A 122,344-nucleotide genomic window follows, 5' to 3' on the forward strand; every position below is an offset into this window, starting at 1 on the left:
TATATCTTTAATCAGGATGTGAAATAAAGGTACTAATTATGAAAATTAAAATGTTTGCACAATTTAATTTTTCACAGCAAGTCTTCAAGGCAGTTCTTATTTAACATTGTTTTTCTGTGTTAGCTGATTTACGCAATAAAGTCAAGTTGACAGTCGTCATTGTAGCGCCCAGATGAAACTATCTAAAACTATCTAGACTATCAAAACTAAATTATGCATGTTTGGTAGTTGTATGAACCTACAGGGCAATAATGTCTGTCACTGCCAACAATGTATCTGTTGCTGGATACAACCATGTTTGATGGGGTTGTTCATGTATCCAATGTGGACTTGGCCCAGGATGTGCCCCTGTGCTTTCTATTAGTTCCTGTGAACATAATCTCCACCCATGATACATGTACAGTACAATTATGTTGTCGTGCTGTTCCTATCTGGAATCGCCCTCATAATCACTACATCCATCCATCCATCCACCTGTCTGTTTGTCTGATTCTAATGAAACTTTGTACTTTGATGCTCTGGGATAATGTACAGACCTGATTATTTTTTGGTTGCAATTTATGCATATAAATTATCTAGTATGCATATTAATTAGTCATTTTTAAGCTTTTTCACTTGCATTTCGAAAAATCACCCAACAGATTTTAATGAAATTTATGCTCTGGCAATATCTACAGGTATGAATATTTTTGAGTTGTAATCTTGTGTATATAGAATATCTAATTTGCCTAGTTTTTATTTTTTTCAATTTTGCATTAATCTGCAATTCAGCCAATGACTGAGAGTGAAATCTTGGTCAGGGGAAGTCCAATGACCTCATAGATTTTCTTCCACATCACACAACACGTGATCAAGGTTAAGAGGTCAGCGCCATCTTGCCTTATGTTCACTCTGTTTTCTCCGCACAAAGTGTGCATCATCGTTGTGTCGTCACAGGAAGCGCTGTCCCAGCACAGACCTGTGTCATATGACGCCTTACTAGCCGATTTTGGCTAAAATAGCGCTCCGCCGCCTCTTTACACTAAATACACGGAACTTAATAATCTTTTTTCCAATTTAAGTTGCTTTTTAATCACGTATTTTAGTGAAATATTGTTTTTGTGAGTGAAATATTAATATCATAAATAATTCAATCTTTGAAATAACAGAAACTATCACATAATAACGATAATCAAGTTTGTGTTTGAAGTTCGAATCTACTTGCGTAATTTCCGGTTTCAACAAGTTCGAAAAATAGAACGTCCTTAAACGTGATAAAATCACGCGTAGAACGCCTTCTGAACCAGACAATAGCAGCATAAACTTATTGCAAATTTGTGCAATTTGGGCCCAGTTTGTTCTTACAAGTTTTCTAAGTTTCATTTGTCATTATTTAGTAAACGGGTCCCTGAAACGACGATTGACTTCAAAACGTTCGAAATGTCGAACAAACTCCCGGCACACCTTGCGCGATATGCATCAGAACGGTGTAGAAGACGCCGACCTGCAGCGTCAAGGGTGCATCGTAGAAAAACAGTATGGTTCAGTCAGCAGTTTTTCGACCGAGTTTTCTGAGGTACTCCTGTGACCGTTGGTAACAGTAAGACATGGTGTCTGGTAGGATATCATTTTTCTAGGGGCCCTGTGTTCTTTTTTGTACCGCACACAAACAAACTTGGTGACCACTTTTGCTTCATTATGTCAGTTTCAACTGTAATTTCTTCCTTTCTTTGCATGCGTGTTGATTAGAAGAAAGGAAGCACTCCTAGAAGAGCTCTTCACCTCCTGGGTTGTCACCCCAAAAGTTGACTCGGCCTTTCAGAATTGCCACCGGGATCTCCCTGGTTGGATTTCCATAATAGTAAATGTCATTTATGTTTGGAATATGTGCGGAGTTCAGATTTTTTTTGCCATGAGGATGTGTGTTCAAATTGGGATGCTGAGAACTTGGATGAGTTCCAAGCCCGCCCTCATGTTGCAGAGGCTGAGCATCCTGCCCAGGTTCGGTCTGAATTACGGTCAGTTTGGATGGCCCTGGGATGTGAGTGAGAGGAGTGCTAGTATGGGTAGGAAGACCTCCCATTCGTCGGGTGCTGCTTTGGCAAGTGAGGGGGCCGTCAGCGGTGTAGCCAAGATTTCTCTGTTGTCGGTCCCTCTGTGGATCCTTCCTCGCTGGTTACTGGGTTTGCCTCAGACATTAAGCTATTGTTGAGGGCCTTATCTGGTAAACAAGCTGCAGGTGGAGTGGGATGCCTCCACTGCAGACGCCTCTCGGTCGGCGACCGGTAAAAAGTACACCAGGAAGTGATGTTCACATTCAAAGGGTGCTTCCACCTGGGATCCCTCGTTTTCTTAAAAGACTCCGTGAACCACACCAGGGGATGATGTGGGAAGTCATCTGTCCTTGTGACTCGATGTTCATACCATCACCCTTGATCCTGAAGCAGTCGCTCTCGGTAGCATTGCGGCATTCTGGATCCCAGACTGCAGGATTCAAGGCGACACCGACTGCGGGGGCCCCTTGGTCTGGCAGATTGCTGAATGTGGCGGAGGACACACAGAATCAGCAAAGTCCTCATGCCTCAACGGTATCCCTCGGCTCCTACCCCCAACCCTGGTACAATGAACTTTTGTTCGGCGGGACGGGTAAAGGCAGATGGCTCCATTCCCTGGAGTTTCTTGGCATCTTAGTCAGAAACAGTCCACCACGCAAGTTGCGACCCATTAACTTTTTGTGGCCAGCACACTGGAACATATTACGATGCGTCCCAGTAATCTGTAGTCTCAGAGGCAGAACGCACCAGCCTCCTAGACCAGCAGACACGTCGATGTCCAACTATGTGTGATATGCAGTCTCATCTGGCTCTCTTGGCAGGAGCTACCTGTGTGCAGCTTGTGTTTTCGGCAGTGAACCGAGTCACTAGGTGGGAGAGCTTTGGGAAGCCACTGACCAGATTGTACAGGTAGAATCCGCGAGCCAGTTGGCTGCTGCCAAGTGCAAGTGGACGGGATCCAAAGCAATGGTCGAAGTCGATACCCACTGGCCAGAAGCACCCAGGAGGCAAGTGCCCCTACTCTCCCGGGAAGAGAAGAGTGCCACCCCCAAGAAGAAGGGACCAGGTGGTGGATCCTTCTCACCTTCCTGGAATAGACTTGCTCTTAATGTAGAACTGTCACCACATATCCATATTGAACACAGATTGTGCCGGTGTATTCCGGCTTGGAACCAGCCGGTAACCGACTCTTGGACACTCCAGGCGGTGATGCACGGTTACAAAATTCCACTGCTATCTCCGTCTCCTATGTCAACGTCCACCCCGTCAGTATGTGCTCCCTGGTCGGTTCTGTGTGGAGACACCAAGCACTGTTTTGTTATCCGTGCATCGTTTCAATTGATTAGCCTCGCTAGACCATATAGGGCCAAGTATTCAAATTCGGGGTGCTCCCCTTCGGGTTATGCACGGATCTATACGTGTTCACCAGAGTGTTGAAACACGTGGTGGTGGTGCTGCTGCTGCATCAGTCGTCGGTACACATCAACCCGTACCTATATAACGACATAAAACAATTGCCGAAAACAACAATATTTAATCAGTAAATGGTTCGTTTCGATAATTACAGATAATCAGAAATCTGTAATCAGCGAAACAAGGACTCTACACGTACAATATTTACAACTGTTGGACGAAACTTGACCAGTATATTCTTATTTCAGTTGTGTATATAACTACATAAAATATTTGCCGAAAATAATGGGATTTTAATTAGTGAATGGTTCGTTTCTGTAACCTGTACCAGCTATCCCCCCCCCCTGCCCACCTACACATTAGGGGACTGTCTCGGCGTCATCCACAGGCCGCCAAGTGAGACTTCTGGGAGCCGTTTACAGCTAGGCGTCACTTTTTTTGACTGGCAGAGTGTCGGGTGCCCGTCTGGGCCTTTACCAGTACAATACGGATTCGGGAATACTGAAATACTGAATTAACTGTAAACCACAGGGTTCATCTCTATTCTATGATAATTTCTCTAGGTCGTCAAGCCCCGCTGGTGATACAAATTAGACCGTCTTTTAAAAAAACATTCTGTATTAAAAAAAAGACCTTTGAGGACGCGTAGGGGGAGTCGTCCAGAACCCCCTCCCGAAGCCCCTGGCTACGAGCATGTGGTACATTGCACTTTGGATACCCACAATCCTACAAACCATAGGGGGACCGTGATCCCATTCACAGACATTGTCTCTGTTGTCAATGTTCTAATTTCAGCTACATTATCATTTAAACAAACATAGAAAGATATATACAACTGGTTTTCAGAACTGAACTTGTCTTTGTTCCATTATTATGACACACAGAGAACATAAATCTGTAGACGTTCAGAGAGCTGTTGTTACTCTGTACCACGTATCATTATTCATTATCATGCTTATGTAATAACATGAATAAATAATCCCATGGACTTGCACACAGTTTCTGTGGTAACACGTTTTTCGCAGTATTTAAATAACTCAGCTTTCGCTATTTATACACTCCCATAACATTTAAATGACATACAAAAATACACTCATACAATGTATGTACAAAAATGATGATACAGTTCTTGAACAGATATTTAGTGGCGACTTATAGCTATTAAACTTCATTCGCTAAAACATCAAAATTATTTCATAGTATTCATCGACCGTCTGAAAACTGACTCAGATTGCAAAAGCTTTTAAACAATTGAGTCAGTGTGCGAGTATTTCTCGGCATTATGATTTAAGGATATACAGGAGACTAAATACTGTAGAATACATTATTTTCTCTCGGAATTTATTTTCGCTGGAAGAACGATTCCATGAAAATAAAATCCAGCCAATATACTTTTTTTCCTATATTTCACATTAAACTCATCAAAAATCAGTGAAAATAAATTCCATACAAAGCGCCCAAAAAGCCTTTTCAGCGAAAATTAATTCCAGCGAAAATAAAGTATTTCACAGTAGATTATTTGAACAACAATGGAAACTGATTTACACATCCCGTTACACATTAACTAGAGAAAGCAATGTGTGGTAAAAATGGGTTTAAATCTGTAAGTTTCATAAAGAAAACGCCAAGAACAATTGAATAACTAAGCCCTTCCTATAGGAATGAGACTTAAGTATTCGTTCAATGCAACAAGTGGTCTAAGAGATAAAAATGGTGACCACGTCATATATACCACGTGGTATAAATAATCTTCATAAGTAAACGTCAATGCAATACATAGAAATTTAAAAATTAAATAAAAATAGAAAATTTAAAACAAATTTAAAATATTGTGAGAAATATTTAAATTCTTTATCCAACTTCAAGGGCACCCAATTAAAATTCAAGGCAAGATCCTGCACTCTTGGTTTGGCATATGAGAAAAGGAAATGGGCAAACTTGGATAATAATGATTGTATCTGTCCATGTTGCAAAAAGGAACCTGAAACACTGGAGCATTTCATATTACATTGTGAATGTTTCTCAGCACAGAGAAAAACTCTAATGGAAGGGATTGAAATGCTCCTATGTAACAAAAATGAAATAAATTTACATAAAGACTTCATAGCAAACAAAGAAGTGCTATGTTTAATCCTGGGTGACAGTACAAGGCAGTATGATTCAGTCATGTGTGACGAAATTGATACTTTTACAAAAAAATTCTTAGTTGATGCCATGGACAGTAGAAAGAGGTATACAGATAATATTTAATATTTTTCCAGTGTACTTCTTATATTTTAGTTTTCTTATTTTTTTTGTTGTTGCTACTTTTAGATGTCTTTTGTTGTTGTTATATTTTGTTATCTTAGTTCATGTAACTTAATTTCTTTTTGTCTATCAAAAGTTTTTTTTTTTTTTATCCATAAGTCTTTGAGTGAAATGTATTTTTTATTTGGTGCAGCTCCTAGTTTACATAGTGAGCCCCTGTTACAAAAGGGAAGCAATAAATAAATAAATACATAATCTAAGAAAGGCGATATAAGTAACAGCAATGCTGTATATGGTCTAGGGAATGACCCTTGTGTCTAATTTTACATAAAGAACGTAAATAAAGCGTGTGATACAAGCCAAATAATTACAGGAGCAATGTCAGTGCAGCATGATCAGCTACGTTCTGTATTAGATCCACTCTCCCATAATATATAAAACGACACATTTCACCAAATGCAGAGTCCAGGATTCTGATGTTTTCTGGTGTAAAATAAATATGAACACGGGCTCGTTTTAGGAAAACTCGTATCCATGTATGAATGGTAAAGTGACCTTCCCACCATCTGAAATGGCCATAAAATATCAAATCCGTTTGTTGGTGATTCGGTTGCGCCAGTGAATTGTCTTCAATTCGTATTAAATGTGGATATACCTGAGAGAGTTCGTAAGATGCATAGGCAGAATTACAGCTCCAGCAAGAAGAATTAAAATATAAATAACTTTCATAGAAAAGTTTAAGAAACTTAGAATTTTTTGAAGATATGATAATCCCATTGTTTAATGCATTGTGGCTCGCTTTCCCCATCACAAAATCAAAATGGCGGAGAGGCTCAATTGAGTTTATGTGAATGACGTCAAGATCCGTGTACACCCCGCCATATTGAAGAAGTATTTGCAGCCTTGCAACATCAGACATGTGCTCTTTACGATTTAAGGTATGGTTGAATATAGTCAGAGGCGCCTGTCTTGGAAATACTTGGAGTGTTGTGATTTTGGCTTTGGCTTCTTCCCAATATCGCCCTCTCGGCTCACTGTCAGTGTGGAATAAAATCCGATCAGGTTTCATTATCTTGTAAGCACTTAATATGCTAATGAGATGATCAAACCGAAATGTATTGTTACCAAACCAAACATAGTGGGCAATATTGGGTACCACTGTCGTATCAGGTGTCGTATGGTGGCGTTGCAAAGTACCGATTGTATTATTTCTAGCAGCAACATTCGACTCAATCTGTTCGAATGCCGGACTTATATCTGAGGATGCATTAAAAAATGAACCTGTCTCGTTGAAACCTTCTATTCTCTCCTTCATAACTCGTAACATATCTAGGTTTAACGATGAGTGATTTCTCCTTGCGATATGTTTCTGGAATATGCCATTGTATATAACAGGGGTGGTAGGATTCAAGCTCGTGAGATTACTCCATGTTACGAAACTTACAAGTGCCACCGTACTCAGTATGGAAGAAGATATCAAACAGATTGTCAGTCCACGGTAATTCTTTGCCACCATCTCCGTTCATTGGTTCTTTTGTGTTATGTTTCTGAAAAAAATGTAGTTTATAATTTCTACTCCATTAAACTTTTTCGCAAGTCCAAACGTGTGCTCATTTCCTGGGGGTACTCACAACAGGGAGCCCAGGAACTATGATCAACTGTATGCAGTCTTCATGAGGGGGGGGGGGTATCGGCTGGTATCCAGTGTAAAAAATAGACAAGGAATGAATGCTCCAGCCAGCTCATATTTTTTAAACTGGAAAAAACAGACGAACAGAATGAAAAATAAAATCTATAAACAAAAATACCAGGTTGAAGAATATCAGTTGCTTATTCAAATTATGCCAAAGCCTTATCTATATTTTACCTGTATCTGCAGAATAAATCAAGAAAACTACACAAATTGACTTGTTTAAGGATAATTAACGGTTTGCCCGAACGCATGGCACAGTTGGTGGCGTGGCCTGTTCAGAATTTGTCAACAACCAATCATAAGACTGGTTACGAACCACACCGAGGTTACGACTCGGTTAGCCTCGCTCAACTGGTTGATAGTCAGGTATGCGCCGGTCTACTAAATACGTTTCAAAGACCGGCTCTTATTCACAGTATATTTCACATAAGATACACTAAACGGTGAAGCGTGGCTGGCATGGTCGGAATATCTGACATAATATTCTTAGCTTCACGATTCGTATTGCACAATAACATATATCGGCCCTGTTTACGTTATCCCTGGGTTTCGTGTCATTATCAGTAATGTGTACAGTGTAATAGATGTCAATCCTGTAAATACCCATCGTAGTAACAGGTATTTAGTAACACGTCACGATAACTATTTAAATGAAACAAATAAAACTTTGGGCGAGACTAAATGTAAAGGTAAATAACAATAGCTACCTATTTTTATAATGTGTGTCATCTTGTCGTGTATTACCAGTGTCATCTCGCCTGAATCTAAGCCACTGGACTCGACTGAACCCACATTTCTTAAAATGCCGCTCTACTTCTCGTTGTGTGGTTATAGCGACCTTTGAACCTGGTGAGTTTGAGCAAAAATGTAATCATTAACGTGATAACACAAATAAACAAGCTATGTCGATTACTGTCTGCATGTGTCACACTTCACGTTGTTTCGGCTGCGCTCAAAATTATAGTATTTCTTTAGTAGCACAAATGAACATGCGGATGCAATTTTAATACGTACCGTTAAACGAGAACGCATGGGCCCATTTATGATATCTACATACAGTATCGAATACAATAACAATGCGAACCATATTGCTTTTTAAAAATGCCTGGTCCCAAGCTATGTGCCACGGTATATATAGATAAAACCATTTATAGTTTAATTGTCTTGACGTCATACTGGTATGCTAGCACTGATTTTATCCGTGCAAACACGGAATATTTCACTCTGAAGGCGTCGACAGCCGTTGACACAATTCAAATGAATGAATGAATGAATGAATGAATGAATGAATGAATGAATGAATGAATGAATGAATGAATGAATGAATGAATGAATGAATGAATGAATGAATGAATGAATGAATTCAGTTCTGTCGAGAAAAGCTCGACAGAACTGACTTAAATTGTGTGTTATATCTTAAAGAAAGATCGCCATTTCGAAGTCGGCATGGTCACGATAGAGAACTCAGTCTCTGATATGTTGGAAGAGAATCGTTCACAATTCATACAAAACTGTAAAATGTAGTCGGCATAGCAGCGGTGTAACTTTACCATGTTATATCCACGTGAAAATAGCGAAATTTATACCGATATATCACAATCCTTCAATTCATTATGATAGAGTGGCTGCATCTTCGCCAGCCAAGACCCATTTATTCGGCCGATGCCTCAACATTAACCCTTGGCAAATTTCACCACGATTTACTGTAATAATAATAATAATCATCTTTATTGTTATCGTATCCTCTATGGGACTTTGATTGAAGAATACAATAAAGGTATAGCAATGAAAAAAAAAATTAAATAAGATTAAAAGAGTATATAAAACAAAGGTATTAATAAAATATAATAAATGAAAGTAAATGTTTTTTATTCATTTTGAGGCAGCTGGTAGTACTTTTTTCAGGTTGTTCTCCCTGATTTTAAAACAATCATCTATGTACTTAGCAATTTGAGGAGCTAATTTTTTACTACCATTGTTTAGTATTGCAACTATTTTTTCTTTGTCAGGAAGTTTTGGAGGTAGCATCAAATTTTTGAGAAGCTCATTTCTTTCTTTTTTATAGAGACCGCATTTAAGAAGGAAGTGCTCTTCATTTTCTATTTCGTTTAATTGACAAAACTGACATTTTCTTTTTGAAATGTCAATGTTTTTATGTCTTCCAGTTTCTATTCCTAACACATGAGCACTAATTCTTAGTTTGGACATGGATGACCTGTGGAAGGGATTTTGCACAGTTTCTAAATATTTTTCAAAAGTGAATTTTGTTTTTAGATGTCTGTATGTGCGGAGTTTATTCTGATGTTTTGTTCCCTTATTATCATCATACATTGAATCTAAACAGTTGAAATTGTATGTCGCACGCCCTCAAACGATTACTTAGAATAAAATTCACTTGGGCACATTTACCCAATCAGAACTCGCGATAGAAACGACATATTACTTGGTAAAATCGTGGCACTAGTTCAGTTGAATATAGAAATCAACGTGTTGCTAGCTTTTTCTCTGTGGACGAGCTTACTGACCATCAAAAGAAAAAACTTAGTGCTGTTTCTAAGGGAAACAATTTGTTAGTTGCAACATGGACGTACTAATCGGGCATGTTCGTGGTCGTTTCCTGTGGACAGGAAATTATGCAGACACAATCTGGATTAACAGTAATCTGGTGGCGGCAACGCACATACATCTAACCACAGTCTCTCTATCCCACTTTCGGGAAAGTTTGTTGTTTTAGTTTTGTTTAGTTTAGTTTTTTTTATACTAGTGTATCTTTTTTTTTATTCTGAATGTTTCTGACATGGAATGACAACCATGCTTTATTGTACTTAGATCTATGTCCATTTTTAGGATACGACTTCAATTAAGACTATTATTATTATTATTATTATTATTATTATTATTATTATTATTATTATTATTATTATTATTATTATTATTATTATTATTATTATTATTATTATTATTATTATTATTATTAATACATCAAAGCGAGTGAACACCGTGCAGCGTCCATCTCTAGTACGTCCATGGTTGCAACGAAGAACGGATCGGCAAGTCGATATGTTATCAGTCTCGTCAGTTTTGTCAGTTTACTAAAACACGGTTTGCACAAATATTTAAACATTCCATAGTTTTCATTCACTTGTCCACAAACAATTTTCAACGTTGGAATAACAAAAATTGGAAAGTGTCGACGAAAATAGACCTTCTGTTCCCGGGGGGGGGCTACTTCCATAGAAGTGCAATACGGGTATGTGCCGCCCGACTGGGGTGTCATTTCACGTTATTTTGTTTAGAAGTGGGTAGCCATTTATCAATGGTTTGGTTTAGAAATGTGTAGCATTTATATACTTTTTCACAGATCCTTATATTCAAAGCCAAATACTGGAAAAGGCTGAATAAAATGCATTGCCCTGATGCGCTCACTGGTTGCGAAAGTTGTGAGCTGGGTGTATTTTTTTTTCGCTGAAAACACTTGTGATTAGAAGTGGGTATATACATAGAAAAAAATGGTTTAGAAGTGAGTATGGTTTTCGAGAGGTGGGCTTCACACCCTTACCCACTTGATGTGGAAGTAGCCCCCCCCCCCCCCGGCTTCTGTTCTTGACTCCCGGTGAATCAAATTGTCTTCAAATTTATGATACAGCAACGCTGATTGGTAGCGCCAGTTCCTTGGCGCGCCCAATCAAATGACTCAATTTAACTGCGGTGAAATACAGTTTTACCTAACACGCTCATGCAAGGGGTCGTGGGCCGGTTATGAATGGCCGGGTTTAGCGAAACTGTGCGATTCGGACGATGGAGTTGGTGTGGCCATGGAAGGTATATGGTGTGGCATAGGCCGGTCTACTGTAAATGCAGCAGACATATGCGCTCTCTATCAACGTATTTCTCTCCAGTTAACGAAAGACACGCTTGAACATACCCGGGATCATGTGCACGTGATGAGCACCGAGAATTGATCGTGGTAGTCTCTAAATCCAAATGACGGTAATTATGGAAATAAACTGAAGAGAAAATTCATTGTTCAGACTATTGAGCTGTCAAGTATTCTACTAGGCGGCTTGAAACTAATCACATGCCATTTTGTATGGTTAATGTCATTACTCGTACTTTTCATACATTTCAACCGTGACGTGTATGTATGCTTAGATCGTCTTATAAATTGATTGAATTTCTGCACAATAATCCTCATATTGGAATACTGTGCATGATCATCAGTATATTATGTGACGTCTAAATGACGGTAATTCCAGAAACAATAATGTACTTGAATTGTATTAAAGTTTACACACTAAAATGTTCTAAACAGCGCTGGGAGAATAATTGCTGGGTGTGAGTATAGACGACTTTCCAGGAAGTCGAAGATATGGCGTTTCGCATGCGCTCGCATGTTGTTTTGGGGTGTAACGTAAACTTGCATGGGTGATATTATGCTTCTTGGTGTACCATTCACAGTCACAAAAATAAAATTCCCTTCTATCGACTATCAGCAACTATTTTTATTTTTAGCTATAACAAAGCAGGAGTATTTTTGCACCCCAGTCTCGCTACTTCCGGAAAAGTGGTCTATAGAAATTGTACTTATTCATTTAGGCAACTAAAGAAACCAATATACACGGCACAGTACGTATTTTCATTGTTAGAATAAACACGCCATTATTGTCATAATTGTGACCAGATGTTGTATATTTTACATGTCGCATGGTGCATGTAAACACAATTACCAGTTTACAGACGGAAATTCTTAAAAACATTCAGCGTAGCTTATAGATGTACGTTTTGGTCTATGTGTCCTTGTTGCCCGTCGTGGCGTGTTTGTATATTTCTTGATTATCGGTGCCTGAACGGGGGTAAGCCTGTAGACCTGTCACACTAAACACGTCGTGTCTGAGTCTGCGTCACCAGACCATTCTGTCGTGTCTGCGCCACCGGCCCATTATAATATCATAACACTCATATAATTACGGACAATTATCATATGCAAGTGATAATACAATCCCTAATTTGTGCTCACTGATTCAGCAGCGAACGCGAACATTCTGCATACTTGTCAGGCCGCTGCAATAGACCATTTTCCGTTCACTGCGAGAATCACGCGTTATGCGTGAAATCGAACGTAAAAACAGGACAAACAAACAAATTAACAAATTAATCCAAATCGGTTATTAAGCATCCTTTTATTGGGGATGCCCGGTGGCCGAGGGGAAGACGTGTAGTAGCGTGAAGCTAGGTGATTAGGTGCCGTACGCGAGCGCCGGTTCGAGTCACGCACGCAGTACGTATTTACTATAATTAGACATAGTCTTTACCTTGCCGTTTATTCGGTGTTATTTGCTTACAAACAAAGGTCATAGCGTCGTAGTCGCGTCAAACATCGCGTGGGATTCGACAAACGCGAAAGTATTTCGGGGACATTTCCATGCTTAATAATGTGCTGTCCACATTTGATGATAGGCAATTTCGATTAAGTAAGGGTATTCGGAAGCAATATTCCTCTGTCGAAGATCGGCCGGTCAATGTAAGCTACGAAATAAAGAAATTCTAGTTCAAAATCAAATCGTTCGATATTTGCGGCAGACGTTCGACGCACGTCTTTCATGCATCTCGCGAGATCTCGCTATTGTACGGAAAATCACCAATTAGTCGAGAGAATGACGTTCTATCGGTCTCGTATACTGTTCCTGTCCTCTGTGCATGACACATAACTCAAAGTCCAGTCTTCTTATCGTAATGAGTAGGGTTATCTCTAATCTAATGGGTCTGCCAATGGCACTTCCATGGGGTTTCCAATAAATAGTTAATCAATCAATATATAAATTATTGATTATTGACACTTCAGTTACAATGTACAAATTAACCGATGATATATAGTACGTTAACTATTGATACGTATATTATATTATTGATTTATCAATCAGAATCATTTTCTTATAACTCATAATTATTGTAGATTTACGAGCTACTAAACATTAAGGTGACGTCACAATTCCTAGTATTGGCACATCAGTACACAGTATTTGATTGCGTTTAAATTCTAGGGAGCTATGACGATGTTGGCGTGGTTTCGCTCCTAATCTTCCAAGTTAAAATGCGTCAGAAACAAAAACACAAAGTCACGTGATTGCAAAATTGAAAACCGCTGAAAAAACATTTATTGCGAATATAATCCGCCTCGGCGTCACAAAACTTCACAATGCCACACAGAACCGAAAGAATGGCATTCTGGGACATTAAGCGTTCACTGTGTATATACGTATTTTGTTTCCAGGTGACAATGGAATGTCCGCTGTCAGCTGACCGACAGTGCCGACACAACTCATAGCCCGTATTGGACTACAACACTCAACACATCGTGACCATTATCTCAAATGTCACCAGGTACACGCGGGGCGTGTCTACGTCACATGTCTCCATTTGCATATAGTCGAGCGCCTGCTGTACAAGACTAGTAGATAAAAGGACATACTAAACGATCTGAGTGTTACGACACGGAAATCAACATGGCGGTTACGAAGACGGTCGTCGTGCTGGTGCTGTGTATGATTTCCTTATTCGTTTCAGGTATGTAACGCTAATATTGTCTCTTTCGCTGTTGCTAGTTAATGTGAGTTCAGTTTGTGACGATGACGGTATACTATAATGTATTAAGCAAGACAATCGAACAACATAACACCTCAACGCTTTTTTTGTGGATCAAAAAAACAACGCCATTAGTCTTTGTCTAAGATTTGACAGAATTGAGGTCATCTATTTGGATATTTAAAGAATGGCGTAAAGTCACAAGCAGCAATAAATCACAGTACCTATGACCTTCACCAAAAGCCGTCTCAGTTGCCGTGTACGTGCATTCTAATTTCATTGATTCAAGCAGAATTGACGACGTGTGTTTTTTTTTCTTTCGTTTCCTCAATGGCAGTTGCACGCCAACGATTAGGGTCATTGAATTCATAGACTTGTTGCACACATCTAGCGCGTCTATTTATAGATATTACAAGGAAATCAAAGTACGTGTATGTGTGAGCACACTCTGTCATAAATGCAACATTTTAATAATAAAAAGGACATTAAAACGCGGCATGAAATAACATTATTATAGAGAGGGTCATGCGTGAGTCTAAATCTAACAACAAACTTACTTTTAAAATCGGAATGAAAAGGGCCATAGCGCGGACATTTTCGAAAATGGCATCTCTTTTTCATCGAATTCGGGGGGCTATATGTGAGAATTGGGAACATGATTATTGTAAATTACAACTTGGTTTGCCCGTTATTATAAATTAAAACAGTTTAATTCTAAACACATATTGCGGCACGTTGGAAGTCGTTTGCTTTCTAGTAAGCTCTTGTCCCTTTGTTTTATTAGGGGAACACGTATTTTATCCTCGTTCGTTTGCTTAATACATGGAATGAGAATTTCATATATTAATTAGGTTCCTCTATGTTACACCCTTTAGTTAATATTTTACATGAATCTCAACAACATGCAATTGCGCACGCGCGCCTTTATGTGCATTTGCCAACATGCCTTGCCGAATGAGGTACACAGATAATAAATGCATGTATTGCGACAATTTTGCAAGTGCTTGCCTGTTCTCGAAAGCCTCTGACAGTGCTATGAATGTACGGGACAAATATGGGGCAATTTATCTGCATCGGACGATTTATTTACCTATGTTGCCATAGTATACGAGTCGTTGCGCAACCACAAGTTGAAACATGTATCTCCACCAGGCGATTTTCGGCATATCAGGCGACCTTCAATTTCTCAATTTATATACACATACACATACAAAAACTGAAAGTGTAGTGTACTTTTAAAAGAATTACGTCATTCTAGATGACGAACTACTACACAATAAAACACATGTGTTGATTTGAATGACATCGCCATAACCTGTATACGTCATTTGACGTCACAAAAGCGCCCGTCACTAGCGGGCGCGACTTATCGAAACTGTGTACTAGTATTATGGGGATATAAATAAAACGATCCAGATAGACACCAGTACTCTCAAAGTATGCAAAATATAACCGATATATTTTTTTTCTTGAAACTCCCGCATTTTTCGGTAATCATTTACTCTACGTTGGCAGCATTACTCGGGGGAAAATTTTCATCAGAGAAGACGTAATTTTCAATCAGATGTGGGAAAGGGTGGGGTTAAAAAATCATTTTCAGTAATTATATGAACTATTTTCCATAAAAAAAGTTCCATTTGTAATAGTTTTGTAATTATTCAGCCTTTATTTTTATGAATGAATTTAATTGCGTACATGGTTTTAGCCATACACATTGTATTCATTGGGGCCCAAAAACACGTGGTGAGACCCTCATTAAAATAAACTCTGTATTGAATTCAGTGCACATATTCAGAACCATGTGAGTCAACTCCGCACCGATGGAGTATCCGATACACACTGTCACAGTGTATGTAAATATTCCCATGTATTATACGTGTTGGCCTTGTTTAATCATGATTTTCTTTTAGTGACCGAGGTTTATAGCACACACAGTAAATAACTAACCATGAGATATTGGATGTATACAGTAGGTGTCACCATGGTAGTGGATTTCATTTTTGTTTATTAAAAGGAAGCGATAGTATCTGGCATTTTCAATGCATCACGGAATTTTGAGAAAGCACTACCCAGTTTGCCATTTAGTTTTCTTGTTCTTATTGTACCTGTAATATACAAATTTAACAGAAAAAAATATGAAATGTATAAAAGGGAAACTATAACAAAGCTTATACATTGTATATTATTCATAAATTAAATTAAACGAAACAGTTTTGTTTGAAGTAAACCCCACATAATGGTGCATTTAACAACAATTACTTTATGTCGTTAACATCCCGAAAATGTGGCATATGTGTGTCCCGGGTATTTCAACTACGACATTCTGTCTCACAGTCTGTCCCCACGTATAGTTCTTACTCATACGCGAGTTTGGCCTGAAATCGACCTCACCCGATGTGACATTGATGCTAGCGTATTTCTATGTACATGCGTACGGCTGTTTCCCGCCATTCTCGTGTAGAATATAAAACACTCTTTTATTTACTTGAGATTGGGTCCAATTTAGTCCATTCTTACGTACGCGAGTACAGCCGTTTCCCCTGTCGTTCTCACGTACAAATTAAAATTTTTGTAAAAAGTGTTATTTACGTGAGATTGGGTACAATTTACTGCCGTTTCACATTCACACACATTGTAAATAAGGACCTAATTCGAATCTCATATTACACACATATTCAGTCATCTTTGCCAGCCTGACATGTAGGCGTGAGTGGTGCCCTCGCCGACCGAACGGCATCAGACACTTCTGTGTGTTGAGTTTGGAGCACCGCGGAGGGCGCAACTCACCACTACCTCTCTCTTCGTTTACACCGAGCTCACGAAACCGCGCGATTCGGAAGATGAAATTCAGTTCACTCCCATGTACATGAGTACGGTTGTTTTCTAGTTATTATTATGTAAATAAAGTACAATTTACGACCACGATTACAATTAATAATAATATTAGTGTTCACGCTACCCGCAGTGCGGGCTAAGATTTAAGCTTATCTAATATGTTTGCATATAGACCCAATTGCGCTCCCCGGTTGCGCTCATGTGCGCGGGAGGAAACAGTGGTTATGACGGGCTAAGGAACGCCCAAACTTGTTAAGAATATACAGAAATCTTCAGTCATTTTAACTCTGATTACCCAGTACATTAACGATGAAGGTATACATGTTAGTTCCACGATTTTAACACAATACCAAAGCAAATTCAGAAAGTACAGATTGCATAAAAACAGGAAGTAGCACAGAGCCTCGTCGTCAGTTCATTTTTTCTGAAGAATAATTTCTCTATGTGTGTTCGCATTGATCTTCATATCGGAAATGACATACCGAAATGAATAGTTATGAATATATTAGTAAATCTATGGATAGTAACCGTGAATAAACATAGAATACAATGGCGTCCAAGTTTCGGGCGCTTAGCCCGAGCCACAGTCATAGATAGAGGGACTGTGCCCGAGCTAAGCGTTCACGCACGTTTTGTTAGCCCTCGGACAACTAAATTAGTTTTTCCGAGGTTAGCCCGTACAAGGGTCTGGACCGGGTCTTACAAACGGGCTAGATTGAATCCGTTCTTAGCACTTCTTAGCCCGTGCCAGGCGTTCGCGCACGTTTTCTTAGCACGGGCTATGATATTTAACTTCTTAGCTTGTGCTAAGGAGCTGTGCATGAACGCTACTTATGTTCTAATTAGATTTGGCGCTCTTGGTATTATCTAATGTGTACACTAAGGCCGCTGACCTATTAATAAAATATTATTAAAATTATTTGAACCTTTTGACAAGAATACAATTAAGGGTGTCGTAATCACTCGTATATGAATATATGCATCGACGGTGTTATGCTGCTTTGGGCTACATCCAATGTGACAATCTGAATACAACATTCCTATATGTCGCGCCCCTAGTGACAGCACGCTGTTGCGACGTAAATGACCGACACAAATGTCACTTAAAGCGTTGACTTCGTTTTGATCTGTTTTGAACACGTTTTTGAAAGATGTGACTGTATTGTAGATTATGACAAATGCATACACAACCAAATAAACTTGTCGATTTGAACGGCATTACCTTCAGATTCATTTTGACATCGTCATAAAAAATTAGGTATTTCTTTCTATCTTCGACTTATTTGGTTGGGTTTTTATAATGACTGTATTATTATAGTATCTAGAAATATTCCTGGGTGACACTGGCTGGGAAAATCGTATATAAGTGTATTGTTCTTGATAACGAATTCTAATATAACATTATTTATATTTTCAGGAATTGTTACCGCTCCCGATCCGTCAGTCGTTACAACGAATACTGATTTGGCCACTACCGACATCACACCGGAAGCAACAACTGATGACGCAACGGACATCACTACTATTGAACAGAAAACCACTGCTGCTCCTCCTCCGGTCACTACAAAACAGAAAACCACTGATGCGCCCCCAGTCACTACAAAACCGAACACCACTGCTGCTCCGGTCACTACAAAACAGAACACCACTGCTGCGCCCCCAGTCACTACAAAACAGAACACCACTGCTGCTCCGGTCACTACAAAACAGAACACCACTGCTGCTCCGGTCACTACAAAACAGAAAACTGCTGCGCCCCCAGTCACTACAAAACAGAACACCACTGCTGCTCCGGTCACTACAAAACAGAAAACTGCTGCGCCCCCAGTCACTACAAAACAGAAAACCACTGCTGCTCCGGTCACTACAAAACCGAAAACTGCTGCGCCCCCAGTCACTACAAAACAGAACCCCACTGCTGCTCCGGTCACTACAAAACAGAAAACTGCTGCGCCCCCAGTCACTACAAAACAGAAAACCACTGCTGCTCCTCCTCCGGGCACTACAAAACCAACAAATTCTGCTCCACTTTCACGCCCTACGGCTGCCAAGAACACCTCGTATTCACAAACCACTGATGCACCGACCCGAGAAGCACTCACGACAGATTCAGTTTCAGACGATGGGGGCGGTATGCCAGCCAGTACAATCATAGCAGTTATCGTGGTGGTGTTGCTGCTTGTTCTGGTGGCCGCTGGTGGCGTCATGGTATATTTACGGAAAAGGTAGGTTCACCTGTACCCGCTCCAAAGATGTGTTAGTTACTAGAAAACTGTTGTGCAAACTCACTCGCAGAGATGAGCTGAGCAGGCCCATATATACTTTCAGTTTAGGCGATTATTTTGAAATCTTGGTGGGCGAACTAAAAATAATATATAATAAATGAGTTTAGTTAGAACTTTGAATGAGTCGAGGCACGTGTTAAAGATGATTAAAATGCTCCTGGCGTTACTCGTATTGCGACCTCTTTAACATGTTTAATGTGCTAAATAAAAACATTTCATCTTAGAGTTGTGCAAGTTAAATTTTAATAATTATCGATCGGTTGTAGATAAGTCTAAATGTTTGTAAGTTATGTGAATATGCTGTGCAATTTAATTTACATGTATCATACTAAGAGTGGCTGTCCGCTAAAGGTGGGGTGTCAATAATCGCTATACATTTATATTGTGCTTAGAGCGTAAACTAGTAAGCTGAATTGTGCGCATGTGCGTACCGTGGTTCTATGAATGAGAAGAAAAAAAAACGCATGTCGGAAATTTAAATGATTCATTTTGTAATTTTGTATAGGAAATACATTGAGAGGTATGGCAGACTTCGTGATGAGGACTACGGTTCCTGGTCGAAGTTTTCATTAAAGAACCCTGTCTACGAATCTCAGGTATGTGTATGGTCGACTAGTTGTTATGAGTACCAGTTGAGTAGAAGGCGTGCTCGCTCAAGTAAAATACAGTAGGTAACGTACTTGAAAGCCGGCAACCAAAAACTCTAAGATCATTCAATTCCCCTCCACAACTGACATAAATCGACTTTCTGTATCTGTCTGACTTGTTAAAATCTCCGACAGTAAGTTATACTTATTTATTTAATGTGTATTGTATTTTTCATTTCAGTGGGACACATAGGCGAATGGAAGATCCAGCACCGATGAAAATGACATGAATAGCTGAGTGTACGGTGCTACAAGACTGAAATATGAGTGCAAACACGCCATGTCAGTGTTTTTAAACCCATGTTTACGCGGAAAATAATTCAGATTGTTTTTGGAGATGATCCACATTTTTACTAATGCTCATTTCTTCGTAATTTGCAATTTGGCATACCCATAATTTATTGCGTGGCGTACTTCGCTGAAACACGCACTGAAAGTCGTCGCCAGGCAATCTCCAGCCACAGTGATAGAGGGACTGTGCTCCAGCATATGATTCTTGACGCCACCCACGTGTCTTAAATTTATGTGAAGAGACATATTACCGACGAGGGCGCTTTTCATATTTGAGCAACCTGGGCAGCAACAATCTTCTCACTTCTCATAATCTCATCATTGTTATACCAGACACCAGAGTACGAGTGATATACTTACGAGTTGTCTTGTTTTTTTTAACGAAATCAGTGCATTGGAGTAGAGTTTAGTTTGAATTTAAATTATCGAGAATAGCAAAGCCTATGTCCTCTGCCAGCCAGTGGCATAGCAAAATTACATACGAAATAAGTGTGGATATGCAAGTCGAATCGCCAATCTCCAAATTATCATATTGACGTTCAATTGATCTATGGCAGTTACCAATGGGTATATCTTTCAAATTTACTGAAACGTTGCCTTAATCTTAGCCTGTTCCCATGGATACCTTTGATCAGGCTTTGCACAAAGATGTAAATTTCCCCCTGTGTTTGACTTCATCTTCTAATCGTAATTATTGTATATTGATTGCTCAATAACAAAATACGAGATGTACGTGTTTTTTTTAATGTTTGGTGGTTACGTAATGTATATAAGTGTATGCGTTTTACTGGTCACGTGATCTTAGTCATGACGTAAGCCATGTGTTATATATAAGTAATACTGTGTATGTTTGTAAGCTGCCCAGTCCATCACGTGATAGATATATTGATTTGATAAGTCTACGTACGTATTTTACTAAAAAAAATTCTTTGTATTTACATTTTTTTACAAAATTAAAAAAACAAAACACTGCGTACTATTGAAATTAATAATGTACATATTACATGAAAGCGAATAAACAAGTGTGTTTTAACTTATACAGAATTTTCTCATTTTTTAAAACATGTTCCCCTTCAATTTTTGTTGCCACTTTTGAAGGAGAGTAAGACGAGTCCATCAACGCACGGTTACGTAAACACCGTGATCAAAGCGAACTACCAAAATTTAGCAATATTTTCGAATTCATTTCTCGGGACACTTCCGCATACGAAAGAAAACAAATAATGGTAAAGTGAATACGATATGTAAACCCGTGATACGGGCGGTTTGTCAAATTTGTACAACAGTGCCGGTTAAGTTGTTCTAATTGGGGAGGGGGGGGCAATGAACACTGCCAGTGCTGGTGAATAGACTATCAAGGCAAGTTATCAATTTGTTATATCTGTACTGTTGTCGATATCATGAGTCCCATGTCACGATGACGTCATAACGTATGCATATCTCCATAATACGTCTAAAACGTACATTGGTCCAATTCACGACAGTCGTAATGCTACCAGTATGTTATTGAGGTAGCGTGCAATGTCATTTTCATCATTCGGTTACCGTACGTAATATGTGTACCCAGCATTTCGTTTCCATATAAACATTGGGAACACTTTGTTTATCATCGAGTACTTACGTTCTTTGAGTCTTGCGTTACACACCGCTTATTGAAAATTCTCCGACTCGGCTCATTTGTGTTCAGTTACCCAATAAGAAAATATTGTAACAAACATAGGCCGGCAATGAGACGGGCAATTTTTGAGTAAATATATCTGGAAAGGGTTATATAGTTTTAACATACTAAAATCATAAATATAAAAATCAAAAATCGCGTAAAAGCATCGTTCAAATCATAACGCTCGTTAATTCTGGCAGAAACCCGCTCACGTAATTCATGATCCAAGTATGAGAAGGGGTATTCATTCATGGCAAACTGTTCCGAAGAGGGGTTCCCTTTTCTGTCTTTCTTGTAAGACGTATGGGACTCAGTAACGGCGGAACATCACTATCATTATTTTTCCAGAATAGTAGCGCTCACCCCACTCCAGCAAACGCCAAAAACTTCACCTACTTGTGATCAAAATGCAATTTCAATTTCACCGGAAACTTATATTTTGTATATAATTTTACAGTCTGTACTGCCAACATTGTTAAATACGGGTCTAGGATATGTTGGACACGTACAACGAGTTAATATTTATTGTCTAATGTGAATATTATCAACAAAACGTGCCTAACTTGAAACGGCGCCAGGCACCCCTTCCCTCCATTGCAAATCCCTTTTATGCGTCCCCGACATCAGTTCAACAACCTGTATGATTTCTCATATTCGCAGAGCGGCATTCCTCTCCGGATGTTGACGTTGGGGGCTTAGATCACTTTCGATCACAGAACTGCAATACGTCGGGAGCATGATCTGATGTGATAGCTCCAAAGAGGTTCCTAATGGTTTAGTTAATTTGTCTGTCACGGCGGTCACAGGACTCCCAGGAACATTATATATTTCACTGAACGGTTTCATCAATCATCGGCAATATTCCTAACCGTGGGGATCTCCGCTTTGTTTTATGCCATAATATTCAAAATGGCGGATGGCAAATATAATTCCGATATCAATTCATATAGGTAGGCGAGTTTTTTTTTCTCTTCGTATCAGAATGAAATAATTTGTACCACGAGCTTTCAGTAATTTTCTCCGAATCTTGTTTTATTTTTATATGTGGCTCATCGCCATTGTAATATCAACCGATCGACTCGGACTTGTCTATTATATTTGTTTATGGCGCGTCCCTGATAAATAAACACACATTATACAGCGTTACAGCTGACGCCCCCGGCAAGGTGGACTGAAACTAGTATCTTTGAACTTAATTAATGCATATAATGAACAAGATTACACTTTGCCATGAGATAGGGGAAAATAATAAACATGTGTTATTGATTTTTTTCCAAATTATGCGATATTTTCACAAACTGAAGAGGATTTTCGTTGCTTCTCCCGTTTGGCTTTTAAAAATGGCAGTCTCTACATTAAGTATGTGCATGTGTTTGAATGAATATACCGGGGATATTGTGAACTGCCTTCTGTTATTTTGCATTCATCATTAATTAATAAATTAAATTATTAACTGAATAGATCCGAGTAAACACATTTTGAGAAATTAATTCTATTTATTAGTGTTTCCATTTATTGCGACTGTTAAGTATAAACATATAAAGTATAATTTGAAAGTAGATTTGAAATTAGTGTTGAAATAGAAGCCTGCTCACAATCAAATATAAAACTGGTGATAATGGAGTTACAATATTTACTGTCAGAAACATGTATGATTACGTATTTCATAAGTCATCTATTGATAATAATATGTTGGGTGTAAAAAAAAAAAAAAACTTAAATATTATCTAATACAATGAATTCCATGTAGGCATGAATGTTTTGTTTTTTATATAAAATATTATTAGAATTGCATGCAGCAAAGTATTTAGTATATTCATGAGACTGATAGAATAGTGACTGTAGTACAGATGGAACAGTACAGGTGTGTGTAAAGCAGCTGTGTTCTAACATTTGGTTCAGTCACTTTTAAAGTTCCAAACAAAATTACAAACGAGTGACAAGATTTTGTTGTCAATCATCTTGTAATCAGATGCCGATATATAATCTACATTCCACTCAACTTAACAAACTTAATGTAGTTTATATATATATACATTGTATATATATACATTTTGTATATTCTTTTTTTTTTAACTTTTTTTGAAAATGTTTTTGATGTCCCTCTTTTTTCAACATTGCTTTTAATATCATATCCTGAAATTAATTTTTTGTTGTTAGTATTTCAATTTCAAAGTTTTACTGTCTGTTTTACGGCACTGGTATAGTTAGGGGAACTCCGACTAGATAAGGGATCAAACATTTGAAATCATGGGGGGGGTGGCTGAATGTGTGTGACCGATGCAAATTTGTTTTCACGTTGTCTTATCTGTACATTTTTCGAATGTGCAAACTTCTTTTTCCAGCAACACTTCGCATGCAATTTTTTTTTCTCTTTGTGTCCAACTTGTAATTTCTTTTAAACAAATCTTCCAACCACCCCCATGATTTCAAATGGTCGAATCCTAATTGAATGCACTCCTAATGTGATTAAAGATTAATTCTCACAAATTCCAATCGGAAGTTTTCATCAGAAAAGCCTTTCCCACAATTTTTTGTGCTTTTTACTCAATCGTGGTGGATTTACGTGAAACATTAAAAACTCCTCAAATCAATCATTCAGAGACGTTTATTTCAAATAGTAGAGACAGTACGTAAAACAAATTCATTATAATTAGCTTGGAAATTATACTGAACATTTTGGAATTTTATATACGTGATATTCATTTAGGGCATTCTGATTGGTCAAGTTGATTTCAACCTTTTTTTGAACATTCATGGCTTTCTGAAATTTACTGTAGTTTTTAGAATACCTTTCGAAACTCATTTATTCTGTTACATAATACTTGTTTATATAATTAAAGCTCATTCAAGAATTTTGTCATTGATAATTCATTGATGCTTAATAAATAATAATAATAAATTGTAATTTATACTAAGTTTGTACCCAAAAGAGACCAGGATGTTACCTTTTGAAGGGCATGCATATGTCTTATTATTATACATCTGTCACCGTAACACCATAAGTTACAGTGTGCTGTAATTTTGCGGTATTTTACAGGGTATTTTCATCCTACCATATATGGAAATGCGAATTCCAAATATGGAATGATTATGCACGTAAGCGTCCTCTAATAATAAAAACAAACATGGCTGCCATCAGGGTTTGATCGGACTCCACACAGAAGTTCGCTGATTCTGTTCTAAAGTTTTTGGATTTCGGCATTCCCATGATGTATCATTGGAAGGAAAAGATGTACATTAATAAGGTTATTACGAAAATACCTCAAAGTATGCACTCAGACAGTGCGCGTCGGTCGATACTCCAGCTGTACTGTCTTCGTGCATTCTTCGAGGTATTCTCGTAATAACCTCATATTATCATATTATTCATATGTAAAGTTATTTAAAGACCATTCTGCTCCACTCTCTTGAAGGTCACATTGTGTCAACGTATACTTGTGTGAAATAATAAAAATTTTAGCTTTTATTATTTTTTTTTTTTTTTCAATTTTCAGATTAATTCATGATATCAGTCTTGATAATTTTCAAAGTGAAGACATCTTGTACGATACCAACGACTTTGCGAATAAATCCGTGATTGAAACTGAAATCTTGGATGTTGGATTTAATAATGATAAATTCAAAATGACACGTAAGTTGATTTTGTTGACTTTTATTTGAAATTTAGACTGTATTATGATTTTAAAAATGAGACTGTCACACGTATAAATAAAAAACGGGTACAATTTATACTTCTTCTCATTTACTGGTAGTTTGGTTTTTCTCTGTTCATACCCACTTTTTAAAAATATTAATCAGTAGAATTTACTTCTCTTTAGTGTTTAAAAAAATATTCTTAACATACCAGAAGCCTGTGCTAAAAAATCATTTCCTAAAAAATATTTTCCCAGATTGAGTATCCAATCAGAACTCTTGTTGTATAAGCAGCAACCATCTTTAATTTGGTTAATATGTAACTAAATTATGAGTGCTTCTCAGTATGTGAATCTGTAATTTAATCCACAGTGGTAATTTGTTTGTTTCAGCTGAACACAAAAGGTATTCCCCAAAGAGTCAGTCAGTCACAACCCAACTTAAGGCTGATATGGTTAAATTGGATATTTTGGACAACGATGATGAATTCAGTGAACCCGTACCAAAACAGATATTGAATATATTGAAAGATGAATCCAAGACTGATAAGGTAAGTGTGAAAGCAGATTGACATCAGTCACCAAAAACAGGCACAATCGTAGTGTAAAAACAACAATGTTTATTAGATGTAGGCAACAAAACTTCTGATAAACACAGATTTTACATGGATTAATATAGGGGAAAATGACCTTCAGATGGTGATGGGGAAACTTAATCTCAATAATGATTGGATAATTAAAGTCACTTTTGATTGGTCAAAATTACGAATCCCTGATTGGTCAATTCAACAGTCTGCTGAATCCTCAAATTGACAACATGCTTGAGAAATTCATAGACATGATTTTAGTTTCTGATAACTACACACTTAAGGATGTATGCATCACAACTTCATTTTTTTTTTTCCATTTTTTTCTGAATTTTAGAAGAAAATCAGAGAAATTTAGTTTTTGGGAAAAATAATAAATTTAATTCCATTTCAGAAAAAAAATTCACTCGCAGAATTGATTTCTTGATATAAATGGACCATAAAATTTTTTTTGTTTAGGCCCCTATTATTATAACCACGTTTTTCTGCCAACATTTTGCGTGTAACTTTTGATAAATTTTACTAGAATTTCTTAATTTTTGGACAAAATGGACATAAGTTCTCATTGATCAGTGTTTTTTCGTGTGAAAAAAGTTGTATTTAAAGAAATAGTAATTATGATATCTGTATGGCTGAGTCAATGTTAATACTGCTGATGATCATAGCTCGATTTCTAGTCTTGTCTATCTATATTTTTGGCTATGATCTAAACTTAAATTAATAAATTAGACCAAAAAACAAACAAACTTATGTTGGTTGCCCTCAGGTCGAAAAATTTATAAATTGGGTCGGTCGGTCGGATTTTCTTTTTTTTTTTCAAATTCCTGAAAACTAAGAATATCGTAAATAGCCAATACTTCATAGTATTCGGAACATGTCGGAGAAATACAGATCAACCAGAGGTTCAAAGTCGCCACTTACAGGGACTCTGAGGTTCAAACAACGGTCCGGGATCTTTAATTTTTAGAGGAAACACTTTTTTACTGCTTAAAATGGTGAGTTTAGCCTATTAAAAAAAACGCGACCCGATATATCATATTTTTCGGTCGGGCACTGAGGGCAACAAAACAATTTTTTGTTTGGCCTTAAGGAAATTAATGCTACAAGCTCACAATCTCACAAGATGTTTCAGCGACAATTTCATGTTGTCAATCAATGCAAGTGTGTTATTTCTGGCGTGATATCATCCACTTTTTGCATCAACTACAAATTGAACAAGTTTCTTTTAGGCAACCTTAAATAAATCTGAATTATATGGTCATAAAAAACATATCCCCAATCTTGTAAAATAACTTGATTTTAATGACACACCCTTTGATTTGAGACAATTAATTATCCGGGATAACATTTTTGGTTTTTGTACCTTTCTATTAGAGATGCAGCGCTTATAGAGAAAATATGATAATTATTTTTTCAATGATGGGCATGGACCAAACTACTAGTGCAGTCAAACTGATGGAGCTTTTGGTGTAGTTTTTTTTTTTTATTCTACTGGGATTGAAATAAAAGTCTCTATTGCTTGTGACATTGATCACATGTTAGAATACATAATTTATTTATGTTCTTTTCATTTTATTTATTCAGAAATTCTATATTGGAGGGAATGAGGAAAAAGCACCATCAGTGTCATCATTGTCGTCATCGTCTTCCTCCTCGTCTAGTCAGAAAAGAGGAAATGGTAGAAAACTACCAGCAATTCCAGTACCCCCCGCTGAAGGTAAAGAAGATTTCATATGTAGCCTTAGTACCTGAATTTACATGAAATTCACTATAGCCCCACTACATGAATTCACATATAGCCCCACAATTTTTAGTGAATATTTTTGTCATTTTCAGTAAAAAAAAATTTTTTTTTAAATTTCTTGAAGATTAATAGCACAATTTACGGCAGAATCTGGTCCCAAAAATAAGGGACACGTGAGCTTTGATTCTAACCGGATATATTGCACTGGGTCGGGAAGATACAAACTTTTGACGCGCTGACCGCTTCTCCGCGTCTGATGTTTTGTTTTCCTTGTCATAATACTTACTGATTGATGATTTTGTTTTGATTTTTGAGTTTTTTAGCCTGCAACTCGGCCACGACCTTTGCTTTTTCCGTGAAAAATGGGGAAGTTTACGTCAATTTGACGGACATTCCATTTTGTTTTAAACTAACGAACACACTGTTTAGCACTCCTATTTTTTTCATTTGCTGATTTCTATTCAGAAAAATTCGACCGCTCGAAAATGCACCTTAATTTTGCACTCTTAAAACATGTCAAATTTCCAACACAAATCATTTAAAACTGGTCGAAATTTTAAAACTTGTACGTTAGGAGCTGGAGCTCTCTTCTTGCAGGCGACCGTCGCCGGTAGTATAAAAGCATGTTTTGTACGTACATCCGTGCGCTGATTGTATGCGACTGTCTTAGAAAATCCCTGAATAAGGCGTTACCAAAATGGAAAAAATAAAAAAATTGCCTTCTTAAAAAACGAACAGAATTCAAATATTTCTTTTAACAAATATGTTGCAGTGGGAAAAATAGGATTGGAAACGCTGAACAAAACTTCTGTGCCTCGCGTTTCGATTCTAGGATTACGCGATTATTCATTATTGTGCGTTCGCTTCCTGGAGTTGGTTCTCAATACTACATAAAAATCATCGAGGATAAATAATTTAATATCCCACTTTGTACTCTTCATGGTAAACCACAGGCTCTGAAATACTCGTGGATTTTTTATTGAAAATACATCGAAGAGAAGCCATGATGTTTTGATCGTGATAAAAAGTCACCTTCCTAGGACCGCCCCCTGTTTAATAATTCATGAGATGACGTAATGTTTACTGGGCATTGACACGTGTTTTTACCGACCCCACCAAAACACTGGTATGAATGACGTGTTTCTGATTTATATATTCAAGAGCAGTTGTTCTGATCCAACGATTTTACATAAAATGTCTATGTCTATACATTAACTTTCAATTTCAATAGTCTAGAAAGTATGACAAAGTATGACAAAGCAGTAATTCCCGGTTTAACGCGCAAATATGCAAATTAGCCTTTTTCTCGTCTTCTATTTTTGGTGAATTCTTGGGTTTTAATTTAAAATAGCTGATAGACGCTTTGGCCAATTGCCTCGAAAATTTCACACATTATTGACAAGGTGTTCCCCCTTCAAAATGCGTCCGGACAGTTTATTACGGCGAGTGGAACAAAAATAACAAGTCCGCAATTAACATGGATATATAAATTATGCAAAAATAGAAAAGAGTGAACTTTGAGGTCATGCTGTGCGACTTTGAAAGCCGTTAGAGGAATGAGTGGACGCATTTGAATTAGTAGTATACCAAGGTATCCAGTGATGTAATTTTACCCACAAACGGACTTGAAGTTTTTAAGCTAATTTTTTTTAAACCACTTTTGTCCAAAAAAGCATATTTTTGACCCAAAATCAAAAACGCATTCTGGATATTTAAAATAAAGACAAGTTTTACAAAGTTTGTATAATAAGCTTTCAGAAAATATATAACATGTTGGATATATAATACCATCTTCATTGTCTAATTACTCAATTAAAAAGCAAGCCAAATAAACTGCATCTCTACCTTAATATGTAGCAACCTTTGTATACTTCTATCAGGCTTGTTTTATTTATATTAGTGAATATCTTTGTCATTTTTGGTAAAGAAGTGATATTATCGAAGTCTGTTTCAGCTCGATTGCCCATAAAGTCTGGTAAAGCTGTTAGATTATGTAAATCAACAGCACTATTATCTCCAATATTATACATTTATCACATATCAAAAATGAAAAGTATGCATTCTCTGTCATCATTGTCATTGTTGTTCCCTTCATTTATTATCTTGAACCTCACTCTCATTAGGTAATTTACAAAATGAAATAGAACAAGCCGAGAAAGCCAAGACAGAAGAAGATACCAAGAAAGAAGAAGAGTATGGATACTCACCAGAACAGTGCCCTCCTACAGTCACCATAATTCCAACCGAATCCCCAGGATTTCATTTTGATTCCATTAGTAGAGAAAATCGACCCATGCTGTCAGCCGGTAACTTGTTGCTCCTTGAAGACTCGATCAACGAAGAGAAATCCAGCAAAACAGCAAAGTTGAAGAATTTATTTAATAAATCCGATGTTGCTCCAACTACTGGTAAGTTACCAGTAATTTATAGCAGTTGTTATTCTGAAGTTATCACAGTTCATGGAGAAAATTGTAGGTTTTCTCTAAAAATAAATTCATACTGATTATTCGTATGGAATAGTAATAGAAACCTCTATATAGTGTCACAGTGATGTCAATATGTATAAGTTTTTACTTGATCTTATTATTGATGAACATTTGAATGCCTTGCACTTATCCATCAAAGTCCTACTGTCTTAGTAATCAATAGTTGTTTTGTAAATTCTGTTACAAACTCTTACAAACTACATGTATTGTAAAAATAACTTTATGCCAATTTAGCGAATTTGACTCGATGCATGAATTAAGAGAATCTTAAATTAGCTAAAGTGCCAACAATCTCATTGTTAAAATATACTTTATTTTAAATTAGTGACATTGAATTAGCAATATCACAAAGTAGCTAAATTAGCTAAAATAGCTAGCTAAAAAAACATATTTGACAGTAAATTCTATAGACAGTTTATTCTGTAATATGTTGCTATACTGGTACTAATATATCCAAATTATTGTTATTTAATATATTTATTCGTGACATAAACATACTCATATTTGAGTGTAAATGATTTGTAATTCCCAAATATAATTTTGTGTCATAATGTTTTCATAATTGCAATTTTATTATGTGAAAAACAAAACAAAAAAAATTTGTCTATAAGTTGTGATACAAATTTGAATCCAACATCAAAGATGGTACATGTATATAAAAGGCTTGGCATTTCCAGTACAAGTATTTGTAACAGACAACTGAGTTTTCAAGCCTAAATTCACAAGTTAAATATTAATATTCTTATCATATGTATTTTTAAAATTGTATGCGTGTCTGGTACACTTCTTATAAATTATCTATTAGATAGATACTTGTGTGGTTGACACAACTGTCACATATTACTGTTCGCAAACAATATTGGATTGATTTTAACCTTAGTTACATGTAGCTGATTCTGGTCAATTAGGTGGTTTATATACACTGATGATGTCATCGAAGGTTATCTGTAAGTCACTTGATGCAATATAAATGTACTGAGTATAGAAACCAAATTTACACCCACACACTTTGGAGAATCTTTTTGCTGTCACTTTCTCTGCTTGAAGGGTTTAATTCGTACAGGGACGAAGGCAGTTAAAAAACAATATACCTTGAACATTTATGATGCTCTGTCAAAAATAAACATTTTTTTTCTTTGAATAATTTTTCAAACATTTTATATATTTAATACATTGCTAAAATTGAGAATATTGAAAGAAGAAATTTTGTTGTCACATCCTCTGCTCACAGGGTTTAATTCGTATGCATTTAAAAATTCATCTCTATAGGAATGGAGGCGGTAAATTGGAATGATATACCCTCGGTACCTTTAACATCCAAGATGCACTGTGGAAAATAAGCATGATTTCTTTCTTTGAATAATAGTTCAAACATTTCATATATTTAATTCATTGTTAAAATTCAGAATGCCAACAAATAAATCGAAGACTTATTTCATTCATCACCTTTCATCAGCAGTATTACATATTTGCCCAAGCATATATCTTGGCTGTGGTATTTCCGTCAAAAATATGCAGAACATTTAGGGGAATTTGTAAAATGAATTTTTTGATTAGGAATATATTGATGCTTTTATAAATAATTTTGTAATATATTGATGATATTAGTGTATGCAATAAAACATTACTTTAAGGCCAATAAACTTTGAAAAATTGAGTTTGCGGCAAAAAAAATATGTTATCTTAAATCCATGATGCAATCAGACATTTGAAATTTTAATTTGTAAATCATTATAAAACTATTGATTAGTATGTTGTCATGGTTACTATCTGTCTGTTGTTATAGTAACAGAATTATGTTAATTGTATATTGATTAGTCAAATCCAAATGTTTCAGATACATTATTTTAGAATAATCAGTGGTTGAAAACACATCCTTAGTTAACAGTGTTAGAGGTAAATTTAGTATATTACTATTTTATTTTTTTAATTTCAATATTAGAGTCATCGCAAAGACAACACATTTTTTTAATTGATGCTAAGGGCAAAGAAAATAAATTTAGTTTATTCAGTAACCCCCATATTTTGGCAGAAAATTATATGTTTATTGTATGCAAATTAGCTCCAAATTATTCATTTGTATGCAAATTAGCTATGTTCTTGGTATGGTAATCTTGGAATACATTTACCATTTACGTCCTATAGTTCAAAAAAACACCTCAGAGTTTGTCACAACTTATTGGAAAAAATAAAATAAAAAAATAAAAATCTCTGCCATTACCTGAAACATTAAATTTGTTTTATTTGTTTTTTTTGCATGAATACTTAAAATTCCATATTTGGAAATTATACATCCTAATAATATCATATGTTGATAGCCCAATATTACCATTAAAATAACCTGAATATACCCCGGTAATTAACTTCTTTCATATTTTATTTCTATCATTAAGAATCTCCCAAGAAGAAAAGTGACTTCACCCTGGCAACGCTGTGCATCGATGGAGAAATCAAGCAACAGACACACTTAGTGATGTTTCGTTTTCTACCGAGGCATGAAGATGAAATTGAACTTGATATTGGTGACCCTATATATGTAGAGAATATGTGTGATGACCTCTGGTATGAGGGCGTTAACTTGCGAAACGGTTGTGAGGGATGTTTTCCGGGCGTCTATGTTCGGGAAATATCGGAGGATACTGAAAGTGAACCAGGTAAGGTGTACTTTAATTATATGCGTAACCCAAGTGTGCGTCTCCACTGTACTCTCATTTGCAAGTCAACACATCGCCAGCTGACCGTTTTTACCCATTAATAATGGCGATTCATAGATGCTTTTGTTTTAACATCAGTGGTGTTTTTAGAAACAAAAATGTCAGATCTTATATAGAATTTTCACAAAATATATATTCTAAAAGTATATACTTAGAATATGAATTAGAAGTTATCACATTTTGAATATATAACCCTCTGAACACCGTAAATTTCCAGGCCAAAATATTGATTTTTAAGTCTTCATGTATTTTACTATAATTTAATTCTTTGTATTTTCAACCTGATGGACATAATTTCTCATTGGTCACAGATCTTGATCAAAATGTTTTTTAAAAAAAATGGATAGCAATTACCATATTTGTTCTATTAGAAGCACATCTCTAATAAATGTACATATAAACTGAATATTAGTTTGGATGTATACTGAATCATTATAATATGAGCTTATTACGAGGATACCTCAAAGTATGCACAAAGACAGTACAGCAGGAGTATCGACTGACCATAGCGGAGGTTGATGCAACAGCGTACTGTCTGAGTACATACTTTGAGCTATCTTCGTAATAACCTTATTATTTTCTATCCAAGGATACATCATGGGATGCTGAAATCTAAAAAGTTTAGAACAGAATCAGCCAACTTCTTTGTGTGGAGTCAGGTCAAACCCTAGTGGCAGCCATGTTTGTTTTTATTATTAGAGGATGCTTACGCATGTAATCTTTCCATATTTGGAATTCGCATTTCCTTATATTGTAGGATGAAAATACCCTGTAAAATACCGCAAAATTATGGCACGCTGTAACTTGTGGCGTTACTGTGACAGCGTTACTGTGACAGACGACTTATTTTGACTGTAGACACACATATATAATTTACATACTAGTAAGTGGATGCGTTACTAATAGAGCAAATACAGTATTTTGGATTAATTTTGTAAAAGCTGACAAACTTAGGCAATCAAAGATTTAATGGCGTTTACAAGGATTCAATTAAAGTTAGAGGACTATATAAATCTCTTTAATGAACTCTAGTACATTTTTTGTCATTAACGGCATATTATAGTTTGTAGCTTGTAAAATAGCGCACATTTATAAATTATGCAGTGTGAATAGTCCCACAAGTAAAACAAATTACAATTCAAAATGAATGGTCTAGTGCACTCAAATTTGATTTAAATTCAGTCGTCATATACACATGTCAAAACCATGCTTGATATTAATCCCTGGTAGATATCTGTACATATTGTCTATAATTTATTTCTTGTCATATTGAATTTATTATAAATAATGTGGGTTTTTTGTACATGACATTCTTTTTTCAATATCTTTTTTTTTTTTATGATAGTTTTTTTGTGCCTGGTGGCAGTTCCGTACATTAAATGTCACTGTTGTCTCTCCTGACGTTTTTTTTTTGTATGTGCAAATTGCAAGTGCATTTTTGCCACAGAAGTCATATTTATGTTAGGGACTACATGACAGGGTTGTGTGGCCATCTCTCTATCAAATGGCAATTTAAATGTGCTATCCTGGTGTCAACCAGGCTCAGTCGAACACAAGCACCTGCGAACCTTAACCAAAATTCCCCCAAAGTCGCATTCGTTAGCGAATGAATCTCGGCCAGTGGAATTGGCCTTCCCATTGAGTCTGTGGTAGACACACCCAGGGTATCTTCAGTGCACGTTGGAGCTTTTTCCTAAAGCTTTAAATTTTTCCTATCTTGTGATATCTGACAATTAATCCTCTTTGTTGATTTACAGAATCTTATAATTACATGCATCTGATTACTAAGTCTTACTAAAAATAGAACTGACATAATCGTAGAATGTACATGGTTACAGATCAAATGAGTTTGCTGACGATAACCGCGTTATCAAACCCGGCTGCGTTACTTTGCTGTGACTTCCGACACAAACTTGTGATACACATGCACTAATTAATTGACCTTATCAGATATATAACAACAAAGGGAGGTGGTCGTTGCGTGGCGCATGTTCGATTTTCATGTAAACAAACACTGTATTTTACACACGTTGTGTACGTCGATATTGAACACAACGTGGCGTGGCGACTACCACCCTTGAACATGATTTTCCCATTTCCCAGGGCTAAATGGTAAGAAGTGTTTCTTAGATACATTCCTAATGAAGTTTTTAGGTTCTGTCGAAGTGCCAATACATAAAGGAAATGACATTCTTTGCAAAGCGATGCAAAAGGTTCGTCAGTTTTGAAACACTATATATTTTTTCCAACTGTGTATAATCATCGCAGAGTTTTGTCTCTGCAAATAAAAATAGTTCATATCCATGTTTCAGAATTTCTTTTCTAATACAATTTTCTTCTGTGATGCCAAAACAATATACTATAAAATACTTTATTTTCACTTGAAATTTACTTTTGTTATTTTCGCCATTTCCCTATATTTTACATTCAACTCATCAAAAACCAGTGAAAATAAATCCCATACAAAACACCCATCACAGTAGATGCCATGAGTGAAAGTGTTGTTCACCGTGGTAACTTTGATTATTTGTGTAGAAGTTCATCACTTTAGAATATAGCAAACTTATTTGCTATTAGAACAATAATAATGCTGTGAATGACCTTAAATTTTTGAATCTTGTTAAAATTTTCAAAATTCTAAATTTCTTGAATTTCTTCGTAATTTTGGAAGAGATAGATGTAATTTTACATTGCCTGATAAAAAATTATTATGCATAATATGACAAGAGTTAACCTTTCATTCATGACACAAACGCTCCATTTATTGCTAGATTACAAAAGTGGTATATTGGATCAGTTTATTGTATAATTATCATACACTATACCTGCACTACTGTATATTGTTTTTTTATGTAATATTACAGATAGTGACAGCGAGGAGAATGACTATTGCAAGTAGTCCCCCCACACTTTGCTTAATGGAGATTAGTAACCGAGGAATAAAAATGACTGATCAATCAAAACCTAAAATAGTGCAGGTTTGTCGAATATAAAACATAATTTATCAGTTTTCTTCGAGGATAATGGTCTGTGTGTGTTTGTTGATGGATGGGGTGTTATGTGACCTTGCTATGGTACAGTGGTTAAGATGTTTGTATCACATCAGAAAGCCTTATTTGGATTTCATCGACTTGACTGACTGCTTACTGATGAATTATAAATAGTACCGGTATAAATTTTTCCACAAAATATGCTGTTTAATAGTTTTTATACAATGCTGCCCTCTCAGATGGGGTGTGTCTGTTTTGTGTGCACAATTTTTCTTAATGTAGAAACCTACTCATACTCATGTGTGTTACAGTATCATATTTTGAAGAAAAAAAATCCTAAATTCTTTCAAAAATTGCTATTTTTAGAACAATTTCATAGAACACAATGATATAGAAAAATAGCCTTGTTACGTTTTAAAACTCAGATTATTTAAATAATTCAAGATAACCCATCAGTCACAATACCTTATTTACATTTTTCACCTGATATCACCAGTCTATAATTTTAGATATGGTATACATTTCTGCCTTAGGAACTCTGCCATAGGGTTTTAATGCTGCCAAAATAGCCATGATTCACTAGAATACAACAATCATTCTCTCTCGAAAAAAAAATGGTGGTCTCAACTTTTTTTAAAACAATATATTCTTATATTGACTGGGAGTGTTAAATGTCAAATAAATGTCAACTTTGCATGTTAAAGGAGACTGGTATCCTCATCAGTACAGTGAGTGGTTTTCTTCCTGTCAGTTCTTTTAAAAACTGATTGGACTTTCCGTTTCTGAAACAAGCATATAAGAAACGGACACATAACAGACCTGACCTCTGATGGATGGTATTATGGGAAACTTCTCAGTGTTATTCATCATTGGACACTGTATGTTGATGAAATGAGAGGAATTGAAACTCTGTTTATGTGATTGAATTCTGGTGTGATTTAATGAAATGTGTGGCATGTGGCATACATAGTATGCTGTTCTCGTGCTTCAAATGGAACACTTATGCGCATGTGTTTTGTAGTGGTGTAGCTAGACACTGAATCGTCTTTAACTTCGGGTGAATGCATGATTCTCTCTTTCTCTGATCTTATCCTTTTTTTCCACTTTCCTCTTAGTCTGGAGGTGAGGAGGAAAACTCTGACTCTGAAGTAAGTCTTTTTCCTAGATATTTCCGTGTTTGTCACCTCAGGTTTCTCACTTTTATTAATCTTCATAATTATTGCTAAATCATATACATGCACAGTAGTTTAATGCATTTATTATTGTTGTAGTAGTTATATATTTGTGAATACATGTGTTGACCATGTGCAGAACAATGTACAGAGTAAATGGCAGAATTTTATTGTAGACCACTTATGTTTGTGAAACATTCCTGGTAGACCACTTATGTTAGTGAAATGTTCTTGTTGACCACTTATGTTTGTGAAACGTTCTTGTTGACCACTTATGTTTGTGAAACATTTTGGGTAGACCACTTAAATGCATGTTTTGATGCATTTTCTTTTAAATCACTTATTTTTGTGATGTCATCTGATATTTCCAACTTATTACATCATCATCCTTTCACAGCCATACATTTCTTTATCTAGAATATCTCTACATTGTGCTCAGCAGAACACTTTATTTTTATCAGCATTTTTTTTTTTTTTATTTTCAGAAAAAAGATTCTGTTAGAAAAAAAATGGGCAAGCTACTCGGGAAAGGAAGTAAAAAACAACATGATCATTTTTTCTCTTTGAAAAATGTTTCTTTCTGTGGATATCATCCAAAAAATGACAGGTAAGATAGAATCTGTGTTATACTATTTGATATACTGGTGTATATATATATATATATATATAGGAAGGTAGTCGATTATTCCAGGTGAGAGTGCTCGATACTAAATGATGAGTTTGTGAAGCAAATTTACATACGTGGACAGAGAAATTAAGACACGAAAAAAAATGGGCAAGCTACTCGGGAAAGGAAGTAAAAAACAACATGATCATTTTTTCTCTTTGAAAAATGTTTCTTTCTGTGGATATCATCCAAAAAATGACAGGTAAGATAGAATCTGTGTTATACTATTTGATATACCGGTGTATATATATATATATATATATATATATATATATATAGGAAGGTATTCGATTATTCCAGGTGAGAGTGCTCGATACTAAATGATGAGTTTGTGAAGCAAATTTACATACGTGGACAGAGAAATTAAGACACGACTACATGAGTAAAGTTCACTCTAAAGTACTGTTTCATAAGGTACATGGAGTACCTCACTCATCAGGAGTTAAGACTTTATATATATATATATATATATATATATATATATATATATATATATATATATATATATATATATATACCCCTAAAAAATCCTGATTTTAGGAGTTGAGGACCCTGGGCGCTAACGCGGTCGAGTAGGGTATATATATGGAAATGCATACATCTTTTAAAAGAAATTGATATATTCTGTAACAGTGTTTTTTTAACACGAGTGAAAAAAACATTCCTTCATTGTGTGCAGGGTGTATACTTATTTCTTGGTGAAATGTCAGAATTACATGTGGATATACTTTCTATGGAATTATACATTTTCTATAGAATTACATGTCCAGACTTTTTATTCAATTATAGACTTCTGTTGAAATATGTGTATATAGACTTTCTATGGAATTATACGTTTTCTATAGAATTACATGTCCAGACTTTTTATTGAATTTTATAGACTTCTGTGGAAATATGTGTATATAGACTTTCTATGGAATTATACATTTTCTATAGAATTACATGTCCAGACTTTTTATTGAATTTTATAGACTTCTGTGGAAATATGTGTATATAGACTTTCTATGGAATTATACATTTTCTATTGAATTACATGTCCAGACTTTTTATTGAATTATAGACTTCTGTTGAAATATGTGTATATAGACTTTCTATGGAATTATACATTTTCTATAGAATTACATGTCCAGACTTGTTATTGAATTATAGACTTCTGTTGAAATATGTGTATATAGACTTTCTATGGAATTATACATTTTCTATAGAATTACATGTCCAGACTTTTTATTGAATTATAGACTTCTGTTGAAATATGTGTATATAGACTTTCTATGGAATTATACATTTTCTATTGAATTACATGTCCAGAATTTTTATTGAATTATAGACTTCTGTTGAAATATGTGTATATAGACTTTCTATGGAATTATACGTTTTCTATAGAATTACATGTCCAGACTTTTTATTGAATTTTATAGACTTCTGTGGAAATATGTGTATATAGACTTTCTATGGAATTATACATTTTCTATAGAATTCCATGTCCAGACTTTTTATTGAATTTTATAGACTTCTGTGGAAATATGTGTATATGGACTTTCTATGGAATTATACATTTTCTATAGAATTACATGTCCAGACTTTTTATTGAATTATAGACTTCTGTTGAAATATGTGTATATAGACTTTCTATGGAATTATACATTTTCTATAGAATTACATGTCCAGACTTTTTATTGAATTATGGACTTCTGTTGAAATATGTGTATATAGACTTTCTATGGAATTATACATTTTCTATTGAATTACATGTCCAGACTTTTTATTGAATTATAGACTTCTGTTGAAATATGTGTATATAGACTTTCTATGGAATTATACATTTTCTATTGAATTACATGTCCAGACTTTTTATTGAATTATAGACTTCTGTTGAAATATGTGTATATAGACTTTCTATGGAATTATACATTTTCTATTGAATTACATGTCCAGACTTTTTATTGAATTATAGACTTCTGTTGAAATATGTGTATATAGACTTTCTATGGAATTATACATTTTCTATAGAATTACATGTCCAGACTTTTTATTGAATTATAGACTTCTGTTGAAATATGTGTATATAGACTTTCTATGGAATTATACGTTTTCTATAGAATTACATGTCCAGACTTTTTATTGAATTTTATAGACTTCTGTGGAAATATGTGTATATAGACTTTCTATGGAATTATACATTTTCTATAGAATTCCATGTCCAGACTTTTTATTGAATTTTATAGACTTCTGTGGAAATATGTGTATATAGACTTTCTATGGAATTATACATTTTCTATAGAATTCCATGTCCAGACTTTTTATTGAATTTTATAGACTTCTGTGGAAATATGTGTATATAGACTTTCTATGGAATTATACATTTTCTATAGAATTACATGTCCAGACTTTTTATTGAATTATAGACTTCTGTTGAAATATGTGTATATAGACTTTCTATGGAATTATACATTTTCTATTGAATTACATGTCCAGACTTTTTATTGGATTATAGACTTCTGTTGAAATATGTGTATATAGACTTTCTATGGAATTATACATTTTCTATAGAATTACATGTCCAGACTTTTTATTGAATTATAGACTTCTGTTGAAATATGTATATATAGACTTTCTATGGAATTATACATTTTCTATAGAATTACATGTCCAGACTTTTTATTGAATTATAGACTTCTGTTAAAATATGTGTATATAGACTTTCTATGGAATTATACATTTTCCATAGAATTACATGTCCAGACTTTTTATTGAATTATAGACTTCTGTTGAAATATGTGTATATAGATTTTCTATGGAAATACACATTTTCTATAGAATTACATGTCCAGACTTTTTATTAAATTATTGACTTCTGTTGAAATATGTGTATATAGACTTTCTATGGAATTATACATTTTCTATAGAATTACATGTCCAGACTTTTTATTGAATTATAGACTTCTGTTGAAATATGTGTATATAGACTTTCTATGGAATTACACATTTTCTATGGACTTACATGTCCAGACTTTTTATTGAATTATAGACAACTAGTATAGAAATTGTGAATCATTATGCTAATATTTCTTTCATAATATTATACTTTTGCAGATATTTTGGGTTTATTACCAAACATCCTTCAGAAAGAAGATTTGCTTGTCATGTATATATTTCAGAAGAAGGCACTTCATCAAAACCAGTGGCTGAGTCTGTAGGGTAAGTAAACAACAGATTTTACCTATCCAATCACTGGGGTTCCCTTTAATGTTTTGCTGTCTGTTGTGTTTATATCTGATAAAGCACTATCCGGAATATCTTTTCTCAAGAATGATTCAGTTGATTTATTTCATTGAATACAAATTCCTGTATAGTTTCTGAAGAAATTGTATAAATTTTATCAATTGTTGATAAAACAAAGGAATTTCAATTATGTGCCAATGAGGGAGCTTTTTCTTATTTCCGCATTCTATTATTAATAGATTTGCTTAGTTCGCAACATAACAATGGTCTTATCTGTTATTTTTGGAATTGTAATAATTTTTATAATTATGTACAGTATTTTTTTTTTTACTGTCTCCCTTTTCGCAATACAGAAGAGCATTTCGAAGATTCTATGATGAGTTTCTGGAATACACAAACCCAACTGAAGACATTTACATGGAATGAGTGATTACTTGCCATCCCTACATTCAGATCATCTTAGATTAACCCACCTGGTTTTGTATTGTCGACTATTCCATTTTGAAGCAAAAGTAGGGATGTTGGATGATTTATCATCACCACCAACATTAACATTATGAATCATTGTTTCGTGTTTTTTTGAAAAATACACAAATATGATATCACATGCCATAAAACGTTTGTTGCTAATGTTGCTGTAATGAGGATTTGGCAAAAGGAAAAACATTTTTTTCTTTTTTAGATACATGTAATTTCTAACCCTATAGTACCCTCAAACCAAACAGAACCCTGGCAGAAAACTGGACAGTTTATCACCTGACTGCAAATTACAAAATAGTTTTTATTGCCTTTGCATTCACAATGTCACATAACTGTAGGTAGCTCAGCAAATAGCTGTCAACTTATAAAAATGACATTGTTAAACAATTTTAGGGACCTTATTTGTGTGAATCTTTCCATGTATAGCATGTACAACCACAAGATGCAGTTTTAAATAGAAATGCATGTTTCTGTTGACAAAGGCAGCCATATGGTCATGTGACCCGGAAGTTGTTGCAAACTTGCATTACAGTGACTCAGCTGAGGAAACGAACAAAAACAAATGAGTGAAATTTGACAAGCTGACATTTAGAATCAAAATAATCCATGGCGCAAAACAAAATCCTTTGAACTTTAACCCTTTGAAATCCCAGAATCGACTTTTATCATCTTTCACAAATTAAAACTTACATAATTTTTTTGTTATATTATTTAAAAAATTTGATTCAGACTTGTTGCCAATAGGAAATAATGTTCATTTGGTACAAAAATATCCAAAAAATATCCATAAAAACAGGCATAAAAGGTTGGCCCAAAATTTGTTTCGGGGAAAATTCAGGCACTCAAAAGGTAACTAAAATATTCAGCAGTTTAGTTATTTGAGTTTGAGTAATCATTGAACGAACTCTATTCCTATCAATGTTCAATTCCGAAAACTTGGGTTGGTGAAACTGATCTATAAAATATGCAGAAATATGCATAATGTTGATTTTCCCGAAAATGAAAATCCTTCCAGAAAGCTAGGCATGCAATTAAATATCCAAACCTACCATGACTTGAATCATGCATTTATTATCACATTAAAATATTAATAATCACAAAGCAAAGTCAGAAATGAGTTCAGTTGTGTTTTTTTTTGTTTTAAGTCGATTCACAATTTAAACCTACATACCTCAAACTCTTGTCTTGTGGACAATAATTCATTTGGCCCAAAATAAATAAATAACAGAAAAATACATACAACTGTACAAAATATTGCACCGAAATTTTGTTAGGAAAAATTATGACCCTCAAAATATAAATGTTTAGGCTTTATCGCAAAAACAGAGATGTGTTTATTTATCACTAGAACCATGGCACTAGTAACATGGGCTTGAGAGTGCCCAATACTAGTACTTAATAAATCAATACCTCAAATTTCATTGCTAGCAGATAATTTATGAATTTATAATGTGCAATATTATGTCTTAAAACATTCTGTGCGTGTTTTTTTTATAATTTTTATGAAAATGTGAATCCTTTTTATTTGAATATCACTTTCTTCGAAATAGAGCATGGTAATTCTGTGAGATTGCCAAAATTTTCCGTAAATTAATGTATAGAAAGACCCCATAGTGTGCGCCAAAATATACGAATATCATTGGCATTCCCTGAAAATATGGTAGAATCACCATATTAATGTTCATTCAACAATTTGCCTCAAATTGATAGTGTGCCCTCTATGGTAGGAATGTGTAGAATTGTACACAGAGTGGGATGATGGCATTGTTGCCCAACTTTAATTTGTATATATATTGATTATTTTTTTTTTTTTATGAATTCATTTTTATACTGTTTTGTTATTTAAAATATCTTTCATGGTGTAATTGTATTTTGGTGCTTTTTTTGTATTTTAATTACTGAATGAAGAATGTTTATTTCTTTTAGCTGCACTGTACCTATTTATTCCTAAATGGATCTCAAACTGCCATTTTGTCCACAAAACAACTTTTTAAATATACATTTATTGACAGAGTACTTATAGACAATTTATCACAAGATATTTCTTTTACTAAATTTACATTTTATGTTTTGAGATTATTACTGAAATGTATTATTCTGATTTTTGTTGAGAAACGTTAGCATTTGTTAATTCAGCACAACAAATTGAAATTAGAAGTTTTTATTGGTTGATTAAGTAACATTGTTATGTTAATGAAGTTGATTGGCTGGTTTGATTGCCATTGAAATTCATAAATATTTATAAAGATGAACGGAATGCCTTTGTTGCGCTGAGAGTAGGAGCAAATTTTAATTACACTGAGCATGCCCAGCCCAGTCCTGGCACTCCAAGCGACAGTGGTTTAGCATACATATTCCAGGTCTTGAAGTTTGGAACTGTTGGAGCACTCGTTTTTGAAGCAAAACATTTTGAAAATGCCTTGGTCCAATTAAAACTGTGTAGTGAAAATTGAAGGACACTAGGGCAGTCACGTAAGTTCTTGTGAATTTTAAGACTGTTTCCAAAATCAAGCAGAGCAGATGCAAGGCTAAAAAAATTGTTTTAGGTCTGAAAATTTACATTTACGGTGACAGTTATTGCCCAATATTCTGTGACAGGAATAGCCATTTGCTGTGAATTCCCAATAAAGCTACTTGTGTCTAGAAAATAGACCTTAGTCTTTTGAAATGTAATTCAAGTGTTGTAGCCATTTAGTAAAAAAAAAGTGTTTTGGAGGATTTGAACCTATGACCTTGAATATGCTAACCACAGCGCCAACCAGTTGACACCACTGATAATGGAGCAAGCTAGTCATGTGACTCTTGCATGCAATCAAAAGGAAATCAAAAGTTTTCCTGCAATGCACGCAAGACTATTTTTCCTAATTGATTTTCTACTCTAGTAGTATTCTTTGATGATCTTACATTGTGCAATATTTTCCTCAATTATATATATATTTATATTATTTATTGTAGTACTGATTGTTTTGTGCTTTGCTTCCATTGTACCCGGTAATAAACACTGCAACTATAACATAAACTGTCAGTTTTCTTTAAAGGGGAGCAGAGGTGTGGCTTTTGACACTCTGTACATGAAATCTGAGATCTTTGAATGAATTCTGTCGATAAAAATAACTTATATGTGCTGCGAAATGCCCTAAAAATCGGGTTTAAAACGGGCTGTGAAGCAGACGACAAACTTCCGCTTTTCCTGGCGTCATTTCGCCTCTAGAGGGCCAGTCAAATGACGTCATCAGTGAACACTGATAATTGAACCCATTCATGCTAGTACGTCACTCCCATAGAAATGCTACTATGAAAGACCTTGTTAACTGACTACTTAAAAGTTGAAACATGGCGAGGTGTTGTGTTATGAATGCCGTAACGATTCATGTTATGTTTCTCGAAATCCCAAATAAAAAATCATGTTGTTGGTTGCAAGAAATTGGCGGAAGAACTAACCTGAAAGTGAAGACAGCTGATGTAGAAGTATCGTCCTAAAACATCCTTCATATCAGGGACTTCCAAGACAGAATTCCCACTAACAGAAGCTGTGGTAGCCGTCTTGAAAAAGCAAAACAAGGACGGGCAAACACAAATCAGAAACAATACCTAACTCAAATTAATTGTCGCAAACTGGAACAGTCAAGTAGAGTTCATAGAATTCAGTTTCACATGACACCAACCGAGGTAGAAGGAATTAGAATTACACGACGTCTTTTTAGACTGTTCATACAACCAAAAAAAGTTGGTAGGTGACCCAGGACACCCGGCCAAGTTCGCCACTAGAGGGCGCCACCTTGTGGTATCTAGCAAATTAATCCAAGTTTGTCAGATTTAAAAAATATGTAAAGGAAAAAATAAGTTGTAATTTTATAAACAAAATCCACAAATCAGCTGGAGGTTTTAAAAAAACACTTCTGGCCATGCCAGGCATTGTTCTAGCCACAAGTTTATTTCTGAACAGCCCACCTGGTCTTTTGTCAGAGGCCGAATTGTTCAAGTTACGAACATTGAGTTACGAAAAATTACCATGCCCATTTTGGCAAAACCATACCGAAATTATAACCATGTTCAATTAACAGTTAGCCAAACTTGCAAGTTATGGGCAACATAAATAGTTACTTTTTAACAGCCACATTTCGTAACAACTAACAGTTCACCGAAACATGGATTTTTTGTTTAGTTTAACATTGTATATAGTCTATAACTTAAAGTTCTGTTAACTGGTAATTGAACATCAAGTTAGAATTTGGGCGTAGTTTTGCAAAAGTGGTTGTGGTTTCTAAAATATGGGCGTAACTAACAATTCAGCATTTCTTTTTCTCTATGTAGATTTGTATTTAGCCACAGTTGATTTCACATGCATATTACCGTAGTAACCACATTTCCTGTTGCATAAAAATTGATAATTTGCACACTTGTTAGCATCAGGCATTTCTGAACTTTGAGCTTGGCAAGGTGTAAACGTTGCGAATTTTCGTTACGAGTTCTTTCTCAAATATTGAAAAAGTTGGCCAAGCTATATTTAAACCATGACTTTTGTATTGACAGTAAACCTCAGAGACATTTGGTTGGGATAGCAATACAAAAGTAGGCATTTCAAAAACACATTTGTAGTCAGATGATATAGAGTGGTCTGTTTATGCAAATGTCCATTTCACCAACAGCAAAGCAGTGTGTACATTTCATGTTTTCATCAGATTGTCGTAAATACCTTGTAGCAGTGCCGTTTTAAGATTAACGGTCACAGCATCTGTTACAAGGCTGTCCATTTATATGATGCAGAGGTGTGGTTCCCTATACACATTCATCATATTGCTTGGATTATATTTGATTGCAGGCAAATTAGGAAATTCCTTCAAGAAATGGTATGTGCTCAATTCACTTGTGAAGGTTCTTCGCAAGTCTTCCTTATTTACAAGTTAACACAGAATTGCGTGCTTATGGTGCAACATGTGCTGCTTCACGACTTCCTTGTACATGCCAACTGCAAACAAAATTGGGTACACCGATGTTCAAGAACACGACACTGCAAGTTTATGAGAATACAGTAGAGTGTGTACGTAGGCAGTACAAGTGATAGTATTGACCAACTGATGCAATCCTGTACAGCCCAAGTGCATTCTTTGCAGTGTCATTTCCTACACATGATAAATTGGCACCAACACCTGACATGCTAGCAAAAGTGTTCATGTCCGAGTTATCATTTGCGTTCAGGGACACGTTTCTATTTCAGTCACACGCTCCATTTTTGCTACATTCCATGACAGGACGTGACGCGACGCAACGCGACGCGACGCGAGTTACCCAAATAAAACTTTCGAACACATTTAATAGTGTTTTACGAAAGATTTTGGTGTCAGGTGTACATGTATTTGATGTATTAGAAGAACATCTCAAATAAATAAAGGCAGATACAAGCCAAAATGTTCTTTTGTTTGATTTTAAGTGCATCAAGTCGCACTACTTTGCCAAAGCCCATCTTTTGACACAACTTCTACCCAAGAACTTTTAATTTCTAAAATGTCAACAGGTATGTATAAACCTTAATACAGGTCTACATATAAACACACTGAACACAATATCTCGTCACTGGTGAAGTTTATTTATACATTAAACTTGTAACTTCCACCACAAAAAACACATCAGGTCTTGATGTTGAACTCCGATGATTACTGTGAAAAGAAACAAAAGAATTATTAGTAAGAGAAGAGGATTTATCCAACATGGAAAAACCCACAAAACAAATTACTGTAAAATCTGTATTAAAAACCACGGCTTCTAATAAAATGGTACAATGCAACAGAGGGGATGCGGCTTCTATTAGAGCATGTACACATATGAGAAATGGTGAATTTTTAGGTCTCAATTGTTCAAAACGAATGGGTGCAGCTTCTATTAGGGATGTGGCTTCTAATACAGATTTTTCGGTACACCCTGAAATGACCCCCCCCCCCCCCCCCAAGGCACTTTTTTTCAATATTTTGGCAGAAACCAGAAAAGTCATAAGCTTCAGAACAGTACATTAAGTCTAATATAAGCATAGGAAGACTGTCACTTTTTAGTGGTACTTTACTTGGGCCATCACTTGGGGATGCTATAGTAAAAGTAGTGCTCAAAGTCGCGTCATTGATAAAGCATGTTTCAATGTGCAAGTCAGCTAATTTATTAAACAGGAAATGTACCTTTTTGCCGACACCAACTTTAGCTTTGGCTGTACCACGTTCTTTCTTTTGTCTGTTTTTCTTTTCCTTCCTCTGTTTCCTAGATGGCCTCTTTTTTTCATAAAGCCCATGCTATGAGATGAAAGTCATTAAAAGGTAAGTACATTGTACATCAAGTAATGTCTTGATTCTGAAGGATAACATAATTCAGTCATCTTCCAATTTGGACAAATTCAAGCATCTACACTCAAACTCTACCAGAGGCTTCTGTAATAAATCTAAGACACTTGTACATGGCGCGTGCAAGTGGTCACCTCACTGGCCACAATCCCAGACAAGGTTCAAACTTGCATGTACATTGGGTAAAACTGCCAATAGCTTTTGTAATGAATCTATGCCACTTCTACACAGACCATGTGTCAGCTGTTACCCCCCTCTGACTACGATCTCAGTCAAGGTTCAAACTCGCATGTGATCATTACGCAGACGATAATGGCCACATGATTAAAACCTCAGTGTTTTGCCACAATAATGCTATTTAGGTGTTAACAGTGCAAGATATATACTGCACTTCCCCGATCATAAGCCCCCCCCCCCCCCCCCGAGTATAAGCCCACCCCTCTATTTTTAACATTTAACAAATTGAGGGCATCCGCAATTATAAGCCCAGGGTGTTTTTACTGGGCATCGAAGACATTTATTAAAATATGCGTATAAAAAGTGTGTTTCATTGCATAATAATCATGGTTGGTATGGTAGTTTGGTTCATGCTTTTATAAGAAAACTCGCATTAATTTCAGAGTGCATGGCAAACGTACACAACACCCTTTCTATTTTGTTATTTACTCAGGATGAACCCTGATGTTATACACAATAATCCATATTTCTTTCACTAGTAGCTTTTGAAAAGCCAAAAATGTGATCGTCAAGTCATGAAATCTGGTTATTGGACATTGTTTTACTAAATCGTGTCCATTCAGACTATCGTGAATATGGTGTGAACGTGACCTGTTGGCGACCATGAAAGGTGTTTAAATACTTCCTCCACACTCAGTTTACCTTCCGAAAATTGTGAATCTCCAGTTTTTAGGGAAAAAAATTGTTTTTTTCGGCAAAATCAGTGGTAAAGATCGCATTTTAAAATTGCGGTAATTCACTTCTGCATTGCGCTGAAAAAAATTCATAGCAATTGGGAAATTTCATCAGTACGACGCAGCATTTTGATTGGTTAATGAAAGATGTCACCTGTTCAAACAACGTTCTTCAAGGTTAATTCGTGCTGAAAATTGTTTTGCATCAAGAGTTTGTGTAGGATCGAAAACATCCCAAAACAAAGATAAGAGCAGATTCATTGATGACACCCTATGACATCAACCATCTCAATCAACATGTATTTAATAAATTTTAAAGCTGAAGTACCATTTCAGTTTGTTACATTGTAAATGTGGTGTTTTGTAAACAAACGTATGTGAATGCATTCTTCCCTCAAGTTAATTCTGTTGACTTGGCCACAAAGTAAAAAAAAATTCAAGTGCAATTTGTCCTTGACAATGTTATATTTATTATCAATCCTTTTTTTTGGGCTGTGTAATAAAATTCACCATAGAAGCACTTTTTGGACAACACTACGCTGGCAAGTCAGATTGAAACCTTCGCCATACTTTTTTTTTCAATTTTGCGTACCAGAAAATTGCACCACATACTTAACTATAGTAAAGAGAAATATTTGTTTTCCGTGGATATTTCATTGATTCAAATCAGCCTTAATGCATGTATTCGAAAACACTTAATAAATGCCAACTACAGAACATCTATTTTGTTGTGGTGGTGGTATAAAAACTGTAGTAAAAAAAAAAAGTTTAAACCACCGCATTAATTTTCAATTTTCCCTACGACAGGCCGAGAAACAGAATCCGTTTTTTTGGCCTTAGGAGAACTCTATTAACAAATGGTACATACCCTTTGAAGCCTATGCTTTGGTTCGTATTTTTTCGCAAAGTCTAGTGTATCGTATACAAGTGCAAAGCCAGTGGTTTTTCCACCACCAAACTGAGTTTTGAAGCCAAAGCAGAAAATCACATCAGGAGTGGTCTTGTACATCTTTGCAAGTTTCTCACGGATTTCTGTTTTTGGCACAGTGGCACGTCCTGGGTGCAAAACATCTACCACCTGAAAATATAGAAAATTAAATCTGTATAAATACTATGAAGCACAGAGATAAACAGCTAGGATTTATTTCATTTTTTTTTCTTACCTTTTGACAAGTTATCACAATCATGCATTTAATGCAGAATTGAGATTAAAAAAAAATTACAATTTTTTTAAACAGCAGAAAATATCCTTATGTACATGGCTAGTTTATGGGTGGTACATGTATTTACATTAGGACTTGTTGGCACCACAACGTGAACTGGAGTGCGACAAGGCCCCAATTTCACCCATTTACATTCACATACTTGTACACAGAGCTAACAAATTATATGAAATATAATGAATGAAATCTTACCATCTGCTTGCGACATAGCAATCGGTTCGTAAGAAACTTGCGTGTTCTGAGAGTGCACGTAGAGTCACCCTGTAAGAAAAAATTGAAATCATATGCACTTGTCACTTCCACCAAGTAAGCCCAGTGGGCAACCAATTTGACTGCGAACTGCAATATTATTCTGCCAAACAGACCGACAAATTGTGGATATGTGACCGGTAAACGTTTTGACAATATTCAGCTCTCGCTAAGACGTATAAAATATACAACGGGACTAACACATGGTTATTGGACGCCTATGTTTTGAATATGGAGGCGGCCATCTTTCTATTAAATCGTGGAGACCAGGTCAGTTTTCGAGCGATTTTTTCCCTGTTTGGCATAGATAATTATGAAACTGAGCAGATAGACATAATAAATATATATTTAACTGTGTTTTTATTTACAAATTTAAGACTGATGGTCGATTGAAATGGGTGATGCGGGGTGATGAAAATTATGCACTATACCAACCATGTTTGCTGATTGAACCCAGCCGAAAGAGAGCGAGAATGAGGTAATCTCGTTCACGGCTGACGAGAATGCGCGAGATTCAATATGGCGACCTACTGGTATTGTTCCGGGGCATTTTGTCAACACAGTGAAAATATTCTCAAAATTGCATAATTAACCGTTTAAGTGATTCACATATGGGTTTTAACAAGTACTGTTTCACACCCCAAGTTTTTTATCCGGCATGTGTTAGGATAATTTTTGCAAACCTGCTAGGCGACCATCGAATGCGTGAACCCGAAGTGCAAGGTATCAACAAGACTCGACGGACTTCATCTTTTCTCAACACATTTGACTCCGATCGTTTTACGATTGCTCGCTAATATTTTAAAATCGACCTACAATTAAATAATGAATGACGAGGAACCAAAGAGAAAACGGTTTAAGCGAAATAGTATTCTCGACGGTTTCCGAAAACAACGACAATTGTCTTTTGTCAGTCAAAGTGTGAAAGGAGTGAAGACTACGAAATCTGAAGATAAGCTGAAAACGAAAGTGCCTGGTAGGTTGTGTGTGAATCACTCTATTCAGGGCTCTCCGCTTGGAGTGAGTGAATAGAAAAATGTGAACACAATTTGCATGCATGAAGACATTTTTTTCATGGAATGTCTTAGAATAGATACCAAACAGAAAGACAAAAGTTATTTAATAATATCAATATTCCAGGAGAATTAAAAAGTGATGTCCAAATATTTATACATCAAGAAAAGACTTAATAACAAGACAAGCTGGTGAATACTTGTACAAAATATTTGAAATCAGAAATACCAATTGACATTTCACTATTATATGTATTGTACTTGTAATGTACTGTATGTATATTAGTTACTAAAAAACAGAAAGTCGATTTTACAAATTACAAAGAAAATTTTCATTTCTTAAAATCATAAAATGATAGAATTGTGAATAAAATCATGAGATAGCTTAATTTTATTTTTATCACTACTTCTCATTAAAATATATAGTGTTGGTTTCTTTGGGGAATATAATATTGAAAAGAACCTCCTTCCAGTGGGTGTAATCCTTCGGTAAATTTTTCAGAAACAAAATGATACATATTGATTTAATAGGATATTCTTTCAGACCAAGTTGAAGATAACAACTCTGAAAAAGAGTTGTCAGATTGTCAAACTATCAAGGAAGTTCAAGTACAAGGCATAGACGACATGGATGTGTCCCAACGAGAAATTCTCGCAAATGCAGCTGAAGCAAGAAGGTGATTATTTTGCATGTACATGTCAAGCCTTTGAGTATGATATATTGTAAATAACAAATGTTAGTTTGGCAGTTTGCGGTTTTTGAATAACCTGTCATTCAGGTAACTCAAGGGAATGTGTATATTTACGTTATTGATTAATTTTTTTAAAGTGCTCCTGTTCAATATGGGACCTATAGTAAAATAGGTTATTTGTTTACATGAAATTCGAATGCGCGATGGCTGTAGGATTTTAAATACAACATTTTTTATTTACAATAAATCAGACAATAAAGTTATATAATACAATGGAGTAAAAAAAAAAACAGGATTGTACATATAAAAAATTGGTAAATCCAACTGTTTTCCTTTTATATCAGCTCATTTAAATCCAAATGAGTTGTTTGAATTGACTAGGCAGGCACAAGCTTTCATTCCGTGAAGTGCTGGCTCATCATTCTGTCAGCTTATGAAGATTTGCGATTTGTCAACACTTCCCACCTCACTGTGATCCTACTGTATTAATTTGTTACCAAACTGAGGTCACTGCTCAAGTTCATAGAATGTGTAACTAACGTTTGAGTTTATCTTTATAATTATTTAGGTTTATAAATAATTGTTAAAGTTCATGGCTTTACTGACTCCGGAATATACAATACAATGTCAAATAACATTATTTTTAAATAATTAAATTGAGTTATTCATAATGCATTATGTCTTTGAATTTCATAATTATTCCTGCCACCATATGTGTGTAACAGTTTGCACATTTTTGTGTATTTTTATACAATTCCCTTTTGTTATTTTTGGACTATCAATAAGTGGACATCATTTCTACTCAGTGACGCATATTATAATAATATAAAGGTGACAAAAGTTTACATTTCCTTGTTATTTTGAGATCAAATTATGTTTCCTACCGGTTTTGATCAAATTTTTTAAAAGAAAATATTAAAAATTATGTTGGTTTAATTTTGTGATATATTACAAAAGTAAACTTTGTTGCTCAAAAGATAAATTGTTCTTTTTTAGTTTCTCTGTAAATAATTGCCTTAGGAATCCTTACATTAATTAATATACCGGTAATATAATATTTTTTGTTTCAGAGAAAATGAGAGATCACAAACAAGCCGGACAGTCAAATATAGTAGTAGATCTCCTTGTAAAGTCACAAGTGAGAGTTCACCACGGAGAAATCCATCATCACAAAAAGAGGCAACCTCAAATTACTTTGATTCTGTTGTTGCTGCATCCTCCTCAAAACAGCATCAAGTGCCTTCACCTGTGAAGCGAAAAACTTGTAACCAATCACCGACTTCCCGATCTGATATCAGCGAGTCACTGGAGTATGACGCATCAATGTCATTATTCACAGAGTAAGTGGATCCGTACTGACCTGAAACTGACCAGTTATTAAAATTTATAATTTATTAATAAACTGTCATACTGATATTTACTGATTATTACCAACCTTATCTTTTTTGCAGTTAATATTTATTAAACTTTCAATATCTTCTAATTTTAAAGCTCTTGGCATTTTTTTTTACAGTTAAATTATAAGCAGTATTAATTAATCAGGCTCTGTTTCTATTATTTGTTGACTGTACAGAGATTAAAAAAAGTTTCAGTGTTATCCTTAGATAGTCCTCCGGCCGAATGTAATTGTGTATCCTAGATATTTGAACGCCTGTCCCTGAGTTTGCAATTTATTCACACCTATTATGTTTATACACAATAGTTATTAATAATAATAGATTAATATTAGATAAGACCAACTGTTGACAGTCTATGTTATCCCCATAAATTTAAACCACTGGTGGTAAAAATGCCATGCATATAATTATTATATAAACAAGTTGTATAATAAATAACTGACTCGCATCACATGCTTACAATAAATAGAAATATTCCTATGTGGCGAACAGGATAATGGCTGTGGTCATTCATTGTCTGTCCCTGCTCTGAAACATTTTTTTGACAACAAAAGAATAAACATTTTTGTTCTTCTACATTGTTCTGTTTCTCTTTACGCAAAATAAATCATTTTTCCCCCATATTTCTCACAAATTCAGCAGGCAACAGCAAATTGTCCATCTAGTTAAAAGTAAATAGAGAAATAATTGCAAAAATGTGCCAAAGGTTGCCCCAATATATTTATTGTAAGGAGAATAAATATACTCCCATTAGTGAGTGTATTGACTAAGGGTAATGTGATTATGAATAATGTCTGAGGAGAATCAATCCTTGAAATATTTGTGTTCCTTATTTGGAATTGTCATTTCCTTATTAGGGGGCACACACCCTGTTCAGTACTGTCAAATTATAATGTGTGATAACTTATAAAGATATATTGACAGATTTATAATAATATATTTAATATGTTCATGTAATTTGTAAAGCTTCTTTATCACTTTGTTATGTTCTTGTTAAGCTTCTTTATCACTTTGTTATGTACAAAATTGTTTTATTTCCAGATCTGATTCCACCGATGTAGAGTCACAAGAATTACAAATGTTGACAACAATGAATAGAACACGTGTCTGTAAGGGAACGGATATATCAGAGTTGAACACTACTCCAGGGTGTGCTGCACAGTTACCGACCCTAAAAGGAGACAAACAACATATAGTTCTATTCCGGGTATGTGACTTGGTTTTATTCATCACAAAGACTGTAATTTTTTACATTTCATTGTGTATGAATTGTATAAAATGTTCAACACTGGATCCCTCAATCTCTCACAAACATACTGTATTTACTCTATTTGCGTGCATGTATGGTCAAATTAAGTTAGTCACATTTTATTGAAACCAGTTTGCAGCCAATGCATTTTTTTGGGTTCATGTGCACTTAGAGATGGGCTTAGATCAACTAATATGCTATCCAAATAATAATTTGGTATGAGGACTGTAAACTTTATTTCTGTAAATGAATTTATTTTGCAAAAGATATATTTTAGTAGGGTAGGGGAGCATTTTGTTGCATTGGAAATATTGATGTTTTTTTTTTGTCACTTTTAATAAATCATACAAATTTCTGGCAATATTTGCAGCATTTTTAGGTTAACAAAATTCATGTTACCTATTACTGACATTATATTCTAGGAATATTTGTTGTAATGTTTACTATTCAGTACATTGTTTGGTTCATAAACAATAAAGTTTATTATGTTTGATAGAATCTGATTACCCGTCTATGTGTATTTCTTATCAATTTATCCACATGCATTTACAATACAATACAATAATTTTTTTTTGGCAGCCTCACCTACGTGATGGTGACTCACCCAGACCGTGGCCAGATACCTATAGGGATCACTGGGATCCAGATCATGTTAAAATGCCTTGTTCCAAAGAAAATCTGTATCCTGTAGATGATGGGGTAAGAACAATTTTTTTTTATTTTTTTTTTTGCATCAAACCTTACAGTTCTAATCTGCGCTAACGCAGCATATCGCAACAGGGGCTAACATTCTATGTTCTATCCGTACATTTCACAGAGTGGTCAAAAGAAACTGAGGGGTAGATGGGAACTCATACAAGAGACTCTTCTTGGAGAAATAAAAAGTTCTCTTGACTTAGAAGTAAGTTTACATCTTTATACCCTTGCTTTGCTGCGTGGCTGATATACTTAGTATTCAATGTATAATATTGCAATGCCACGTCATACATATCTACTTAATTCTCCTCAGGATACAAACTAAATGGCAGTACTACCACAGTGATTTGATTTATCATCCTATTGATCTGATGCTGCCACAATCATCTTGACTGCTGCAATGATTTATTACTGGGAAAAAGTTCTCTGTACCCCGCCCCTAATCTTAACTCTAGCTCTCACCCCAAGCCCTCCAATTCAATTGTATATACCCCTCTAGATAACTATAGGTGTCTTTAGGAGGGGCATATGTAATTAAATTGGCGAGCTTTGGAAGGTAGGGTTAGGTTTGGGGGTATAAAATGAACTCTTTGCAAAATGTTATGCATATCAGTATGCGAATTGTTACCAATACAGTGGTTAAAATTTCTGTGAAGGACACTGGGATGAGACACCAGTGTATATAACAGATAAGGAAACACCAGTCAATACAATTAGTGTAAATTTACATCATTGAACAAGATTTTGTATGTTATCAAAATAATAATATGCTTTCAAGCCAAACCCTTGCACAGGATGACTATATTTGATTTTGTATTAAATTCGTTTACATCGTAAATATAATGTGGGGAGGGATTGATGTGAACTAAGTAAGAGACACCTAGGAAAGTGCAATTAATTCTGTTCCAATACTCCAAAAACCAAAATTCCAACAAAAATCTTTCCGAAGGCATGAAGGCAGTTTTAATTGTTCATTGTCTAAAAAACCATGTGGTACTGCAGGAGCACCGAACAGCGCCCCCATTTGTTTGGAAATTACAAATTGTTTTGTTTTATTAGTTTCGTTTTTGAATATAATTTTTCTTAATATTTGTATCACTTATTCTTAGTGTAAAATAAAATTAAAAATGTGCAAAGCAATGATGGGTCACCAAATATTTCTGTAGAAATCCATTTTAAAATTACCCTAATAGCGTTAATTTAAATATTGGATTAATTAATGATGAATCAGTAACTTGAATAAAAATACTGGTTTGTTGGAATTATATCAAAATATGTTATGAATATTTACAATACTTATTTAATAAAACCTCATTGTACAGATAATAGAGATGAAAAAAGTGGTATCACTACTTTTTCACTCTCATGATATCTTTCTCTCTATCTTCTACAGGAAGCCATATTGAAATACAACAGTCGTTATTCCAATAGATGGGACTTCAGAGGCTTACATGGCTATTTTACTGAAGTGATTGATGCTACAGAAGCTATTCATTTTTTTAACAAGACTTTACCAGATCTGGTTAGACTAGCTTTGCAATTGCCAAATATTTGTACACAGGTAAGTGGACAAATACATTAATTATGTGAATGTGAGTTGAGCATCAAATTATATAACATACAACATCTAAAATCTGTAATGTGATTCGCTTCTAAATTAATTCATAGTTAAGGTTTATATTACAATATACTGTCTCGGTAGCAAATGTATTTTCCTGTACTTTTTTTTATATTCTTCAATATTTCTGGAAATGAATCCTAATTTTAAAACCAAACAATTTTCAATGTTTACTCAATCTTCTGAAGATTGTCCCAATCTTCTGAAAAAAAGTGCAGACTATAAACAGGACTATTTTATGAAGTTGTGTTGAAAAGAAGGAACTGGTGGTGAAAGGGTCAAGGGGTTATACAAAGTCTGCGAAATGTTGACCCACAATTATGTTGTTAGAGGTTTTTTTTGTTTTTTTAAAATAGTTTTGTACCAAGTGACACTTAAAGTCACTACTTTCTCATTTTACTTGTTTTTGTGTGTCTGGTAGTAATTGCAATAGCTTGAGTGCAAACCAGTCTCCCTAACCTTAATACTGCATGTGTTAGATTGCAGGGCAGACTGTACTAAGATTTATACTGCTGAGTGATCAGTTGACTTTGCAGAATCAAACCCACAACCTCCTTGATGTGAGCTGAACACATTCACCACTGTACCATCGTCCAGCTCTTTCATTCAAAGGCTTACTGTAAAATACTTAATTTTTCGCTATTTTTGCTGATGGGATATTCAGTGAAAATAGAATTTTTTGCTATTATTTATAATTCAACTCATTAAAAATCGGTAAAATTAAACTCCATACAAAACACCCACAAAGTTTTATCAGTGAAATTTAATTCCAGCTAAGATAAAGAATTTCACAGTAACTAATTTATGTGACAAAAATAAACAAATCAAACTCTACAAAGCTTCCACACTAAGATTGTCAAGAGCTCCGCACATTGTTGTCAAAACCAGTCAATAACTAACTATTGTTGATTGTAGGCACTTCCTTTACTGAAGAAACAAGAGAACATGAGTATAACAATGTCGCAACAACAGATAGCGTGTTTGCTCGCCAACGCATTCTTTTGTACATTTCCAAGACGTAATGCAAAACAGAGGCAATCAGAGTATGCCAGTTACCCAGATATTAATTTTGTACAGTAGGTATAATTACCATATATACATGTTGTTTTTATGATCACTATTACAGTTTGTGATTATAAATATTGCATCACTGTCTGTAGGTAAGATGGACTACAATAGGTCACTGTCATGACCTCTAAAGGTCACACATCCTGGTACTTTTGTTGGTATAAAAATCAAAAATGAGTTTATTTTCTTGATATTTTGGCATCATTTCTCCAGACTTGATTCTTTTTTTCAGCTGCTTGAGTAAAATGTTTATGTTAGAAACAAAAAGACACATTAAAATACCTAAATTGTGTATGTTTGCTGTCATGGCGACAAAAGTACCAGTATGTGTAACACCATGTGTTACATGAAACCAGTGGTGAATTTTGAAGTAGTGTAACAGTGGTTCATTTATTGGTGTTAATAAACTGGATTGTAGTTTTCTGACTTTTACTGATTTCTGTCAACTGGCTTCAAAGAAATCATGCACAAGTAAAATAATGGATGAAAATCATAATTAAAAAAAACTATAATATTCAAGGTTCTTATGGATTCTTAACAAGTTTAAAAATTTCTTATTTTTACATTCTTACAATGCAGAAGTTTCAAAAACATCTCCACAGAGCTTTAATTTTTCTTATCATTTTTAAAGCAAAAATAGCTCTTGAATTTTCAAAACTATGGTTTGGAAAAGTCTGAAATTTTATATGCTGAAATCTGTAGAAATTCTGTTATTTTTTGTACAAGTCTATAGAGAATGGATTAGAGCTTCATGTCATTTCTTTGATTTACAAGTATGCAAATGTTTGTAAAATGGGTTATCAGTTTATCACTGTTTATCAGTCGCCCAAAAATTCTGGGCATGAATACAAAATCACGTTTGTTTTATCTGTGTGGTTTCTTTTATACTCCAAAATTAATCCGATTATTACTCATAGTTATTCCAACCGTGCACCAATCTGATTAAAGTTAGATTTGTTGTTTTTTTGGTGTGTGATTTATTTTGTTTTTTCTCCAATTATTTTCCTACTTTTATTGCTTTACAATCATCTGATGGCAGTCAGAAGATTAAAAAAAGAATTAAGAAAATAAATTTTAGCACATCTGTCTTTAGTGCCGAGACATTTACTGTGATCATGAGTTGAAATTTGGTATTTCATGTTTGCATGTACAATTTATTGACAATGATATTATTTGATGTTTTTTCTCAGTTTCTTGTCCCTTCTGTACTCTGTATGGTTACATCCTATTTCCTGAAATGTATTTTGTCCATACTTTAATGACACGGAGGTATATTGCATTTGTTTGATTGAGTCATCTATTTATTTATAGGTTATTCAAAGGAGGAAGAAGTGGCGTTGAACCGAGAAAAGCTGAAAAATTGAAATGTATTATGAATTATTTTCAAAGAATAACAACTGAGAGTAAGATTAAATTATTATTGAATTATTAGTTTATTTCTCAAATATTTTACTTCAATTTAACGAGAGAAAATTTGTTATGGGTTTAAGAAATCGCAAAATATTGTAGCAATGGAAATGTAATAGACCATTTTTCGTTGACTGCGAGATCCCGCGTTATACGTGAATTCAAACAAAAAAAACAGGACAAACAAAGGTCATAGTGTTGAAGTGGCTCCCAAACATCGCGTGGGGTTCATCAAACGCAGAAATATTGTTGGGTATTTCCACACTCAATAATGTGCTATACACATTGGATGATAATTAATTTTGATGAAGTAATGGTATTTCAACGCAATATTTCCTTCTTAAGGATCGCCATTGCGACATTGAGCTATAAAAAAAGAAACGTAAATTCAAAATCAAATCGTTCAATCTTCGTGACAGACCGGTCCACGCCTTTCACGTAACATGCAAGATTTCAAGGTGAATGAAAAATCACCTATGGGCTTGAGTCAAAGAAACTTTCATGCCACGATGTTGTCCATAATCAGAGATGTAATGTAATTAGTATTGTCTGTGTTATGAACCTCAAACAAGTCCCACTAAAAATATAAAATATAATTGCATGCTATTGTTCACAGTGAATAAACTCAGATCATATCTGAACTTTCTATGCCAGTGTTTCTCATATTAAATGGTCTTGTCATATGAAATGTGCTGATAATCAATGCTTTACTAATTTAATTTGTTGACAGTGCCCACAGGGACAGTAACTTTCTCACGGAGAGTTTTACATGATTTGCCACGGTGGGATAAATGTTCTGAAGAATTACCACGGATACATACTACTTCATGCGGTACAATAGAAGATGATGGACTTGGCATGTTACAGGTATGTCCAGATTTTCCAGACTTATTTCAACCTCATGTTGTTTTTATCAAAATTGTGTGAAGATTAATGATTAATATGTCGATATGAGGGAGATTGCAGGTTTGACTTGTGTAGATCGTCTACACACTCAGCAGTGAAAACAGTGTACATTCTGCCTGTTAGTCAGGCTCTTAGCATCTGTAGTTAGGAGGAAGGCTTCCAGTTGGAGTTGATGCAAAGTTGCTGGTGTAGTATGTTGTTAATGTCTTTGGAGTACATGAAAAGTGTCAAAGAAGCTGCGACTTTTTTACCAGTTGCAGATTATCAGAAGATGACTGGAATAGATTTTGAATTGGTTAACTGTTGGCAGATCATGTGACATCTTTCATGACTATTGTAAGTGACATTTATAATGTGTTTATTGGCTAACCATGTGTCATCCACAGCCTATAGGAATGCCCCTTCCAACATGGAGTTGACTGTGTTTGAAACATTAGTATATATAAGGCTTACTTTTGTTTTTACAGGTTGATTTTGCCAACAAGTACATTGGAGGTGGTGTATTGGGATGGGGGTGTGTCCAGGAAGAAATTCGGTTTATGATCTGTCCAGAAATGATTATATCCAGGTTATTTACTGAGTCTCTAGATAATAATGAATGTTTAGTCATGACAGGTGAGAGCAAGTATTATCATCATTCCACATGTATGATTGTGTAAATTTTAATATACAGGCATGGACATTTTTTTTTTTTTAATTTTTGTTGTTCCATTTGACAGTTCTAGAATGATACTAATAGTCTCTTCTGACTTTTTTTATTGTGTGTGCAAATTACCAGTATAAGTATGAGTGCTGAGACTACCGGTATATGAGATGGCTGGGCAGCCATCTTTGTATCATAATGCATACATACAGTGTATTTTACTACAAAAACCATATTCCATTTTAAGGCTACATGCAGGCTATGTGACCATCTTCCTATCACAATGGCATTTTGGCAATTTAATGCACTACCCGAGTGTCAACCAGGCTTGGCCTGGTATGTTCAATTTTGAGAAATGCTTAATTTTTAAGATTATTACTTCTTGTATTTCTTATGACATCTCCATTTGTTTATATCATAGGTTGTGAGAGATACAGTAACTACACAGGATATGGGGATTCCTTTTTATGGGATGGTAACTTTAAAGACAACACAACAAGGTATGTCAAGTCATAATATTTTAATAGAATACGTTATATTTAGATACCTAGATATTCTTGGGAGCAAACATCCAGGCATTTTCACAAACAGTGAAAAAACAACAGTTGAAAACTTAAAAAAAAAAAACGGTACTTTGGGCTAGTGGTTGAAACTCTCCTGAACAGTGTAACAAGATTACCCCTACATGTGCAACATTTATGAATTTGGTTGTTCAGGATTGTCTGGTAGTTGAGTTTGTGCTGTTTTCTCAACTTTAGATGTTTTTCACAGAGCCCATAAAAATACATGGTACAGTGGTGCACATCTTAGCAACATAGAACATTCCATGACGTAGCCCTGTTCCGGTGGATTTAGCAGTGTTTATGCATACTAGTTAGTTTAACTTCCGTAACAGTCAGGGGATTGGCACGAGAGGGCAATCTGAATAGAACGCTTCCAAGTCAACACAACAACGTTCCTTTTAACAAATGAATGAAATTATTTTAAAGATTCCTTTCCCAGAATACTCTTAACAAAGTTTAAAAACATAATATAGAAATATACAGGCCCTAGAATTAAGTCTATTGGAAAACAATTTAACCGACAACTAGTTTGGTGCTTTTAGTTTCTTGCAGAAATGAGTTTTGTGCATGAATTGATTGTGTTCAAAATTTCTATTTAAAACTACGCATATAGAGACACAGTGATTTCCTGTACTTACTAATTAGGTAACTTGTCACTGGTTATTAAAAATATTATGCACAGTTTTGGGCGATAGGAGTAGAGTTATGATAATGTTAAAGAAAAAACCTGTGGTTTTCTTTCAACATTTTGCTGGACTGTCCTAAAGGCCGGTGGTCATCATGCAGTGCATGTTTGAATTTCATGTAAACAACCAACGTATTTTACACATGTTGTATACGGTGCTATTAGTCCCATATATCAAACAGTACTATTTGTGATTTTGTGATAAAAAGAGAGAACTGGTGGTAAAATGGTTAAAAAAAAAGCTATTACAGCTATTTTTTGATTATTTTTTCAGCTTGTAGCAACAGATTCAGTCAATTTAGTACTACTGGTACCGTGTTGGTTATTAGTGCCCATTCGGACGAACTCCGAAAACGGGGACTATTAATTTAAGTTCGTTCCGTATGTCCGTATTACGTCCGGAGCTATATCTCGGAGGCCCATTGACGGATTTTATTCAAACTTTACATGAAGACAATACATAATGTCTTACATATGCTCGTCAAGTAACTTTATGATCGGATCAAAAATGGCCGATGGACCACAGACAGTATCCTTCCACTCTGTCCTGCTCTGGGCTAGTCTTGTGATGGTGTGACAGTTGTGCCCCATCTTCTTCATTTCCTGTTCCCATGTTCTATGCCAGGTGTTTCTTGGGTTTTCTCTATTTCTCTTCCCTTGTGGATTCCATTGCAATGCCTTCCTAGTGATGTTTCTTGGCTCTTTCCATAGTATATTGTTCTCTTACAGCTCTTTGTTACTACCAAATCTGTATTAGAAGCCGCATCCCTAATAGAAGACGCACCCATTCTTTTTGAATAATTGAGAACCAAAAATTCATCATTTCTCATATGTGTAGATGCTCTAATAGAAGCCGCATCCCCTCTGTTGCATTGTACCATTTTAATAGAAGCTGCGGTTTCTAATACATATTTTACAGTAATAGGTTCAGCCACCATATTACCAATCAAATTATTCTTAAGCAAAAGCTTCCATATTTCTGAGCCACATAACAAAACTGATTATACATTTGTATTGAAAACCTTGATCTTTGTTTTTGCGGCTACTGTAAAACCATATATTTTTACTGACAATTAATTTCACTAATTTGAGTATATTGCCTCTGTTTTAATTTCACGAATTTGTCAATGAGTTTTATTAGCTCCGCTGTCGACTTTGTCGAGCGGAGCTTATCATATGAGTGATTGTCCGTCGTCGTCCGTCTCCGTTGTCCGTGTCAATGTTTTACTTTTTCGACTTCTTCTTGAAAACTACAAGCCTGAATGCTTTTATACTTGGTGTATATGTACCTTGGGTAGACCTCTCTTAGGTTTGTTCATTTCATGTTGATATCTTCAATTTTCTAATTTTGGTGAATATTTTTGTCATTTTTGGTAAAAAGTGATATTTTCGACTTCTTGTTAAAAACCGCAAGTGCAATTGCTTTGATATTACATATATAGGTACTACATGTGGACCTCTCTCAGATTTGCTCATTTTGTAATGATATCTTTAATTCTCTAATTTTGGTGAATATTTTTGTCATTTTTGGTAAAAAGTGATATTTTCGACTTCTTGTTAAAAACCGCAAGTCCAATTGCTTTGATACTACACATATAGGTACTACATGTGGACCTCTCTCAGATTTGTTCATTTCGTGATGATATCTTCAATTCTCTAATTTTGGTGAATATTTTTGTCATTTTTGGTAAAAAGTGATATTTTCGACTTCTTGTTAAAAACCGCAAGTTCGATTGCTTTGATATTACATATATAGGTACTACATGTGGACCTCTCTCAGATTTGTTCATTTTTTGATGATAACTTCAATTCTCTAATTTTGGTGAATATTTTTGTAATTTTTGGTAAAAAGTGATATTTTCGACTTCTTGTTAAAAACCAATAGTTCAATTGCTTTGATATTACATATATAGATACTACATGTAGACCTTTCTCAGATTTGTTCATTTTGTGATGATATCTTCAGTTCTCTAATTTTGGTGAATATTTTTGTCATTTTTGGTAAAAAGTGATATTTTCGACTTCTTGTTGAAAACTGTAAGTCCGAATGCTTTGATATTACATATATAGGTACTACATGTGGACCTCTCTCAGATTTGTTCATTTTGTGATGATATCTTCAATTCTCTAATTAATTTATTTTGGTGAATATTTTTGTAATTTTTGGTAAAAAGTGATATTTTCGACTTCTTGTTAAAAACTGTAAGTCCGATTGCTTTGATACTATTCATATTGTTCATTTTCTAATGATGTCTTCAGTTTTTTAATTGAAATGTGCATTGCTAACAGCAGAGCTATCTCAGCCGATAGGCTGCTTGTTGTTATTTGACACATATTTACGTAAATTTAATTTACCGCAGCCGATTTTACTTATCAGCGAAAATTAAAATTAATTAATTAATTAATACATCTACATTATCTCACTTGACCTCCAAACTTGCAAAAAAACAAATTGAATGCCCCTGCTTCTGTCCCTGCTTCTATGTCCACAATGATGCATAGATTCATGTATGTAAATTATGTATAATAATTCTTCTAGTACTCCACTTCTTAGTGTGATTGCACTGGTGAATTTACTTTCATCACATTTGTCTTGTTTACATTGATGTGCAGTCCAATTTTTATAGCTTCTTCCTCTAAGCTTGATATTTTCTCCTGCATTTGCTTGTGGGTATGTAACAATGCTAAATCATCGACAAAATCCAAATCTTCAAGTTACTCTACGAGTCGCTCTACGAGTCGCTCTACAAGTCTCCACTGTATTCCATTCTTCTTCACTACTGTTGTTGTCTTCATGATCCAATCAATCAGTAACAAGAAAAAAAAACAGTTTTAACTTTAAATTTATGTGAAACTCCGTGTAATACCTGACCTGCATTTTTGTGTATGTGTTAATGATGAGTCTGATGTACTTGTCTGCAATTCCATATGTTTCATAAGTTGCCATAATGACTCCCTAGCCTGACTGTCAAAAGCCTTCTGAAAATCTATGACAGCAGCAAACAACATCATTATTTTATCTTTGAGTGCGAATGACCGGTTCTTGCCAACCAGTCACTGTGCCATGTGTGTATGCAAAACAAGTGCAATGGCCTATATAACAATTATTGGTATATATTATCACTGCATAATTGGCCTTGTATGACCGTTAATGATAATCATTTCATTTTCCAATATCTGTGTTTTGTATAAATATCACAGTTCACAAAATTCTGACTTTGTAATACATCTTGGTTGTCACAATTGCGTGTGTCTGTTTATTGGCAGGGATTCTTGGGGTAGGATTTATACAGAGGTAGTGGCAATAGATGCAATACATTTCAGCAACCCTAAAGACCAATTTAAACCTGGTATGGTTAAAAGAGAACTTGATAAGGTGAGGAATATGGAACCATTACATTTCATTACTCATATTTTTGGCAGATTCCTGAGTCATTTTTGTATGTGATTTTATCTATAATTTAATCCAGACTGATTTTTTTTTATTTTTTTTTTAGCTTTATCACAAAGCTAAATGTTAAGATTAGTGATAAATTTGTAATTAACACTTGATCATCCATCCTCATTTTTCATGATAATTAGTCTGAAAAATGCATTTTTTGAAATGTACTTTTTGACTCCCATGTGCGAAGCACATAATGGGAGTCTTTGCAGTTAGTGTGTCTGTGTGTGTGTGTGTGTGTATGTGTGTGTGTGTGTGTGTGTGTGTATGTGTGTCCGACTGTTCCACTGCTATCTCAAAAACCATACATCGGTTTTTGATGAAACTTCGTGCATAGATGCTCTGGGCCAATGCGCAGATTTTATTAGGTTTTGGTAAATATCCATGCTCGTTAATTACCTAATTTGCATGATAATTAGCTAATTTTTAGCTGTTCTATGACTGTTCCACTGATATCTAAAGAACCACTCATTGGATTTTGATGAAACTTGGTACATAGATGCTCTGAACATATGCGCAGATTTGATTAGTTTTTGGTAAAAATCCGTGCATATTAATTACCTAATTTGCATGTTAATTAGCTGATTTTTAGCTGTTCCATGATTGTTCCACTGATATCTAAACAACCACTCATTGGATTTTGATGAAACTTGGTACATATATGCTCTGAACATATGCACAGATTTGATTAGTTTGTGGTAAAAATCCGTGCATATTAATTACCTAATTTGCATGATAATTAGCTGATTTTTAGCTGTTCCATGATTGTTCCACTGATATCTAAACAGCCACTCATTGGATTTTGATGAAACTTTGTACATACATGCTCTGAACTAATGCTAGGTTTTGATTAGTTTTTGGTAATAATCCGTGGATACTAATTACCTAATTTGCATAATGATTAGTCAATTTTCGTTTTTTCCACTGATATCTCAAGTACTAATTATCACATTTCAATGAAACTTGGAACATAGATGTCATATGACACTGCACAGACCTGATAGTTTTTATGGTAATATCAGTACATATTAATTACCTAATTTGCATAATTAATTAATTTTCAGCATTTGATATAAGTCCTGATCATGACATTTCAATGAAACTTGGTACATAGATGTCATATGACACTGCACAGACCTGATAGTTTTTATGGTAATATCAGTACCTAATTTGCATAATTAATTAATTTTCAGCATTTGATATAAGTAGTGAGCATTACATTTCAATGAAACTTGGTACTTACATACTCAAGGACTATGCAGAGATTGATTGTTTTCGATAAATATTTGTGCATATTAATCACCTAATTTGCATAATTAGTTAATTTTCAGCTTTTCCACGGGTATCTCAAGTACTAATCATCGCATTTCAATGAAACTTGGTACATAGATCCTTTAGGACTATGCAGAGACCTGATTAGTTTTAGGGTAAATAATTGTGCATATTAATTACCTAATTTGCATAATTATTTTTCAGCTTTTCTACTGATATCTAAAGTACTAATCATCACATTTCAATGAATCTAGAATTATGCAGACCCAATTAGTTTCCGGTAAATATTTGTGCATATTAATCACCTAATTTGCATAATTAACCAACTTTCACACTGATATCTCAGGTACTATACATCACATATCAATGAATGTACATGGATGCTGTAGGACAATAGACAGACCTGAATATTTGTGGGTTAAAATATGTACATATTAATTACCTAATTTGCATAATTAACCAATTTTAAGCTTTCACACTGATATCTAAAGTACTAATTATTCCATTTCAATGACACAAATATGCTCTAGGACAATGTACAAACCTAATTAGTTTGGGGTAAAAATCTGTTCATATTAATTCCCTAATAAGCATAATAATTTATAATTTTTTGGTTCTAATCACATTTCAATTAAACTTGGAGACATAGATTTTCTGTTACATTGCGCAGACCTCATAATTTCGAATTATATTTAATGTGTCTCCAATACTCTCAGCACATGGGAGTTCTTTCTAAGCTTTCTTTGATTCTTATTGATGTAAAAAATTTATTTGGCTGTCACGGTCAACTAACAACTTTTAGAGGTGATCTTGTTTTAAGTTCTTGCAATGTACTGTGAGCTGCTTTAATTTGTAGGTAGTATAGGCTCCATTTTTGTAATTTGTCTATTTTTTTATTGTTTTTTATGAACATATTTTGATTTTACTAGTTGTTACCCAGGTTTTTTTTCATTATATCATATCTAGTATATCTAGGTCGTCTTTAAGGCTACCAAAATATTATATGAAAAAACTCAACAAGTAAAACAAAAAAATAGTCATAAATAAACAAAAATAACAATAAATAAAATATTGAAATTGAAAAAAAATGGAGCCTATATCTAAATCAGATTGATGCCACTCATAGTGTAACACATGGAGTTAAGCCACAAACAAAATTGTAATTATAGTACTCGCTTCCCTCTGCCTAAATCTGTCTATTTGTATTCCATAATAGGTTCATCTGTTGTCAAACATATTAAAAGTTACATTTTTCATATTTATTCACACAAGAAATGCTTCAGCACAACAGTTTCCGAAAATGAAATTGAGCAGTATGTTTTTCTTCTGTTGAGTTTAAGCAATGTATGAGTTACACCTACCATTATATTTGTAAATTTGTAAATTCATTCTCATGAGCCAATGTCAATAGTCAGAATATCAAGTTAGGAACTGTCACAAGAGGATGTGGTAAATGAGGATGTTGTATACGTTGTTACTTTTAGTAAACATAAAGTTTCTAATACTCAGTGTTATCACTCTACAGGCTTATGTTGGTTACTATGGTGATGATGTATTACCCAGACATCTCTCTGCCATAGCAACAGGTAATTGGGGATGTGGTGCATTTCGTGGTGATCCAAGACTGAAAGGTAAATAGATAAATTTATTAAATAGTAAATAAATTTTATTGTACTTGAATTTATCCAAGCCATGGCAATTAAGATTCAATTTTTTAAATGTGTAGACTATTTGTGGTTTGTGTGTCATGTGGGATTTCAGGTCATAATTATCCACAATTTTTGTCTTATTTCATAATTGGTTATTATAAAACAACAAAGATAAATCTCCAAGTATCCATATTTGACAACAAATGTTTGTTAACGTTACAGGGCCCTGTGTTGACAAACATTGATTTTCCCACAATCCAACTCTTCCACTTCCCACTTTTCTAATGAAATCACCTGGGCGTCATTTTCACTAATTACTGCTGGCGACTCCTTCGATATTTTTCAATTACCAAAAAATTACCTATAATTAGTCTTATAATTCGGTCTCCGTCCGTCCGTCCGTCCGTCCGTGTGTCCGTGCGTCCGTCCGTCCGGAGTCATATCTCAGAATCCCTTGGGCCGATTCCATTCATTCTTTGCATGTGCCTAGTACTTTATGTGGGACATATGCACATGCAGTGGTTTAGCGATTCGATTCAAAATGGCCGACTGGCAGCCATCTTGTTTTTTGAAAATGTTGTATTTTGGACATGCTTTGTCAGTTTTCATTCAAATTTAGTACATAGATCATACATGTTAGGATACATGTCCCCGGCCGTCCGTGAGTTCCTGAGTCTGTCCATCCGACCGTCCGTCTGTCCGTGCGTCAGTCTATCCAACGTCATATTTCAGAATCCTGTGGACCGATTCCGTTCATTCTTTGCATGTGCCTAGTACCTTATGTGGGACATATGCACATGCAGTGGTTTAGCGATTCGATTCAAAATGGCCGACTTGCAGCCATCTTGTTTTTTGAAAATGTTGTATTTTGGACATGCTTTGTCAGTTGTCATTCAAACTTGGTACATAGATTATACATGTTAGGATACATATCCATGACGATTTATTGCGCAATTGGATCAAAGATGGTCAACTGGCAGACATCTTGTTTTTGTTTTTTTATGTGGTATCTTGGACGTGCTCTGTCAGTTTTCATTCAAATTTGGCACATACATGTACTTTATACATGTTAGTATGCATGTCCATGACAATTTGTTTCAAAATCTGCTCAAGGATGGCCGATTGACAGCCATCTGACTTTTTGGCCTTACTACTATATTTCCACAATTTATGTACCATTTTCATTCGTATTTGGCACATACATCATACATATCAGTGTGTTTCATAATCAGATCAAAGATGGCTGAATAACGGCTGTTTTTATTTTGGCCGTATTACTATGACACGAAACACATGTTTTGATGTAAATAAACAATCTGTTGTATACGCCACTTGGAACTCAAGTTTCAAGGACACGCTTGCGACAGCCCCTCAGCTTTAATATGACGAACACAAAGAGAACTTAACGGGGACTGTGTCATTTTCAATGACTTGTTAAAGTTGGTAACCTCTCAGTTCGTAGTTGTTTTTTCTGCACAACAGTCAAACTCGCCATCTTTGTTTATATGAGACCCATATCTTGCGCATGTGCGGCGCGATGACCACTGCCCTTTATTGTTAACTCCTGCAAATGTGAAGTCGCTTTTTACAAATTTAGGTAACAATTGTTAACGTTGCATGTCACCTGCAGACTTGAGACCAGTAAATTGCCAATTGAATTAAATTATTATTGTATGAAGAGGCATAGATAGGGATGCTAAAAATAACAAGTCAAATGTTGCCAGGACTGATTACCAGACAAGCTTTCACTTCACTTTTTCTATAAATCTTTGAAGGAGTTTTAGCTGCAATTTTTTAAATATTTTCATATTTGTTAATTCATTTGGTACTAATTGGGGTAAAATTAAAAACCTACATATAATGTGAAAACAGCGTCTAGACAGCTGTTTTGCACGTTATTATATTATCATAACATCTGTTCACTTATCTGGTGAACAAAAACAATTTGGCTCAGTGTTACATAGATTAACAAAAATTACATAGCTCAAGCCTTGTTTATGCAAAATGATGTTGGTCTGCTAGTTGACTACTGTATTCTCACTTTATAACAGCACTTATTCAACTGATGGCAGCCGCTGTTGCCAAGCGAGATCTGGTGTACTTTACATTTAATGATGTAAAACTAGCAGAAGATATCTACAATATGCATGAATATATTAAAGCAGGAGGCCTGTCTGTTGGTAAGTCACAGGGGTCACGGGGTCACGGGGTGGATAACTGTGATGTCTGTATGTCAACCTAATGCATGTCCTTTTTTTTTTAATTTTATAGATATGAGTTCTGTCGGTATATTATTTTATCATTATCGCCACCTTGTAGGCTTTTAAAATTACTCAAAATGCCAGAAAATAAATATCATAGAATAAAGTATATGAAAAATGAATAATTAAATATGTACCCCGGTATATATATTAAATTTTTCCCCTGCACATATTTGGGAATTGAGTCCTAAGCGATAACAACGCACCAAAAAAATGCAAAGGCTCATGGTACAGTGTAGATGTTTATTTGTAAACGATGACACACTATGGCTGTCTGTCGTATACGCAGGACTTTAATCAGATTGTGTGTACCATATGGGTATTTTTTAGTTCTATGGTTGCTAGGTTACTGATCCTGTCGTCATGACAAAAAGGGAGGGTAAATTTTATAATCAATTGTTCTTGGATTCATTTACCTCTGTTTTTAACAAATGTACAAGGAAATAGATTATATTTTGTTTTGTTATATTGCGTGTTGATGAATAAAAAATGCATTTTTCATATTTTATGATCATTTCATAAATAGAGAATCAATATGTTTGGAACAAAACTGAACAGGGAAAAAATGTATAATGAAGTATCTGCCTAAAATTTTATAAAATGAATCAACATTGATCACCCTTCCCTTTAATGTGTACACTAATCAACCAGAGAACCCACAACTCGGCTACTGGTAATTTGATTATATGATTTTGATATGAATATGGGCATTGATGTAGTTCTTGTATAGAATTATCATTGGGTACATATTACCCAGGGTAATCACCATTAACCTTTCCACCACCTGACACCTGAAAAGGTTAAGGAAATGAAATTAAATAACATGTCATACCATTATGAAATACCAAATATTATGGAATAGAAAAAAAATGCAACATAAACAATATGAAATTTTTTATGATAACAGTACATTATTGATTTTATTTCCAGGTGAGCTGTGGAGTGCAATCAAAGAATTTCATGAAAATTTTTGTATCGGAACGAAGAAGACTGCGTCCCTTACACTGTATCAGTACATACACAGACGGTATAGTGATTCTGACAGTTCAACTGGGGAAGACGATGTCTCTACCACACCATGGGAAAAAGATAGTAAACTCAAACTACATGTAGACGATAGTCCTGATTATGGAAAATACACACCATAGGCAACTTATAAGGATACTTTATTGGTATACTTATACCAAGCTTCTATGCTGTATCTATGCTGTTAATATATTTAGTTGCATCACTGATCAGCTGCTCTAGACCTGAATTTGACTATGTGTGTGAGACAGTATCAAGACTGGCTCGATTATCAGCAACAGCAACAGCAACATTGCCATCTAAGCTGCTGACTTGTTTGCTATGTACGTCTCGAGATCATTACCTGATTTGAACTAGATAATTCAAACCATTTGTAAGAGGGTGTGCGATTCGGCGAAACGCGCGCATTTACAAGCATTGACACACATCAGACAAACCAGCGACTGTGTCCTGACATTTCATACTGTGTCAGTACATACATTTTGTTTGGATAACTTTGCCATTTATTATATACAAATTTATACAATTGTATGAAATAAATTGAGAGGCACCTGCATCATGATCTCTATTTATATTTAATATGACCAAGGACCCCCAATGTTAGTTTGATGTCTCATGTTGAGGTTAGTGTGACCCAACTAATCTCCAGGCGTGTATAACAAACCAGTCAGCAACTAGCAATGTTGCTGTTTTAGTGTTTGAACAATATGGCAGTAACAGTAAACTATTCTTACGTATAAAGCATGTGAGTGAGACTCCAGAGGCTTCCTGGGACAAATTCAGGACTGGTTGCTGAACTGGCTCCTCTGGATTTTCACCAGGTCAGGTTCCAGAATTGGCTTCCAGATCCAGTTTATGTAGAGCACAAAGCCCAAAGTCACACTTGGGCGCGGGGGGGGGGGGGGGGGGGTACTGCACATATTATGCACATTAATTTTCCATATACTAAATCAAAATTATTAGCCCTGTTAACTTTCCAGGAAGCATACAGCCTCGGCTGCCATATGCAGGTGCACGTAGGTTAAGTGTCAATCATTTCATACCATGTTCCAATTTATTCCTTGGTCTCTAGAGACAGTAGGAGCAAAGTACTTTGCCCAATAATACATCACCATAGTATAGGCATGTGATTTCCAGTTCAGAATGATAATAACCAGTGTAGCATGATACCTGTTAGAATTCTGTGTCCCGCAATAAACTGTATGACTGCATGCAGTCTGAACTGAAACATAGAGGAGGCCATTAAAAACAGTCAATATCTTGCCCTATACCCTGACTCATCTGGGAAACTGAATGGTTCATAATCAAGATTTCATTGAAATATATAACAAATTTTTATAATGCTAATTTGAACACTGGGTATTCAAGTATTGTATACGTGTGTCTATGTGTTAGATGTAAATTATGAGCAATAATTGCAAGATTTATTTTTACTGCAAATATGGATACTAATCACTGTGGAACTTTACAGCAATAATTTCATGTTTAGATTGCATAGATTAAGTGGCATTAGTTAGAGTACATGATGTTATAAAGCCTTCATAAATTGTGTTTTAATTTAAATGATCAGTATGTTTATATGACAAAATATATGTATGTATGAAAAAAAAAACACATGTATATGCTAGTATTTAATCTGCATATGAGCTATCAATCTCAAGCACAAAGTTACTGTGAAACCAGAGCTGTAGGGATCTCAGTCTACTCTCAGTCTGCAGTCTACTACTACTAGTTGTATTGTCAGCAAAACCTTGTTTTTACAATTATGAGTAACTTTGCCAAAAATAAAATCTGAAAGTTACGGCATTCAGGAGTTATATCATGGACCTACATGGGTCCATGGATATACTTATTGAAAGCTGACACATAGTGTTGTTTATATCAACTAAGTTATTTATTTTTTTTCACTTTAATTCATCTTGTCATGCATTGAAAGCTAGAAAGTAAGTAATGTTCCAAGTCCACACATACAGAGGTAGCATGAGTAAAATAATGGTCCTATATTTTCAAATGAGAGTTTTAATTTTGTTTACAATACAACTTTAATCTTTGCATATTAATCAGCTAATTTGCATATCATTACTTCATTCAGCATAGCTGATTTATTTTATTTATTCATCATAAATATATAAATTTACGTGTTTTACTATCAGAAAACAGCTACATTTTGAACATTTTAAACAAAAATCATGCTTTAATGATGTGATGTCACAAAGAAGTTTATTATCTTCATAATATATTTCTGAAAGCTTGCTGACCCAGCACAAATACTGTTTGGATATGTAAACTTTATAGTGTACATTTGAATCAGTCTTTTGTTATTTTTTTTATATATACAAATAATAAAAACTTAATTTGTATGACAATAAATAAGATTGTCATTGCTTCTGTTTTTTATTTTGAAATTCTTTACAAAATACAGACAATTATATCACTGAAGATGAGTATTGTGTAACTTCATTAGCCTAAAAAATGTGATGTGTTCATCTTTGCTAATGCCTAGACATAATGCTTATAAGTCTAATGACACATTTATGCAAATGTTGCACACCTTGGGCGTCACCTACTCTATGACGCCTGATTATGTAATTAGTCAGTATGAATTCCCCCATGTCATGCATCTCCAGGTGATCAAGACTGCCTCCATTGACATTTTTCAATCAACCAATCAAATTGGTGGCTGAGATTAGATATTACTCGTATCATACCTAGGCCTACGTTGACGGCATTTTCAATCACCCAATCAAATTTACGATTAATATGTGACCGCAATGAAATATCACTAGTATCATACCTATATACGTTGACGGAATTTTCAATCACCCAATCAAATTTACGACCAATAGGTGGCCGCTATGACATATTACTAGTATGATACCTAAGCCTATGTTGATGGCATTCATTTTCAATCAACCAATTAAATTTACGACCAATAGGTGACCGCTATGAAATATTACTAGTATCATACCTAGGCCTATGTTGACGGCATTTTCAATCACCCAATCAAATTTACGACCAATAGGTGACCGCGATGAGATATTACTAGTATCATACCTAGGCCTATGTTGACGGCATTTTCAATCACCCAATCAAATTTACGACCAATAGGTGACCGCGATGAGATATTACTAGTATCATACCTAGGCCTACGTTGACGGCATTTTCAACCAGCCAATCAAATTTACGACCAATAGGTGACCGCGATGAGATATTACTAGTATCATACCTAGGCCTACGTTGACGGCATTTTCAACCAGCCAATCAAATTTACGACCAATAGGTGACCGCAATGAAATATCACTAGTATCATACCTATATACGTTGACGGAATTTTCAATCACCCAATCAAATTTACGACCAATAGGTGACCACGGTGAGATATTACGAGTATTGTACCTAGGCCTACGTTGACGGCATTTTCAATCAACCAAGCAAATTAACGACCAATAGGTGACCGCTATGAAATATTACTCGTGTGATACCTAAGCCTATATTGACGGCATTTTCAATCAACCAATCAAATTTACAACCAATAGGTGACCGCGATGAGATATTACTAGTATCATACCTAGGCCTATGTTGACGGCATTATCAATCAGCCAATCAAATTTACAACCAATAGGTGACCGCGATGAAATATTACGAGTATCATACCTAGGCCTACGTTGACGACAATTTCAATCAACCAATTAAATTTACGACCAATAGGTGATCGCGATGAGATATTACTAGTATCATACCTAGGCCTATGTTGACGGCATTATCAATCAACCAATCAAATTTACAACCAATAGGTGACCGCGATGAAATATTACGAGTATCATACCTAGGCCTACCTTGACGGCATTATCAATCAACCAATCAAATTTACAACCAATAGGTGACCGCGATGAAATATTACGAGTATCATACCTAGGCCTACCTTGACGGCATTTTCAATCAACCAATTAAATTTACAACCAATATGTGACCGCGATGAGATATTACTAATATCATACCTAGGCCTACGTTGACGGCATTTTCAATCAACCAATTAAATTTACGACCAATAGGTGATCGCGATGAGATATTACTAGTATCATACCTAGGCCTACGTTGACGGCATTTTCAATCACCCAATCAAATTTACGATTAATATGTGACCGCAATGAAATATCACTAGTATCATACCTATATACGTTGACGGAATTTTCAATCACCCAATCAAATTTACGACCAATAGGTGGCCGCTATGACATATTACTAGTATGATACCTAAGCCTATGTTGATGGCATTCATTTTCAATCAACCAATTAAATTTACGACCAATAGGTGACCGCTATGAAATATTACTAGTATCATACCTAGGCCTACGTTGACGGCATTTTCAACCAGCCAATCAAATTTACGACCAATATGTGACCGCGATGAAATATCACTAGTATCATACCTATATACGTTGACGGAATTTTCAATCACCCAATCAAATTTACGACCATTAGGTGACCACGGTGAGATATTACGAGTATTGTACCTAGGCCTACGTTGACGGCATTTTCAATCAACCTATCAAATTAACGACCAATAGGTGACCGCTATGAAATATTACTCGTGTGATACCTAAGCCTATATTGACGGCATTTTCAATCAACCAATCAAATTTACAACCAATAGGTGACCGCGATGAAATATCACTAGTATCATACCTATATACGTTGACGGCATTTTCAATCAACCAATCAAATTTACAACCAATAGGTGACCGCGATGAGATATTACTAGTATCATACCTAGGCCTATGTTGACGGCATTATCAATCAACCAATCAAATTTACAACCAATAGGTGACCGCGATGAGATATTACTAGTATCATACCTAGGCCTATGTTGACGGCATTATCAATCAACCAATCAAATTTACAACCAATAGGTGACCGCGATGAAATATTACGAGTATCATACCTAGGCCTACGTTGACGGCATTTTCAATCAACCAATTAAATTTACAACCAATAGGTGACCGCGATGAGATATTACTAGTATCATACCTAGGCCTATGTTGACGGCATTATCAATCAACCAATTAAATTTACGACCAATAGGTGACCGCTATGAAATATTACTAGTATGATACCTATGCCTACGTTGACGGAATTTTCAATCAACCAATCAAATTTACGGCCTATTTATTTAGTACATTATAAAATAATCAATATTATTTTCAAATATTCATGAAATTTGTGAAGTCATTTATTTGTAGCTGCTTATACTGTCTTATACAGTTTGCGTGTTGTACATCGATCTATAAAACTTTAGTAATCAAATATGTAAATGTTTTAATGAGCACCTCAACATTTACTTGAAGGTGATTAGTCGATCGCTGATTGAGTATAATGGTTTCTCATTCAATATACCCACGAAGCACACCCGTTTCGTCGAATTAAATTTTTTCTATAATCATATATATACTAGTATACACACTTTTTTTTCATATTCTCTAAAACATCAACAAGTGTGCGTTTCTCCCCTGTCTGGTTTCACTCAAGCAATATTTCGATGAAGATCCATAGAACGGGTTCTTTCACGCATAAAGTGCATCATACAATCTAGTGTAGCGTCTATGGTTGCATATTTTCTATTAATTCTTCCACTGTGATTATTTATTGCCCGAACTGTATTAAACTCGAGTTTCACTTTGCTATGCTGCCCTTTTTACTGACATATCATGTTTGTTGTTGTCGAAATAATTAATCTCGTGTAGTAGCGTCTAGTATCGAAGTTAGTTAGACCAGGGAGCTGTAATGAGATTCTCATTACAGCTCCCTGGTTAGACTGCATTTAAATAAATGTCAGGGAAGCCTTGACAACGTGCAGCTGGTTTGAACATCTCCGATAATAAAAGCTCGTCTATTATCGAAGTTATATTGTAGTTACCTGAATGTCAAGAATGTGTTTTCTGTGCGTGCAGGTGCTTCATTGACATTCTTCGACATTATTCCCCTGACGGGAATAGGTAAAAATCTGCGAACTCTCATAAAAACACCATTTTTTTTGGCTAAGCTTTTTACCAAGAATATCTATTATGATTGTCCCATGACAGAGTTTTATATATAATTACTCTGAGCATTTTTTTCAAAAACTTACCGTATTTATTATTTCGCCATCAAAGTTAACTCTCTGAAAATGAAAATATGAAATCCCCCAACTCAATTTACCCTATGACGGGATCCAACGAGCATAGATTTGGATTTAAATTTGTTGATTGACATGTAATTGTAAAATTGGTCCGATATATTTCGCGCGGTAACCCGGTCCGGCCATTTATATACTCCCGTATTATATTATTTTATTGAAAACAAACAAACAAAAAATAAAAAAGAGACTGCGCGCAAGTCCAGCCAGGGGACAACGTACCGAATAAAAAGATTGTTCTAGAGTGTGTCCGGTCATTTATGTACTCCCATATTATATTATTTTATTTAAAAAACAAACAAAAAATAAATAAGAGACTGCGCGCAAGTCCAGCCAGGGGACAACGTACCGAATAAAAGGATTGTTCTAGAGTGTGTCCGGTCATTTATGTACTCCCATATTATATCATTTCATTGAACAAAACAAACAAAAAATAAATAAGAGACTGCGCGCAAGTCCAGCCAGAGGACAACGTACCGAATAAAAGGACTGTTCTAGAGTGTGTCCGGCCATTTATGTACTCCCATATTATATCATTTTATTGAAAACAAACAAACAAAAAAATAAATAAGAGACTGCGCGCAAGTCTAGCCAGAGGACAATGTACCGAATAAAAGGATTGTTCTAGAGTGTGTCCGGCCATTTATGTACTCCCATATTATATCATTTTATTGAAAATAACAAACAAAAAATAAATAAGAGACTGCGCGCAAGTCTAGCCAGAGTACTACGTACCGAATAAAAGGATTGTTCTAGAGTGTGTCCGGCCATTTATGTACTCCCATATTATATCATTTTATTGAAAACAAACAAACAAACAAAAAATAAATAAGAAACTGCGCGCAAGTCTAGCCAGAGGACAACGTACCGAATAAAAGGATTGTTCTAGAGTGTGTCCGGTCATTTATGTACTCCCATATTATATCATTTTATTGAAAAAAACAAACAAACAACAAATAAATAAGAGACTGTGCGCAAGTCTAGCCAGAGGACAACGTACCGAATAAAAGGATTGTTCTAGAGTGTGTCCGGCCATTTATGTACTCCCATATTATATCATTTTATTGAAAAAAACAAAAACAAAAAATAAATAAGAGACTGTGCGCAAGTCCAGCCAGAGAACAAAGTACTGAATAAAAGGACTGTTCTGTAGTACAATGTATGTACTTAAAAATACTGTGGCGGTGACACCCCAGAGCAACATTTAGTTAAAGCAGTTGACTAAAGGCACAATTTTGTATTAAACAGCATCGGCAAGTTTTGTTCACCATGGGCCATCGACATATCCATATGTATATTTATTTATTTATTTATTTATTTATTTTCCGAGTAGCGAAGTTGCACTTGCATGGTGCAATATTCCTGGCATGCGCGGAACTGTTAATTCAATTGACACAACGCGGCATTGTTACAGGTAAAACCTCAGTAAATCAAACATAAGATGCCAATGAAGAATTCATGAACAAATCTGAAAAAAAAAATCCTGTATCACCAGGAAAGTTTATGAACGATCTTATTTGTGTCCTGGCTGGATTATATATATTAGTATTATTATCTCTATAGTTATTATTATGTGAGTGAAATGTCTTGGAAACGGCTTCCGGGCACATTTTCACGCCCCTGGTCTGTTGTTCATGATACAGTACGTAAGGGACAACGTCAAAAGTTCAATGTAGGATAAAAAACTTAATTCCTTTAGCCCCCCCCCCCCCACTGAAACGTAATTGATAAATATTTATCATGGCGTCAGACTACATTCACCATTAAATACAAATTGATAAACGGGCATAGCAGTTGGTTGTCTACTTCCATGCCCTGAAATTGACCTCATTAATTTGACGCACATATTTACACTCGGACGACCAAATCATTTTCTCGTCTTGGATGTTTTTTTTTTTTTTTCATTTTCTGTTATTTGTGTGCATGTTTCGATAGAAAAAAAGCAAACTACAAATAATCCAAGATTTTTTTGACTTCATTAAAAAATAAAATCGTTTTTGTAGGATCGAAACTTTTTGAGGTCAACCCCCCTCAAACTAAAGCAAATGAGTTTTTTATCCGACATCGATCTTTTGACATCGTTCCTAAGAAATACAACGTTGATATCGAGACTACTTTCGTATAACGGCGACTGGTTTGGTCGCTATGATGGCGGGATAATAAAATTAAATGACTTCCGGAATTGTTCAATTCGGTTAATTTGGTAACTGCCACGCGGGAATCTTGTTGAAACGGGCAATGAATGGTTCATAGTCGATGTTTTTTTTTTTTTGACGCGATAAAGCACACTGATATTATCAATCAACTTGACAAGAGAACACGTGTGCCTCGCCTCTATGAGGGTTGGACAGTTTGTAGATCGGGGGTGGCAGACGGCGACAAACCTGTAGAATAAACACATCCGCTTACTCTGGTGTGCTATTGTTTTGTTTTCCATATTTGTAATTCCATAGAGGCCAGATAGTTTTTTTCCAAGGAAAGTTAGCTGGACACCCACCAGTACCGTGCACCATTGTTCAGATTGCTCTACACATGGAACTACCTACAACTTACGAATTTCCCACTAAACGCTCTCATAAATCTACACCATGATTTGTTCCGCCCACTTATTTGAGGTCGCGTTTGTGTTGTAAATTTGGAATTTAATTTCTTCCAGTTGTATACATGGGCAGAAATGTTGCAGAGAATACTCAATAAAGAGATCGACTCAGAAAAAAATCCGTTGAGAATAGGTTTACTTTGTCAGCGAGCACCCCCCTCCCCCCAAAAAACGATCAGTTATCAGATGACACTGCATATGCTTATCATTCGCCGACGTCATTATATAACTCTGATTGGACCAATGAGCCCGCGCCAAAGATCGGCCATTTTTCTTTGGGGACTCTGTGCAGTCCACATGAGCACAGCTGGCTGATGAAACCGTCGGGTAACTTGTGGAGCATATAAATAGGATTTAAACACCCGTTCTAGCATTAGTTCAACTATTTCGTTTACACCAGTCAACTGGTCCAAAACGCTCGATACGGGAACTCGTTGGTAGAACTGTGAGTACGACCATTAACTGACAACACAGTGAAGCAATAACCATGTCTGGACACGGTGGACCCGGTTCAGATGACACGTTTCTGTTCTCATCGGAGTCGGTAAAGGAAGGCCATCCAGGTGAGTTCGCTTTTAGCAATGACCATTGTATTGAATCGCCATAACAATCGTTCTATTGAAACGTGCACAATCTTGTGCAGCGCCATCTTCAGGTCAAACAAAATCCTTATTTGTAAAATGTCCGCCTTAGATCGATGTGCACGGTCTTGAAGACTTGCATGTATTTGGTCGTCGGCTGTTGAGTGGCAGCCGATTAGCGAATATAAATAGCGCCCACTCTGGCAACGTCATGGACCCAGCGCTATTGAAAACCATGAGTGTGATTTATTTGGATACGACCTTTTGGCCTTCTATATTTATTTAGTTTAACTATATATAATAAAATATAAAGAGATATTGATTATAGATTTATGAAATATGTGGCAACTGCGTATGATTTCATATACTACGACACAGAACAACCTGTTCCATTTATCTTTATAAATATTCACAAATGTCACAACTGTACTCGCGCAAAAGGTTTCTGCTGGCATACTGAATAGCATTGAAAGGATGAAATAATATCGCTGCGCACAGCTCTCATTGGCTGATTAGATTCAGCTTGCAGTGAAATTTATAAATGTTCATAAAGCTGAAGGAAAAGTGATTTGTTAATGTGCCAATAGTATAGTTTACTCCTAGTATATATTTATTGAGTGATATAAGAATATGCATATGATGATGATATTGATGAAGATTCCTATTTGAATGTTGCTTTTGGAGTTGTTGCGATTAGCCCCAAACATGTGCAGTGACTCATTTGGCAAAAAACGGCCTTCGATACTCAAGATAATACAATGCCCTAGTTTGCTGCTCTTTTTTTTTAAATTTACATACGTGTCCCTGTTAATAAAACAAGCTGCGGGGCAATGTTGTCACAGCAGATAACACTTCTGTGTTGATGTGTGAGTGATATCAGACATTCGTAAATTGGTTGGCAAAAATATAGACAAATGATGTCACAGTGCCACGACCTATAGCTTGTGAATTCATGTCTAGTAAAAAGTTATTTTTACTTGCATTTACTATATTTTTAGATAAAATCTGTGACTGTGTGAGTGATGCCATTTTAGATGCTCATCTTGAACAGGATCCCAACGCTAAGGTGGCATGTGGTAAGTATCAATGAATATTCATGAAGTAAGGATTCTTTCTACAAATTCCTTAGTATTTGTGCAGTACCTAAATTTGCATGCCGTAATTGATTCCCTTACTTTTTAATAGCCTCTTTTCTCTTATTGTTTCCGATAAAGCATTATATTCATACAAAGTGTACACATGTGGTTAGGACTTACTATTCTCAAATATGGGATCTATTATTGTGAATATTAAATGATGACATAGTATGGAGAACGCTACTGGTATATTGGAAGATCACTCTTATTGTAGATAATAGTAAACCAGTTTCTTCTAGAAACTCGTTAAATTATTCAAAAATTATTTTAAAATGATTTCATTATGTTAGATTTCATAACAATAATACATGTACTATGTTTTTTCATCCCATGTCACTGAGCAACATTTTTAGAAACCAGTGTAAAAATTACAATTTTAACCATTTTCCATAAATTTTGGACATTTGTATCCCAAAAAATCAAATGGTAACCCCAATTTTTTTTTCATTTTTGGTATTCTGATGTTATGAACTCATATAATGAAAGTATGTTGAACTTGACTTATAATCTTCAATTCGTCTGTGTATATTAAGTAGTTAATTTGCATATTATTTGCTATATATTGGTGCTGAACATCTGCTGAATGAGGATCCTAACCTTGAATGTCATTGCTTCTTCTGTGACTGTTGAGAATTTTTATTTCCTAGATATGTTTTATAAAACAACATGATTACATACTGTGGAATACTTTATTTTCGCTGGAATTAATTTTTGCTGAAAAGGCTATTTGGGCATTTTGTATGGAATTTATTTTCACTGATTTTTTATGAGTTTAATGTGAAATATAGGAAAAAAAAGTATATTCGCTGGATTTTATTTTCACGAAATCATCCCTTCAGCGAAAATAGCGAAAATAAATTCCAATCGAAAATAAAGTATTCTACAGTATTTCATACTTAAATGGGAGTTTTGCAGAGTTTAATTTTGATTTGTATTTCCCTTACTTTTTAATACCCTCTTCTCTCTTATTTGGTAACACATTTTTTTCATTTTTGGTATTCTGATGTTATGAACTCGTATAATGAAAGTATATTGAACTTGACGTATAATCTTCAATTCATCTTTAACCTCCCTAATGCTTAGAACTACTGCTTTTCTAAATCATACATTTCTTCACAGAATGTTTTGCCAGTAATGGCATGATATTGGTTGGCGGCGAGATTACATCGCACGCAGTTATTGACTATGCCCAGATTGTGAGAGATGTAGTCAAAGAAGTTGGATATTCATCCTCTGAAATGGGTAAGATTGGTATTAAACTGTTCACTACCATGGTCAATAAAACAGTACCGTGAAAAAACCAGCATTCTCTGCAGAAGATAATTTTGAAATGTATATCTCTCAAAATGAAGAGTTTGAAATTTATTAAAGCGGGGGAGTCGCCGCCTACGCATGCGTCAGGTGGCCATAGCAATTCATTGTTTACAAACAAGCGTCTACGTTTGAGCGTTTTTTTTTTATTGTTATTTCACAAAATAATAAAATAAGACACACACACAAACAGCGTTTTGCATTTTTAGCGTGTGTTGTTATCGTCGCTTGGGACTCAATTCCCGCACGTGCGCAGGTGACAACCCTCCTGCTTTAAAATAGAATTTGAAGATGTGGATGACCGAGTTTTTGTGAGCAAGTTTAAATATTTTTTTTATATATACATGCAGCATCGTCATAAAAACCCTAAGGTATGATTTTTCATGAAATAAAGCTTTTGTAAAATCTGAAATCAAATGCCCTAATGTGTAAGCATTCACGATTTTTGTTGGCCGCCTCTGAAGTGTTATGTAATGATATACTGTAATAAATGCAATGTTATTGCAAGATGTCCATATCTGAAATTTTATCGCCAGTAGCTAAATATTGCTGAGCAGTTTTTTGAATTTGGTTATGATCAGGTATCTTAGGTTGTCACCAGTCATACGAGGGATTCTCTGTTAGGCGATTGATGATGGACTACTGTGGAATACTTTATTTTCGCTGAAAAGGCTTTTTGGGCATTTTTTATGGAATATATTTTCACTGATTTTTTTTATGAGGTTTAATGTGAAATATAGGAAAAAAGTATATTCGCTGGATTTTATTTTCACGGAAACATCCCTTCAGCAAAAATAGCGAAAATAAATTCCAAGCGAAAATAAAGTATTCTACAGTATATTATGAAATTAATATTCATTGTGAATGAAGCATTTACAAAATTAGAAACTCATTCCTCTGCCATTGAGATGCTTCTTGTATAAAACTTAGTTTTCTTTTCAAAAATTACAACTTTGAATACAATACAACTTTGAATAATGTTACAGAAAAAAAACTTTTTCAAAAAGTTGATAAAATGTCACAAATTGTAAATAATGTTGTGATTGTTTGTTTGTTTGAGTTTCCTTTTTGTGTCAATTGCAGGATTTGATTACCTGACATGTAATGTGATGACCACGCTGCAGCAACAAGACCCTCAGATTTCACATGCAGTGCATGAAAACCGTGATTTGGATCATCTTGGCGCTGGAGACCAAGGATTAATGTTTGGATATGCCACTGACGAGACTGAGGAATGTATGCCTCTCACCTCCCTGCTGGCACATCAGCTGAACCGTAAATTGCACGATAATTGGAAGAATGGTACAATGCCGTGGGTTCGTCCTGATGGAAAGTGTCAGGTAAACACGTGTTTATTATATGAAACTATGATTTTATGTTATGTCTGAAATATATATTTATACATTTGTTATAGTCTGTTTATGCAAGTGAGTTACTTATCAGTTGTTTGAATGGCAATTTTATTTGTCCCGGGGCATCAGACAACCCTTAGTGTTGAATTCGTTGTTACAAAATATTAATCCTTGTTGTTGCCAGTTACAAAATAGTCCAGTCCTTGTTGTGTCCATGCTTGTTTTCCATTGTGTTTTAAACCTTAAGAACGCTGTACATATGGTATTGCTTACCATGAATTTTGCTAATAGTGCAGATATAAATGCTATCAAGCCACTGGAAGCCTAATTTTCAAAGAGAAAGGCGAATTGTTGAGCTTGAAAAACTACCATTCTCAGGTTCTGATCTCTCAGATAAACTGAGAATAATAATGTTTTGAGCACCAATGTTTTGCATTTTCACAAATTAAAAGTAGCATATTTTTTTTCTTTTTTCCAAATTTTCACATTTGGTCCAAAATTATCTAAAATATCGTAGAAAAATACTTAATAATATGGGCAATATATGGCAAACACAATTTTGGCAGGACATGTTCTATTTATTCTAACCTGTATGTATGACTGGAAGTATTTCTTGGATATCCATCAACTGACATCTGTCAAAGAGACTCAACACAAAGACAATTGTCTACGTCTGCTCATTATTATGTTTTGAATCAATCGAATATACACTCTATCCTTACTTTAGGTAACTGTAGAATATAAAATGGATGGCGGAGCTACAGTTCCATTGCGTGTTCACAATGTCTTGATGTCTACTCAGCATGATGAGAAAGTATCAAACGAGCAAATTAAGCAAGATTTAATGGACAAAGTTGTGAAGGAAGTAATTCCTTCCAAATACCTTGATGAAGAAACAGTTTATTATCTGAATCCTTCTGAAATGTTCACTCAAGGTGGACCTAGGGTAAGTTGTCTCGATTCAGAATGACTTCTTGAAGGTCTTCGACCCTAACCTAAATACTAACTCAAACACTTCTGGCCCCCAATGTAATTGTTTGTTCCCCTCCAGATAACTTAAGAGGGGCATATACAAATAAAACATGGAGGGGAAAGCCTTCCCTAGAATTCTCAGATTACCACGCGACTATGCAGCTTAATTTTTGAGGATTTTTTTTATTTACAACAGCAAAATATTTGTTTATTATTTTGTAATTAACTGCATTTGGATAAAATCACTTTGAATAATTTTTTTTTTTTTTTTTTTTTTGAAAAACATGAATATTTTCCCGAAAGTGTCAGTGTGTAGATAGAAGGAACAAAAATATCAACAAATAATTTTGTCAAAACCTTGTACCAGTTATTTTATCTAACCTATCCGGTGGTTGTTAGGATAATTTAAATAAACATGTACAGTATAACAGGCTATTTTCTGATCACTACGAGATCTTACGTTATGCATGAAAACAAACGTGTAGCGATATTTTGTGATGTTTGTCTAATGTTTCTTACTGCAAATCTCACAAATTTGCAATTGTAGTTTCAGTAGTTCATAGTATCAAATCATCCCTGCCCATTCTTGTGAGTGACAAACTTCATTAGCAGAATAAATCTTCGTTTACAAGATTCTTGTGCCTTGATTTTTAGGATTTTTTTTTTAATCACTCATGTAATTGTTAAATTCAAGCCTTGTTATCTTACCTGTAGAGTGACGCTGGTTTGACTGGAAGAAAGATTATCGTAGATACTTATGGTGGTTGGGGAGCACATGGCGGTGGTGCATTTTCTGGTAAAGACTGCAGCAAAGTGGACAGGTCTGGGGCATACGCTGCACGATGGGTTGCCAAGTCGCTGGTCAAAGCAGGTCTCTGTAGACGTTGTCTATTCCAGGTATGTTGTGTGCGGTCCTTTCTACAACACGTGTTACGTGTGGGATATCACTTGTAATAGCAAAACATGCAACAAAGAACGGAATGTGTCAAACAGACTTGTATTACCATTCAAACATAAACATTCTCGCATACAACTTTACAAAGACAATGGAATTCTTGCCTTCAATAAACATTCAGTATGAAAGCTTAAAATTATGATAACGTGGGACACTACAAAAGTTTCAAAAGTCGTACTTTGCAGTGTTCGTATTCATTTTTGACTGTTTTACTGGCGACAAGAGCTTTTGGAACCACATTTCACATGCGATATTTGAAAGGTCTTCACGTTGGCTGAACAACAGCAACTTTCTGTACGAGACAATGTATATTCGATGTTGTAATTGAATAGCTTCAGTGTACCTTTTATCGGCTACTAGTACATCTTTTGGAATGATGCTTCACGCTCGGTATTTAAATGGCCTTTTCATTGGCTGATCAACAAAAACTTTGTCATCAGAGAGAGTCCAAATGCCAAGGTTCCAACTCTTTCGCCATCAGATATAGTCTTGAGAAAATATATCGTAAAATTAGCTTGTGCAAATTCTTGTGCATCAACAACAGCTGGTCAACCATCATTCAAACTTCACAAATGCAACACGTATCTTGGCAACATATGACCTGATTCAAGATGACCAAATGCCGGCCATGGGTAATGTATCAATCTACATTAACCTGGTTAGTCACAAATTGAAATGGGTTGACATGGAATGCGAGTTATCACAAATTGAAATGGGTTGACATGGGCTGTGAGTTATCACAAATTGGAATGGGTTGACATGGGATGCTACTTATCACAAATTGAAATGGGTTGACATGAGCTGCGAGTTATCAGAAATTGAAATGGATTGACATGGGCTGTGACTTATCACAAATTGAAATTGGGTTGACATGGGCTGTGAGTTATCACAAATTGAAATTGGGTTGACATGGGCTGTGACTTATCACAAATTGAAATGGGTTGACATGGGCTGTGAATTATCACAATTTGACAATGGTTGTCATGGTTTTAAATCTATACATGTTGTTTTTTCAGGTTGCTTATGGCATTGGTATAGCAGAGCCCTTATCAATGGCTATCTTCCACTTTGGAACGTCTAATCGTACTGAGAAGGAACTATTGAACATTATCAAGTCAAACTTTGATCTACGCCCAGGGGCAGTGATAAGGTATTTGACCCTCTCACCTGCATTGTTAATTTTTGTAACCTTCCATATAGTAATTATGTGTTCTGTATGTACATGTTAGGTCATTTGCAAATCACCATCTCTTTCACCACTGCCACTGTCACTGTGTAACTTTTCATATAATGATTATATGTTCTGTCTGCATAATAATTAACTAATTTGCATATTACCCACCCTTTCATCACAATTGCTAACTTTCGTAACCTTTCACAACCTCATTATTACAAATGTTGATACTTTTCACAAAATAGTGAAGACCTGATTAGTTTTGTGCGTATTAATTAGATTACTATAGCTGGCTTGACCATGTGATGTGATGTGGTTTTGATATACTATAATAACCCAGATGAAAAGAATTCTCTCCAAAAAATTTTGCACAAAAATAGGTTAATTATCCCTGAAAAAATTGAGGAATTTACCAGTGCATTCTATGTTAAATGGTTATATGAATGATAATACCAACACATGTTTGCCTTCCTCCTATCTCAGCAATCTATCTCACTCAGTTTTGACCAATTGCAAGATCTGATTATTTGCATTTGGGGAAAATCTGTGCATATTAATTAGCTGATTTACATGATTATCCCTGAAAAAATTGAGGAATTTACCAGTGCATTCTATGTTAAATGGTTATATGAATGATAATACCAACACATGTTTGCCTTCCTCCTATCTCAGCAATCTATCTCACTCAGTTTTGACCAATTGCAAGATCTGATTATTTGCATTTGGGGAAAATCTGTGCATATTAATTAGCTGATTTACATGAAACGAATTGCCTGACTATGATGCGATTGAATCTGAAAAAAGATCGTCCAAATAATTGAAGGTTATTGACTTTAACGTGGTTTAAACGACTTACTATTTTGATTACCTTTAGTAAATAATATTTTGTCAAAAAAACACTCCCCTGATTCAGTAACCTGATAGAGCAGCTACAAGAGTGGATTAGTTTTAATACAGCATTATAGAGATTGCGGTTTTGACTCAACTCAGCTGCCCACTCAACAGTAATAAAAATAGTACATACTGCCCACTTGCCAGAAATTAAAGTGATTTGCAGCATTTATCTCAACAGGACAGGTTGCTAGAATATCTGTGTATACAAGTTAGAAAGCAAATGCAGAAGTGCTTGAAAGATGAAATTAACAAATTATTGTTTGATATTTTATTGTGGTAATAATAGTTGTAAAACATATTTGTTGAATGACACAACATAAAAAAAAGCGCATATTTTTAAGAATTACTGTACTGGTAATGTAAAAAGTGAACTATCATTTTCATGGGTGCATCGGGTGATAACGAAGATATTTGCTGCTAAAATAGCATTTTGACACCTGTGTGCATAGCACACAATGGGAACTGTGCAGTTAGTGTTTCTGTGTGTGTCTGTTCCTCTGATATCTCAAAAACCAATTATCAAATTTTATTGAAACTTGGTTCATAGATGCTCTGGAATAATGCTCAGACCTGATGAGTTTTTGGTCAAAAGCTGTGCATATTTAATTATCTAACTTGCATATTAATTACCCAAATTTAATTTAAGCATTTTAACTTGTTTGCATAGATGCTCTGAGATAATATGAAATACTGATTAATTTTGATTGAAATCCTGTGCATACTAAGTCCCTAATTTGCATATTAATTAGCCAATTTGAAGCATTTTTACTTTTTCTCAAGAAACATTAAACATTTCAATAAAACTTGATACATACACATGTAGATGCTTAAGGATAAGCCATATAAATGCTTACTAATTACCTAATTTGCATAAATTAACCAATTATAGGTGCTCCAAATATATCTTGAGTACCACTGATCAAATTTTAATGAAACTTGGTACGTACATGTAGGAGATTTTAAATAATCCGCAGATCCGATTACTTCAGGGTTGAAATCCATGCATATTAATTACCTGTTATTAGTTTCATATGTGTTTCTTAATATGCATAACTGTAATATAATAAGTACTGTTGTAGATGGAAAATGTAACCAGTGCTATAATTGTGTTGTCAGACAAGATATATGACCAAAATCTCTAGTCATTATATATGGTCATTATTTCTTAAATATTTATAATTGTTAAACCGTAGGTACTTGGAACCACCCTAATTATTGCTTAAAGTTATATTCTTAAATACAACTGTATTTACTCTATTATAAGCAGATGTGCTTACTGTGAATATAAATAACAACAACAAATCTATGGGAAAAATAAGACATATTTCAATGAGTTTACTTGCGTATTGAAGATGTGTTTAATATAATAGTATTTGTAATTCATGCCTCTAATATACCTTTAGCACACAGGAGTTTTTTCTAAGCTTTCTTTTATTATTATATATGTCGTCATCTGTGGCTATAGTTTCGGCTTATGCATGTTCATCTAGTCACAGTTGTGGCATGTTCATTAAGACACCATTTGGAGCTGACTTTTGTGTGTCTGTGACTTGAGGTGCATATTTGTTTACAAGGCCTATTTCCATGGTCAGTTGTTAGATTCTCATGTGTGCATGTTGATATTTATGTAAACTACCTTGTATCCTTGTATCCTATTGTCTGTATCAAGAACCTTTTCCCAACAAAACAAGTGCTACAACCGCACTGCCACTTCAAATGCAGAAATTCTTGAAACATGGAATTAACATATTGTTGTTGTTTATTACATAGAACCTTGGATCTTCGAAAACCAATATTCAAGCAAACCAGCTGCTATGGACATTTCGGAAGACCAGAATTCCCCTGGGAAGTCCCCAAGAAATTGAACTTCTGAGTCATTCAGGATCTATGTACTCAACATTATATTCAGACATTTAGCATTAATTTGATCATGTGATTTAATTCAATAAAAGAAATATTCTATGTAATTAATTTGATTCACATTTTTCTCATTGTGTTATACTGTGGAATACTTTATTTTCGCTGGAATTAATTTTCGCTGAAAAAGCTTTTTGGGCGTTTTGTATGGAACTTATTTTCACTAATTTTTGATGAATTTAATGTGAAATATAGGAAAAAAGTATATTCGCTGGATTTTATTTTCACGGAATCATCCATTCAGCGAAAATAGCGAAAATAAATTCCAAGCGAAAATAAAGTATTCTACAGTAGTTGCATTATCAGGGGAAACTGTGTATATTGTATGTCTACCCATAAACCTGTATCAGCATTTACAGTGGACGATAACTAGTTTTGCTTATACACTGCCCCTAAACACATCCACGGATCCTTTGATGGGAAAAATGCCATAGTTCCATTCATCTACAGTTATAATCAAATTTAAATTTTGCGCTTTCTTACTACACTGCGGGGACTGGGCTGTTCCAACCAATGATGTTTACAAAGTCCTACTACATTGGGGGTCCTGCCCTGTTGTAAACATTATTTGCCTTCCGTGTGTGGAAAATAAGCATTAAAGTAGGCATTGTTTACAAAATAAATTGAAAAGGAAAATATGCTTTTAAAAAACTTAAACGTTTTGAAACCGAAATCGACACATGTTGTACCAGTATTATTTAATACTATTAATTCAATATGTATTTGCGGACATATATAACAAACCTCAGAGACAATTCCAGAGAAAGGTAACGTCAGCTGATGCGATTTATTTGTACCACCTATGCCATACTAACAGATTTATCGACCCAAGTGACAACGGCAACGTTGAAAATAGATACAGATATAAGACCCATTTCGTTATACCAGAGTTAATGTGCCTCTGGTTGTACCTATTTATATAAGAGTTTGAGTTTGTTATTGCGGATAACTGATTGCTATCATCGATTCCATGGTGATAACAAACGTTCACGGGTCACCATCAAACGCTTGGTTCAAGCCAACAAACCAAAAGCGTTCACACATAATCAGAGATGTATCAGAAAGATCGGGGCCGAGTATCGCACCTTGGCAGTATCCTAATAATATTAACTGTTCAAATTTCAAACAATTTTTTACATGCGTTGTGTACATCGCTATGATTCCCATACGAACAGGACACTGCTCAACGTCGACTGCCAACGTATCATCGTCAAGTCATTCATGCTTTTTCACCATGCACTTTGGTGCTGGTTGTACTGGTCTTTTATTTTTGGTCTGTCTGGGTACGGTGGTGTAATTTGTTTTTTGTTGAGTAATGGATAGTTTTTCTTTTAAGCTCCTGTCTTTGAACGTACGGGGCATTAGGAATTATTTGAAAAGGAAAAAAAATATTCACTTGGTTAAAACAATGGTAGTGATGTTATCATGCTACAGGAATTGTACAGTAAACAAGAGATTGAGCAGAGATGGGCAAATGATTGGAAGGGTAATATTGTTTATTCTCATGGAACCAGTCATGGTAGGGGGGTTGGTATTATGATCAAAATATCATTGGATATCATGGTTCATGATACATTTAGAGATAACAATGGTAGGCTAATTTGTATGGATGTTATAATTCAGGGTATTAACGTAATTCTTTGTAATATTTATGCACCCAATTGTCCAGTTGATAAAGTACCTTTTTTCAATCAAGTTTGCTCTAAGATTGAGGACTTTAATCCCGAGGGCGATAAAGCAGTTATTTTGAGGGGTGATTTTAACCTGTGTTTAAACCCATTTTTGGATAGACAAGGAGGAAGATTCAACAAAAACATTTTGAATATTGTGAATGAAAAGCTAGCAGTATTGGATTTGATTGATATATGGAGGGTTAAAAATCTCAATTTAAAATGATATACTTGGCGGCAGAGATCGCCAGTCATTCAAAGTCGTCTGGGTTATTGGTTTATCTCAGACTTTCTACAGGATAATGTAAGATCGGTTGATTGCCTCTGATCATTCTGCACTTTTTTTTATATTTAAGTAACGACTCCATGGAATAAACACGGTACATCATACTGGAAGTTTAATAATAGTTTGTGTCTCGATCAGGACTTTGTTAATCAAATGAATCAGAATATTAACACTTGGGGACAGGATACCCTAGACGGGGATGCCATTGGGACATGGGAGTTCATGAAATATAAGATTATGAGATTTTCAGTTTCCTATACAAAGAGTAAAGCCCAAAATAAACGAAAGAGATTACTTGAATTGGAGAAATCAATTAAAGATTTGGAATCAAATTTAGATGATGAGAATGATATGGCACTTTATACTGATTTGAAACTACAGTTGGAAAATATTTTGGATGAAACTCGTGGGTTAATAATCAGGTCCAGGTGTAACTATTATGAGATGGGGGGAAAAAAGTAATAGATATTTTTAAGTTTAGAAAGAACAAATAAAACACGGTCAACAGTGAGGCGTCTGAATGTTGATGGTAGTGAAATTAGTGACCAATATAAGATTAATAAATGTATTAAAGAATTCTACTCTAAACTTTATGCTGTTAAGTCAACTGATCTCTGAAGCAGTAATGCTGAGCTGTTTTTTAAAAGTGATAACATTCCCCGTTTAGTGTGAGGGAGAATTAACAATGACAGAATGTTATTCAGCACTCCAGTCATTGCCTAACAAAATAACACCAGGGAACGATGGTCTTTCTGCTGATTTTTATAAGACATTTTGGCCAGTAATAGGAAGGTATTTGCTTAATAGTATTAATTATTCATATCATAAAGGTCTATTGGGGGTGTCACAAAGACAGGATGTCATCACATTGATTGCCAAAAAAGGTAAAGATAAAACTTATATTTCAAACTATCGGCCAATATCTTTAATCAATGTAGATGTTAACATTGCATCCAAAGCTATTTCAAAGCTATGCTTAATGTCTTGCCTTCCATAATTCATCCAGACCAATGTGCATTTGTAAAAGGCCGCTATATTGGGAACGCTATACGAACAGTTCTTATGTGGTACTCTAAACAAAATGATATGTCAGGTGTTCTAGTGTCTCTAGATTTTTACAAGGCATTTGATTCGGTCGACCATAGGTTTATTATTGAAGAGTTAAAACTTAAAGAGTTTTAACTTTGGTGAATCATTTATAAATTGGGTGAAAATGTTTTATAAAGATGTTACTGCTTATGTCATGAACCATGGTATCTCAACTGATTATTTTGAAGTGGGTAGAGGAGTTCGACAAGGAGACCCCCTATCTCCTTATCTATTCATTGTAGCTATTGAACTGTTAGCAATTGCAATTAGAAACAACAAGTCTATTGAAGGTTTTATTTTTTTTCATAAATGTATTAAACTGGCAATGTATGCAGATGACATTACATGTTTTATCAAACCAACATCAATTAAAGTTTTGTTTCAAATAACTAATAATTTTAAATATTGTTCAGGTTTGAGGTTAAACCAAGATAAAACAGAATTATTGTTGCTGGGTTATGGGCACAAGCCAAAGAAAAAACCTGAATTTGTTTTAAACTGGTCTGATGGTATAAAAATACTGGGCATTTATGTAACCTATGATGAAAACAAGTTCTTTGAAGAAAATTTCAAAAATAAATTAACAAAACTGAAACAAATATGTAATCTGTGGTCTCAAGATCACTCAATTATTGCTAAGATTCTAATTTTGAAAACATTCGGCCTTTCACAGTTTCTTTTTATAGCAACAATGATTCATACACCAAAACCAGTTTTCAAAAATATAGAACAGATTATATTTAAGTTTATTTGGAACGGGAGAGACAAAGTTAAAAGGAATACATTGATCTCCAGTATTGAAAATTGGGGTCTTAATATGATTGAAGTTGACTCTTTCATAAAGACACACAAAATAAAATGGGTTAAAAAATTTATCTCTGGTGGTCTTGCTGGATGGCAAACTATTATGAATAGGGTTTTAAGGGGTTTTGGGAGTAATATTATTTGTGTAACATTGAGATTAAAGAGTTGATAAACAAGGTCCCACTTTTCTATTATGATATTTTACAAGATTGGTCAAAAATTATCCTTATAAATTCTGAAACTGTACAGCAAATTGATAGCCAGATACTTTGGAATAATAAATTTTTAAAGATTGCTAACCACTCAGTGTATGTTCGGGGATTGGCAAACAAAAATATTAATAGGATTGGGGATTTAAGTGACACCAATGGAAACTTTTACAATTGGGGTTTTTGGAATACTAAAGGTATAATTTCTCAAGTAGAATTTTTCCAAATTCAGGGAATATAAGATGCTATTCCAAGGGAATGGAAAAGTATAATTCATAGAAACAGACATACAAAGGTTGATTATGCTGAAAGGATTTATTGAAGTCCTCCTATATAGATATTAATTCAATTACAAGTAAACAAATTTATAAATTGTTATGCAGAGATATTGTTGAGACTCCAACCATTGTCAGCCGATTTCAAGAACTGTATGGTGTATCCTCGGAAATGAGTAATGTGATATTTACACTTCCTTTTCAGACAACTATAGCTTCAGCCATGAGAGCTTTTCAGTTTCAAATTTTACATAAGATACTTACCTGTTAATGCAAAATTATTTGAATGGAGCCTTGTAAATTCTCTTTTGTGTTCACTCTGCCAATTGTATAATGAAACAATTGAACATCTTTTAGTTGACTGTCACCATGTTCAAAAATTATGGAATGCATTGTAGGCAGGGTGTAGTATTATTCAACAAATAGAGTGTAATAAAGTAAATATAATTTTAGGTATTTTAAATGATGACAATCTAATTTTGAACCATTTTATTTTACTGTTCAAAAAGTATATTTATAGCTGTAGAAGAAATGCTACAATCCCTTCTGCAAATGCGTTTAAATCACTAGTCCGTGAAAATAGAAAAATAGAGTTGGAAATAGCCCTATATAAAAGAAAGGAACAATAACACTATCGTAAATGGGAGCTCTTAAATAATTGGTTGCCTTAATACAAGTAAATTGATCTTGTTTTTGTTTTTGTCTCACCACCGTATACCAGACAGCGTTTGTCATGTACATTTTTTTGTACATTATGTCATCTGCTCTGTATCTTTTTCTTATTGCTTTATCAAGTCATTCCGAATAACGAAATGTATTTTGGCAATATCTCTATATTATTAGATCAAATACCGTTCTAGTACTTTTCATATTGTGGCTTAAAATCCTATTTGTGTGGTGACTAAACTGCCAAAAAAATTGTGTGAGTTTTATATGTGTGATATATGGTACACTGAAGCTATGTACTAAGAACTTTGTTTGTAATAACATTTATGTAATACTGCCACGCACGTTTGGATTAAAAAATAACGTTACCAAGTAGTCACTGGTGGACAAGACAACATGGCGGTTGAATCGTTACTTCACATGGGGCACAATTGCAGAAGCTGTACCTACACACGAATTGGTGACTTCCTAAAATACATGACCTTCGATCGGGGTTGATGCTCAGTATATACGAATTGGTATATAACATTACAAATAAGGTGGAACAAATCATGTGACAATATAATGATAATAACGGTAATAAATCCTAGCTTAACAGTTGAACAGAACAATCGTATACAGTCAGTGGGGTGAATACAGTCGAATTCCGCCAGTTTTCAACTCGACAAGCGGTCGAACTTGGCTGGGTTACGTGTTAATGGGTTTGTGAATGGGTGTTAATGGCTGCGAGTGACGCATTGTAATTTTTCCACAGTCTGGTACAGACTGCCATAGTCATCTCACAGAAAAAAATAAATGTGGTAGATGCACGGTTTCAGCGACGCAACAACTACTGTAAAAAATTTTTTTACTGAAACATATGTTTTAGTGCATTCGATATTATTTTACATTTATACAACACTGTATGAATGCCGTAATGTATACATTTTTTTGGTACAGAATGGCGAGAGACCTGTAGTATTATTTAGTAAGATTTATTTATCAATCAATGAAATTTATATAGCGTCAGTATCCAATACGACGTATTGTTCAGATGTGCTGTACAATTAGTTGTTGTCAAAGGATCTGGTAAATACAAGAGTTTTAAGATTCTTTCTAAAGTTATCTATTGTAGGTTTTTGACGCAATTTTATTGGTAAAGTGTTCCATAAGCATGGAGCTGCTCGAGAAATTGCTCGCCCACCAGATGTTGCTAGACTGGAGTATGAAAACGCATTTGACTGAAGGGCGAAGTGCGAGGAGTTGATTTTAAGTGAAGAATGTCATATATATAAGATAGTTAAAGGCCATTCAGAGCTTTGTGGGTAGTGCACATAATTTTGAAAACAATTCTGAGGCGTTTCTTTAATGGAGCATGTTTTTCAAGAAGATTGGATAGCACATGATGAAATGACAGTCTGCAAATCAGTAAAATCTTCAACTGATATGGATGCAATATGGCGATATAATAATTGACGGTTAATATGAGCTGTTTTTTGGAATGACAAGATGGTGTGAACCAGGAAGTAACCTAATAATTGTAGGGGATCAACGTTGACAGACTTGATTTCTTCACTAGCATTGATAAGAATGATATCTGGTAGGGGTTTAGATGTTCTAAAATTTTCAATAATATTTTTGAATTTCGGAGCAGATAAATCATGTTTTTCATCCACATGCAAATTTAAGTCTCCTGCAATGTAGAGATGACCTGTATATGCAATTAATTTCTCAAGTGTGCAACTCAATTCATGGAACAACTGAGAGACTGTAAATTTATTCATTACGGTTGGAGGTGGATGATAGATGAAGATGAGCTTTGAAGGTTACTCCATGATGGGAAAGTGTAGCTTCTGTGGCTTCAAATAATATTATGTTACATAATGGTTTCCAGGCTATTAAACTTAGAGATGATATGTGGATAATGGCTACACCTCCACTAGCTGAATCTGTACGTGGTGTGTGTTTAAAAGTGTATCCAGTGTATTCTGCAATTATGTGCCCATCTCCAACATCTTTCAACCAGGTTTCTGAAAGTTCCAGTATATCAAACCTTTTCCCCAAATATAATCTTAATATCTGATGATTTGTCGCGAACTGATCAAACATTCCATGTGATGAGTAATAGTTGACACTGACGTTAAAAGGCGCCAGGTAAAAACATTTTGGGGACAAATTATACTTGAATTAGATTATTCAAATTAACACGACTTGATCATTCGAATGAATTTGGTTTAAAAGTAGTTTTAATGACCCTGACTGGTCTAACTTTGTTGATGCTAGATCGAGTGCCTATGTGTAGCTGGTTTGGATTGCAGTTTCAGTTTCAGCCATCAGCCACTCGAGGGTACAGCTATGGCTGTGAACGTTCCAATAAAAATGTGTTGCATCTTTTTATTCCCATCGATTAATCATTTTAAATGTTCAATATTTTTAGTTTCAGAGTTTTAATGTACTGCTTCTTCTCCCAAACATTAAAAAACGTATATGTGTGATTGTTAGCATATGGGATGAGATCAAAAAATACTACAATAGCTTATTTTAACGTGACATGGACCAAAGCCATCCATGATTCGATCTAACACACTTACTGCGTTAGATTATCTTACCGTGACATGAGTCAGGGCCGCCCGTGAATTGTACATGTCGCCTCGTACAATGGTATATTTTCACCGTAACATAAGTGAGTCCAAACCGACAATGAAATTCCGCCACGACAAAGACATGAAAGAAGGTGATAATTGCTGTTCACCAGTGGAGTCATGTACTTCGTCGAGTAAGACATCATTAACACTCACAAAATCACAATAAAATGGGGAAGAGGTCGCATATTACGGCGTAGCAAACATGGGAATTGAAAAACCGCCTAATACAAACCCCTACGGTTCGAATTCTACCAGACAAACACTCACCGGAGCCAAAGCAATCGTTTTGGCTTCCCCATTTAACTAATCGGAACATTGAAGTAGTTAGAAACGTTTAACAACTTGTATTGGCGGAAAATATTTAAACGCGACTTGTTTACATTAAAAAAAGTATTAAATATTTGACAACACATTTGTTCTCTAAATTTAACAAGTTTTAATGGTGGAAATTAATAAAACTCGATCATTTGACATCATTACCAGCAGACAGTGTACAAGAGAGTATCACTATTGAGCTATAATTATTCACAGAAACGTGTCTTGACATTAGGGTTAGGGTCGGGTCAGGTATGGTCAACGCAAATGGCAAACATCAAATTGTTCGAGACGCAAGGTGAACATCCCCTCTGCCTTCCGGTGCCACTGTCACCGTTTACACAGTCAAAGAGAAAACACCAAATTGACATTATTGACCATGGATTACTTGTGTGCTTAGTGATCAAGAGGACGCCTGTCTCTTCTCACAAACACTAACTTGCAATAAATATGAGTATTACAACAAATTATTTATTTGTGTAACTACACACATGTTTCAGTGGATGTCAGCAATGTGAGAGATCACAGATTCAAATCCTCTGGTTTGCGAGATTTTTAAATGACATTGAACAGTTCTATAAATAGAACTTAAATCCTATCATTTTTTGTATATGTTATAAACACATACAGCTTAAAGCTTCAGAACTGAATTACAGAACACAGGAATACTACCTCCTATAGAAGCCAGTCAAAGTATGAACAGGGTCACAAGTCATATGCACACTTCATTTGTATTGACCGCCTAAGGATTACTAAATCCCCCTTTATAACTTTTGCCCTCAAAAATAATAAATCGCCCGTTTTAGAATGTATCCCCGCAAATTAATTAATAATTACAAGCACCGAAACTGCACTTCATGAATAAATTAACATAATGTAAAAAAAATGCATAAAATATAGGCAGTCTTCTAGAATTATGCTCTATTTTATTACACCACTCAACTGGTCCAAAAACGCTCGATACGAGAACTCGTTGGTAGAACTGTAAGTACGACCATTAACTGACAACACAGTGAAGCAATAACCATGTCTGGGCACGGTGGACCCGGTTCAGATGACACGTTTCTGTTCTCATCAGAGTCGGTAAAGGAAGGCCATCCAGGTGAGTTCGCTTTTAGCAATGACCATTGTATTGAATCGCCATAACAATCGTTCTATTGAAACGTGCACAACCTTGTGCAGCGCCATCACCATTTGGCTTCTTATTTATTTAGTTTAACTATATAAAATAAAATATAAAATGATATTGAATATAGATATTGATTATAGATCTATCATTCACCTATGAAACATGTGGCAACTGCGTATGATTTTATATACCATGACACAAAACAACCTGTTCCCTTTATCTTTATAAATATTCACAATTAACAATAGTTACAATTCATACTAATACAAAAGGTTTTGATTGGCATATTGAAAAACATTTGAAAACAATTTCAAATGACGTCTCTGCGCACTGCTCTCATTGGCTGATTAGATTCAGCTTGCAGTGAAATTTATAAATGTTTATAAAGATGAAGGAAAAGTGATTTGTTAATGTGCCAATAGTATAGTTCTACTCGTAGTATATATTTATTGAGTGATATACGAATATGCATATGATGATATTTGTAGTGTCGTGACCTTTAATTTTATAATTATGAGTATGATGTAATCTTGTAAGATCTGAGAATAAAACACCATTTTGTTTGTTATGCTAAAGACTGTAACCGTGTCTCACAACAACGGTACAATTGGCGACGAGGATTTAACTTGTTAAAGATAGATCTGAAGTCTCAACTGAAAATAAATTCAATTTTTTTGAAGCATCGTTGACGAATATGGCGACTGCACTGCCGGTATTTCTCGTATTTTCTGTACATGGCGAACGTATCTCAATTGGCCCACATTGGGAGAAATGGCTGAATAAATTTAACAAATTTCTTGTTGCTTTTGACATACATGATAAAGTGAGAAAAAAAGCTTTATTACTGTTTTCGGTCGGAGATGAGGTTACGGACATTTTTGAGTCGCTTCCAGACAGAAAAGGAGGAGATATGACACAACAACAAAGGCTTTGAATAAATACTAAGTTAACAAAACATACGAAGTAAATGTGCTCCGACGTGCTGTACAGAAATCTGATGAATTCCTAGACTAATAATATACACGTTTAAGACAATCAGCAAAGAACTGTGGTTTCCACGATTTTGATGAGGAAATTAAGTCACAACTTGTGTCGTCAAGAGGTGATTTATCGCTACTAGGTTTGTTGGATTCTGGTCGTGCATTTGAGCTGTCAGAGCATCATGCCAAGGACATAGAAAGTCATGAACTTGAAATGACAGAGGTCAAAGCAAACTAAATGATAGGGTTCAGCAATTCCATCGAATAGAGCTAGTAATTCACAGGAAGAGTTTAAAAATAAGCGTGAAGCGAATGATTGGAGAAGCGAATAAAGGGTCTTAGTCAGTCTGAGAGAGATCTCCACTAGGTGAGGCTAGTCTTGACAGGGCTCCACGAAGCGAGAGAGTCTTGGGGGATTTTTCCCCGAGGCATTGTGTCTTGGAGAGTTCTCGATGTGCGACTAAGGCTAGAGGAGTTGACACGTATCTACCTGTGTGTGTCTTTTTTTTGATCGACAGGTGACGAACTCCCCGATCCCCCGATGGAGGTTTAATAACACGATCATTAACCGCATCATAGCTAGTAAAAAGCTATTTTTACTTGCATTTACTATATTTTCAGATAAAATCTGTGACTGTGTGAGTGATGCCATTTTAGATGCTCATCTTGAACAGGATCCCAACGCTAAGGTGGCATGTGGTAAGTATCAATGAATATTCATGAATTAAAAGATTCCTTAGTATTTGCGTAGTGGCTGAAACTCAGCATGTCACAATTGATTCCCCTAATATTTTGGTAGACCATTTTGCTAATTTTTATACATTAATATAATTAATATAACATTAGTTATTATCAAAAATTTTCACAAAAATGCCTTTAATTAAGAAAATGGTTATGAGTTTTGTGTGTGTGCAAAATCTCTGAAATTTCTGAGCAAATTTTGATCAAATTTAGTTCGTAGGTACAAAATTTACCTGGAGGTAATGTACGGACATATTCAGTTTTCGGAACATTTCTGGCTTATCAAGTAGCTAATTTGCATATTAACTCATTTCAGCCCCAATCTCAAAAACCTTCATGCGAATTTGAACCAAATTTGGTACCTAGGCATAATGTGCTGACATGACTAGTCTGTGCATATTAAGTAGTTAATTTGCATATTAATTTGCTATATATTGGTGCTGAACATCTGCAGAATGAGGATCCTAACCTTGAATGTCATTGCTTCTTCTGTGACTGTTGGGAATTCTTATTTCCTAGATATGTTTTATAAAACAACATGATTACATATTTCATACTTAAATGGGAGTTTTGCAGAATTTAATTTTGATTTGTATTTCCCTAAGTTTTTAATACCCCCTTCTCTCTTATTTGTTGTCGATAACGCATTATATTCATACAAAATGAGCACACGTGGCGAAGGACTTGATATTCTCAAAAACGGGATCTATTATTGTGAATATTAAACGATGACATAGTATGGAGAATTCTATATTGGAAGATAACTCTTATTGTAGATAATAGTAAATCAGTATCCCCTGGAAACTCATTAAATTATTCGAAAATTATTTTAAAATTTGTTCCCTATGTTAGATTTCATATCAATACAAATATGCAAATTTTTCAACTAATATCACTAAGCAAAATTTTGAGATATGAATATAAATAATCCCACTATAGAAACCAGTGTAAAAATTACAATTTTCCATAATATTTCGTTTTCTTGTATCTGAACAAATCATTTGGTAACCCATTTTGTTTCATTTTTTGGCTAATTCTGATGTTATGAACTCATATAATGAAAGTATATTGAACTTGACGTATAATCTTCAATTCATCTTTAACCTTCCTAATGCTTAGAACTACTGGTTTTCTAAATCGTACATTTCTTCACAGAATGTTTTGCCAGTAATGGCATGATATTGGTAAGCGGCGAGATTACATCGCACGCAGTTATTGACTATGCCCAGATTGTGAGAGATGTAGTCAAAGAAGTTGGATATTCATCCTCTGAAATGGGTAAGATTGGTATTAAGCTGTTTACTACCATGGTCAATAAATTAGTCGCTTTGCAAAAAAACATTCCCCGCAGAAGTTAGTTTTGCAAGATCTTTGTTATTGCAAGATATCCCTATGTAAATGTTATTGCCAGTAGCTAAATATTGCTGAGCACTTTCGTAAATTCGATTGTGATAAGGTTTTTAGGTTGTCAACATTCTGATGCGGGATTCTCTGTTTGTCAATGAAGATGGACTATATTATGAAATTAATATTCATTGTAAATGATTTCAGAAGCATTTTCAAAATTGGAAACACATCCATCTACCATTGAGTGTTTCTTGTATAACCATTCGATTTATGTAGTTCAAAATTACAACTCTTTACGTAATATGTTACAGAAAAAATGTGTAAAAAAAACCACATTTTTTTCAAAAAGATGATAAAATGTCAGAAATTGCAAAAAAATTGTGATTGTTTGTTGAGTTGCCTTTTTGTGTCAATTGCAGGATTTGATCACCTGACATGTAACGTGATGACCACGCTGCAGAAACAAAACCCTCAATTTTCACATTCCATGAATAAAAACCGTGATTTGGATCATCTTGGCGCTGCAGACCAAGGATTGATGTTTGGATATGCCACTGACGAGACTGAGGAATGTATGCCTCTCACCTCACTGCTGGCACATCGGCTGAACCGTAAATTGCACGATAATTGGAAGAATGGTACAATGCCCTGGGTTCGTCCTGATGGAAAGTGTCAGGTAAACATGTGTTTATTATATGAAACTTGTGTATGCTTTGATGTTTCCCCAGTAACTTTTAAACTTGTTTGTCTGAAATATATGTTTTTTTTGTTATAGGCGTGTGAGTTACTAATTACTTGTCTGAATGGCAATTTCACTGTCCTGGGCTATTTGTCAACCTTCGCGTTTGTTGTTATACTTACATCATAATGTCATCTGCTGCCTACAAACTCTAAATTATTTTGTTTTCCATTGTGTTTCAAACCCTAGGAACATCGGACATATGCTATTGCATATGCTATTGCTTACGCAGAATTTTACTAATCGTGTCGGTATAAATGCTATGAAGCCACTGCAAGACTAATTGTCAAAGAGAGAAAGGCGAATTGTTGAGCTTGAAAAACTACCATTCTCAGGTTCTGATCTGTCATACCATAAACTGAGAATAATGATCCGTTGAGCATCAGAGTAAATTTTTGTCATTTTCAAAAATGAAAAGTAGCATATGTTTTTTTTTTATTTTTTACAAATTTTCACATTTGGTTTAAAATTATCTAAAATATTGTAAAGAAATACATAAAAATAGGCAATATATGGCAAACATAATTTTGGCAGGACATGTTTTATTGATTCTAGCCTGTATGTACGACTGGAAGTATTTCTTGGATATCCACTGACTTCTGTCAAAGAGACTCGACACAAAGACAATTGTCTACGTCCGCTTATTACGTTTTGAATCAATCGAATATACACTTTATGCTTTACCTCAGGTAACTGTAGAATATAAAATGGACGACGGAGCTACAGTTCCATTGCGTGTTCACAATGTCTTGATGTCTACTCAGCATGCTGAGAAAGTATCAAACGAGCAAATTAGGCAAGATTTAATGGACAAAGTTGTGAAGGAAGTAATTCCTTCCAAATACCTCGATGATGAGACTGTTTATTATTTGAATCCTTCTGAAATGTTCACTCAAGGTGGAACTAGGGTAAGTTTTCCCAAGAACTAGAAATACTTCCCCACCCCTGACTTAAATACTGAATACTTCAGTCCCTAATGTAATAGGAAGGGAGTTGGAGGGGCAAGTGACCATAAGGAAGTCTTGCCTTCGAATTAGATCCACACATGACTATGCAGTACTACTTAACACTTCATTTACAAAAATAAATATTTGTGTTGTATTTTGTAATTAACTGTATTTGGATAAAATCGCACAAATTTTAATTTCACTTGAAATAAATTTTATTAAACACATAAAAATATCAACAAAGGATTTTGGCATAACATTGCGCCATTTTTTATCTGGCCTATTCGATGATTTGTAGAATAATTAGAATAAACATGTACTGTATAAAAGTTCCTTTTTCGATCACTGCGAGATCTTACGTTATGCATGAAAACAAACATGTAGCGATATTTTGTGATGTTTGTCTAATGTTTCTTACTGCAAATCTCAAAAATTTGCAATTGTAGTTTCAGTAGTTCATAGTATCAAATCATCCCTGCCCATTCTTGTGAGTGACAAACTAAATCTTCATGTTCACAAGATATAGCTGAATTCTCGGCCTAGATTTATAGGATGTTTTTATCATCAACGAAATGTTTAAGTTCAAGTTTTTTACCTGTAGAGTGACGCTGGTTTGACTGGAAGAAAAATTATCGTAGATACTTATGGTGGTTGGGGAGCACATGGCGGTGGCGCGTTTTCTGGTAAAGACTGCAGCAAAGTGGACAGGTCTGGGGCATACGCTGCACGATGGGTTGCCAAGTCGCTGGTCAAAGCAGGTCTCTGTAGACGTTGTCTATTCCAGGTATGTTGTGCGAGGTTCTTTCTAGAACATGCTACATCCAACTACTAGTGAATTAAGTAACAATAGTGGTAAAAAATAACTAAAGAAAACAGTTTCCTTGTGTGATTTGCATTTTGCGATCCACCTTATACACCAATGAAGGGTACAATTTCATGCTGGCGCTGTTTGGGCGTTATCCATGGCAACACATGTGGCTACATACATTTTTGTTATTTTCTTGCAATCTATTGTTCAGCAAGAATGTTAATGTGAATTGTTCCCCACCCAATTGAATGACATTTCTGAAAAGTTATTTGAAAATTTACTTATTTCAAGAGGAGCACATCTAAACCAAAAGAAATGTGCATTTTTTCATTTTCTCTTTTCCTGTGCATTTCTCTAATTCTAAATTGATTGACAAAAGTATAAGCAATGTTGCCTATATATTAACTTACATAAATGCAATGCCAAATGGAATGTTTGGGCAATTTGATCAAATGTTGGTCTCAATTTGACCGCAGTTCAAAAGTGGGGACTTGTTTTGTTTTGACTCTAATGCATGCTTCTGTGCGTCCATACCTGTATCTCTCACATGTCTGATCAACCATCATTCAAACTTCACAAATGCAATACGTATCTTGGCAACATATGCACGTCCATTCGTTTCATGACCTGATTCAAGATGACCGAATGCGGGCCAGTGAGTTATGACAAATTGAAATGAGTTGACATGGGCTGTGAGTTATGACAAATTGAAATGGGTTGACATGGGCTGTGAGTTATGACAAATTGAAATGGGTTGACATGAGCTGTGAGTTATTTTAAATTGAAATGGGTTGACATGGGCTGTGAGTTATGACAAATTGAAATGGGTTGACATGGGCTGTGAGTTATGGCAAATTGAAATGGGTTGACATGGGCTGTGAGTTATGACAAATTGAAATGGGTTGACATGAGCTGTGAGTTATTTCAAATTGAAATGGGTTGACATGGGCTGTGAGTTATCACAAATTGAAATGGGTTGACATGGGCTGTGAGTTATCACAACTTGAAATGGGTTGACATGGGCTGTGAGTTATGACAAATTGAAATGGGTTGACATGAGCTGTGAGTTATTTCAAATTGAAATGGTTTGACATGGGCTGTGAGTTATCACAACTTGAAATGGGTTGACATGGGCTGTGAGTTATCACACATTGACAAAGGTTGTCATGGTTCAAAATCTATACATGTTGTTTTTCAGGTTGCTTATGGCATTGCTATAGCAGAGCCCTTATCAATGGCTATCTTCCACTTTGGCACGTCTAATCGTACCGAGAAGGAACTATTGAACATTATCAAGTCAAACTTTGATCTACGCCCAGAGCCAGTGATAAGGTATTTGACCCTGTCCCCAGCATTGATAATTTTTGTAAACCTTCTACATAGTAATTATGTGCATATTAATAGGTCATTTGCAAATCCCTTTCACCACAGTCCACTTGTGTGATCTTCCACACAATAATTATATGTTCTGTTTGCATAATAATTAGCTAATTTGCGTCATCTACCGTTTCACCACAATTGCGAATGTTCGTAATATTCCACAACCTCATGTTCACAAATGTCCAATATTGATACCTTTCACATATAGTGAAAACCTGACTAGTTTTGTGCATATTTATTAGTTTACTGTAGCTGACTATATTTAAAATAATTAGCCTGATAAAAAGTATCCTCACCAATTAAGATTGTTTGCAAAACAAATAGGCTAAACATCCACAAACAATCGAGGAATTTACCAGTGCTTCCTAAAATCTGTACATATTAATTAGCATATTTACATAAAACGAATGGTCTGACTATATTGCACTTGAATCTGAAAAAAATATCGTCCAAATAATTGAAGGTTATTGACTTTAACATGGTTTAAACGACTTACTATTTTGATTACCTTTAGTAGTTTTAATATAGCATTATGAAGATTGCGGGTTTGACTCAACTCAGCTGCCCACTCAACATTAATAAAAATAGTACATACTGTCCACTTGCCAAAAATTAAACCGATTTGCAGCAAGCCTCTCAATAGGAAGGTTAACTAGAATTCCTGTGTCAAGACAAAGGATAATTTTTAGATATTTTGAGCTTGCCTCAATGATTGTATCTTAGTATCAAAAGTCGTAAACGAAATAAATTGTTTTGGCAGCAAAAATGTTTGTTGAATGACGTAATGTAAAACTTAAAAGCGCATATTTTCCAGAATTACTGTACTGGTAATTATTGCACTAACGAATACCGCCATATTTACTGCTACAATAGCATTTTTATAGATGTCGTCATCTGTGACTATAGATTCGGCCTAAGCATTGTTATCTAGTCACTATAGAGCACGTCCATTAAGACGCCATTTGGAGCCTATTAATTTATATCTATAACTGTGGCGTACTGTGGTGCATGATTACAATGACAATGCATGTTCTTATGGTCATGCGTTCGAATCTCATTTAAACTGCCTGTATTAAACATATTGTCTTTATCAAGATCCTTTTTCCAACAAAACAAGTGTTACTATCCTTTGCGTTATTCGCACTGCCATTTCAAATGCAGAAGTGCTTGAAAGATGAAATTAACAAGTTGTTATGTTCATTACACAGGGCCTTGGATCTTCGAAAACCAATATTCAAACAAACCAGCTGCTATGGACATTTCGGAAGACCAGAATTTCCTTGGGAAGTCCCCAAGAAATTGAACTTCTGAGTCATTCAGTATCTATGTAGTCAACATTATATTCAGACATTTAGAGCTAATTTGCAAGTTGATCATGTGATTTAATTCAATAAAATTCATTAATTACATTCTACTCATTGTGTTATATACCAGATTCAGCCGTAAATTCGCCCTGTGACGTTAAACGGCAGTTTGAGTTTAAAAATCGCACAGGGCGATATTTCGGCATTTTTAAAGTTGTTATTTTAATCTTTTCTGGTGCCTAAAAGTTTCACCGTAGTTATTGGCGCCAATTCATGATCAAGAGTATGATGTTTATTGCGACTAGCGTGAATGGGTAAGCTTTGACAATGAGCTGTTATCACTGTAAACAATGTTAAATTATTTTTCAAATGCTCAGTTTATCGTTTGAAGCAACTATTTTTTTTTTATTTAGAAACAAATCATGCCGCTTTCCATCAATATTCAAGCCAAAAGATCGTACAACCACATCGACAAATCTCTTTCGTGCTGCTTTCAATAACATATTTGAATGAGCTATGGTAATTTGAAGACGTTGGCATCATCCATAGTTTTCATTGGTTAATTAGCAATTTGACCTGTCATGTCAAGAACACCGTCCCAGGTCAAAACATAGCGGATATTCATTTCTACAGCATAGAGCGTTTAAAGTGCGATCGGAATCACTCGCTTACGATGAAATAAGTTGATATTTATTTATTTGCATTTCATAACAATTCAGTGAATTTACCTTTTGCACGTTATTATAATCATTACTCGGTAATAATCAACAACTGAGAAACGCAGCATGACCGGATTGCACTACCGCGATCATTTGCTACTAAGCAATGCAGTTGTGTCCGTTTTTATTTGAAACTTCTTAATACTAATAAAATGAAGACAAATCATTGTTAATGACACAGTCCCCGTCCAAAAATTTTTGAAACAGCTTCTGGCATGTAAAAATGACGATTTAACGCTTTTACAGAAAATTTGGGCGTCAGTTAGCCATATTGAATCGAATCACAAAAATAATGATGGTGTAGTTGTATCTCTTGGTATACTATCTTTGTACAAAATTTAAACAGAAACGTTCATAGCATTCAAGAGAAAGTAGCATGGGTACCATGAAAACAAAATGTCCGCCAGTCGGCCATATTTGTTTGAATCACGGAAAAAGTATGACGTGCACCTATAACCAAATATGTATGACCACCATACCAAGTTTGATTCAAATCGGCCAGGGCTGTTCTATCCAATGTTTGCAAAGTCCTACTACACTGTGGGAACTGGGCTGTTCCAACCAATAATGTTTGCAAAGTCCTACTACACTGTGGGTCCAGCGCTGTCCTAAACATTGTTTGCCTTAATTTTGCCCTGATTTCAGAGAACTCTAATAAAATTTGACATTTTTGTTGTTGAACATGTACGTAACAGTCATCAATATATAACTTGTTATGAACTAATAACTCAAATTGGAATTGTCTGCTTGTTCACTTTACTCGAATATATTGCCAACACAATAATCCCCTTATATTTTAAAACATAGCAAACTTGATAAATATCCAGGAATCATATTTATAAAATGAAATCGTGTTTTTATGACTATCACGTGTACATCATTCATTAATCACTTTCGTTTATGACTGTTTTGTCGAAGAGGGCGCTTCCTTTTCAGATTTATTGAGGTTGTAATTTGTTTACGCATGGTTACTAGAAGTAACCGTGGTCCACGTTAGAAGTTTATTGACAATAATTGAACATTCCTGAGCATTTCCATGGGGTTGAGTTTTGAGGTGTCAAGTAACCGAATCGCATGCAGGATTTTCTGTTTGCCAAATCGGAGATGGGCTATTTAAACATCAGTAGTGTATGACAGGTTGTATTGTCGTGAAGACAATAATTGAATCAATAAACGGAACAATAATTGGGTTTTGATCAATATACCTTGAGAGAGCCGTAACTTTTAGATTAGATTGTTGATCTGTGTAAAACACCAGTGACGCGACTGATGGAATTTATGCCGAGCATTTTCGACATTATCACTGTCGCATACGACTAGTTTACCACTTCCGTGTGACTGAGAATGTTATAGAACCGTACTGTGTCTGGGTGGAATTTTTAGAAACTGGTTGAATAGGTAATGGAACATTCTAGAAATTTGTAGTAAGTTCCAGACTCATTATGTATGCTGATGTAATGGTCTATTTATAGACAGTGTGGGTATATATAGGGGAGTTGTTCAGCACTGAGATCAGATCGGAGATCTCGTTGAATTGTATTGGAGTTTAAGTATCTAGTTATTGGAGTAGTGGAGTTTTACCGCGTTATTGTACTTGATGTTTGCAGAGTATAATAATACCAGTACCAGTTGAAACCTCATCTGTTGGCTCCGAATTCGTATTATATCATCGCCGCCAGGGAAGTCTTTCTGTTACTGTTGCCATTTTGGTATTTTAACCATCACACCTGTACTATACCAATTACGGTAATATTACTTTGCGTGTGACAATCACTATTTATAATTGTTATCATTAGAGGCCACACTTACATTACGCCATACGACAAATCGAATGGACTTATGGTTCAGCCACGACTCTGCACTACTGTTTACCTAATGAGAGAAAACTTGAATCCGGAAAGCAGTTTGAAGATTATTTAAATGACCCAAAATAAATTTGTTCACCATGAAGGTACCAGTTAATATGGTATTTACTGCTTCCGTGTGTGGTAATAAGCATAAAATTAGTTATTATTTACGAAATAAATTAAAAAATCTTCCAAAGGAAAGTATGCTTTAAAAAAGAAACTGAAATCGACGCATGTTTTTTTCAGTATTATTTAATCCTATTAATTCAATATGTATTTGCAGACATATATTACAAACTCCAGAGACATTTCTAGAGAAAGGTAACGTCAGCTGATGCCTTTTCTTTGTACCAACTGTGCCACACTAACCGATTTATCGACCCAAGTTGCAACGGCAACGTTGAAAAAAAAGATATAAAGCCCATTTGGTTATACTAGAGATAATGTGCCTCAAGTTATACTTATATAAGAGCTTGCATTTGTTAACTGATCGCTATCATCGATTCCATGGCGATAACAAACGGTCAAGGATCACTATTAAACGCTCGGTTCAAGCCAACTACCCAATAGCGTTCACACATGTTAGGGACCGAGCATCGTGCATTTGCATTATCCTAATGGCATTCAACTAATAATACTTGAACGGCGGTGGTCGTCGCTCAGTACGTGTTCGAATTTCATGTAATCAAACAATGTATTTTACACGTGTTTTTACACGCGACGCAACGTTGACCGCCGACATATAGTCATCAAATCATTCCGAATCACAAAACCCAGTGAATAATTAACCCTTTTACAGTATAAAGGACCTTATGTATGGTCGTATACTTAGTCAGTCGCCGGTACATTCGCCTACCACTCATATAATAACACTAGGTAGGAAATGACATTGAAATTGTCTGAAAGTTGTATCAAAAGTTTGAAATTGAATTTTTTTGAAAGTTAAAAATTGAGCTAATAATTTGCAATATATAAAAAAACATCTGCATCGGTTTTGGATGACGCGGTACGCACGTACATGTTTGGGAACAATTTCGATGTCATGATGGCAAAGCTTTCCTACCTTGTATTACAGCTGTATTTGAATATTCTTTCGGAAATTTGAGATATTGTTAAAAAAATCCTGTACAGGGATATGTCTGATGTCAACTAATAATACGCAATTATCCAGGCAGTACTAGAAATTATTGCTGATATTGATCATGTTTTGTATTGGGAAGTTGGATACTTGAACGTGTAGTTCCAAGGCGTGTAGTAGACGAGCATAATCGTACTGTCACATGTTTTTCGTCTTAGCCTTGTCTTTTCGTCTTAACCGTCGCAGTCCGCTTCATTGAATCTTTAGTTTGATAATTGATAAACATATATTCAGTGTGAGACTGTTGCATTCAAGTTGTATTAATACAAAGATTATTCAAACTTGTCCCTTCCGTTGCCAACGTATTCAATATACGGAAATAGCATGTGTGTGCGTTTGCGTGAGTGAAAGATGCAGGTGAGATTTATTTTGTTCTTTCATACTCGAAATCTATCGCTAGCACCATTTATTTTGTCATGTCTCACAACTGAATGTCCAAGCTGATTTTGTTTTGGCTGTATTATATGAGTGGTCGGCGAATGTACCGGCGAGTATACCGACCCTACTTTATTATCCAAGAAAAATTCCGAGCGCTTGTGCATGTTGCCGGAATCTCATTTCAGATTGCTGACGCCAACGATAAGAAGAAATTCGAGCATATCATTAACGAATAAGAATATTATGGTAACTCGTTACTTTAACACCGGACATCAGAATATAAATAAAACTCCACGGATATTTGACCGCATTGCACACATTGATAAGATTTATAGAAATTTTAAACAATAAATTACGCTACTAACAAATACGTTAATTTTGTCATGTTATATATGATACAATTTGTGTGGTTGCTAGCTGTATAAATAATGGGTTGAAAATGACCGTTTTTGGTTAATTCGTGTTTAAAACTATTTAACTTCCGAACACACAAGTTTATCGAATGGGATTTTGACCTTTTTAAACATATGTTCACTAGGATGTATTTCCATTGAATAGTTTTTTTCACAATGCCATCTAAAAGTTTCACATTTTTAAATTGATCCGTAATTAACGCTATTGCCGATTGTCAACCTGAATGCGGTTACTTTTTTTCCACTCGAAACAATAATAATAATAATAATAATAATAACTTTATTTAATTAAGCGCAACAATTCCAACATATGAAGATCAAAGGCGCTGATACAATAAACAATCAGTCAAATATTAAAAGCACATTTAAATAAGTGCGTTTTCAGTCTGGATTTAAAAATGTCTACTGAAGGACTAGAACGAACAGACAGAGGTAATTCATTAAAAAGTTTAGGACCTAAATTTTCAAAAGCACGGTCTTTGTATAACACCTTGGACTTTTTACTACACACCTGACGAGTTTTAATAAGAAACTTTGATTCAGATCTTAAACTACGACTAGGTACATAAAATTCGATTAATTCACATAGATAATTTGGGGCAAAACCATACAAAGATTTATACACTAGTAAAAGTAATTTGAAATTGATTCTTTGTACAACTGGTAACCAATGAAGTTTAATAAAAATGTCTGTAATGTGGTCATATTTTCGAGCACGAGTGACAAGGCGGGCTGCTGCATTTTGTACACGAATAAGAGGTTTTATCTTAGTTACAGGGAGACCAGACAATAATGAATTACAGCTGTCTAAGCGAGAAGATATGAATGCATGTACCAACTTTTCAGTATCAGATTGGGATAATGATTTACGAATACGATTAATATTTCTTAGATGGGAATATCCAGATCTACAAATAGTAGAAATGTGTGTTTCCATAGATAGCTGCGAATCAAACAAGACACCTAAGTTTCTAGCACTTGACGAAGCACTAACCAATTCTTCACCAATTGCGATACTAGACAAAGGACACGAGTCTTGTGAGAATCTCCGAGACGACATGCACACAAATTCAGTTTTCGACACATTCAAAAGTAGGAAATTACAAGACATCCAATCGCTAACGTCTTGAATACATGTCTGAAGTATCACCCGGGCGCGAATTTGATCATCTTCAGAAACCGATAAATAAATCTGTGTGTCATCGGCGTAAAAATGATATTTTACGCCGTGACGTCGCAATAACTCGCCCAATGGACGCATGTACATTGAGAACAATAATGGCCCTAAGACGGAGCCCTGTGGAACACCGGTTTCTAATATAGACGTCATATCAGAAAATACATTTCCAATTTTCATTTTTTGAATGCGGTTACTCAAATACGACTCAAACCATTTGATGATGAGACCATTGAAACCAAAATTTGATCTCAACCTATCGATGAGAATCCTGTGATTCACAGTATCAAAAGCGGCTGAAAGATCCAAAAGTACGAGAGCAACTGAATTCTTAGAATTATCAATACTGCATAGTACATCGTTAGCGACCCGCAAAAGAGCCGTTTCAGTGCTATGTGCGGTCCGATACGCTGATTGAAACTCTTCATACAACGAATAATTCTCTAAATGTTGTTTCACTCTGGATGCAACGACACGTTCAAGGACTTTAGATATAAAAGACAAATTAGAAATCGGTCGATAATTTTTCAGCATGTTTGAATCCAACGATGCTTTCTTGAGCAGAGGTTTAATCAGCGCACATTTCAATTTCTCAGGAACACTTCCAGTGCGAAGTGATTCATTTATGATATCTGTTATAGGTGAAAGCAGGATAGAAAGGATCTTTTCATCTTTTAATATATTAGTGGGTAAACAGTCCAAATCGCACGAAACCGACGACGATTTTTTTATAATTTTAATTATTTCATCCTCCGTGGCTGGTTCAAAACATTTCAATTCATCACCAGAGAACTTGTGCAGTTCGTTAAAACGGTTTCCATTCAATAAATTTAGATTTAGTCCTTGATTGATTTTCTTAATCTTATCCACGAAAAACATGCTAAAACGATTCGCTAAATTTATTTTGTTATCGTGAATCGGCAACGCATTCAAATTATTTGTCGAGCCTAGAAGACCATTTACGATGGAAAACAGTTTTCTTTGGTCACCATTACAATCCGCGATCTTATCAGCGAAATAACTCCTACGTGATACATCAATAAGATCATTAACTTTATTTCGTTTAGATTTGTAGATTTGGCGATGGACAGTTAAACCAGTTCGCCGCCACGTCCGTTCAGCTTTACGGCGTTCAGTGCGGGCGTGGTAAATATCAACATTTATCCACGGCTCGGCCACACGAACGTGAACAGTCTTCTCAGTCATGGGGGCATGTTTGTCAAGCGTTTCCGATACAGCAGTGTTGAAAATACGTAACTTAGCTGTAGAATCTACCTGGTCAACTGTTCTAGTACACCCAGATTCGAGTAGATCAGATGCGAAATTATCCCTATCAAAGTTCTTGAAGCAGCGATAAGTAATTTTGGTACGATTTGATGTATTATCATGATGATTTGACAAACTAAAGAAAATGGGATAGTGATCAGAGATTGCTGCGGCCTGGTTCACTTCCAATGATAACACAATATTCTCACGGGTAATAATTAAATCCAAAATGTTACCAGAACGATGAGTAGGTTTGTCTACTAGCTGCACTAAATCATGCATTTTTAAAAGTTCCAGAAATCTGCAGGTGTCACGATTGTCTGGCTTATTAAAATGAATGTTAAAATCTCCAAGGTAGACGATTGGTGTAGTATCCAAAACGTAAATGTCTAGAAGATCCGAGAAATCCGATAAAAATCCATTAAATGTCAGTTTATTAGAAAAACTGGGAGGCGGGCGGTACATGAGAATGTACCTAATACGTCCATGTTTTGAATCAACAGTGATCTCTAACCACTCAAACGATGAAAATGTTTGCGAGCACGATGTATTTACTTTTGCGGTAGTTTTATGAACGATGGCGATACCACCTCCAGCACCTGTAAGACGAGGAAACTGTCTACACTTAAAGCCACTTGGAGTCAACTCAACGACGACAGGTCCGTCACTGACATCACCTTTCAGCCATGTTTCCGTGAGAAATAAATAATCCAAATCATGATATAAGATCATCTCATTTAATGCACACGATTTATTCCTAACTGAACGAGAATTTAATAATCCACATTTTAACTCTGACATAAACTCACACGACGCACTTTGAATGTACCAGACCGGAACAATTGATCCTAGAAATTTCAAAGGAAATGAAAAAATAGTCTGGGAGCTAAACAGTTTTGAAGGACGTGGTTGAAGTCGAAAATGAAGTTGTTTAAATTTACGCGAAACCACGAATATCGCTTCGCCTACCTTTTGGACACAACCGGAACAACACTATTTAAGAAAAATAATTAAATCTGCGCAAATCATTTTGGTGAGCGTTTTTGTTCCACAAAACGCGGATCGGAGTTGGCGCAACTGTGTTCGTGAGCCAAGCTTCTGACGTACCACTATGTTCATAAAGTTAACAGTGGGGGGAGCTTGTACGTCCTTGTATGCAAATTACCGATCACCTGATTGTTTATATAGAAAACTCTCCCAACATTGTCGCGTCTTTTCATGCAGGTTCAAAATTCCTTTCCCAGATAGGGCACAAGTCGCGGCTTTCTCCAAGCTTTCGTTGAGGGACATTAGGTCGAATATTCTCAGGACTTTAAAATCTTCTTCCATTATATTGTCAATACGGCCCACTTTTTTCGTCGGGGCAGAAATTGGCATATCTGTTTCTGCTGTTGTACAGACGTATGATCCCGTGTCAGTTCCAAGTCTGAGTCTGACTCTGTCGGGGAGATGTCACCTTCGGTAAGGTATGCACCAAAATTGCGTCTTCTTTTCGGTTATGATACAAACCACGGTCTGATTTCTTCAATAACTTTTTTCCCTCTGACATAGTGTCCGTCTTTCTTTTTTTTGGAACTTTTCTCCCTTTCACTCCGCGAGGCATTGTTGTATATAATAAATAAATCTCGGGATATAAAATAGCTGATGCGTACGAATGGCGTTTGTGAAATGAAGTACACAGGAAACGAAACTGGTCTTCCCAAAACATGATTTGCATATTACTGTTAAGCTCCAGCAATCAATGAACATTAATTATGCAAGATTTATGTAAAGTAAACAAATAAGACAATGGCACATGTGTTTGTTTTTAATAATTTAAACCTAGTTTATTAGGTGTTCTAATCACTATAGAATTTTGAAATTTTCACTCAAGAACAAGAACGTTTTCTGGTATATAAAAAGTTAAAAAAGTGAAATTTCACCTCTAAATGCATTTTCCCTGCAACGCCATCTTAAAACAAGTTTCGTCACCTGCGCACGCGCGGGAATTGAGTCCTAATCGACGATAACAACACACACTAAAATCGCAGATACTTCTTGGTAGACGCTTGTTTGTAAACAACGATACGCTATGGCCGTCTTTCGCATGGGCAGGCGACGACACCCCTGCTTTAGAATACTGTAGCCTTCCCCCGGATTTGGTGTGCGATTTTTTAAGAGATCGGAAATGAGAACGTGGGAGAGAGATTACTCACGACGATTTGACCTCGCAAAGGGCAATTGACGCTTGTAAAGTAGGGAAATATCCGTTGATCACATCCTTTTCACTAAATGATACCACTAGTTCAATGAACGTGCATGAAATGAAAACGTCAGAATGAAGTCAGTCTCGATGGAGGACAAACTATAAGCCTGGAAGTAAATTAAGATCTGGGTACTCACGCAAATAGATCCGGAAGCTATATGAACAAGCATTTAAAGTCATCGCCACATGTTAAGGTACCAGTGACGAAGATTTACTTCTATTCACCCTAGACGACATAACAAATGTGCGAACTTTAGAAATCGAAGCTAGATAGCAAGCACAACATTTAAATATTGCTGTACCGATTCTTGATACATGTGAAACTGTTTTTTTTGAAAATGTTGTTCACAATAAACCTAGCGTCGCTGTATAGAAAAAAGGGTTACCTCATCTAATAGCATTACAGATGATAATATAAAGTCAGTCCTGGCCTCAAATTAACACTAAATCAAGCCCAATAGTTGGTCACAAATCAGGCGAAAAATCATGCGAATCACTTGGGCACAACAAGGGTTGTTTAGGGTTAATATGATTATTACACAATGCTCAAACGTTTGGATGAAGCATGGTTTTGGTATCGTTTAGATGGAGAAGCAAGTTGGTGATACTGACAATTTTTTGTTTGGTGTATTAATTTGTAGTATGTGTTTCTTTTTCTCTGTAAAAACACCTCTACCTATGTATTTTTTAAATATTGTATGATGGGTCGCGGTCCAGTACTAAATAAAGATTGATTGATTCATTGAATATGATATTCGAGTTGATTCTACTGTTCCCCACTGCAACTCTCATCGAGACAGATCATCCACAAAATACGGTAAAAAGTTAAAACTGAGCTGGAACGGATGGTTAAATTGGATGTAATTAAACCAGTCCCTGAACCTACTGCGTGGGTTGGTCAGATAACGACGGTCAAAAAAAATGGCTAAGTTCGTGTCCATCTACAAAACTAAATAAAGCGATTTGTTGTCAGCACTACCCAACTGCCGTGCTGGAAGCCATAGTAACAAGAATGCCAAACTCTAAGGTATTCTTAAAATTTGATGCAACCTCGGGATATTGGCAACCTAGATTGAGTGAAATAAGTTCTAAATTGACTACATTTAACACATCCGGGGGGAGATACAAATTCAAACAGATGCCATTTGGAGTTAGTTCGGCGGGTGAAATTTGGCAGAGAGCAATGGTTGAGGAATTCCTGGATGTCTCGCCCAATTCCTGAGAGGTTCTGCATTAAAGTTCAATGGCTAAAATTGTGCGATAGGTGTAGGCAAAGTTTTCAGGTCATCTGCTAACAAGAAAAAGACTGAAACCTAGTCCAGGTAGAATTAGAGCTGTTATGAAAATGCCAAAACCACCCCAAAAAATCAGAACCCAGACGTTTCGGTGTATCATGCTAAATTTATGCGAAACTTGTCTTCGCTCACATCACTCCTACGTGAGCTTCTCGGCCACGACATAGAGTAGACCCTTAGAAGATAGGCAAGATGCAGCCTTTAACATAATAATTACTGTAGCTACTTAAACTCCCGTACTTAAATATTATAATCCAAAAAAAAAATCCATTCATGGTTTCAAATGAAGCTAGTAACAATCGGCTGGGAGGTATGATTAGCCAAGAATCACAACCCGTTTTATATGCATCACGTACGCTCAAACTATAGTGGAGACAGATCAGGAACCACAGGTTGGCATATTCAAAAAATCGCTGCACAAACTTAGCCACCGTTTACAACGCATGCGCATGACTCTCCTTAGACACGACGTAGAAGTCATCTATAAACCAGATAAACAACTGTTTGTGCCTGATGTAGCAGAGCCCCATTAATGGATGCTCATCCACAAGTCAATGACGACAACGATGTACTAAGTATCATAAATCATATGCCCATTTTAGTCTAGAAACTAGCTATGTTGCATCAGGAAACCATGAGACCTCGATCAAGGTTATTGACCTTGTCCTTTCAGGATGATTAAATTGTAGGAACATATTCCTGATGAAGCTTAACCTTTTCACACATATCACGATGATATCACCCATTCAAATGCGCTATAGTTTCGCAACAATCAAGTGATAATTCCTTCAAGAAGGTGCTCTGGGCTCGATCATTCATGTTTCTGCCAGGCATGAAGAGTGAAATTGAAGAAATAGTCTCTAAATAGAATATCGCTGTAAAAGGCGACATGAATGACCAGGCTATCCATGGTTCAAAATTGGCACCAACCAACCAACCAAAAATTACTTAATCTTAATAGATTATAATTATAAATTTCCAGAGATAATCAGAATTACAATCAAAACTGCCCATGTAGTAATATCAGCAACTAAATCCGTGTTTGTACGAGAGAGAGGTTCCGGATACAGTAGTCAGTGACAATGGTCCCTGTTACGACAACCACACACATTAATGGGATTTCCATCATCTAACAATTAGTTCTGGTTATTCTCAATCAATTAGCCCAAGTAGAGAATATTGTGAAAACTGTGTAGAGAGTAACGAAAAAGCATACTAAAGTGGCCAAGATCCGTACATGTCAATGTTAGAATATCGGTACACCTCCTTAGATGGAACAGATGGTTTCGTTCGAGTCAATTTTTAAAACACAGATTTTTCAAATCCCAACTTCCAACTGTTGTAAATCTGATCAAACCCACAGCCAGCAATAACATTCGCCAACCGATGCCAGGATAGTCTGTAAGATTTCGAAACCCTCGGAATAAATGAGAATATACAGTGGTAAAGGAAACACTGCCACACTGATCTTGTTGTAACTACGTCAGGAAACAACAAAAAATCGCAGACATATGTACCCAATATGTGAAGTCCCAAAACGCAGCAGAATTGCAAATAACAACAGTTGATAAGAATAAAACTGTGCGGTTCTGGAAATAGCGTTAATTTACATTTGCGTTTTATTGAAAATTAATACTTGCAACAAAAATTAGGATATCATTTACATGTATTCTTCTGTTCAGGTTGACACCACCAGTGGCACGACACTATGCTGTTACACGGCTGTTTTAATTGCTGTTTTAATTGCATGGGTTCAATCACTTTTTCTGCTATTAAGAACATTTCGTATTTTTGTTTGGGATAAGACTGTGTATGACAAACATGTCGTTTTACAACAGTTTTTTTTTTATATAATGCTAGTCATTACACTGGTGCGGTTTGTATCGGGCCACGAAAACCGCTATTTTCGATTCGCAATTTACGAATTTGCAATTTAAGATTTGCGGTTTTGAATTAAATTGCATTCCTAAGTAAAGCAATTTAATCACGATTTAATTAACTCAATAAAGTTGCAACTCCATATAGGGTTGCGTTTTATTTGAATTAAATTCACGTTAGTAACAATAAGTTGATTTAGAATGTTTAGCGTAGTTAACTTCTGCCATCGCCATATATGTCATAGATATTTCCAACGTATAACGGCAATTCGGCTGATTCAGAATTATGTATCTGGGTGTATCTGGAATCATATTCATACCTGATTCAGTGGATATTAGCATACGTTGCTCTAGCCACGAACATTAAAAAGGCAGCTTGTACGCTAACAATATAACATTTTACGTTCCTGATAACCGGAAATATAGTACAATCCATCCCACCCAATTTAAAAATCCACACTATAACGCGTATGGTATCATAATCACGAGATAATTTGGGACTCCTTTATCTTTTATACTAGTTATATGTCCATGTTGAATGAAAATGTAGTGTATATATATATATATACACAGACTTTTATCTGAATAAAGATTTGTTAATATCATTGATACCACGATTAATTGGGTAGCTAGTTTTAAACATTAGGTCAACATCATATCTCGTTATAATATATTTACGTCATTATATTCGGTACTTAGAATGCCGAAGATAGAGTATACGTTGACTCTACTTGGTCGGTGATTCATTTGGCTTTGAGTTTGTAGAATGTTATCTTGGAGCACAAATGTTTTTTTTTTTATTTGATATAGCTACATTGGATTTCATTGTTATGGAATCTGCGGTTTTAGGGTGAATATTTTTTTGATTTATTATTTAAAATCCGCCAACAGTATTGTTTTAAAGTTTATCATAGACGTAAAAATGTGTTTAATACTCTTGTGAGATTTGAAATACAGTCGCATAGGTTTGGTATTGTGAAATGATTTCCAGCACGATTACACTTCTTGACAGCTGCAGATAATTGGATTTGCAGATGCTTATGATCTGACATTGTGACATGTGTCCTTCCTTACCTAGTAGGCTCACCTTGCCATTATTAAAACATTCCGGACCTATTACACAGAGAACCAACGCCGTCATTTCAATGATTATTGCTATAACCTTTTTGATTTGTTCTAAGACTTATTACCGAATGCGTTACCCATGAAACATTAAAAACACGCCAAAACCTCTTGAAATTCATAGAAAATCAAGCTTGCATTCAGAAGTTTGTGGAAATTATATTTGTTGATATTAGTGATGCAAATATTAGTGATAAACTATTCTCTCAAATACAACTAATTTCTAATACATCTGCAAGAAAAGACCGTCCTTATTTAATGAAGAACAACAACACGCATAAAATTAGAAAGTTTTAAATAGATTACGATTTGTTTTCATTTTCAGTCGAGTTATTCCCTTTTTAATTGATGCACATGACTATTGGCCTTCAAAGGTTTAGCTAAGATGACGGCAATTCCCAATTGTAAAAAATCGTAAGCGCTTTCCAAAACACAAACCATTTAGAAAGAAATGATATGCTCTTCACGTCATGTAAACCAAACATAACATTTACAACCTAGGTGCCCAAGCAAACTGGTTGTTTGCGGGGGAATTTTTTATTTACTGACAGTGCAGATTTGCCTATACATCATTTCAATTGTCAGAATTAAAACGAAATATTACGTAACATTATTACACACTGTCAGCTGGGCATCAATTTTCTTGTGGCTTCATTATATAGATATTTGTATCTCAACAAACTTTAAACACACTTTTTTGAAAGACCCAGATTCATGTGGGAAGTCCCCAAGCTATTGAATTTCCGGGTCATTCAGAATTTATAATGAGAACATATTTATTTAACATATATATTTATATTTCTTGTCATTTC

At 35.1% G+C, this 122,344-nt stretch overlaps 8 protein-coding genes across 8 annotated transcripts; 5 read left to right on the top strand and 3 right to left on the bottom strand.

Annotated features, from left to right (window-relative positions):
* Positions 1 to 5,495: 5,495 nt before the first annotated feature.
* LOC144356690 (uncharacterized) lies at positions 5,496 to 7,209 on the bottom strand. Its single transcript, XM_078011356.2, has one exon. It carries the CDS (start codon positions 7,207 to 7,209, stop codon positions 6,061 to 6,063), a length of 1,149 nt encoding a protein of 382 aa, XP_077867482.1. The 3' UTR covers positions 5,496 to 6,060.
* A 6,485-nt stretch (positions 7,210 to 13,694) lies between these two features.
* Positions 13,695 to 20,500, top strand: LOC100371012 (uncharacterized). The gene is made up of 4 exons (XM_002737233.4): positions 13,695 to 13,950; positions 18,221 to 19,028; positions 19,594 to 19,684; positions 19,917 to 20,500. Exons 1-4 carry the CDS (start codon positions 13,890 to 13,892, stop codon positions 19,926 to 19,928), a joined length of 972 nt encoding a protein of 323 aa, XP_002737279.1. The 5' UTR covers positions 13,695 to 13,889; the 3' UTR covers positions 19,929 to 20,500.
* Positions 20,501 to 22,378: 1,878 nt separating this feature from the next.
* On the top strand, positions 22,379 to 41,520 carry LOC100369970 (C-Jun-amino-terminal kinase-interacting protein 2-like). The gene is made up of 12 exons (XM_078011359.2): positions 22,379 to 22,636; positions 25,184 to 25,320; positions 25,715 to 25,872; positions 27,493 to 27,625; positions 29,776 to 30,060; positions 32,532 to 32,792; positions 34,956 to 35,065; positions 35,717 to 35,830; positions 36,958 to 36,990; positions 37,500 to 37,621; positions 40,775 to 40,879; positions 41,257 to 41,520. Exons 1-12 carry the CDS (start codon positions 22,596 to 22,598, stop codon positions 41,327 to 41,329), a joined length of 1,572 nt encoding a protein of 523 aa, XP_077867485.2. The 5' UTR covers positions 22,379 to 22,595; the 3' UTR covers positions 41,330 to 41,520.
* Positions 41,521 to 46,863: 5,343 nt separating this feature from the next.
* On the bottom strand, positions 46,864 to 50,556 carry Rps24 (40S ribosomal protein S24). The gene is given in 5 exon segments (NM_001184828.1): positions 46,864 to 47,040; positions 47,551 to 47,661; positions 49,489 to 49,698; positions 50,036 to 50,104; positions 50,528 to 50,556. Coding segments are annotated over 5 exon segments (396 nt in total). The 5' UTR covers positions 50,531 to 50,556; the 3' UTR covers positions 46,864 to 47,037.
* Positions 50,557 to 50,694: 138 nt separating this feature from the next.
* LOC102803017 (poly(ADP-ribose) glycohydrolase-like) lies at positions 50,695 to 71,885 on the top strand. Its single transcript, XM_085493918.1, has 16 exons — positions 50,695 to 51,068; positions 51,650 to 51,782; positions 52,868 to 53,137; positions 54,236 to 54,401; positions 55,023 to 55,142; positions 55,261 to 55,344; positions 56,533 to 56,700; positions 57,673 to 57,833; positions 59,137 to 59,228; positions 59,963 to 60,099; positions 60,606 to 60,753; positions 61,203 to 61,281; positions 65,297 to 65,405; positions 68,269 to 68,374; positions 70,444 to 70,572; positions 71,584 to 71,885. The coding sequence occupies exons 1-16, from the start codon at positions 50,918 to 50,920 to the stop codon at positions 71,799 to 71,801; spliced, it is 2,271 nt and encodes a 756-aa protein (XP_085350044.1). The 5' UTR covers positions 50,695 to 50,917; the 3' UTR covers positions 71,802 to 71,885.
* Positions 71,886 to 80,727: 8,842 nt separating this feature from the next.
* LOC100370858 (S-adenosylmethionine synthase-like) lies at positions 80,728 to 90,792 on the top strand. The gene is made up of 8 exons (XM_006819565.3): positions 80,728 to 81,013; positions 82,030 to 82,107; positions 83,287 to 83,409; positions 84,562 to 84,818; positions 85,558 to 85,776; positions 86,517 to 86,699; positions 87,774 to 87,907; positions 90,596 to 90,792. Exons 1-8 carry the CDS (start codon positions 80,938 to 80,940, stop codon positions 90,696 to 90,698), a joined length of 1,173 nt encoding a protein of 390 aa, XP_006819628.1. The 5' UTR covers positions 80,728 to 80,937; the 3' UTR covers positions 90,699 to 90,792.
* An 8,872-nt stretch (positions 90,793 to 99,664) lies between these two features.
* On the top strand, positions 99,665 to 108,095 carry LOC100369824 (S-adenosylmethionine synthase-like). Its single transcript, XM_085494008.1, has 8 exons — positions 99,665 to 99,782; positions 101,411 to 101,488; positions 102,686 to 102,808; positions 103,297 to 103,553; positions 104,306 to 104,524; positions 105,165 to 105,347; positions 106,570 to 106,703; positions 107,960 to 108,095. Exons 1-8 carry the CDS (start codon positions 99,707 to 99,709, stop codon positions 108,060 to 108,062), a joined length of 1,173 nt encoding a protein of 390 aa, XP_085350134.1. The 5' UTR covers positions 99,665 to 99,706; the 3' UTR covers positions 108,063 to 108,095.
* A 2,452-nt stretch (positions 108,096 to 110,547) lies between these two features.
* Positions 110,548 to 115,725, bottom strand: LOC146730311 (uncharacterized). The gene is made up of 2 exons (XM_085493713.1): positions 114,085 to 115,725; positions 110,548 to 110,646 (listed from the first exon to the last, which is right to left on the bottom strand). The coding sequence occupies exons 1-2, from the start codon at positions 115,723 to 115,725 to the stop codon at positions 110,548 to 110,550; spliced, it is 1,740 nt and encodes a 579-aa protein (XP_085349839.1).
* Positions 115,726 to 122,344: the final 6,619 nt, after the last annotated feature.

Source organism: Saccoglossus kowalevskii, chromosome 19 (assembly GCF_978046115.1).
Source record: "Saccoglossus kowalevskii chromosome 19, keSacKowa6.1, whole genome shotgun sequence".
NCBI classification, from domain to species: Eukaryota; Metazoa; Hemichordata; class Enteropneusta; family Harrimaniidae; genus Saccoglossus; species Saccoglossus kowalevskii.

What these genes read in the sequence shown, in the direction of transcription:
- LOC144356690 (XM_078011356.2), bottom strand. Translation starts at nt 7,209, where the DNA reads ATGGTGGCAAAGAATTACCGTGGACTGACAATCTGTTTGATATCTTCT.
- LOC100371012 (XM_002737233.4), top strand. Translation starts at nt 13,890, where the DNA reads ATGGCGGTTACGAAGACGGTCGTCGTGCTGGTGCTGTGTATGATTTCC. An exon ending in GATTTCCTTATTCGTTTCAG is followed by an intron (nt 13,951 to 18,220) that starts GTATGTAACGCT and finishes TTATATTTTCAG; the next exon opens with GAATTGTTACCGCTCCCGAT. An exon ending in ATGGTATATTTACGGAAAAG is followed by an intron (nt 19,029 to 19,593) that starts GTAGGTTCACCT and finishes AATTTTGTATAG; the next exon opens with GAAATACATTGAGAGGTATG.
- LOC100369970 (XM_078011359.2), top strand. Translation starts at nt 22,596, where the DNA reads ATGGCGGATGGCAAATATAATTCCGATATCAATTCATATAG. An exon ending in TCCGATATCAATTCATATAG is followed by an intron (nt 22,637 to 25,183) that starts GTAGGCGAGTTT and finishes TTCAATTTTCAG; the next exon opens with ATTAATTCATGATATCAGTC. An exon ending in TATCATCCAAAAAATGACAG is followed by an intron (nt 37,622 to 40,774) that starts GTAAGATAGAAT and finishes ATACTTTTGCAG; the next exon opens with ATATTTTGGGTTTATTACCA.
- LOC102803017 (XM_085493918.1), top strand. Translation starts at nt 50,918, where the DNA reads ATGAATGACGAGGAACCAAAGAGAAAACGGTTTAAGCGAAATAGTATT. An exon ending in AAAGTTCTCTTGACTTAGAA is followed by an intron (nt 55,345 to 56,532) that starts GTAAGTTTACAT and finishes TATCTTCTACAG; the next exon opens with GAAGCCATATTGAAATACAA. An exon ending in TGCCAAATATTTGTACACAG is followed by an intron (nt 56,701 to 57,672) that starts GTAAGTGGACAA and finishes TGTTGATTGTAG; the next exon opens with GCACTTCCTTTACTGAAGAA.
- LOC100370858 (XM_006819565.3), top strand. Translation starts at nt 80,938, where the DNA reads ATGTCTGGACACGGTGGACCCGGTTCAGATGACACGTTTCTGTTCTCA. An exon ending in GTCCTGATGGAAAGTGTCAG is followed by an intron (nt 84,819 to 85,557) that starts GTAAACACGTGT and finishes TCCTTACTTTAG; the next exon opens with GTAACTGTAGAATATAAAAT. An exon ending in GTAGACGTTGTCTATTCCAG is followed by an intron (nt 86,700 to 87,773) that starts GTATGTTGTGTG and finishes TTGTTTTTTCAG; the next exon opens with GTTGCTTATGGCATTGGTAT.
- LOC100369824 (XM_085494008.1), top strand. Translation starts at nt 99,707, where the DNA reads ATGTCTGGGCACGGTGGACCCGGTTCAGATGACACGTTTCTGTTCTCA. An exon ending in ATATTCATCCTCTGAAATGG is followed by an intron (nt 102,809 to 103,296) that starts GTAAGATTGGTA and finishes TGTCAATTGCAG; the next exon opens with GATTTGATCACCTGACATGT. An exon ending in CGCCCAGAGCCAGTGATAAG is followed by an intron (nt 106,704 to 107,959) that starts GTATTTGACCCT and finishes TTCATTACACAG; the next exon opens with GGCCTTGGATCTTCGAAAAC.
- LOC146730311 (XM_085493713.1), bottom strand. Translation starts at nt 115,725, where the DNA reads ATGATCTTATATCATGATTTGGATTATTTATTTCTCACGGAAACATGG. An exon ending in TTTTGCGGGTCGCTAACGAT is followed by an intron (nt 110,647 to 114,084) that starts GTACTATGCAGT and finishes TTCTCTCATTAG; the next exon opens with GTAAACAGTAGTGCAGAGTC.